The sequence below is a fragment of the Ciconia boyciana genome, chromosome 2 (genome assembly GCF_034638445.1).
Source record: "Ciconia boyciana chromosome 2, ASM3463844v1, whole genome shotgun sequence".
NCBI classification, from domain to species: domain Eukaryota; kingdom Metazoa; phylum Chordata; class Aves; order Ciconiiformes; family Ciconiidae; genus Ciconia; species Ciconia boyciana.
Genome location: NC_132935.1, coordinates 29,898,285 through 30,016,110, shown reverse-complemented (window position 1 = coordinate 30,016,110; position 117,826 = coordinate 29,898,285). Strand labels below are relative to the sequence as shown.

Sequence of the window (117,826 nt, the reverse complement as noted above, 5' to 3'; positions counted from 1 at the left end):
AAATCTTCCCTCTACTCTCATTAGATACTGCTTTTTCGATTTTTCACAGTTGGAAGATTAGGGCTGAATAAGCAACCAACCTAACCACTTGCATTTAAGACTTGTATTATACAACTTTGCTCATTTCAAACAACAGAAACCACACATATACACAAACTAGTTCTGCATGCCTTTGCTCAGGTGAAATCAGCTTGTATTTGAGTCTATTAAAGGCAAAAAGATTTGGTTTCATCCTCATCTTTTACTGCTGTGTTACTGTTAAGGAAGTTCAATTATTACATGTCACTTCTACTTTTTAATAGAATTTTTTAAACTATTCTGTAGCATGAGGGCATTATAGTTTAACATAAGGCTTTTGTAAGATGTTTGAGAAATTAAAAAAGAACAGAAATGCAAATAGATGGTATTGTATAGTAATTTTATGTGCTACTGGAGACATTAATTTACAGTTTTACTGGTTCACTTTCTATTAAGTTCTAGAAGAGTTCTCCAGAAGTAGAGTTTGAGCAAAACTACTGCCACTCACCTAGACCTTCCAATTAAAGGCCAGCAGTGCTCACTGCCAATCCTCTGCATGCAGTAACAACAGCAAAAACATTCACTGAAAATGAAAGATACAACTCCAGCCAGTGGACATGCTAGTCTTCTATAACCTAGATTTTGCAAAAGCCCATCCTAAAATCCATGCTTATCAAATGTACATTGTTCAACCATGCCAGAAAAGATCTATTAATATTCAAGGATAAACCCAGTGTATTCTGCAGTTTATTTTATAGATAACTATTCTGAATCTGAGTTCTCCAAAACTCTCCTTACTTTGGAAGGAAAAAAGGAAAAAAATGTCAGAAATACACCCAAGGAGACGCCATTAAAAACTTTCGATAGGCTCATAAATTACTATCTCAGGAATACCGTGTACAGAAGCTACTTTTATATTTATTTAAAATAGATCTTCATGCAGACTGTTTTGCAAAGTTCCAATTTTGGTTGATTTATGTTTTGATAAGTTTATGACTTATGAGACCTTACCCGAGGTTAACAGTATATTTCAACCCTCTAAAGAGCAAAGCTCTGAAGCAATGAGGCAACCAAACCTGCATTAACTCCTCCTAACCTTCAGGACCGTATGATAGAACCCGTAATCTTTACTGGCCACAGCATGGGAGAAAAAATAAAGGTGCTTAGCTGCAAAATGAAGAAAACTGTGCTTGTACTTTTCCAGATACTTAACAAGTATAACTCTTAAGTATAACTTAAATGTTTTCATCAAGTTTTCAATGTATGGGTCTGACCATTACATATTTATTACCTACTGCCCTAAAAGTAGTTGGAAAAACACAAGCATCTTGAGGTTTTATATGACATTTAAAACCAAACTTGTGACATTAACAAACTTGTGACATTTTGCATTCATAAGTGTATCAAATGTCTTTTAAGAGGGAATAATACTTGGAATGTCACTGTTCCCCAGGGTGAGACAAATGTATGACAAAGCTTGTTTTGAAACAGGGAGGAGGCAAGCCAGAGAAGCCCATAACTTGTGTATAGAGTATTGTTTCAAGTCACTACACACTTTTGATACTTCACAAGGCAAGAAAGAAGCACTTAGCAATTTTACACATACAATCTATTAAGAAATAATGCTCATACTTTTCATGAAGTATCAGTATCAGATTACTGATATTAGTAACAAGCAAAGCCTAGAAGTAGAGATATTAATAGCTTATGTAAAGAGCAGAGATAGAAATATTGCCATTTACACCTTCAGCCACCCTTTGCTGCTGGGAATATAATACTGCATCCAATGGAAAGTTCCTAAATACAATTTTTTCTCCATTAAAAAGTGTTCCTACTTAAAGGTACAGGTATTTTTTTCTCTAGATTTCAACCAGATTGCTTTACATCAGAAAAACAAACAAACAAGCAAGCAGGAAATAGAGATGGAGCTTACTAGAAGACTCTGGAAGTGCTACCAAAGGATTGTAAAAGTAGTCCCTTTGAGTAAGTACCTAATTTTTGACAATCTCAGAACAAAAGCAGGACTGTAGTCTTCTTTAAATGTAAGCTTTAGTTGATGTACAGAAAACAGTATTTCCTGAATTCTGCAAATCAGGTGGATTAATTAGGTTGCTAACTGCAAACAGCTAGTCTTACTGCCCATGATGGATTTTGCGAGTGTACAGTTTACATGTTCTGTTCTAATTGCTGCATGCAAGTAGTCAAACTACTACAGTTCTCGGGCACTGGTACTAGTATTACCAGTTAAGCGAAGACTAGTATTGTTTTTAGAAAAGTCTAGTCTAAGATACTTTTAAAAGTTGAACTGTACATAACGTTTCTTTCTTTTCCAAACTTTGTGGTTTTCCTATATATTTTCTATGAAGAATGAATAGGTTGGAAAGTAGTTCTTTTAAGAGCTTCCCTTTTGTTTCCTGAAGGAATTTACATGCCCAAATCAGACTGCTGGCCCTCATGTTGTTTTTCAAAAACAACAAAATACCAGACTTTGTTGGAAGTTGCTTCAGGGTCTCATACTGTAAGCTTTTGTTCCTTTCAATTAACAGTGGTGCTGGACTTTCTGAGACAACCACTCAAAGGCCTTGTTTATGCCCAAAAGCTCATGCTACCGCTGCCTCCATAGCATTTACGTAATACGGTACAAAGCTAAAGCTTCATTAGTCTTCAATGTAAGTCACAACTTAAGCCTCACGTTTGTGCACAGAAGTACTTTTAGGTTTGTAAATCCGTACGGAACGCCTGTGCCTTTTCTAACGGTGGCAAACGACAAGAGGCCCCTTGCCCGTGGCGGGGGTGGTGTCCAAGGTGTTGCTGGGGTCGAAGGCAACTCGCACTGCAGTGAGGCAGCCGGGCAGCCACCGCGGGCCCGCGCGCCCCAGGCGTCCCTGTCAGCTGCTCCACCGCCGCCGTGGGCGGCGAGGAACTGCCTCCCCCCACCTCCACCCGTCCTCCTAAGTGCGGGAGAGCGTAAGTTATTCAGAGAGGGAGAAGAGGTCAGACGGCAGAGGAAGGGGACCAGCCGAACGGATCCCGCTGGCTCCCAGAGGGGCGACTGTCACGGCCGCGGCGGAGCCTCCCGGCGCGGCGCAGAAGCCCGCCCTGCCTGCGTAGCCCGGGAGGGCGGCGGGCGGAGAAGACACCCCCCATCTTTATCGCTTGCACACCACCGGGGTGTGCTGGCTCTCGGCGCCGCCGCCGCAGAGGAGCTTTCTCGGGGGAGCAGTGACTCACAAAAGCCGTCCTTATCCTGCCCCAGCACGCTCTCCCCCGCGGACGGCACCCCGGCGCTAGAGCCTGGCCCCTCCTCCCCTGCCTTCGGAGAGGTTGATTCCGTCTGCTCGGCTCTTCTCCCCGCCGCAGCGCCCAAGTTGGTTCAGCCCGGGGCAGGCGCTAGGAATAAGCCCTGTCCCCTTTGAAGAGCCTCGGCTCGGGCTCTCCTTTTCCCTCCCACCGCCGCTGCGCACTACTTGGTTCCCACTGGGCCCTCCCGCCCGGGCGGCGGCTCCACAAGTTCCTGCTCCCCGTGCCCGGGGCGCGTGCACGAGGCTGGCTCGGCCGTTGGGGGCGCGCGGCGGCGGGAGCAGCAGCAGCAACAGCAGCAGCAGCAGGGGCGGCCGCGGCGGGAGGGGGGTTGTTGTGCAGGAGCCGCCGATGCCGCTGTGAGATGGCATCATTCTGCGCGGCGGCGGCGGCGGAGCGCGGCGCGGAGGGGTGAGGAGCCGCCGCGGCGGCGAGGAGGAGAAAAAGAAGAAGAAGAAAAAGGTGGGAGGAAGGAGAAGGAGGCGGCAGCAGCTGTGAGGCTGTGAGCCACGGTAAGGAAACAAAACAGGCTGTGCCGCAGCCGTTTCGCTTTGCGGTCTGGCCCGGCAGAGCCCGACCGGCCTGAGGAGAAAAACGGCTGCCGTTTTTCTCGTTCTCCTTCGCCGCCGTTCGGCCGTGGGGAAGCGGGGGCGGCGAGGGCAGGGGGGTGGGCTCTGGACGGGTGCGAGCTGCCCCTGTCACTGAGGGGCGGGGAGGAGGGGAATGGGCGTGGGGGCTAAAATGGCGAAGGGAGCTGTAGTAAGGTCTCGGTCTCTCCTTTCCGGCACTAAAACTCGTCGTACCCCCGGGCCCTCCTGGAGGGGGGTGGCGGCTGTTGCTTCTCCCCTTTCGATGTCCCCGTTTGGTGACTGGAGGATTGCTGTGTTTCCGTGCTGTCTCCCACCCTGGCTCATGTCTGGACAGGGCTGAGGGCCTCTTGGCCCACACCTGGCAAGGGGAAGGGAGGGTCGGTACTTTGGTGAGCTTGTGGAGGTATGGGGCGGGAGGGAAGGAGAGGGGGAGTGTCGCCGGTGTCTGGTGTCAGGCGAATAACCTTGTTTATATCTGTCTACGGCCTTTCGAGTGAGGGTGACTGAGGGCTGAGTCCTGACCTGTGTCAACGCTGAGTGAACTGCGAGAGGCGTTAGTGACTGGGAGTCAGTGAGGCAGTCCCACGGCCGGCCCTTGCTTGGTTATCTACGGGATGAAACCAGAGCAGAAAGATATCGTTACGTTTCAGTTCACCTTCCTTTGGTGAAGCTGGGGAGGGAGGAGGTGAAGAGTCGTTTCCCCTCTACGGTGAGCTGCTGTCACCCCTCACAATATGTGTAGTGTGCCTCCTCTCAAGAGGAGGGGGCACAGCAGGGTGGGAAGTCGTTACGGTTACTGCTCAAATTATGTGTGTCTGCCAGTCTCTCTGAGCCCTCTTAATGTATGTTTTGCTGAGCAGACTGTGTGAATTCAAGACCTCAAAAGACCTATTTATGTCATTTATCTTTGTTTATGTTGTGGCAAAATGTTACAACTCAGTGGAAGTGTTTATTTACTTGTTTTTATTTGTAGATGTCTTATTTTTGGAACAACACCAATTCTTATCCCAGTTTAACTAGGATGATCTGGCTCTGCTTCCAGATCTATAAATGTTTAAACTGTACATCAGAGAGAGAAAAGGACTTAACACTATCTGATCATTTTAATGGCAGCTCTTTGATGTTTGGGTGAAACTGTAAAAAGAGCTTTCCATATTTCAGTCATATTTTCACATGGCACCTGTGTCATGTAGAAAATCATCAGGATATTTTGCATTAAAGAAACCCCACATTATGCAAGTTTAATAACACTGGCTTACTAGGTGATACTGTCACTGACTGCAGGTGGCTGGGTTATATATGGTCATACATGTGAAAGACAACATGGCCTTCATAGTAATAAGAGTCTCCCCTTAAAATTTGTGTTCTGGTTTAATCCCTTTGTGATACAGGAACAAACTGGTTATTGGTGGGCTGTGATAATGCTTTACTAACTTGGGCTGTTGTTTTTGTTTTGTTTTTTAGTTTTGTATGCTGCCTTATCTGAGTCTGTGTTGGTCAAGGTATAAACTGAATTAGTACTTATCACTGATTTTAATACTAACAAAGATTAAAGAAATTTTGCATAGAAAAAATCTGAAGGATTTTTCATCCTTTTGAGAAAAATTTTACAATTGTAAAAGCACAGTTTATCTGGACTCTTGACAAAGATGCTTTCAAAAGGAGCAACTAGAAATACTGTCAGCTCCTGTTGCTTGTGAAACTGTGGGTTTAGAATCCTTTTGTCACCTCTTTGGTGTGTATTTTGAGCTATATTTTAAAGATCTGATCTGATAAATGCTTCTAGCTTGAGTAATTTACCACTATCAGTGGTCTTTTTCCAATGATACTGTAGAATAATTCCCTTAAATACATAATTATACTTGTAAACATGAAAGCAATTTTATGTACCCAGGACTGATTTAATCTGTCATCATGGGACACCTTGTTACCAAAAGGATATAGATTATTTTTGTTGGAAAAATAATTTGTTGCTAAACATCAGTGAACAAAACTTTGTAAGTCAGCCTGTGTGTTTTTGCTAAAGGGTTGGCAATAAAGTTTAAATAATCACCTGTTTACAAGTGTTTCTTAAATCATGGGAATACTGACAGAGTTCAGAGCCAGCCCCTTTTCCTGAGTCAGTGGAACCCTTGGACGAAGGAGGAATCTCTGCTAGTTCTACTGCTTTTCATTTTCCTTCTTATCTTGCTGTATGAAGTTGGAAATTTTGATAAGTTGGAACTTCTACCCACTTTTCTGTTTTTTCTCTTAAAAGAATGTGTGTGGGCAAAGAGATTTCTCCTGGTCTTTGGATACAAAGAAGAGTCGGGGGTAAGGATCTATGACAGGAAATTGGTATTGCATTCAGTTTCTTCATGCTTCAGTATTCCTATGCTATTAAAACACTGGATTTGAAAACTAAGTTACCGTAATAAAAAAATCATGACCTGAACTATGTTTATTAATTGGAAATGACTACTATTTATGCACTTAGAGCAAACACTCATTGTTAGCTTAAAAAAACCACAACCCAAATCCCTGCAAAAAACCCAGGTTCATCCTAGAATTTAGTTGGGTGAAATGCAGATAGTGAAGTGAGAAGGCTTGGAGAGGGAGTGGATGGAGTGATAGACAACAACAACAAAGTGCTTCCTGCAAACTATGCTTAAGTGATTCTTGGAAGTTATTTTTAACTTGGTTAAAAAGACTCTCTTTATGAATAAAGACTGAAGAGAAAGAGTGAAGCTGCCAATAAAAATGTCATATCTTTTAAGCTAGGTTAGTACTGCTCTTACCTGCTTCTGCACAGTGTAACATTCACCTCAATTAAAAAAAAAAAAAAGGCTTTCTAGCTCTGCATCAATTGTGTATGACTCAAAGTCAGTAGAAAAGCTGCTCCAGTGTGCCTTCCTATATAATTGTGTGAATTGGGGCAGGGTTCCCCAGTTTCTATGGTAGTGTCAGATTCACTAAAATCCTGTTGTTTTTGCCATCCTTATGAAACTTGTAAACCAGAACTGCCGAACTCTTCCTTTGAATTCTGAGTTAAGAAATGTCTAGTGACATTCTTCTGTATTGCTTTGGTCTATGTATAAATGCAGACAATAGGAGTTGATTACATCCAGGTCCTTCTTTAAAAGTTTGTTTTCGTGGCATCAGTAGGCCACTTTCTTTCTCTGTAGGTCTTAGGTCAGATTTATCATAATCTGCTGACATTGTCGTGTAGTGACATAACATAGTCATAGGTAAGGACCATTGGAAGTATCGCAGATCTTGCCTCTGTTTTCTTGAAGGAAAAGGATACGGCTGGAGGCAGCTATCTTCTCTTCTTCAACAGGAGTGTCCAGAAGAGGCCTTCCAAAGGCTTTTAGAGAAGAACAGGTCTTGTGACCGGTGCACCCTCTTTTTTTCCTGTAGAACAATGACATGGCATGGTTTTTGCTAAAATTTGCTACAGTACCTTTTAAGAGGGAGTTACTGTTTTTAATTGCTTTCTGTAAGTGAAAAGTTCTAATTACTGCTTCTTGGGATATGTTTTTGCTGTGCTTGAGTACCTAATGGTTTAACCAGAAGCATACTTAAGTTTAGCTCTGTTTTGCAAGTGTAGTGTTTCTTTACAGAGGAACACTAGAGGTTCCAGGGAAGCTATCACCTGTCAGAATGGTTATAGTATGTCAGAATTATTTACCTGGGAGAGTGCTATGGTTGTTGTTTTTTGTTTTGGTTTGGTTTTTTGTTTGGTTTTTTTTTTAATTTCTTAGCATTTCAGGGAAAGTATGTCAGGGAAACCTTTATGCTCATGTTACGTGTAGGTCTTAGTAACTACTACACCTGTGGTATGTAGTATGAAACAATCATTGCAGGTTTGCGTGACTGTATACTGCTGTGGTTCTGTAACAGCAGATATATGGCAAACAAATGATTTTTTTATTCCCTCTCCCCTTAGTCAATGTTGAGGATTGTGTAAGTTTGTAATCTAAAGTACAGTTTGATAATTCAGTATTGTCAAAAAAGCGCTTTCAAAATCCTATTTAAAGAGAATATGGATTTGGATTTAACTTACAAATTCTACTGACTTTGAAGAATAAACTGAAATTTACTTAGCTGATTGTGTTACTGTATAACGACTTTTGACTAAAATGAAGTCTTTAATAAAAACTGGAGTGAAGCATGCATTTAACAAAGATTACATTCTGGGCTTTTGAAACTTTTGTTATTAATCACCATTTTTCTTATTGCTGGAATATGTTAGAGATGCTTATGTTCTGCTTTAAGTGACTAGGGTCTGAGCATACTTAAATGTACCCAGTTCAAAACCCGAAGACTTAACATCCTCACTGTTAAGGATGTTAACTTGGTGTGATGTAACTAGTACGGCCAATAGTCTTTTCTTGTGTAGTGAAATTCAGCCTCTGATATTTAATGCAAGGAATCTTTCATTGGCTCAAATCACTTCAGAATAATTCTTTCAAATATCTGTTACTGAAAACACAGTAGGACATTCTCTTGATTTGTCTTATGTGGAAATGGCATTGAGAATACAAATACATGTTTGTAACTGATCTTCTCAAGTAGTTCTAACGGCACAGATTACTCCATCTACTCTTTTTCTATTAGGATTTTAGTCATCTTGCTGAAAATCATTGTGGATTTGGAAGAAAACAATTAAAAATGACGAGAAGAGGATGTCACAGTTTAAAAATAAACAGCAAAATAATTCTGTTTTACACATGCAAGTATCTTCACTTTGCAGCCTGAAGTGGGCAGAAGAGAGCTCTTGTCCATGCTTCTTTGAGTACAGACAAAAGTATACAGAGTATACTCTGCGCCCATTTCTAGTTACTGGGGTTTCTAACCAAGATTTTTTGCTATAAGCATTTAAATGGAGCAGGAGATTAGCAGAAGAGTCCTTTAAAAAAGAAATAAATGAAACCTTTTATCTGTTCCTCATATAGGTGGGTGAAAAATATGAGAGAACTTTGGATTGTATGTTCATTTCAAAGTAGCCAGTAATTTGTCAGTATAAATCAAATCAAAGGAGTTGTAGTTTTAGAAGAGGGAAAAGTAAACAGGAAAGATAAAGTTCATAATCTGTAAAATTGCACAATATACTTCAGCCTCAGAACTGAAAAAAGGACACATGTCCAGTTTTGAAACACAGTGCTCTGCTAGTTCTTGAGAAATTCAGTAAGATTTTTTTTTGTTGTTGTTTGTAAGCATGAACTAAAACTGCTGAACAGATCAAGATACATTCATCTTAAAAACTGACCTTGTTTTTACTGACTGGTATATTGGAATTAGCTCTCTTGCATTTTCTAGTATACCCAGTGACATTAAAGTGTCTGTGTATAAACATAACAGTCAAAAAGCAAAATAAAATATAAGAGGAAAGCTAAATAGGAGATGAAGAGCAACAGGGTTGCCAAACTTCCCTTTTCTCTTTCCCTTGGGTTAGAAGTATGGAAGCTGCTTTTTCTTAAATTTCAGTTTCCTTTAGTCCTCACTATTGGCACTTTTTATTTTCCACTTCCAGCTACCTTCTTACAGTGTTATCTTTTTAAAAAATTATCACTGTCTAACTGTAGTATCTGGAAAGATTTTGGGTTTAAAAGAAGAAGAAAAAAGTGTGTTTTGACTTCTGGGTGCAAGTTACAAGGAAAAAATTCAATTAGTATTGAAAAATCTGGTGGAAGACTGATATTTGTGTGCCATTTCAAAATAAAATAAAATAAATCCCTGGCTGAATGTCTTGTGAGAGGTTGCTGACAAAGCTATGTTGTCATGGGATGATGAGTAAAACTGCATTGTTAAGGAAATAGCTATAGAGAAGAAAACTAGTTGGAGTCTTAGCTTATAACATGACAAAAAGACTGCTACTAATGAACTGGCAAAAACTGTAGGTGGCAAAATTATTTATTGAGTAATGGAAGTGGAAACTTTGGAGGGACATAACGGGCTAGTTTAATGTTTAGTGATAGGTGCATTTTTGTGGTAACATAGGGGACCTAATGCATATTGGAAGGAGTAGCTAGAACTATTCATCAAAATGGGGTGTAAATTAAGTTTTGGTAATAAGAGCCCAACATAGTTATGAATGGCTTTATGAAAATGTACGATTAGGAATGGAATAAAAAGTAATGTTGGAATGCATTAAGAATATAACATATACTAGCTTGTGTACTATTTTTATATTAATTACATAAGCATATTTGAAAACTGCTAAATGTTACTATTGTATGGCAAGTGGTTCTGGTACTATTTGGAGACCTCTTAGCTTTGCTTCTTTTACAGGCGGACTGTTCCATTTCTTTGTTGTTTGTATTCCATTTTTGATCAGGAAAAAATAACTGATTCAGGAGAAAACTATTAGAATAGTACTGCTCCTGTGCAAATAAATTGTTTTATTGTTTATTTTTAGCATAAAAAGAAGTGAAGGAAGAGGCCCGCAGCAGAGGCTAACAGAACCTTGAATAGAATATGAGTACATTTCAGCCTATGCTTTTAAGCCTCTGTCATACAACTAAACAAAGAGGTGTTAGAGCACGCTTTGAAAAGTTGAGTAGGGTAGTCTATCAAGAAGTAATTCTTACAAGATTCAGTTGGGATTGGTTGATATATGATTCAAAATAAGGAATAGATTGTTATACAGGCAAGGAGAAAATCCATTGCTAAGTAGTAGGAGTTTTAATAGAAAAGATTATACAGATTGCACTTCAGTGCATGAACTAACTGCATTTTTAAATACTTCCTATGAGCAAGTTAGTCTAGACTGCCCACTACAGCCTTTCTTGGATTTTTTTTTTTTGACTGCCAGGGACAGCTTGCTTTCAGAGTTGGTTGGTGTTCTTGTCTATTTTGAGTAAATCTATTATGCTGGTTGCTTCAGTTTCAAAGCTTTAAAAGCCATAAGAAATTAAAATTAGATTAAATAAATCTGTGTTAGCAGAGACATACACTTCGGGCTTATTTTCCTGCATAATTGAAGATTTTTTATTTCAATCCCTCCCCTTTAAGAGGGGAAGTAAGAACATTTTTCCAGATGTTTATTGACACCTCTGCAGCTCAAAGGCTGATGGTTTCAAAGGTTGATGCAGAAGATGTAGGAATAGAATAAAGAATAAAACAGACAACATCATCATGCCACTATTTATATCCACAGCGTATTCCTGTCTTGAATTAATGCTTTGTGCATTTTTTCATCTTTTACACTTTCCACCCTGTCTCGGAAGGTGTATAGTAGAACTGGAGAAGGTACAAAGAAGGACAGCAGGAGTGATTTATATGGAAGAGGATTTACAAAATGACCAAGGATTCTTAATACTCTTCAGGCTGGTAAACGTCTGTGTTGACCATGTCATGCAAGTGTACGTTATGTGGGTAAAGGATGCTGGAGATGCTTTTCCCTTGCTTGTCTTTCCTCTGTCTGTAATATGTACCCTCAAAAGTTTTTAAAAAATCAACATGAATAAGGGAATAATTTTGAAAATTGACCTCTTTCAGTGAGGAGTTGGATGACCTTTTCTGTGCAGTTTTTGTACTCATTTGGTTTCAAGGCAGTGTTGTTCTCAAAAATTAGCTGTTAATGATTTTAAGTTATTTAATTTAGTCTTTAGCTTGTCACCAGAAAGGATACTGACCCTCATGAGAGTATCTCATGAACTCCATCTGTTCACCTAAAATGAAAATAACTAATATTTTCAAACACTCTCTTACTACAAAATTTAAGTAGTTTTTTTATAGCCCACTGATTCCTTTGTAGCATTGAGTTAAACTTAATATGCAGTGTATTGATGTAGTCCAGTATTGACCCCTGAGAAGTCAAGCTTTGGGCTCTTCCAGTAAGACTTGTGTTATTCATTTTCATGTTCTCAACTTGTCATTTTTATGTATTTAAATTTTGGAATCAGATTAACTCAGATTAGAATCATATTGGAAAATAATTACCAGAAGCAAGCAACTCTTTGTTTTAAGCGGTGAGAATTATTTGTCGCCTGGGAGCCTTATTAAGGATCAGGTTGAATTCTTTAGCACTGTAGAGACTGAAGGGCTATTTTTGAAAAAATGTGACAACGCTTGGGCAAGTGCTCTCAGGTAGTAATAGGTAAAATCAGTGCAGTCTGTGATTTGGAATTAGGACAGACATGTTTTAGTGTTTTAACACTGCTGAGATTGGCAGCTGGAAAGAGGCTTGCATAGCACATTTAAAAAAGCACATATTCAGAGAAAAGAGAGTGAGAACATACAGTGAATTCTACTTATACCTCTTTGAGCTATTTTTTGAGGTAGAGTTACTGAGGAGAGGTGGATGACATCAAATTTCTTAGTGCCAAAAAATGTGCAAAGACCCTTTCTGCCACTTTAGCTCATAACACTAGATAGGTTTCTCTTCCACTCTTCTTTGAATTGTGTTCTACTGACTTACCAGAACAATGGGGAGACGGGGAGACTATTTTGTGGGGCAGTATTAATTTATTTCCCATTATTGGTATTCCTTAATCATGGTTTCTTCATATCCCCACAAAAACAAGGGGGAGGGTGTAATAGGAACAGCAGCACTCTTGGTTAACATCTTTTATGTTCCTTTGGAATTTGTTGGTTTGTTAATTTTGCTGTGACTGTAAGAGATGGGCTTACACTAGTCATGGCTATTGTGACTAATAAGGTGGTGGTGACAGGCACGAATTCTTGTGAGTGGATTTTATAAGCTATCTGGGCACTCTTGGTATGTGTGCAGGCTGCCTGCCTGTTCTGAAGCCCATACTTCTCAATTTTCCATATTGTTATAATATGTTACCTATAGAGTTAAATTTAATATGGAAGTGCCTACATGTAACTATGGTAATGTTTTCTGTTTGCAGTGTAGGTCTACTAAAATCTGCCTGTATTTTAGAGATTATCTTAGTATATTAATTTACATTGCTCTTGATGCAAGCCTGATAAACAATAATTTATACCAACTGTTAGGATTATCCATAGCAGACCAGAGAGGAACATCCATAGCAGACCAGAGAGGCAACCCAGAGAGGCTGAAGACTAGCGTGTAGCTAGTGTATTATGTATTCTGGCAGATATGAAGGCCAGATATGAAAGCTGAATATTAAAATGAGGGAGAAAATACTCTTCCCTGATTTCTTGACATACGTATTGGACTGTTGGCCTTTAGCTACCATTGTTCTGTTCAAGCAACCTGGAAGTCATTTACTCCATTTGTTTCACTATGTGTGTGGTCCTATCTGTAATACACAGAGGAGGCGTTGTGATATTTTTCATTATTTGATATTGTGGTAGGACCTGGAAACATTGTTGTGATTAAGATTCACAAACGAGGTGTACCCTAAATATTTTGCCCATAAGTTGCTCTGTGAGCAGTGGAACTAGGCTTCATACAAATTTTTCTTATATCATTACAATTCTCTTCTCCCTCTGCTGTTAGACCTTTCTTACTTGTAGTAAAAAAGCCGCTATGCACAGCTCCAGCTCAGACTGATTCAGAGCTGTGTCTGTGGTGATTGTGTAGCCTTTGAGCCAGCCAGTGTGGATAGCCTGAGTTCATGCTGCAGCCCTTTGCTCAGCAAGCACAGGAAATTGTGTCTTTTTCCTCTGCCTAGCTGTTGATTTTCATGGAGCTCATGGGAACTTAGTGTATCAGAGGGCATTACTTCTCAGTCTATTTTAACTGAATCTGGTGGTGAACAGATTCATTTAGAGGGATGGAGATGAAAGGAAGAGTGGGAAGAGGCAGGTGGACTGTATGAGTCATACATGTGATGTTTGCTTGGGAAACCAGGCTGAAAAGGTCTTTGCTAGTCTATAAGGTAAAACAGAACAGGCAGACATGTGCAGTGGAATCACAGTCTGTCATTTGTTTGGACCTCCTGCATAACACTCTGAAAAATAGGTTTTTTGTAAACCTCTGTAGTTGTACTATATTGTTTCTTAGACCCTACTATGAGGCTGGCAATCTCTTGTAGACAATGCATGGATCAATATTGCGTCATCTGAAGCAATGGTCAGTGAATGCACTTGAAAAAATACAGAAAATATTTTTGTATGTAGCTTGCTCTCCATGCCAACATGAGTGGACAAAGATTTGTTTTCTGAGGTGGGAGGGTGAGAACTGCATATAGGCTGGCTTAAGAAATATAAATATAGAAATTTTTGTATCAGACTTGGTGTGTGAAGAATATTAGAATTGCTCCAAAGGAGGGCAACAAAAATGGTGAAAGGACTAGAGGGTGTGACTTACAAGGAGCAGCTGAGGATATTCGATTTGTTCAGCTTAGAGAAGAGGAGACTTGAGGGGTGACCTCATTGCTGTCTACAACTTCCTCATGAGGGCGAGCAGAGAAGGAGGTGCTGATCTCCTTCTGGTGTCCAGTAATAGGATGTGAGGGAATGGCTTAAAACTGCGTGAGGGGAAGTCCAGACTGGATATTAGGAAGAAGTTCTTCACTGAAAGGGTGGTCAAGCACTGGAACAAGCTCCCCAGGGAAGAGGCCATGGCCCCAAGCTGTCAGTGGGCAAGAACAGAATAGGCTATTTCAGTTGGAAGGGACCTACAATGATCATCTAGTCCGACTGCCTCACCAATTCAGGGCTGACCAAAAGTTAAGCCTGTTGTTAAGGGCATTGTCCAAATGCGTCTTAAACACCGATAGGCTTGAGGCATCGACCACCTCTCTAGGAAGGCTGTTCCGGTGTTTGACCACCATCTTGGTAAAGAAATGCTTCCTAATGTCCAGTCTGAACCTTCCCTGATACAACGTTGAACCATTCCTGAGGGTCCTATCACTGGATACCAGGGAGAAGAGATCAGCACCTCCCTCTCCACTTCCCAGTCAGCAAACTTGCTAATGGTGCGTTCAACTCCAGCATCCAGATCATTGATAAAAATACTGAACAGAACTGGCCCTAGAATTGAGCCCTGAGGAACAGGGCCAACCAGATGTAGCCCCATTCAGTACAACCCTTTGAGCTCTGCCCCTCATCCAGTTCTTCACCCAGTGCACTGTGAACCTGCTCATCTCACAGTTGGACAAATTGTCCAGAAAGATGCTGTGAGGGACAGTATCAAAAGCCTTACTAAAATCCACAAATAATACATCCACTGCCTTCCATTCATCCACGAGGCAGGTAACCCTATCCTAGAAGGACATCACATTAGTTAAACAGGACTTTCCCTTTGCGAGCCTGTGTTGACTGTGCCTGATGATTGCATTATTCTTTAAATGCCTTTCAATAGTACCCAATATGATCTCCATAATTTTTCTGCGAACTGAGGTTAGACTAACAGGTCTGTAGTTCCCTGGGTCTTTCCTCACTTCCTTGTTGTAAATTGGAATAATATTGGTTACCTTCCAGTCAGCAGGGACCTCCCCCAACTCTCAAGACCTTTGACAGGTGATTGAGAGGGGTCCTGCCATAACATCTGCTAGCTCCTTCAGTACTCCGGGATGAATCCCATCAGGCCCCATGGACTTGTGAACATTCAGCTGATACAGCTGGTCCCTTACAATTTCAGTGTCCACAGACAGAAAGTCACTGTTCCCATACTCGTGGCCCTCTGACTTAGGGGACTGGGCAGCCCGAGGTCTATCAGTTTTAATAAAAACTGAGGCAAAAAAAGCATTGAATGCCTCCGCTTTTCTTCATCCCTATTAGTCAGATGGCTATCTTCAACAAGTGTCAGTCCAATGTTTTCTTTAGACCTTCTCTTGCTATTAATGTACTTAAGAAAAGCCCTTGTTATCTGAAACAACACTGGCCAGTTTCAACTCTAATTGAGCTTTGGCGTTTTGTGTCTTCTCCCTGCATATATGAAGCCTGGCTCTGTAATCTTCCTGCGAAGCCTGACCTTGCTTCCAGAGATCATACAATTTCTTTTTCCTCTTGAGCTCCGTGAGGAGTTCCCTGTTCAGCCCCGCTTGCTTGACTTACAACACACTGGAATTGCTTGTTCCTGTGCTTCTAAAAGGTGGTTCTTAAAGACTGACCTGCACTTGTGGGCTTCTAAGCCCTCAAAAGCAGATTCCCAGGGTACTCTGCTAAATAGCTCCCTGAATAGCATAAAGTTTGTTCTCCTGAAGTTCAGGGTAGCAACTCTGCTATCCTTTATTCTCATTACACTGAAAATTTTAAACGTGACCATTTTGTGATCACTGTGGCCAAGACAGCCACCTACCATCATATGTCCCATGAGTCATTCTCTATTCACAAATAACAAGTGAGTATTCACACAACAGCATCTTTCCTAGTTGGCTCACTGAGTACTTGTGACAAGAAGTTACCTTCCACAAACTTCAAGAATTTCCCAGACTTGCTCGTCACAGCAGTATGATATTCCCAGTTGATATTTGCGACGTTGAAATCTCCCATAAGGACAAGGGCTACAGATCCAGGGATTTCTCCTAATTGCCTACAGAATAACTCATCAGTGCTTACATCCTGGCTGGGCGATCGGTACTAGACACCTACTACTTCATCTCCTTTGTTTTCCATCACCCTAATCCTCACCCAGAAGCTCTCAACCACATCATCACTAACTGTTAAGGGCTGTACAGTCAAACCCTCCCTTACATGGAATACAACTCATCTGCCTCACCTGCCGTGCCTATCCCTCCTGAACAGCCTGTAGCCCTCCATTCCAGCACTCCAGTCATGGGACTCATTCCACCAAGTCTTGGTAATAAAATGATATCACAGCTCTGGGAACTGACCAATGCTTCCAGTTCAAGAAGTGTTCAGTGCTCATAGATACATCATTTAACTTTTAGGTTGCCCGGTGTGGAGTCAGGAGTTTGACTTGATGATCCTTGTTGGTCTCTTCCATCTCAGGATGTTCTGTGATTTTAAGAAGAAGGACAGTTTGCTTTCCAGTTCAGTTCTATGTAGGTCTGCTGTAGGGTTGGCAACTTGGAACTTAGTAACAACATATTGCAATGTATCATGGATGTTGAAGTATCTCTGGAGAAGCTGTTAGTTGTCAGGAGGAACTAATGCCTTGCCTTGCTGACAAGGCCTTGTAGACCATGAGGAGGAGACTGCTGAAGCTGAAATTCTACTAATGTCAAAGCAGATCCTAAGGAAGCCACTGGTATATCTATACCTGTCAATATGTGCTATGGGCTCGGTGAAAATATGAGAAATGAAATGCTACTGTGTCGCTTACTGTTTTGGCTGGTCTGAAGATTCACTCCAAAAAGCATGTTGATGATAACAGAAAGTATGAGGACTTTCTCACAGCTTTATTCTCCTTTGTTTTATTGAGGTTGGATTTACTACTTAACATTTTTGGGTCTTTTTTCAGTCCTCTCAGCCTCAAGTAATTCCCTTTTTTTGAAAATGCTTGTCAGCTACTCCTAGGTAAAGGAGTGAGGAATATTGTTGGTTGAACATGGTTTTGGTAGTACTTGTGAGTTTTAACAGGAAAAAGCAAGGCATTCTGCTGGCAGAAAAGGACCTGGTGGTCCTGGTGGACACCAAGTTGAACATGAAGAAGCAATGTGCCCTGGGGACAAAGATGACAAATGGCGTCCTGGGCTGCATTAGACAAAGAATTGCCAGCAGGTTGATGGAAGCAATCCTTCCCCTTTATTCAGTGCTGGTAAGGCCACACCTGGAGTCCTGTGCCCAGCGCTGGGCTCCTCAGCACGAGAGAGACATGGACATACTGGAGAGAGTTCAACAAAGGGCCATGAAGATGATTAAGGCACTGGAGAACCTCTCCTTTGAAGAAAGGCTGAGAGAGCTGGGACTGTTCAGCCTGGAGAAGACTCGGGGGGACCTCATCAATGTATATAAATTCCTGAAGGAGGGTGCAAAAAGGACAGAGCCAGGGTCCTTTCACTGGTGCCCAGTGACAAGACTGGAGGCAATGGGCGCAAACTGAAACACAGAAGGTTTCCTCTGAACATCAGGAAGCACTTTTTCACTGTGAGGGTGACCAAGCACTGGCACAGGTTGCCCAGGGAGACTGTGGAGTCTCCATCCTTGGCGATATTCAGAAGCCCGCTGGACATGGTCCTGGGCAGCTGGCTTTAGGTGGCCCTGCTTGAGCAGGGAGGTTGGACCAGATAACCTCCAGTAGTCCCTTCCAACCTCAACCATTCTGTGATTTTGTGATTTGGGGTTATATGTAGTGAATGTGTCATTTATAGGATGAATGTTTGGTGCTAAGAGCATTTTCATTGGACCATTGCCTTAAAAAAAATTTTCCAATGTTCACTATTAGCATAGAATATGTCCTACAGTTACAAATGTTTTCAACAGCACTTACTACCGTCCTTTCAAGTTTTCCAGATCCATTTTTTGTGTAGGTAATAGTTAGAAGTTTGATGGGATAAGTTTTGTTTTTTTTTTTTAACATATATATTTTTTTAAACTCACCAATAGCCAAGGAAGAAACTATTAGTAAGTAGAAGTAAGTAGTAAAGGGATCTGCAGGAATCTTATAATCTTGATAAGTAGCTAAGTATTCTGTTAAATAGTTTAAAGTTGCTAGTTTTTCTTTTTAATAAATGGTATCCTAGAATTTTGGAGTTTTTTTAAGGTGAAGACCTGCATTTCAGTCCATCAATATTTGTTTGAGTGAAGTTTAAAACCAGCAGTCTGAATGGAAAGGAATCAGTTAAGAAATTTACTTGCATCTGAGATAAGTAAATGTCTTTTTAATTTTTTAATTTTTGTTCTTTGTTCTTATTTTCACATCAAGAAATTTGCTTCCAACCTTATACTTTTTGATTTTGTTTTAGAGGAGTCATGACTCCCCCCCCTCCCTCCCTTCTCCTCCCCCCCCCTCCCTTCTCCCCCCCCCCACCTGTTGAAGGTAAACCCTTTTTTGAGAATTGAAGAGGAAAATTGGAAAGTTAAGTTTTCATTGGTATATCAACAATTTCATTGCTTTTAAAAGCTGTCTCTTCTGTTTCAGATTATTGTATAACTCCTTTACTATGCTGTTTTAGGAACTGTATTATCCTAAAAGCGGCTATACTGTCTCTGATTTTTCTATTTCTGGTTTTACCACCACTTAATAACATCTTTTTTTGTTTTTATCTTGTGCTTTTATGGTAGTGGCTTTTTTGATAATGTAAAGAGGCCAATTGTTCCAACGCTGCTAAAGGTTTTGGACAAGTGACCAGTGATTTCAGGAGGCTGTAGGGGTCAGAATCTCTGTGTACTGTAGCTGTTCTGATCTTCTGGAGTGTGAGGTGTGGGAAGGAGGGATGTTCTTGGGAGGCTTTGCCCATGGTGGAGCATGCAGTACAGGGTGACAAAGCAATTGTCTTTGGGCATCTTTCAGGAAAAAGACAGTTGTTCTGTGTTGGGGAGAGTAGGAAATCGACCACACTTCTAGTCCTGCCTCCAGGCCCTCTTTTTCCACTGAAGGAACAAGGAGGTTGTTGCCAGCAGCATTATCCCATCTTGAAAACAGAAGTGTGTGTATGTGGAGGCAGAACAGGAAGGGAATGTCTGAAGTGTAGAGCACAAATTCGTATTGCTAATACTATGATAGTGCACGTATTGTTCAGTTTTACATCTAACAGAATTGTGACATTACTGTGGTAGCTTCAGGTAATCCAGCACTAAATAATACTGATAAAGGCATTATTGTGTTGTTGGATAGCTTGTTAATCTGAACCTAAACCATTTTTGGTTTACTTTTTTTTATTTTAAGGATTTCTTGCGTGTAGGACAATAATCAAAGTCACATGTCCTTTCTGGTGTTTGTGTTTACACTTTGTAACAAGGAAAAGTAACTATTGTTAGTATTGTTATTTTCCCATGACTCTCCATAGAACTATTTATTATGTTAAATAGCTGTAGGTTTTAGGGTTTCAGTTCACTTATTTCTTCCCCACCCTATCCTTCTTCCTCCAACCTTTCCTACCTTTTTGCTTGGGGGGGGGGAGGGCAGGAAAAGCCTTGAATAGATGAGCTTCCTTGTTTAAAAAAAAAAAAAATCTATTGAGAAAAGATTTTTCTGTGTTTCCATTCTTGTTTGAAATATATTCTTTGATATAGGAAAAATAATATTGATAGCATTATGGTGATTTTGTCTAGCCAACTCAATTCTTACTTATGCTTACAGTAAACTGAATTAAAGATATTAGTGGGGAGGTTAGTAATATTTAGGCATTTTGCTGATCTACTTACTTTGTTGTTGCTCAGTGCATTTATACAACTAGATCTTGAGTTTTCTTATTCTGGTTTTGAGCATTCAGGAAGACTTTCAATTCAACAATGCTCATTCATGGTGTAATCTGCTCGTGTATTTTTTCTTTTCTATTATCCACCATGTTCTATATTATTTCTGGAACAGAAGTGTCAGATTAGCAAGAGAATAAATCAGTGGTCATTAAAGCACCATCAGTAAGCCCAAATACATTGTGATTGACTATAACTCACTTTAAATTACAATTATATTTATTTTCAGTTCAGTCTTCTGTCTTGTATCAGATGAAACTGCAGTCAGTTTCAGCTGAGGGACACAGTGACTTGTGAAATTCTCTACCACAGCTTTATGGATGGCTTCTGAATTCCTGGCTATGTCATTCTGTTTGGTTAGAGGTTTTTTTTGTTTGTTTGTTTGTTTGTTTTTAGTGGGTTGACCTTCTGTAGGTAATTGTGAGGGGGGAGAGCATGCATCTTGGATAAATATTCCCTTGATACTTTCCTAATTTACAGATCTTCTGATTTAAAGTTAAATTGAAAAGCCATGTTGTGTAACTTTTTGTTTCTGCAGATTTAACATTATTCCTATATTTTAACTGTTTTGTGTGTTTGTGTGATAGGATCTTCCATCCGTTGTTGTTGTGGTTTAACCCCAGTCAGCAACTAAGCACCACACAGCCACTTGCTCACCCTACCCCCAGGTGGGATGGGGGAGAGAATCGGGGGGGAGGGGGGGAGTAAAACTCATGGGTTGAGATAAAGACAGTTTAATAGGACAGCAGAGGAAGAGAAAATAGTAATAATAATGATAAAAGAATGTACAAAACAAGTGATGCACAATGCAATTGCTCACAACCCACTGACTGACGCCCATCCCATCCCCGAGCAATGATCGCTGTGCCCCCAGCCAACTCCCCCAGTTTCTATACTGAGCATGACGCCATATGGTATGGAATAGCCCTTTGGCCAGTTGGGGTCAGCTGTCCTGGCTGTACCCTCTCCCAGCTTCTTGTGCACCTGGCAGAGCATGGGAAGCTGAAAAGTCCTTGACTAGCATAAGCACTACTTAGCAACAACTAAAACATCAGTGTGTTATCACCATTATTCTCATCCTAAATCCAAAACACAGCACTATACCAGCTACTAGGAAGAAAATTAACTCTATCCCAGCTGAAACCAGGACAGTTATGAAATGATATCACAGGTAATTAGACCCTACTATCTTTAACTTGGTACAGTTTTTTTTGTTTTACTCCTATCTTGACTCCTGTGGTATCATATGAGTAAGGAAAGGACTTTCTGTGTTGGTTGTTGTACTCTTCTACATCTGAGTTTCTTGGTTCTTCGTGAAAAATATCCTCAATTACTGATTCAAAGCATCAGTCAATTTATAAATACATGTTCGCTGCTCCAGTTCACTGCTCCTTTTTAGCTTTCATCTTCACAACGAATACCATCGCTTGTTTCTATATAGCACAATAGTAAGCCTCAACAGGGCGGATTCATTACCAAATAGATAATGTCATTTAAAATGCATCTGCTTAAATGCCATGAATAAGTAAATCATCTACTAGAGACTGAAAAATAAATTAAAGAAACATCCACTAGTGTGGTTGTCTTTTATTTCTGGTGGTTTAATAGCATTTGGAGATTTAGAGCAAATTTATAAATGCTGTTATTGTTAACTATACTGTCTTTCATGAAACTGTTGATTCACATGAATTAGGAAATGATCCTTTAATTTTTTTAATGGACTACTATGTCAGCCATTCCGTGGTTTTGCTAGGGTCTTATTTTGTCCTAATTGATCTGTAGTTACCCAAAATAATTTATACAACTGAAGTAATACTAATTTTTAAAATATCTGTTATAGAGGTTAATAAACAGATTGTACTCTTCCCGTTGATGTAATGGTTATGTATGATGAGGATGGTTTAGACAGAAGCGTTGTGATAACTATGATCTTTATGTAGCTCTCAAGACTCTCTCAATTCATTTTTGGTGTCCAGGAATTTTGAGGGGGGAGGTTGTATGTGTCAGTGAAACAGTTCTGAAAGTAAAGCTTCACATCCTTTAGAGCAATGAAATTTCACCTAGAACTTGAATAAAGAGATGTAGCAAGTTCAGGAATGTGTGGTGACTGTAGCCCTGTTAGAATTAATCCCCTGATTTTCAGGAAGATTATAACTACAGGGATGGTGACTCTTACATTGCTGTATGTAATCCTTTTTTTAAGATTATACAGAGATAACCTCAAAGATTTTAACCCTTAATCAACGTGCTCAGTAGCCAAACTGGACATTCATTTTGAGTAACAAGAAAAAAGGATTTAGGGCTGAGGGAAAAAAAAGTGTGTGCATTGTGCAAGAAAGCAGTAAATAGTGCCCATAGGATATAGCGTTCCCTTGCCCGTTAATGGTTAGGGCTTGCATTATTTTAAATAAAACTTTTAAAAATTGTTTATTTAAAAAAAACCCTTATTTCAGTGCTTCTTCACCACCTGTTTTTCTTTCCGGTATAGGCTTTCTTGCAAATTAGATCAAGAAAGTACTGGTATTTTCCTTTTGATGTTATCCCTGGTTGTGGAAACTTCTCAGTCCTCCAAATGAATATCATCATAACTTCACTTCATGTAATTGCTATCCCATCCCTTCCTTCACCAAGATCAGACAACTTGTTTAGTTGAAATTTTGATTATTTTTGGCCATGCAGATATAGTTTCTTCTGGCTGATAAAGATGGGAGGCTGCTAGTCCTTGAAACTTCCAGTTTTTCAGTATTTGAAGAATTTCTAGCTGTAGAACTTCTTTTAATCTTTCTCAGTTTATGAAAATTTTTACTTCTAATGAGGCAAGAGAGTGATGGTGTAATCCCATCCTAGTGCAAGTCTGTCAGTCCCTCTGCTATGTGACTTCTTTACTGTCCCTGCTTAGTTTCATGCAGTGTATGCTTGCTCTCTCTGCTGCAACCTTGCCCCCCAGAAACCTGAGATTTTTGGAAACATTTATGTCAATGCTATTCTTTTAATTCAGTAACCTTTATTTTTGTTTTCTATATGTCCTGATGTATTTATTGATGATGAGCTGATTTACGTCCAGTCTTTATTGTTTTTACACTGCTCTTTCATTGTCTTTATTCTCCCAGTAGTGCTCTTCATGTCCTGTCTTTTTCTTGAATATGACAGTCAGTACTAGTACCTTACACAATGTCACTAATACTGTTTTTATCACTACTGCAAACAGTTCATGTGATAAACAGGGTTGTTGTCCCGTGTCCCATCCATCCCCCCCACCATGGCTGCATCATGATAGTGATTTTCCTATCAAAGTCTGAGGGGCTAAGTTTTGGATTATGCTTATCTTCTTCGATTGTGCAGCAGTGTTTGTCATATATCCAGACCAGCCTTCAGGGAGTAATAGGTGTCTAAAGCTCTAGATAAGTTCCTTCATCTTGTACAATGTAACTTGTCCAACTTTTCTTCCTGAAGGCTTTGTTTACCTGGAAGAAAGGCAGAAAGACATGTTCGACTGAGTGTGACCCAGTGTGCATCAGGCAGTGAAGACTTTCTTTTGTTTATTTGTTTTTTCAGTAATAAGATAAGAGTAGCTTTTTGGATCTTGAATGGCAATTACAAACATCATGATGTGAGCAGGCTCTCTCTTCTCCCAGGAGAACCAACCTGCATCAGAGCTGGTTAGACAATAACCTGTTAATTTCATTTAAGAATGTCAGTAGCTGAGTTTGGGTAGTTACTGATTAAAAGAACTGATAACTGAAGCCTTAAATAATTCTTTTTGATGTATTCCTGAAAAAGAAGTTACTAGAAAAAACAATTGTTTAGTTTTCTTCTTTTGACTCAGAGAAAATGTAATGTTTCCTTCCCCCTTAATTCCTAACCAGTTCTTAATTCCTAATCAGTTAAACAAGGATTGGGGGGGGCTGCAGCTTTGGAATATTTGGAACATGATGAGACCAGGATCAGTCAGTTCAACTAATTTGCTCTGTTCAGTAAAGCCTTTTTAAATATAAAATATAACCTAACACTTTCTTCATGTATTGTTGATAAAGAGCTATGTTTATTTAAAAAACTTCAGATGCTTTTTTTGCACTTGCATATATTTTAATTTGTTTTTCTAAATACTATTTGACATAGATGTTAATGCAGTATTTTGTTTACAACATACTAAAAATTTGGAACTGCAATCATTGCTGTGTAAATGTACTTAGGTGTATCATATTGGCAAGAATATAAGATAGACTTCTATTATAGAAGGATGTTCATGTTACAGGGGCGGAAACAGAACATTGGGGCACTCTTGACACGGGATGCAGTCATGTAGTTATTGCAGAAACATGCAGCCCCTCAGCCAACCCCAAGCCTAACTTTGTTTTGTCTCCTCTGTTGGGATCTCCCTGGCATTGTCATAATTTCTCCCAGGCATCATGGTCATTTTTTCCTTCAAGGGGAAAGATGCAAAGCTAAGTGTAATGAATTCTCACTTCCCTGTTATCAGGAGATTGGCAGCCATGTGTTTGCCAAATGCAGTTAGCAGCTTAGTAGCAAGCAGAGCCAGAAACTCAGGTTAGGGCAGGTGGTATGCCTTGCAGATAAACCAGCACCTGAAACCTGAAGTCTGAGGATATTAGGCAATGAACTGTGTGAGGACTTTGGCACAGTTTATTTCTTTATTTCTATATTTATTTTGCTTTGTGCATGCTAGGAATAGAGTTAAAAAAACCCACAAAACCCAACCAACCAACCAACTAAAACAAAAAAGAAAACCCCTAGCATTTTAGATCTATGCAGGTTGAACAGTAGGAGGAAAAAAAACCAGTAAAAATAATCATAATTTGTCAGTTACAAAAGTATGCCTAAACTAATTTTTTAATGTATGCTTAGAACTAGATTGCAGATCTTGATTTCTTGTCAAGGATTTGAGTTTACTTGCCACAGAATTGATTGCATGTGTTGCTCCTTTAACATCTTCTGTATTGGTGGCCTCCAAAGTCGGGTGCACAAGACCATCCATTGAAGTGCGGGAAGAAAATATTAGGACTTACATTTTATCTGAAAAATAAGAAAGAAATTAAGCTCTATTTAATATACGTATTGACACTGGTACCCTCACTTGGTCCATATGTCAGATGATCCTGTGTCATGTATGGTTCGTGAGGTGTCCTGAGGGTGCATTTAGTATTCCACAGTGTGGAGGGGTCACAGTAGCACCTTCACTTGTTCATTTGCTTTCAGTGTATTGCAATGTATGCAGTTTACGTGTGCTCGGTTAAGTGGATTTATGGATTATATTATTCAGTTTTAACTAAACTAACCCTCACAAAACGGGCAAGTGGCTTAAAAAAATTCCTGCAGAGAGACCATGGATTGAAATTAATACTAATAGTGTGAGCACAAGTGAACAATAAGAACATGGCAGAGCTGACCTTCTCCTACTCCTAGTATGAGCTCCTGGTCAGCCTCATCAAGAGGTAAAAACAATGGCAATTAGATCTGACAAGATGTTGACCAAAAAAATTCGGGTTTATCAAGAAGGCTATTTGGAATATGGATGTACATCCACTATCGTTAATGATGAACCTCACCCTAAGAGAATATTGTACCTTCAGATATCATCTAATGATAGTAGGAGGCCATCACAATTAGCAAGACATTTAAAAACTAAGCATCCAGAACATGAAAAAAACTGTAGAGATTTGTCTTCAGCAATGTTTGAAGTCATGCAATACTCAGTCCAGTACTTTACAAGATTTCACTAAACTTAATGATAGATCTTTAAAAGCTTCTTTTGAGATTTCTCAATAGCGAAAGACATAGAAGCCACATACCATTGGGGGAAACACTTGATCTTCCTGCTGCAGTAAAAATTTCTGAAATAATACAGGGAAAACAATAAAGGTGACAAACTAAAATGCATGCCTTTGTCAGCAGATACTGTTGAAAGATGTCTGGAAAACATTGCCAAAGATTTGAAGAAACAGATATTAGGAAAAATTCCACAGTGCGGGAGGCTTGCTATACAGTTGGATGAAAGTATAGATGTTTGTAATGTGGCTCAGGTTACGGTAGTTGCTAGCTTCTGGGTCAATAATTAAATACACAAAGAACTGAGTCACTAAGGAAGGATGTACCAGAGAAGATACATTCTTAACAGTAAATGACTTCTTTAATAACAACATTTTTTTTAAATGGAAAAACTGTGCAAATGTAACCACTGATGGAATGGCTGCTTTGACTGAAGTAAAAAGGATTCTGGGGTAAGGTTATGTGGAGAGCACTGCATGTGGAATTCATTCACTGCATCATGCGTAGGCAAGCAACAAGGAAGTTGGAGCCAGAAGTGCACAAAATGCTGCAGGATGTCATCAGTGTGGTTAATTGTATGAAAATAAGACTTTTAAATAGTAGAATGTTTACAATAATTTGTAATGACATGGGGACTGACCAGGAAAATCTTTTGTACCATGCAGAGGATCGCTAGTTATCATTGTGCTTAGAAGAGCTGTAAAACGTAAAGATTAATTACATGTTTTTCTTTCACAAAAAGATGAATATTCTGAATTTGATGACCTATTCTGTGATGACAAGTGGCTGTCAGCCATATGATGACTAACAGATATTTTAAAAAAAATAAAGACACTTTATGTGTCCCTTCAAGGTGAAGGTGATGTTTTAACAATGAGCAAGAAGGTGACTGCTTTTTGAAAGAAACCCCTGCTATGGAGAGGCCATTTTGAAAATGGATGTTTGGACATGTTTCCATCATTGTTTGATTTTGTTGCCAGAAAAGATGTGTACAATCTGTAAAAACTCTCATATCTGTATACTTAAACTTGGAAACAGAATTTCCTCAGCTGTTTGTCTTCCAAATGAAGAGTTTCAGGGGGTTTTGAACCCATTTGTTAAAAATATAAAACTGCAACACCTTCCATTAGTTTGCAATAACAACTGATTGATATCAGGGAAGATGGAAATTTACTGGCCAAATTTCAAGAAAAACCTTTGTATAATTAGTGGATGGGAATGAAAAATTAGTATCGTGATTTAGTAAGTGCAGCCAGTGATGCACTTTCATTTGGATGTATGTATCTTTGTAAATTGTCTTTTCCAGCTATGACAGCCATTAAAACCAAATATAGAAATAAATGGAATTTAGGACCATATCTTCAGATCACTGTATTACAAAGTGTTAAGCCAACATTTTAAAAAATGATGAAACCTATTCAATCACATGGTTCTCACAAAAAAACCCAGTAAATTTTTTAGCGAGAGCAAAAAGGTTTTTTGTACCATTAATAATAAAAATTATTTTAAAATACTGTTTATTTCATCTTTATCTCATCCTTTTTAATTTCTATTTTTATATGTTTTATAATGCACAGAATATACTAGTACAGTAATACCTGTATGTAATTTATAAATAAATATACACATATTGCGGGTGCGCACTCAAAAATTTTGTGATAGAGGTGCATGATCAAAAAGGTTTGGTGACAACTGTTCCCATATTATTATTGATACCAATTAATGTTCACAGAAATAAATATATGGAAGTTCATCCAGATCATGGAAAGTGTATTTTAAATGTATGTATTCTTTTCTCATGAGAAGTAGTTGTCTGATAGAAACAGAATATTTTACTTCTAGCTTTCAGGTGTGGTAATTCAGGAGGACAGGAGTGATGTTGTCTCCATGTGCTTCAAGTGCTGGGATGCCCCAGCTAAGATCAGAGCCACACTAGTTGCCGAATTATAAGATGGGGTGGTTCTTGTAAATTGCTTACTGTCTCAAGTGATTAGTGGGTGGAGAACAGTGGTATAGAAAGCTGTCATGGTTTCACCCCAGCCTGCACCACACAGCTGCTCACTCACTCCCCCCCGCTGGGATGGGGGAGAGAATCGGAAGGCAAAAAGTGAGAAAAGGGTTGAGATAAAGACAGTTTCATAGGTAAAGCAAAAGCTGTGCACACAAGCAAAGCAAAACAAAGAATTCATTCACTCCTTCCCATGGGCAGGCAGGTGTTCAGCCATCTCCAGGAAAGCAGGGCTCCATCATGCATAACTGTTACTTGGGAAGACAAAATGCCATCACTCCAAATGTGCCCCCCTTCCTTCTTCTTCCCCCAGCTTTATATGCTGAGCATGATGTCATATGGTATGGAATATCTCTTTGGTCAGTTGGGGTCAGCTGTCCCAGCTGTGTCCCCTCCCAGCTTCCTATGTATCCCCAGCCTACTCGTTGGTGGGGTGGGGTGAGAAGCAGAAAAGGCCTTGACTCTGTGTAAGCACTGCTCAGCAATAACGAAAACATCCCTGTATTATCAACACTGTTTTGAGCACTTTTGTGGTTTAAGCCCAGCCGGCAACTAAGCACCACACAGCCACTCGCTCACTCCCCCCCGGTGGGATGAGGGAGAGAATCAGAAGAGTAAAAGTGAGAAAACTCGTGGGTTGAGATAAAGACAGTTTAATAGGTAAAGCAAAAGCCATGCATGCCAGCAAAGCAAAACAAGGAATTCATTCACTACTTCCCATCGGCAGGGAGATGCTCAGCCATCTCCGGGAAAGCAGGGCTCCATCACGCATTAATGGTTACTTGGGAAGACAAATGCCATCACTCTGAACATTCCCTGCTTCCTTCTTCTTCCCCAGCTTTATATGCTGAGCATGACGCCATATGGTATGGAATAGCCCTTTAGTCAGTTTGAATCAACTATCCTGGCTGTGTCTCCTCCCAGCTTCTTGGGCACCTGGCAGAGCATGGGAAGCTGAAAAGTCCTCGACTAGCGCAGCAATAACTAAGACATCTCTCTATTATCAACACTGTTTTCAGCACAAATCCAAAACATAGCCCCATACCAGCCACTATAAAGACAATTAACTCTATCCCAGCTAAAACCAGGGTAAGCACAAATCCAAAACATAGTCCCATACTAGTTACTATAAAGAAAATTAACTCTATCCCAGCCAAAACCAGCACAAAAGCTGATTGCAAATCTAGGGATAGAATTCAGATGTTGTCTGAATCACTTGCATTATTGCTTGAGTGTATCATTCTGGGGACAGCTTGCTTTTCAAGCATGTAAACGTTTCAGATGTTTTGTTCATTTGGAGTTGTTGGTGCTTAGCTCATCTGAAATGAGAATATAAGCTTACCTTCTGGGTATAGGAATATTGATATATCACAGCTGAATTTTTTTTCTTGCCTTACACTGTTGTTCTAAACTATGTCAGTGTTTGCATTACTGAAGTGTCTTGGCACCCTCAAAGGTAATGTGGGACAAATTTCTAAAGTAATTTGTTTTTTTAACTGTTGTTATGAAATAATGCATTCTGCCATACCTAAGTAACATTTGGTAACTTGCTGATTAGTTGATCATTTTATTTAATAGTTGTAATAACATGCAGGGATAAGTAGTTTTTAATAAGCTACCTGTGTGCTTTTTTTTTTTTAGGCTAAAGCCTAAACCTCTGACATGGCCACAGCCTCACCAAGATCTGATACAAGTAACAACCATAATGGAAGATTACAGATGCAAGTAACAGGCAAGTAGTGATTTGTATCATGGTGATATTTACAGTAAAACATATGTATTCTAAAAAAGTAGTCTTTGAAATAAATGTAAAAAATTGATCAGTATAATTAGTATTTTATTTAATAACTTGAATGTTACAGTTAAGAATATGACTATAATATATGTAGGTGAATTGAAGCTAGATAGGGGTTATGCAATAAGTTGGGTGACAGGGTTTAATGATCTCTTCAAATTAAAAAAAAAAAAATTCAATACAACAGCAGGGACAAATGTAAGGAATTTTGCTTGGGAACAACTAATTAATGGCAGAAATTCCATAGGGGGGACATATATTATTGAAATACTACAAAAAAGATGGGCGGTTGTAGTGAACCCCAAGCTGAAAATGGGTGCAATGTTATAGTGAAGCTGGAGAAGAACTGGAGGAGATCACAAAATCTGCTAGCCCTTCAAAAGATTAAGGGCTTTGATTACATACCAGGTAAACATCTGTTGAGAATAATAAAGGTATTCTGTATTATCCTTAGGGCAGCCATATGGAACAATTTAGGTTGAAAGGGACCTTTGGGGATTTCCTAGTTCACTCATCTGCTGAAGGCAGGGCTACCTTTGAAGTTGGATCAGGTTGCTCAGGGTATCGTCCAGCTGAATTTTCAGTATCTCAGAGGCTGTAAATTACCAGCTTTCCTGGGCACCTTGTTCTGGTGATAAACCACATCACTGTGAAATGTTTTTCCTTCTATCCAATTGGAATTTACTATGTTGCATCTTGTGACTGTTTACTTTTTTCCTTTTGCTGTGCTGGTTCTCATAGTTTGAGGCAGAATTCAGCCATCACAGTATCTGCTGGAAGGGAAACACAGTGGGCTACAAGCAGTTCTGGAAATTTCTGATTGTGTTGGGGACACTTTTTTCAATAGATGTTGAACAGGCCAAGTAGGTTGTGCATTTTGCTACTTGTATAAGAACTGGTCAGGGATGTGACAGTTGGTGTCAGTCTTAGCTGCTCTTTCTGTGGGATGGCAGAGCAGAACAAAGACTTGTTATAGTCCAAAGATAAGCAAAATGCGTCTAGGTAAACAAGTTTGATAGCTAATTATGACAGTGTTACAGTAGTTAAAAATGAAAATGTTACCAGCAAGTAGTTAGATATTGTGCATAAATATATATGCACATAAATGTATGTGTGTGTATGTATGTATATAAGTATTATTTTACCATTGATAAATAACTTGAACTTTCCAGGGATCCTGAGAAATCTGGGAACCCTGAAGTAAGAATGAATGCATGACGAAGAATATATTAAGGCTGTCTTGAACAAAATTTGAAAAAAAACTAAGATACCATGTCTTAAAAAAAGCTGCATCTCAAGAAAGATACATCATGCTGGATGGTCCAAAGATGCCCAGGTTATCTGAGAAAAAAGACATTGCTGGAGCATCCCCAAAATGGATATTTTATCAAATTAGATAAGAGGGGAACCTTAAAACCGATTAACCTTGTGCAAGGATCGCATAAGTTGATAACGTGATGAATCATCAAAACTGGCAATAACTAATAGCATAGATGGAGCTACCTGTACGTTGAATATATATAACTGTAACAAACTGAGTTACACAAATGACCTATAACTTCAGATCTGTGTATGCAGAAATTATCATTTTGATATTCTGTACTGTACTGCTCCTTATGTAAGTAGTCTTGTATTTTTCTGGCACTGGAGCTTCTCTTGACTTCAAGAGATCTGGTTCAAGGATCAAAGTGGGAAGAAATCTGTACAATTTTTAGGATTAGTTTTCTGAAGGTTTCATTCTCTAACCAGTCTTTATTGCAAGATCAGACCATCGCCAGTGGCATTACAGGGAAAGAAGTGAGAGACAGAGGAGTTTGGGACTGTAGTATTGGTGACCTACACTGCTTTATGCTCAGATTAGTTTATGCTGCTGTAGAATCTAGACTTATATTTCAAGAACTCTACTTAAAAAGCACTTTTATAAAGGCAGCGAGTAGCGTATACTCATTTTGTAGACAAGGAAATTCATATGGAGCGGTGACTTGTTTGAGTTTGCACAGTTACAGCATGTTCCTGACAAGTTTTGCCGTCAGTATTTTTTCAAATATACTTGGCAAGATATCTTGTCTTGTTAGTTCTTTTTGAAGTCTTTTGCTACTATTTGTTACTTACTCCTAATTTTTTTGAAAGAAGTCCTAACCCAGAAATGATAATGGTTTCCTTTCATGTTTGAGGACTCAAAACTTGATGACTTAAAACATAACCAGATAAAAGGGGGGAAAGTAAAAGGAAGCTTGAATATTATGACTAAATACCTGTATTTTAACAAATGTTGCAGTTGCTTTTAGAAAGCAAAATATGGAGAAAAAAAATGTGGAAGAAGTAGAGGTTGTTAAAGCTTAAAAATATATCATGATTTCAGATGAAAAAATATGACATGTGTGGAATTATGTTTTTAGTCTTCTACATTTAATCTTTCATCATTATCAAGGCTGCAGTTCCCTTTTATGACACATGACGCATGACTTAGACTGGATTTTTCAAATGTGAGGGAGTTAAGTGTGCACCTTTTAATTGAAATTAAGTAGAAGTCTGTGGCTAATGCCTTTAGAATCTTGGATGGTTGCATCCCGCTAACTTTTAACTAACTAATGCATATGTCTCAGAATACTGTAATCCAGAAATACAGGACAGACCTTTTTTGTCTCCCTTTCGGACAGTTTAGTTAACTTCCACTTATTTTTCAATTAGCAAGTACCATACAGAAAAGTAACAGAGAAGGATTATTTCCAAGTGGCTGAAAATGCTCAGCTTTGCTTTAGTTTGAAAGTGAAGGGACAGAGAATCACACTGAAGTACGGGAGGAATGAGAGAGAAGGCATAGCCAGCAGGTAGGTACAGCTGTGAGTCCATCAGTGTGGTCTTCTGAAGACAACATCTGCCTGAAATAGAATTTAAAATGTTGGCAGTTAGGCTACTGTTGGTTTTTATAATGACTTCCTCAGCTGGGTGAGGAAGTGGGAGAACAGATTTATGTTCAGGAGCACTGAGGACCTCACCAGTGATTTGGAGGTAAAAAATAATTTCTTTGGTCATTTACTATTTCTTAATTGTTGAATATTTAGCTGAAACTTTTAAGTTCATCTGCAATGCTGTTTAAACAGGGGAAATTGGAGAATTGATTTCTTACTTTTAACAAACTGATGTGTTATACCACAGGTTAACCACACAGGTAATATAGGCAAGGCAATGAAGCTCTGTATACAGGGTTTGCTATACAGGGACATTTTGAAATAGGCCTGAACTGCATATGCTTTCATAACTACATATAATTAAAAAAAAAAAAGTCTGCCTGATAATCTCTCAGATGTATCATACTTAGATATTTTTCAGTTAAGGGAAGAGTAGGAATAACAATGAGAAAATAAACAAAAGAACCCACATGATTTTCAGTGTTTATCCCTAAAATAATTGTTGTGCTGTCTCTCCAACCCATCCTGCCAGTACGTGGTGAAGAGAATGTGTCACACTTGGTTTCAACTATCTGACAAAGTAGATTTTGAAAATAAAAGCCACCATTTTAAAGTTGACCTCTTTATGTTCAGCAGAAGTAGAAAAGGTGAGGAATAACATTGCCATGCTGTGTTTCATGCATTGTGTAGGCAGTACATTTTCTGTTTTTCATCAACAGGATGCTGTTATAGATAAAGCAATGTATTTTATTAGTTTCTAGTGCCAAACTGAAACGGAAAAAGAATTGGTTTGGAACAACTTTCTACACGGAATTAACTGCAGATGGAGAAATTAAGAAAACGGCAAAATCAAGTAGTTCTTCAAATCCAAAATGGGATGAGCAGCTGACAGTGTAAGTAGATTTTTTGGTTGTTTAATACTATTTATTAGGCAGACATTGCAGGGAAATATTTACTCAGCTTGGCTGCCTACATAGTTTTCTCTGGCTGTTGATGACTAATTGCAGACATAAGATGATATTTATCTCAAATGACTTTTTTTTTTTCTCAATTCTTACAATGTTTTGAGAATATTTTTGTATAGAGAGTGTTCCTTGTGTACAGTTGTTATACATGGTTTACTCTTGATATTTGTTAGCACTGTGGACTGTTCAGGTTTAAGATTCCTCTCTAGAAGATGTTACTAGCTATAACTATGTCATTCTCAACTTTAAAAGGAAAAAAATCTCAGCTGGATAAGTAGTAGTTATGAAGAAGGTCACTTTTTCCTTTGAATTTCCTAATGAAGGGATGCACGTGCAAAAACAATTTACTGCAAAGTGACCTTGCAACTTATCTTAGTATTTGCCCTTTTTAATCTTCTTGTGGTTTAATTTGGTTTAACTGTGCTACAGGTGTAGATATACCTGAATATGACTGTGAAGAACTGGCAATCTTGCACTGTGCAATTGACCAGAATGCATTGTTATGCAAGCAAGATTGTACTGCTTCAGATTTGGGTGTGGAAACAGCATAGCTACTATCGAGTGGCATTGAGCGTGGGCGAGTACGTTTTACGGCATCTGACCCGTCTTTGTGCAATAGCCAGCTTTGTTAGTAGTAGGACCCATGCCAGGTTCCTATAACTAACAGTGATGGAGAGTGGGGAGTGGTACAGCATACCTAGCTTTGGGGAACTGTTTGCTTGGGAACACTTACTTATTAACTACAGACCTGGGCTAAAGCAAATAGGGTATTCCTGTGCCACATTTCTCAATGTTTCAGGTTTAGTAGAGCTTATTAGCCCTTTGCAATATTGCAAAAGAGGATAATACAGTCTTGGACCTGACGATGATTTCCAGGAGTTACTACTAGAACAAGTATGGAGCTATCAGTATATTCACAGAGACCAGAGTTTCTGTTGAGAAGGCAGGTTTGATTTGGCAGGGTTTGGTGAGATGATGATAGAAATCAGGTAATTTGGCATGCGCAGTACAGCCAGACAGATTCATTCCATCATCAGTGTTACTTACTTAGGATCTTACCCTTATATGTATAAGGTATTCTGGCCCCCTTTTCCTCCCTCTATTGGAATGGTATCGTTGCTTCAGTTGCCCAGTCTGTTTGAGGATAAGTGAACTCTCTGGCTTACCAAATTCCCTTAATTTCTATGGGTCTGCATGAGCACCAGCAGTATATTCTCCATGTGTAGGTGCTTTTTTTTTTCTTTTCTTTGCTGAGCTGATCTTTTAGTAAGACTTCCGTTAGAAGGCAGCCTATTCAAAATGCAAAAATATATTTGCTCATGGACTTCAGCAAAAATGTTCCACGTTGTCCAACACCTTCAAGTGACTGTAAAGCTAGCTCTGTTGTTGTGAGGGTGGGGGTTGGTTTTAGTATTGTTTTCATCCATGCTGATAAAACTTTCTGTATCCATTACTGATGGATATGTGGCCTTTGACTTTTTGCAGTGTAGTGATTCTACTCCGTTTTTCACAGCCAGGAGCACTCTTGCAGTACTAGACCCTGTACTACAAAACTTACTCTCCAGGACCTAGCATAGCTTCCCGTTTTCCTTCTTGAGAGGGGAGAGATCACTGCCAAAGGTTATCATAATATTACTGTAATTGGGTCCTTTACCTTTCTGCTTCCCTCCAATTTTTACTTTAGCTTCATCACTTGATTTTTCCCCTCTGATTTCTGTGAGTATGCATTATGTTTTTATATATATTTGTGGATTCACAAATAATGTTTTATCAACACTTTCATGGCAAGCTGACACCTATTAAGTGGGTTCTTCCTGCTTGCAAGTAGCTGATTGGTTGCTTTTTCCTTTTTTTTTAACATTTAGTATTTTTCATTCTAGTGACAGACAAATATACTTACCACCTTTTTCTCTACATTTCATAATGTGAGTTTTTAGTTAGAATGCTGGAATAGTGAGGAATAAGGAAAATATGTCTTTCATAAATAAAGTAAGATATATTTTATATAACTGAGATTTGAGCTTAGTGTTAGGTTATTCTGATACTCCTCAAATTCCTTATGCTATGGTAATAATGCACTTTAAGTTTGCTATTTAAGTATAAATATCATAGTGTTTGCAGTTCTTAGTTAAAAATTTCCCCTTGCAGTACAAAAACTTCTTTTAATTAATTAGTATCAAGAAATACAATAAATATGAGAAAGCGATTTACGTTCAAATACTCCTAATAACAAGAACAAATACTTTAAAATCTGTTTATATTTTTTAAAAAACTGTATTTTATATGCAGGAATGTGACTCCACAGACTACGCTGGAATTTAGAGTGTGGAGCCATCACACTTTAAAAGCAGATGCTTTATTAGGAAGAGCCACTGTAGACTTGAGACAAGCTTTGGAAATACACAATAGAAAATGTAAGTTATCATGAAGGATATTTTGAGTAAAGTAGAATTATTATTACTAATCTATATATCAAACTGGCAACCAGACTACTAACTATACGTGTAATTACAACTGACTTACAGTTGATGTCTTTACTTGTCTCTTCTAGAGATGTCTGTTCTATCGAGAGCAATTTAAATGTAACAATGGGATATAATGATTTTGAAACAAACATGAGGGTATGAGTTACTACAAATTAACTAAAAGCAGAAGTGATTAAGTACAATGTTTTGTGGCAAACTAATAACTAATTTGCTAGAAGATCTGTTTTAGACTTGGTAAAAAAAAAAGTCTAAACTTTCAGAAAAGTTGTATGTAATTTTTCATGTTTTCCTTCTCTGAAATCACTAATAGAAAGGCTGGATATTTTTTCCTCATAATTTAGCTGCCCAGAGAGCAGTAGGAACCACTGATTAGTGAAACAATTGAGAATTTCCTTTTAGTACATTAGAGATTGTTGTGTTCTATGTAACTTCTAATTTTAATTGTCTTTAATAGAATTAAAAGAGGTCTTCTTTATCTAATTTGCTTTTTAAAATTTTTTTCAAGAAGTACAAGTACAAGTAGAAGTACTAGTACAAGAAGATGGTGAATCCACACTTTAAATTCCACTCCAGAGTGGCAGTAGAATTCCAGCTAAACCAATCTCTAACCTTTTTCACAAGTTAGATATACAAACCTGAGAGCTCTGTTTAGGGAGGTGGGCGGAAAGGAGAGCCGAAAAAAAGCTATATTTTTCTGATTCTTACGGAAAATTGAAACAGAATCCAAAATTAAGTGGGGTTTCTTCAGCAGTATTATAAAGATTCTGCCCGAGATTCCATAGTTAAGCAGAAAAATTGCTTCTTTTTTAAATTAAAAAATGTATCAGAAGAAACTGGGTTGTAATAAAGATAGCAAAAAAAATAGTTAATATTTTAACTATTTCTAACAAAATAGTTACTATTTTATTACTGTAGATCCAGGGGATGGTAGGATCCAACAACTTGGCAAATTCTTTCAGGGAATGGTTGACTGAGTTAGCTGTATATTGCACCAAAAGTAATTTATGGGCAGTGTTGCTGGTTTGGGCAAGTCAGCAGTTTGACACACACTGGATTATCCAATAATTCAGTGGTGGAATAATCTGATTGGTCTCCTTCAGTCATTCAGTTATTGATACCTAATCTAAAATGCAGCACTTGAAAGGCTCTTTGCTGAAGAAAATGTAGAGGAGAAGTCCTCTAAATGCAGAAACTTTAGAATTAGTGCTGTTACTTTCTCCCACTAAACATCACCAGTATTGAATTGCTGCCCACACCCCTCCCAGCTTTCTTGCCAGCTCAGTTGGTCTACAGCCAACTGTTGATCTGGTCTGGGGAGATAACCTGTTAAAACAGTAGAAGCTAAACCAATCACCCTTTGCAGAAATGATGATTTATAAAGATGTTAATTTAACAACTCAGTGGCAGGCTAGTTTCTTCTTTCTCTTCTTTTGGGTAGGGCTATTTTCCAAAATGCAGATTGCTAAATCAATAATTCTATAGATTTGGGAGCTTTGTGCTTGCTCCAGCAATTTAAAGTACTTTGAAATCCATTGTCATATAGCAGTGAGTATATGCCAGTAACTGCTGCCCAACTACACTGTTGAACCTGCTCTTTAAAGTAACGGCTTGGGGGTATCTGGCAATAGCTTATGGTAGCCTTCCCTGTTTTCATGTTTATTGTTCATTTATGATATATGTTAAGAATGAAAAAAATAAGGAAATGCTAATCTAATGCATAGAAGTGCACGGTGAGCTTTAATTTTAGCTTGGAATGCTATCATATGGAGGGAAATATGGTGGTATATCTTGAAAAATTATTCTTTTAATCTGAGACCGCAAATACTAAAAGGCCTTAACCATTTTAACCTGATTAATGTGAACTCCTAGCTGACTGTGTTTGGATTTATTACATGTAGCTTTAACTGCTGTACTAGTAATAGTTGACTTAGAGAGAATTACACAGCATCCACAGCATGTTTTACCTCTGGATTATGTATGTCTCTCTACAGATGCATGCGTAGCTTATCAGTCACATTGAATTATTTTACTGCACCATGTACACATTTTTTGTATATCTCAATTATCTCAAAGTTTCTTTTGGTGAAAAGAGTTTCTGATATAATTTTTGGTTATTTGAGATATCCTCTCTGTTACTGTTTAATCCCTGGAGTTGGGATCTATGAAAATGCTAGTAAGGATTTACTAAAAATAATTTTAAAAATTGAGGAGGGACTCTATGCAGTTTTTGCATTTACTTCTTCCTCAAAGTGATGTGCTTTTCAGTGGTCTCTTAGAATTAGTTTTGCAAGGTGATATATCAACATAAGCTCTGGTTGTAGAATGAGGTTCCCTGTGACTTGTAATATTTGGATGTGTAGTTCAGAAGTTGCTTGACTTTAAGGCTTCCCATGTTATGCAAGTAATGCATAATTTCAAAAGGGCTTAGTGGAAACAGCAAGCCTGGGAAATCATTAAGAACAAAGTACTGAAACCATGTGGATCCTATAGCATACCTGTAGAATATACTATGTAAACGGCCAATTTACTTTTACAGTAAACTGTGCTTTTACTCGCAGCAGATATAAATTTACACAGCTCCTTAGTGATGTCTATGTTTGAATCATCTGAATATCTCTCATGTTGTTTTGTACAACTAAATACATGATTACATTTCTGTGCTGAAAGTCTCTTTTAATGTTGTTTAGAATTTAATCTTTCCTTTATCCCTTCTCTCTGTCTCTCCCCCTGCCCACCCCAACTCCATTTTTAGTGGAGAAGGTGAAAGAACAGTTGAAACTCTCTTTGGAAAACAAGAGTGGCATGGTGCAAACAGGTGAACTGACAGTTGTGCTAGATGGTCTGGTTGTTGAACAAGAATCTCTTACAAATCTCAGTTCATCAGCAACCAGTAAGTTAAAATAATTAAATCAGATGGTAATATTTTGATTAAGTTTTCAAACAGATATAATAGAATATTTCTGTTGAATTTGTTTCTTACTGTTCAGTAGAAGTTCAGCAAAATGGCGAGGCTGTGCATGAAAGCAGAGATGCTTCAGCAAGAAGTACATCCAGGTTGGAATTTATTTTTGTGTTTTACACTCTATGGGGTGTATTAGCAAATTTATCAGTTGAAATGTTTGGATTCTTTGTGGTTTTTCGTTTGTTTGGTTGGGTTTTTTTAAATTTTTTGAAGGGGATAGATTTGAACTGTCAAGGCCTAAATTATGTTACCACAGGTTTTAGAAATATTACTTGTATGATAATAACATAATTTAGCTTGAGAAGAATTAAATTTGCAACTCTGTTCTTCCTCTGCTGGTAGAGTCTTCTCTCCACTACTTTATCATTGCCTCTTGGATGTGTAGCCCTCTGAACATAAAAATTCAACTGATTGGAAGTTTACTAAATACTGCAGCAGAGATTAGGGGAGCAGTGGTTCAGTGTGGTTTTGTGTACTTATTCCATTTGTTTTCTTCTGCTGTTTAAGAACTGTTTCTATTCATGCCTACCAACTTGTTGCAATGTACCATCTGAACAGAAGGAAGAAGGAAAAAAAGCCTAAATTACTTCCCCTTCACCCAGTTCCCTTTTAAGGTCATGATCAGGAACTTGTATAAGAGACTTGTATTGAGTTTAGGAAGCAGTATTCAGAACACTGAGGCAAAGGGTTTGCCTGCTTCAACCTGAAGTGGCAAGAAAAGGCTTTGGGATCAATTCAGAGCTTCATTCTTGGCTTCTCTATCTTTATACCAGGTCAAGGACTGCCTGGAGAGAAGTAGGAGTAGATTGTTCGCCCTCTCACCTAGGGACTCAAACAGGTCAACATTCAGATCAATTTAATGTTACTGGCCTGCTCATTTACCTTACAGTGAACCTCTTTCCGTTTAAGTTCTTGACACATGATGGAGTGAAAAAACATACAGTTGCTATGCATTTGAGTGGCAGGGACACATTTGTCCTTATATGCTCAACTTGATTCTTTTTTTGAATATGTGGAAGTTTGTCTCTGTTCCCCCATGGGTGCCCAATATGAGGGAGTGAGGATAAAATGTTGCTTCTCCTTAGTTTTCGTTAGAAAGGTTTGGGTCTGTTAAAAGTAATTTGAAAACACATCTGCATACCATTTTAAAACAGTAGTAACAATCATTGTTTTCATTCAGCTATTGTTGCTGGAGGTGTGGCTTTTACTGGGATCCTGCTCTCGATATTGGTATTTTGATTACAGCAGTTTTCCATACAACTATCCAGCAGTTTTGATTTACAGTTTTAAAATTAAGAGATGAAGAAAAGTTTTAAGGTAGCTTCTGTGCATGTCTTTAGGAAACAAATGGGGTTTGTAGTCTAGAGTTGAAAAGGGATAATTCTCTGTTTAATACTACTCCTTTAATTTAAATTAGTTTAGTTTAATTCTCCTTTTAGTTTAATTTAGTTTAACTCCTTTTAGTTTAATTCTCTGTTTATACTACTCCTTTGGAGTTGGGTAAGGTAGCATGGAAATACTGCTTCTTCTTTTCTTACTCTGCAAAGTGGGACTTCTAACAGTTTTCACATTTTTATCATCTGTTTAACTTCTCTTTAATTTTTAGCCTCTACTCCTTGAGAAGATAGGGAGTTGGCATTGAATGTAATTTTCACAATATGTGTCTCTGGTGGGTGGCTTTAAGCATTTTGGGATAGATTTAAGTAAAAACAGTGTAGTTGAACAAGACTTTCTATTCACTACATTTATTTCTATGTGGCCTTACAAACGCAGAGCTGCCTGTGTGTATCTGTCCTCACAAAGTCCCATCCTGTCTATGCACAGAGAAGCTCATCTTATTTTCTTTTTACTGAGGGAGAATTTTGTTACTTTCTTATGTTATGACTAGAATAATTTTTGGAGATACGACAAACAGCACCAATTGTTCCACTTGCTTAATAAGAGAAAAAGTTTTCCTGCTCATAGCTGTACTTTGGAAGGGTCCCTAAGGCAGTTTTGGAAGATGTGGCAGGTGCATCAGTCTGCCCAACTCAATTCTAATATGTCATTACAAGTAAAAGATGAAGTGGAAATGGAAAAGCTTATCTGTTTTCAGTATCTAAAATCCTCAAAACAAAAATTTGCCTGTTGTTCCTTAATTGTTTTGGTCTTGCACTTGGCTGTTATCTAGGCTGCAAACATTGTGTTATAAACTGTTGTGAATTTACTTCCATTTCTTTTTTTGTTTCGTTAGCGTGATTTAGTGTAGGATTTGGTTGAGTTGCGTAACTGTTTAACACGTTGTTTGTAGTAACCTAAAATGATCTTTTATTTTTACCAAGATCTGCTTGTGACATTTCTAATGGGATAGACAATCAAGTACCTTCCAACTCTGTAGTACAGAATACATTCTGTATAGAAGCTGTTAATGGAGACAGCACACCATCTCCTACTCACGTTGCAGCCAGACCCAAAAATACACCAGTACCAAAACCACTTGCAGTTCAGCCTGTCAACAGCACTGGTAAGAATGGGAGAGTTATGAGAACATGTACCGTAAGGCTTTTTTATCTGGTTGAAATGTATCTGAAGTTGAGCCACTTTTTCTATATTTTTTGGTTAGATTTCAAAAATACTGAAAGGATGTTTCTGGGCTTGAATTTATAATCTTGTGTGTTCACTACTGTGAATTTTTCTGGAGTAGATCTATTCTTAAATGTACTAACTTTTATAGCTTCCCATCAGTTCTCTTCTCTGATGAAGAAAGATGTAAAGCATCCAAAACTTCCATTTGTCTGTCCCAGATGACTAAATCATATTACTGATTATCTGGAGGAAAAAATAGATTTCTTTCACAATTAATTTGAGTAACTATAGTTAAGTTCCTTTTGCCATTAGATAAATCTGATTTTTAGTGCTGTCAGGGAACTGCTGTGCCCTGAACTGAGATGTGTTGCAAACTCTCCTTGCCTTCCATTTTTTTTTTTTTTTAAAATGTATTTAAAAAAGGTATTGGCAACTACTAAATTTCATTTTCCTCTTAAACTCAAAAACTTTGATTATGACTACAAGTAACATTCAGTACAGTAAAACAAGTGAAAAGAAAGTATTTTTAAATTTTTGTTCCTCTGGTAAAACTTTACATCTAATAATGACTGTGTTTTCTAAGCACTTTCTGCCTTTTCTCAGCTGTTTGAAAGACATTACAGTGATAGCAGAGGAAAAAGTTAACCTTAAATAGAAATAGGCAAGCTGTTAATAAACAGTAGAACAGACACTGTCAAACTTCCTGTAATAAAGAGGGAAATGTGGATATGGTGGGAAGATAGCAGAAACAATTATGAACTTTAAAAGGTAATAATTAAATTATGCCTTCTGTGAAGCTTTTATCTATTTGGAGAACTTCAATTTGATTCACCTCTCTTTTCAGTTGAAGGCCAGAGGGTATATATATTATTTAGGCATTGCTCCCTTTTTCTTCAGTAGCCGAGAGATCCATTTGAAATCTGTATTAGGATAGGGTAATTGCAAAAATAATTGATTTGTTCAAATAGTAATATTGATAAAATCATCACTGAGCTTGCACTGAGGCACTGATATAACAGTTTTCAGCTACTGTACCCGTTGGTGGAGACTTTTTTAAGGCAAGGCATAAAACAGGTCTCCAGCATTTGTTGATGAAAGACTTTTTTTTCCCCCACTGTTGTGCTTAGCAGGATTGTAGTTTCATGTGATGTTGGCAGAATTGCTGTTTTAGATCTAATTGGTGAGGTAATCGGCTGATGTAATGTTTTATAGATCTGTTTTGGAGATCAACTTACTAAAAGAGCTGATGATTTGTCAGTTATTTTGCTTCTAACTTTGTTATGTAATCCCATTCACTCTCTCATGTGGATGAATTGAAAGGGTTTTTTTTAATGAAAGCTGAAATTTCAGTTGTCTTTTTTCCTATTTAAGTAAAATTGTTGCTAGTTAAAGCAGAACTTTGAAGGAACTTGATCAGATTGTCTGTAGTTACGATTTTTTTTTTAATGTCATGCTTTACATTTGCTTGAATTAATACAAAGTGTTGACATGTCTTAATGTAGTTAACCTGTTTTGTTATGAGCTGGAAGTAGTGATATATTATCCTGGAATAGTTGTGTTCAAAAAGCAATGCCTTTACAGATCTTTCAAATCTGCTGCTGCCTGTAAAATCATGCTTATCATTATGCATATCAAGAAAGTATTTATGGCCCAGTGATAATTCCTTAAAGAAACTGCCTTGCTAATTTAAATACATTGCTGATGACAGTTTTATTGTTTGTAATTCTTTGACCTGCTTTTCTGACCATCTGGGAAAGCAAGAAGTTGCTGACATTATATACATGTTGCAAGTAATAAGTAGAATCTAGCTATTTTTTTATTTGTAAGAGTGTTATACAGAATTAAAGTAAATGAACTCTTTAAAATGATGGAGCAGCATTTTATAGGCACTAGTCTAGGGTTAAATTTTGCAAATCTGTATCAATAAGGTTATGAGTATAGAGCAATTGTATTGGCCTCACTCCTTAGAATTGTAAGCTGATAGTATGCTGTTAAAAAATTACTTGACATCTATGTTGCATATTATATTTAGTCTTGTAGAAAAACAGTTCCAACTCTAGAAGAGGTACATTTAAACTGATGAGTTTAAATAGAGTTGTCGCTGTCTGGTGTTGATTAGTGGTGCAGAAAACAAAAGCTGTGAATGATGTTGCACTGCTTTTAATAGGGCCTTGACTTTTAATGGGGGTCCTACTGACTGCCGTACCCAATTTCGCTTGTCTAAGACAAGATCTTGTTGTGCTGAGATACTGTTTTGTTAAGCTCTGCAGATAGTTGGTGTAGATGTATTGTTAGCCGAGTGGGCTTGGGAGTAATAAAGCCTTCTTAGCCCCCTTTTCCTGCTAAATCCATGCCTGCTTTAAACCTTTTACTAGATTATGCTTTCTTGAGTTGGATGACATTTGTATTGTTCTTTAAAAGACAGAAATTGATTTACTTTGTGATTCTAAAATAATTTTCTTCAGTCCTTGAACTACATAAGTTACGTTAGCCAAATACTAATTTTTATATTTTAATCCCGCTTTTGGAGGGTGATTTTTTTTGAGGTCACACGCAGGTGGTTTTTGCTTAATTGCAGGATTCTGTGCCTCAACTCTGAAAAAGGAAAAAAAATAATCTGTAATAACTGCCTCTTAGTTTTTCAAATTTCATAGAGTTATTTATCTCCTAATATTTTTCTTTCATGTCATACTAGTCAAGATTCTTTTTTGAAGTTGATATAATTTCAAAGTTTCAAAGCAAATAAAGCAGTACTGTTTTCTGGGAAGCAGATGGGTACCTTTTGCTAATCTAAAGAGTAAGGTGTAATGTTGAGTTGACCAAGATATGCAGAAACTAAGAAATTACCTTAGCATGGAAGTACAGAGAATGGCTTGCAGACTGTAAGCGTTAATTACAGCTTTAACTGAGGCAGGTGCATTGTGACTTTTTGTCATCTTAGACAAAAATACTGCTTAGGGCGTATAGGTGTGACTTAAACGTATTCCTTCCGTGTCGTTTACTCGAAAAGCTGGTCATTTGAAAAGGAAATCTCATCAGATTCTGATACACAAATGGTCTTATTTCCCATTTCTCAGTTAATGGCGAGTCATCTGCCTCTGCACCAGAAGCTGGTAATTCTTCTGTCTCTGAGGCTCCGATAGGTTCAGTCGAAGCTCCCATGTCTTCAGATTGCACTAACACTACAGCAGAACCTCAGTCATCAACAGAAGCAACTAGTTGTTCTGAAAGCCACACTTCTGCATTACCTGTTGTGTCTGCTGGACTAGAACCTACAGCTGCAACAGACTGTGCTCAACCTAATGCTAGAAACAGTATAGCAGCAGATGCAGCAAAACCAAGGGAATCCTCCTCCACCTCAAGTGCATCTGCAGAACCTGTAAGACAGCAGCCTGGTAATGCCAGTACAGAACCTTTGCCACCAGGGTATGTGGGCTTGATTTTAATGCTATAATTATGTTTTGTCTTCATGTACGTATAAAGAAAAAGAAATTTAATTCTATACTGGGATTGCCAAATGCAGGTCAGTTGGCCGAGATGGGGTTTTTTCATCTAAAATGGGGTTTGTACTGCTGCTATAACTGGTGAGTAGCTCTTGTCCCAGAAAGTAACAACTGATAACTGATTTGCTGAGATGGTATTGTGATCTAAATAGACAAACTCTTGGGCATTATGGATGTGAAGACTTTTCATTTGATACATTCAAACTTATTTGAGTCATAATTTGTTACTCCTTTGGTTCTTAAACTATGAGAATGTAGTAGGGACGAAAATACAGAGAAGTGAAAATTAATAAAATAGTCTAGAAATACTTGCAGGTGTCTGCTGTATAACAGAGATCAATAATGTTATAGATAAAAATATAGATTTGAAGTGTATGTATGTGCTCAGAATAGCTAGAAACTTTTAATTCTACTAGACTGTTAGAAACTACTTATGTAGTCCTAAACCTTAAATGCAAAATTAAAGATGTGCTTAGACATTAAATGAAAATATAGTACATGCTTAAATATGTATATTGATCTTACAGTTTTTTTAGAGACGCTTTCATGTTTGAGCGAACAGATGTCTTCAGTAACTAATTGGAAATACCGACATTTCCGTAATATTCTAAATATTAACTATTTTAGCATTTTCTGAACACAGAAATAATTTCTTAACCCAGGGTGTATATACCTTGTGTCATTGTAGCTGATCTTTCAGAGAGCCTGTCTTGTACCTGCTCCCTCTGAAGGAGGTTCAGTAAGTTATTAATGACACTTCACTTCAGTTTCTGCAGTTGGATAAACATAAAAACAGGCATCTAAAAAGATAGAAATATTGTATATCTATTGTTGGGGAACAGTTACAAAGTTTTTAATTTTCAGATGCTTTGACAATGGAAGCTCTTTATAGGTGGGAATGCCTGTGGTCATCCCCACTCCACACACTCTTTTTTATTTTTTTTTTTAATTAATTATATGCTTTCCCATTGAGGACAGGGTCATGAGTTCCAGGCGTAGTGTACACTATGGCCAAATGCATTTCTTCATCATTCCTCCCTGGTCACGTTTCTGTGAGGTTTTTTTTTTGTGGTTCCCTGTCCTCCCCCCCAGTCTGGTTGAGTCTCCATTATATTTAGCCCTAGCAACTCTGTAACACGCTGCTGCTCCTCTCTTCTCTTCTTGTAATCTTAGCATTTAACCTCTTGAACTGCAGAAAACATTTTGTAGGAGTTTTATAGGATACTCTATAATAGTGAGGAAATGCACATCAAATCCTATGAGTAGCAGGCAAGGTGTTCTGCCTATATTTTTAGGAGCTGATTAATTATAAGAAAAACAAACATATATAATGCAAGCAAGGGCTTCAGCTAACATTTATCCTCATTTCCTCTCCCATTTATAAATACTTTTGTTGCATTATGGCAGTTCTCAGCAGCATGAAACTTCAGTTGTTTATAATGTTTGGTCTTCTCTCCACCTTCAATGTAAGTTTGCTTTGCAACTAAAACTGAAGAAATAATCCCCAAGGATATCAGATAGAGAATGTAGCAGGTTAGGAAATAGAAACAGAGGAAAACCATTGGATAGCACACATGTCAGGTTCACTCTGAAAGATCTTGTTGGTTGTTGGATATAGGGAACAGTGCTTCAAAATGTAAACTCCCTCTTTTTTTTTGATGCATGTACTTGGAAATGCAAAGAATGAGTCTCTAAGTGCTTTTTGAATGAGGTCATTTTAGCATCCAAGCCTTGAGCAGGTAATTAATTGACTTTGTTTTCAGATATCTTAAATAGAATTTGAAAATGCTTGTGAATATTGATGTATGCTCATTTTATGTACCAAGTCACTTAAAGAAGTCTTTATGGTGATAACACTTCACGTAGGAAGTAATTGGTATGTATTCTAGTGTGAGTTTTCTTTGGTGTTTTAGAATGAGTTTTGGATCATAGTATTTTCATTCAATACCAAGGTGCTTTTTTGGCTTAGTGGGAAATAAGTCCTACGGAAGCATTTTGACCTTGACTTACATGAAAGTCTTTTTGTCTTGAAGGTGGGAGCAAAGAAAGGATCCTCATGGTAGAACCTATTATGTTGATCACAACACACGAACTACGACATGGGAAAGACCACAGCCCTTACCTCCTGGGTAATGTAGACTTTTTTGATTTAAATATGATAAAGGTACTGGTCTTTTGTTTGTTTGTTTGGTGCAGGAAAAATACTGGCTTTTATAAGCAGCTCATCGAAACTGTATTATATATCATATATTAAGAAATTCTAGCTTTCAGTTAATTTAGAATTATATTAATTGCAGCTATTGTTATAGGAATGTTAGTACTGTATATGTCGCTTGTTCTGTTCAAATACAGCTACTAAATTATTTTGTTCTTCCTTTAAAAGTTAAGCATTAAATAATGCACATTTGACCACCTTTATTTAGGTGGCACCACTAGGTGTAGTACGCTGGTTCCAAACCTCAGATTTCCAGGCAAAGTGTTTTCTGTGAAACCTGCTAACATTGCTTATGGTCACAGGAATTTACGAAGTTAAAAATGAGGTGACAGAGAGCTGAGCACGCTATTGCCTGAAGTCTATGTTTGCTCACTGTGGTTGTCCTTCCTCCAATAAAGATGGGGAGTACTTTTGTGTACTTTGGAAATTAAAATCATGCCTGTGACTCCAGTAGTTCATTCAAGTGCTGTCTAGGAATTTAGCATAAAGAGAAAATCAGTTATGTAATACTACTGAAAAATTTAGCTGTTAACATTTGTGTTTCTTGAAAGCTGGGAAAGAAGAGTTGATGATCGTGGGAGAGTTTACTATGTGGACCACAACACCAGAACAACAACGTGGCAGCGACCGACAATGGAATCAGTTAGGAACTTTGAGCAATGGCAGTCTCAACGGAATCAACTGCAGGGAGCTATGCAACAATTTAACCAACGATACCTCTATTCGGTAACTTTTACATAAAATTTAGAAATTAGTAGAGAGGTATAGGTATATTTTTTGTTCTTTAACTTTTTCTAAAGTGATTTTATAGCTATTCAGCCATATGTGTTATGAGACATTTGGCATCAGTAATTCAGATTCTGATTCTGTTGAAAAATGTTAACAAAAATCGTCCTTAAAGGCAAAAAGTACGCCCTTCTGAGTCTGTTCCCTAAGTTGAGCCCTGTGTACTGCACGATACTTAAGACTTTTAATGACAGTAGTAAGAAGGAAAACTACAGCAGTTCCTTAACTGAAAAGGAATGTAAAAGCTGAGTTACGGGCATTTTGAACATTAAATGGCCTTCAAAACTGTTTTAGTGATGAGGAGTCATTCATTAGTACAGGTGGCAATTCTTTTACTTTGAGCTCATTTTGAAGCTTATCCACCTGGTTCAGCTCTGGAATTTCCTACATGGTTTTCCATTTCTCTCAGATAGTTGCTCACTTACTTCTGCCTGAAGAAAATATCATGAGTAGCTTCAAAGAAGATATTTCTTGAGACAGATTTTTCTGTCTGTGACTGGATAAATAAGATAGTTGATTTTTCAGAATTAAGAATGATGGTGCCTGCATGTCGCTGTCACACTAAACGGTCCATTTTAAGAATTGTGCTTGGTCTCTTAAAAAAAGATCCAATCCCAGGGACTTTGTAAGTGATATGTAGCAAAGCTGGAGTGTTTTAAAGAAGAAACCATTGAAGTACAAGTCTGAAACAGCTTCATTGGACTAGGTCTCTATGCATTTGCAGACCTAACTTTGCTTTGAATTTGATGGACTTTATTCAGGTGACCTCTCTGAAGTAAAGGATGCTGCAGTATTCTTACATTTATCAGTTCTCAGCCTCTCAATTATCTAATTAGTCATTATATCTCATCACTAGCAATAGTGTAAACGTGCATCACCACTAATTTCCTTAACTCCTGGAGCTGTGCATCAAAGTCAATTTATCTTATGCAATTAGAGAAAGATAGAATGTTTGAGGTTGGAAGGGACATCTGGAGGTCATCTGGTCCAACCCCCCTGCTTAAGCAGGGCCACGTAGAGCCAGTTGCCCAGGACTGTGTCCAGACTTTTAAATATCTCCAAGGATGGAGACTCCACAACCTCCCTGGGCAATCTGTGCCAGTGCTTGGTCACCCTCACAGTGAAAAAGTGCTTCCTGATGTTCAGAGGGAACCTCCTGTGTTTCAGTTTGTCCCCATTGCCTCTGGTCCTGACACTGAGCACCACTGGAAAGAGCCTGGTTCTATCCTTTTTGCACCCTCCCTTCAGTTATTTATACACATTGGTAACTTTTAATGCAAATCCAGGAATCACAGCTGAAACATATCAAGCCAAGAACTCTCGCTGAGCAACTCTCTGTACTTGAGTACTATTTTGATCAGTTGCTCAAACATCTAAGAAAACTCTCACTTTTCCTGATCCTAAGATTTATTTTGTTGTGAGCTAGATTTATTCTCTCAGGGAACTATGTATTTTTTTAATTAAATTATGTTCTTTTCTTCATTTAATGATAACTCTTACTGAAAACCACAGACTCATTTCTTAAGAAGTCCCATCAGACCTTAGAATCATTAAATTAGGATTTATTTGTAAGACAGAATATACTTGAAGGAAGAGAAAAGATAACTCGACTGTTTGCCTGTCTTTAGAATTCTGTTTTCTAAGTAGTGTATCAGCTGCATACCTAGAACTCACATTTTGTTGGGGGGAAAAAAATTGAAATTATGTTGAAAAAAGTGTGACTGCTTCCCCCTCCCCCCCCCCCCCCTTACTTCGGTGTTGCTGTATACTTTTATAGAATTGTTAACGTCAAACTACAGCTAAATTTTCTTCCTCTGATGACATACCAGGACTCTGCCTATATAGCAGTCTATAAGTGAGATTGTAATTTATTTTTTGGGAAAAAGTGAATTAATACTTCTAATGAGTAAGAGAATGTTTCAATTACCTTGAATGGTCAAAGCTAAACTATGTGAAGGAAGAAAAATAGATAGGATATAGTTATTTGAGTTACTTTTATTTTTACCTGGGTTAATATATTATACTCCTTTTGGTACTAAATCTGGCTCATCCCATGCCACTGCCTAGTGTTTCAGTGTGTTCTGTTAAATATAAGTTAGCCAGCAGCCACACACAAATACTTGGACCCATTAAGAAGATCGGACATCCCTGAATTGTGCCACCATTCAGTTCTGTGGCAGACATAATTTTCTGTTGTGCACTATTCTTTTTATACTCACCACAAAGAAGTCTTTGGTTACAGGGTCATTGTGACTGTATATAGTTTCCAAAAGCAGAAAAGGCTATCTGCATTTGCTACTGAGATAATAATAATTCTCTGTTCACATCTAGTAGCTGGTGGCCAGAACAAAGAGGCAGCTTGATTTTGAGTGTAACTATTGCATTTTCTTCTGATCCTTGCTCTGTTTCTGTTTCACAGGAAGAATATCGTAGCTTTATTTGCCTAAATTTGCTGTTGTATCTTAAGTGGATTTGAGATTTTTGGATTGCAAATGCTATATAAAGCAGTATTAGTAGCAAGGTGATCCTTAAGATACTCTTTGGAAAATGTGGATTGGTTTCCAAATATCAAAATTCCATTCTGCACAAAAAAATGTGAATTTTAGTATCCATAAAATTTTAGGGGGTGGATGCTTTTAGTTATAGAACAGAGCATGGATCCTGCAGTCTGGGGGATTTCTGCCTTCTACATTTTATCTTTCCCATGCTTTGTATTCTTAGGAGCTACTGGGGGACTTCTGCGAGGTTACAGTATATTACGAGCCTAGCATGATTTTACATAATAATTTAATCTGGGTTTTTTTACTTTTTTTTTTCTCCTTTTAACCTTATTGTATGTTGGTATAATTTTAACGATCCGCATATTGGAATGAATGCAGCTGCATTTGCAAAGAATTACAAAGTCTGAAAATAACCAGACATCCAGGGAAGACATCGTGTATTGAGGAAGCAAAAAACCCTATGTTGGCAGTAATCACTGTGCTTCTATATGCTTATTATGGTAAAGCATGTTCTTAAGCAAGAACATTGTGCTTATCTGCTTATAAGTGCTTCTGCAAAACTTCTATGAACTGTACATCTTTAAGACCACTGACTCTCTTTCAAGTTTGCTGTAGGAAGGGAAAAGGAGGGTACATTGAGTTGGAAACAGTGGAGGCAAGTTCATAAATCATTTCATTATCATATAATCTATGTTTCTTCACAAAAACAGAGTAAAAATGGCATGATGTTTTTTCAGAATGGATAGTCTTCAGAACTAGTGGTAATCTTAAAACACATTAAGGAAAAAAATATTAATAATATTTGGCCTAACTGAATGTTGTCTTGTTTCTAAATAGGCTTCGATGTTGTCAGCAGAAAATGATCCACTTGGGCCTTTACCACCAGGTTGGGGTAAGTTAATTAGCTGTTGATTTCAGGAAGTGACAGTTACAGAAATTTGGAATGCAATTGTTGTATAGTGGGTTTTTTTCTTTTTTTCCCCTAGAAAGGAGAGTGGATTCAAATGATAGGGTGTATTTTGTAAATCATAACACAAAGACAACGCAGTGGGAAGACCCTCGAACTCAAGGGTAGGTGTGTATATTGACTGTGCAGATAAAAAGATCTTGCTTAATTCTTATATGTCATGATATGGGGGAAAAAGTACTGTTTGCAATTTCTTCTGCAGTTTACAAAATGAGGACCCTCTTCCAGAGGGCTGGGAAATCAGATATACCAGAGAAGGTGTCAGATACTTTGTTGACCATAATACAAGAACCACCACCTTCAATGATCCTCGTACTGGGAAATCATCTGTGTAAGTGAGAAATTAAATATATTTTTTTAATAGTTTAACTTGTTATAGTTTAATAATGAAGTCCTCTCATACTAGAAAACAATCTATACTTTTAGCTGGAATTGAGCACTAGATTATGAACAAATTGTTGTCCTGTAAATTTAATGTATTTTCAAGCTTTAATTGTCAGTTTTTCTAGGACACACTTTGCTGTACTGCTCTAAGGTTCAGTAGTTTTCATACACTTTTCAAATACCAAGATTGTAATTGTTTTATAAATAGAGAGGGGAAGTGAGGTAAACTTGAATATTGAACTAATGTAACTAATAGTTAAATTTTAAAAGAATCAGCAAATTATTATAATGAGTATTGCTTATAGTTATACACCCTCTAGCAACACTAATGTCTACACAAAGTAGTTCTAAATACTTTTAAAAAATTTTACATGCAAATCTTCTTTAAAATAGTTTAGTCAGAAGTATTGACCCAACCTATGGTGGCTGTCTTAATGTCTTTTATGTAGGGTAGGGTTTACTTCTGATGACATGTTGATGACCTTTCATTCAAAGAGCCTATAGAGTATTTTACTAGAAATTCCTTCATAGTTCCACAAGCAGCTGAATTTATGAAGCCTAATTCAGCACTCTTTCTCTCAGTGAAGGCAATAAATCAAATGTCTCTCCTTTAGCTGGCTTGTAATTTTTACAAGATTGATAGGGAATTGAAATTCTCTAGATCTCTACCTTTCTGTCAAATTTGGTAAATTGACTAGCATCTTAAACAAAAAAAAAAGGGGGGAGTGGGGGTGGAAAGGAAGACTGGCTGACCAAACCATCAACTGCATTTTGTTTCTGATCATATCTTACAATAACAATTTTTGTGTATTTTTAAAATTTACGTGCTGTTGTTTAGCATTGAAAGTAGTGTTTGATGTCTGTATGGTTAATGTGTCTCAAATATATTTCCTTACAGAAATAAAGGGCCCCAGATTGCTTATGAGCGTAGCTTTAGGTGGAAACTTGCTCATTTCCGTTACTTGTGTCAGGTACTGGTTAAGTAATTATTTACTTTTTGAAACTGTTTGAATTTACATTTATATGTGCTGCCTTTTAACGTTATGCCTTATGATTACAGTCCAATGCATTGCCAAGTCATGTGAAAATCAATGTATCCAGACAGACTTTGTTTGAGGATTCCTTCCAGCAAGTAAGCCTGCAAAGATTGTTGTGTTTGTTTATCAAGACAAAAGCATAAGAACAAAACCAGCCATAGCGAATTCAGGCTAATGGTCCTTCAGGCGCAGTAATCTTACTCTGGTATTAACCAAAGGGGGATTCTTAGGGAAGACTGTAAGAACAGAATTAATGTATATAATACTTTCACCAAATGATCTTTCACCTCCCAGCTGTTTACAATTGAAATGCTTATTGAGCTTGATACAGTTTCTGGGTATTTTAATAATCCTCAAGGGACTTCTCTTCTGTGAGCTTGTCTGTGCTCCTCGTGAACTTTTTGCATCTACAGCATCCTGTGGTAAAGAGTTCCATAGCTTAACCACATTGCATACAATATTAACTTAACCACATCAGATTTGCTTTTCTGATTCTTGTATGTGGTTATATACATTACAAAAGGTTGTTTTGTCCAATTAAAACCGGTGTCCTGCTTTGTCCTTCAGATGTTAAAACTGTGTAATTGAAGCTTACAGTTCTTGAGCTCTTACAGTCTGCAGCCAATGTATGTTCCTTCCTTCTTTCTCTGTAACAATGAAAATTCTTGCCACTGTGACCACATCAAAACCTCTTGGAAGTGATTCTCTATAAGTAAAAAGTATATTAGTGATGAAAGTATATTACACTTATTTTGGATTAGAGTAAATTACTTTTTAAAGTGATTTGCCTAAACCCGAAGTCTGTAATATATCAGATGAAATGTCTTTTCACCTATTTTCCTTTAATGATAATGAATGCCTTAGGAAGAGCATAAGAACAGGGCAACCATATAATGATGCTTTCCAGATATGCTCTCCCACTTGCTAGCAGTCTGCTGCTCAAAGATTTTAAGTCTGAGTTGGTATTTTTGTGTGCAGTTCATTGATTGCATGTTCCATGAGATAGTCTAACTGCTTGTCAAATCTATGTAAACATTTGACATATATGGCATTTCTGTATTAATTAAATAAAATCTGAATAAGAAGGAGCGATTTTATTAACAATGCATAATTTATAACTTACCACAATTTTGGGGTTTTTTTTGATAGATTATGGCATTAAAACCCTATGATTTGAGGAGAAGATTATATGTTATATTCAGAGGAGAGGAAGGATTGGATTATGGTGGCTTGGCAAGGTAAAAGAAAATTTATTTAAAATAGTTTTTATTTTTTTAATAGCACTCTTAACTTTGATTTCTAATGTCATTCTGTGGCAAAGAAACTGCTTGCTTTTGCAGTCTGACCCTGGTTAACTTTTTAGCTCCCCTTAATGTATTAAGGAGGTGGAACTGGCAGCACTGGCTATTGTTATGGGTTATAAACTTGCATTAGTAAAACTGTGGTCTCAGTTGTTCAGTTCTTTGACAAAGATGGATGTTTAAAATGGAATTGGTTTATGCCAGTTAATTGCTCTAGACTGAGTTATTTCAGAAACTTTCTATCAGAAAGTTCCACTTTCCTGGAAGTGGGGACTGTGGAAAAATTAAGTGGTTTGCTTTTTTGGAAAAAAACAAGCAAACACCAGCTTGGGGCTAATATGAACAGAAAGGACATAAACAAGAGGAGAGTAGTGCAGGCAGAAAGTAACAGCAGATGAACAGACTATGTAAGGCTGCGCAGGAATGCGAAACAGCTAGACTACAAGTTTTTCTAGAATCTGAAGTGGAACTCGGAGGGAAAAACCTGGTAACAGGAAAACCATTGACGAAGTGTGTTTCATCCATTGACCATATAGAAAACAACCACTGACTACTGCTGCCAGTTACTTGACTGAAATGTTACTATTAGGATCAAAATTTCAGTTCTACTCCAGATCCAGGGAATTAGAAGTAGTCATAGGTGATAGAATTTTTCTTGTTTGGTTGTTTTTTGTAATGTAAAGGTGTTCTGTTTTGGTTTTGTTCTGGTTTTATGTAGCTTACTGTGTTAAAATTAAGTTAAGTGAAAATGTGTAGTATTTGTAAGTAAGGAAGCTTGCCTCTGAAAAGTTGAGCTTCTTTGGATATGTGGGTGGTTATGCTTCTGAATTACATATCTGATAGGCTTTTGGGGCATGACTGCAGAGAGGAAACCAATTTTTGCTTTGCATGGGTTTTGTTTGGTCGATGTCCCTATCATGATGGCCCTAGGCAGAGGATGGGAACCTGAAGAGTTCAAGTAATCTGTTCCTGAGAAACGAAGTATTCCAAAGAAGTGATGTTAGAATAATTTAACTGGAGAGTGTTAGTCACAGAAAGTAGCAGAATAAATAAATAAATAAATGAATGAATGAATAACATAGTATGTAGCAGAATAAATAAATAATAATGTAGTATAATTTCCTAGTTTTAGGACTAAGTCTTGCCCAAGATTTTGTATGTGAAATTGAGAAGCAGCAAGGATCTCATTGTAACTTGAGCTGAGAATTCTTAAGTGACACTGAGTAAATGTTCATGTACTGACTTGCTAATGTAATACTGCATTAATACAAATATAGAAAACTGATGCACTTGATTTACTACCTGTCTCTCAGCAGGCTAAACTCAGTGTTCCCTCCAGATTTTTACCTTGTGTTTAGCAGGACCAATCTGTGGCTAGTTCTAGCTGTTGATGTGAAGAAGTCATTGCTTCCGCAAACTTCTTGTTGATGACTGATTTCTTTGATTCCTCCCTTGTTATCTGGCTTTGATCTAATTTAAATGCCTAGTAAATTTGATGCTTCTCTGCAGAGTTAATATAATTGTCTCAGTATAAAACTTGCATAGAATGCTGTACAACATTCTCGTGCTTATTAAAACATACACAGAACCCCATTAGGTTTATTGTATCCTGGCTGCCTTTCTCTGTTTACTTTCTACTTGGCCTTTGAGTTGGAAGCGTATTGTAGCAAATCATGATCTATGACTAGAACTGTTAGGAGAAATATGCTAGCAAACCTCTCATTTCTATTCCCTGATCTCAGGTAAATATAGGGATAGAAAAGGTGCCTCTTGAGTGTGACAGCTGAAAGGCAGTCCGGATGGAATTCAGTCCCTGCAGTTATTATAGGATAGATTTTTAGCTTGTTTTGTGGCTTTTCCCAAAGCCTGGTTGTTCAGTTCCAAGCATTTAAAGCCCAATACGAAAAATCCTGAGAATGTATGACTGCTGCTGAGGTCTCTGATTATATGCAAATATTATAAAGCAACAAATATTCTAAAAATCAGCTATCCTAACACTGAAATACCAGATTCTATTATTATTTCAGGTCAGCTGAGTTGGAAACTATGAAAGTGGTGAATAACATGTATTAGTTAAACCTCAGCAAAAATATATTTTCACATTGTCGTGTCCTGTGGGCTTAACTGATGCATGGTAATTTGTTAAACCACAGTAACTTAGTGAGTGTTCTGCTGTCAGATTGGGAAAGCAAATAAGGTGTGCTGTGGTTTGGGTTGTTTTGTTTTAGCTAGGTTTTTTATAATAAGCGCTGCCCATGGAACAATCTGTATTTTTTTTTAATAAAGATTTGAGTTGTATGCAGTAAAGCAGGCATGAGGAGGATAAATACTGTGTACTGGTTGAGGCAAGGACTCTGTAGGCAAAAATGTTACTAATATGCAGCTAAAACCTGTGCGATGAGGGTGTGTTCAAGGTGATAATCTTAACAATCATTTCTAAACTTTGGAAACCATGACTTTCTACAATGTTCACCAAAACATTATTGGTTTTAATAATGAAATTTTCTATATTTAAGAAGTATATAATGCCATATATTATTCTGTGATTCTAATACAAGACTGTTTATGTTATTTTTCTAAGTTTTAATATATTTTGACCATTTTGCTAGTTACCTAAGGGGAATGGTGATAAACATCTGTATTTGATGGTCTTTATGTGTATACATGTTTTTTTTTCCTTAGAGAATGGTTTTTCTTGCTTTCCCATGAAGTACTGAACCCTATGTACTGCCTATTTGAATATGCTGGCAAGAGCAACTATTGCCTGCAGATAAATCCAGCATCAACAATCAATCCTGACCATCTTTCATATTTCTGTTTCATTGGGCGCTTTATTGCCATGGTAGGTTAGATTTTTAAGGTTTTATTATTTGCTGTAGCTATACATCTATTCCTGAACAGTATTTGTTTTTACAGTTATTAAAGGTTATGTTAATCTCTTAGAAACGGAAGATTAAGGCATGTAAGGTTATTGAGCCAACATATTCCCTGAGGGCTAAGTCTCTTACACAAGTTTCCTGGGGTAGTGATGAAAGTTAATACGACGTTCAATATAATATTTTATTTTTATCAAATGGATGTGTGTACTTCATGCAAACTGCTATTTGATGGAGTGTCTGAATACTGATGCTCTGAAAAATGTGACTAGTATTTTCCAAAAAAGGCTCCTTGGTTAGACTTTGTATACCTTACTGTATTCAAAAAAATTAGTTAGAAATATTTTGTGGAGAACACTGAGCCTTAATTTAAACGTGCGTACTTGGATGCAAAGGTCAGATACTGAGGAGAGCAGAAGCTGGCAGGGAGCTGATTCTCTGCCATCAGGTTTCTCTTAAACTAAAAGCTGACGAGATGTGTTGTATCATTTCTTCTTCTGGTATCACCGAGTCAATTTTCTGTAGTGGACTCCTGCTCTGTCACATTTCTTTCCTTCCATGTAGTGATACAGTCATCTTTCCACATAATCATCATGACGTGTACAGGTACCCCTCAGCAACATCCCTGAACATGGTGAATAGTGAAACCAAAAAGAGTAGATAAAAGTGCATTTTCAGATTGAAGAGACTGTAGTCTTCTCCTGTTGTTCAGGCTTTCTGTATGAAATTAGAATAAATACAAGAAAAGTGTAATATAAATGGAAAAATACTTTCAGACTTAAAATAAGCTAGGTTTGGGGGTTTTCTTGGTTTTGCTTTTCTTATAGATGCTTCTTGAGAAACAAATTTATTCAGTTTTGATGATAACATCTCTGATTTTGAGGATTTTATGGCCAAGTTCCCCATTTCTGTGCTGTAATGAAAACTTATTTCATTGGATTAACACTTTCAATAGACCGCCAACTTTTTTCTTTCTTTTAGAACCCTCAGCAAGCTATAATGCCGTTTAGCAGGAAGACATGATAAAGCCAATTAGGTGTGAGAGCCAAAATCTGTTTCCTTTAGTCAGTGATTTTTGATCTTGCACATAAGATGAGTCCATAATAGAAATGTTAACTTTAGGAAAACTACTTAATAAAAGTACAGATAATAGAAGATAATTAAAGTGTTTAATGTAATTAAAAGACAAACTTTTCTTTCCTGAAGTATTTTTTGTTTTTTATTTTAAATTCTCTAAGGGGCCGGGGCGGGGGAGAGAGAGAGAGACCTGTGTAACGGTGCCTAATGTGGTCAGTTGCAAGGTTTGAGTATATTCATGGTTTATAATGGATGGCACTTCCTGCAGTACTTCCTCGGATACCCTCTAGTGGCTTAAAATAGCTCAGGTAATAATGTAAGTGGGAATCATTTTAAGGAGTCTAGATAGGCTTTTTAAAAAGTGCATTTGTAGTTTCTGTCCTTCTCACAGTTCTAAAACAGTTGTGATTTTCAAGTCACAGAGACTTCTTTTGGTTTTAAGTACTGAAGTAACCACAGACGTTTTCAGCTGAAACAGGGTTAAAAATAAAGAATACACATCTTACCCTTTAACAAAAAGCTGTTAAATGAGGTTGCTGAGGCAACTTCTGTATGTTGCTGTAAGATTACCGTAGACATTAAAATAGATGATTTAAGAGCTTACTTTTGCAAAAAGCAGGAAATCGTACGGCTGGATGCTGCACTTGACATTTAATTTTTCCATTTCCCATGAGAAGTATAGACTAGTTTAAAAATAAATAAATAAATAAAAAATAAAGGCATCTGAGAGAACCTTTTTTAAGCTCTCCTAAAGCAGAAGAAAATGTGTGCTAGAGTAAACCTTAGGAGGGAAATTAGAAGGTGAGGAAAAAAGATGGAGCCTTGCCTTTTTCTAGAGGAAATGGGCCATTACATTGGCTCTTCTGCTCAAAGAATTTCAGCTATAAGGAAAGACAAGCAATGAATGCCATAAGTGGCCTATGTTTAAGATTATTTTTTTAAAGAGGTATTTAAGTGAAGAAAGTGTACTTGATAAGGATGAGGAAAAAAAAAGGTTTTCAGTTATAGCTGTGCTCTGTTAGCTCTCAGGTGCACTGAGTCAGTATAGAGGTTAATACTGTCTGTGTGTGTGTATAATGCTATGCTTCAGTACTAGAAATCAGCTTACACCCTTTGTGCACGCATGGTTAGACAAATGTAACCCTGTTTTGGTTGGGTTTTTTTTTCAATTTAATTTTTGCAGTAGAAGGGAGAATCTCATTTCTCAGTTCTGTTACTCACCTATAAAAAATGTGATTCCCAAAGATCTTTCCAAAGCAGTCTGTGATTGCATTTTTAAACTGTTTTTTACAAGCTGCAGTAGCATTGTGTAAAGGATGATTTTGCAGGATGTATGTATGTAGTAAAAAATGGCAGTAGTACTCAAGTAGGATCGAATATCATGATCAAGTAGGATCAAATAACACTTGGCATATATACCTATCCACATAATAAAGAGGAAACTTAGTAATTTCCACTTTTCATAGACTTCATCCTTTTATGATAAGTTTTTTTTTAATCAAAGAATTCCTAAAGTGTAATGATAACATATGCTTGGATAAATTTTGTCAATTTTTTTTTTTTTTCTTCCCATTTAATGTAATGTTTTGTTCTTTTTAAATACCAAGCTGCTACTGCTACTTGGTGCTTTTTATTGTTTGAAGGAGAAAGGAAAAAGAATTCAAGTCCAGAAATATTTCAATAATTCAGTAGTTCAATAAAAGCTAAACAGACTTTTTTCTGTTCAACAGGCATTGTTTCATGGGAAATTTATTGACACTGGTTTTTCTCTGCCTTTCTACAAACGAATGCTGAGTAAAAAGCTTACTATTAAGGACCTAGAATCTATTGATACTGAATTTTACAACTCCCTAATTTGGATAAGGTTTGTAGATTATTTTGTGTATGTGTGATGTTTTATGGATTTTTTTGTTTATATAGAATTCATTGCGCTTTTTTTTTCCTTTTCATTCAGGGATAATAACATCGAAGAGTGTAACTTGGAAATGTACTTTTGTGTGGATATGGAGCTCTTAGGAAAAGTAACCTCACATGAGCTGAAATCAGGAGGTTCAAATATCTTGGTAACTGAGGAGAACAAAGAAGAATACATTGGGTAGGAAGGTGTAGATGTTGAAAAAAAGTGTTCCATATTTCTTCTGTTGCTCTAGTCTTTTTTGACACAGTGTTGGATTTGTTTTTTCTTTTTTTTTTCCTATTACTATGTAATTCTTGGGACTATAATTGAAATGGTATCTTGGTACATTTTGGTATCTTGGTACACATCATCTCTTGGTACATTTTGATCTCTTCTATTCCCCTCTTCCCTCCCTCTGCCCCTGCCAAAGGAAAAAGAAAAAAAAAAGGTGAAACTGAAAATGTGAAACTTTCAAGTGAAACTGAAAATGAGCAATCCTATTTTCAGTAACTTCAGGTAACAAAACCAGGTGGAGGGAAGACATGTATTTGACAGAGGATTTGAAAGTTGTTCAGAACTTTGCTGTCACTGTGGAAACTGAAATTCAGAATGGTGTATAATGTGGTGTGACTTAAACTATTTTTTCTCTTTGTTCTGTTACGCTGCTCTCCCCTGCTTCTCTCGTACTCTTATCACTGCCTTTCGGTTTCTGAACCTGTATTTCTGATCCATTTATTCAGTGATCTCAAAAGCAGATGTACACAGATCCTTTTCTGTGATACAGTGTATGTCCAGTACTGCACATAGTTTCCACTTAAATTAGCTGTCTTCAGTTTCTCAGTGAAATAGTTTCTATAGTATGTATATATAGTTATTGTCTTTTTTTTTTTTTAATTCAGAAGTGGCTTGACCATTTTAGTTGAAACTTAAAAAACGTTACCTCTTCCTCCAAATCTTAGCATAAAATCAGAAGCTCAAAAAAGAAAATTACTACTCTTTGCTGAAGCTGGAAATAGTTTTATGCTGGAAGTATCTGGCAGCCATAGTTATAGGTATTATAAGCAACAGTATTTCTTATTATTCTCTGCCTACATGGTGTTTTTTGCTCAAGAACAGAATATTTGAAAACCAGTGAAAATTTTTCTTTTCTACCATTGAAGTACTAGGATTATGTACTTTTTAAGCTAAAGCAAATTTTGCCATAACAAAATCATAATGCCCAAGTAGCATTATTTTAATGAACAGGCTGCTGAATTTTGATTAGTGAAAGGTTAATAATAATAAATATTTTTTTAACTGGAATGGTAATCTAAGTACATCTTGCTACTTTTACTGTTGTCTGAGTTTGGAGATTTGTGATATTAGTATGGTAGGTCCCTTATAGGCTATGGAATCATACACTGTAAGTAGGTAAAATTGGAGGGAGCATTACCTCATGGGAACACACACGCAATCATACATGTTTGAATCTCCTCATGTTGAGTGCTAATTGATGTTTAGTTTATGTTTGCTTTTTCCATCCCAGGCTAATGGCTGAGTGGCGATTTTCTCGGGGAGTTAGAGAACAAACCAAAGCTTTTCTTGATGGTTTTAATGAAGTTGTTCCTCTACAATGGCTGCACTATTTTGATGAAAAGGAGCTGGAGGTGAGGTTTTCTGTTCAACATTTTTACCTTTTGCAAAGATAATACATATGGAATGATTAAATGGATAGGTCAGCTTGAATGTCTCATCTGTGGCATGCTGCATTTGATAGCTTCTGGAACATGGAGAATTTAATAGGAGCAGTGGGAGTAAATCATGGTGAAAAGCCAGCATCTGTTGAATCGGTGTTTTGTGGTGTTCAGCACTTGGGCATTTTAGATTCCATCCTCAGTATTAAAATGCGTTTTGCAAGTTTCTGTGAAAGGATCAGAATATGAGGTCACAGATGGATCTATTAGTCACAGAAAACTTTTCCCTCTGTGGTAGATGGGTAGAATTACCTTGTAACAGACAGCACAGAAGTTGATTCTGGTGTATAGTGATCGCGTAGTTTCACACACATAGTCTAGGATAGGTTCTAGGGCTATTACCCTTAAGGACAGAAAGTTGGAGGAACCAACAAGGTTTGAAACTGAATTTTGCAGATCCTCAGTATGTAACCCAAGGGCTGATAACAGGAATCACTTGCGTGCAACCATGTTTACTTAACAATCAGCCTGACCTATGTTCACTGTTGTGGTTGTGATTTGGAGCAGGGACAAAAGGCTCTGTAGTGCTATGCTTGTTTATTTCTGTAAGACCTGCCAAGGTTCCCTGTATATAATGAGCAGTGTTCTCAAAGCTTGTTAAGTTAAATGGGACTTTTTCCTGAGAAAGGACTTTGATCTGTCTTATTTAGTGTTGAGTTTTCTAGGAGGCTTTGCCTTTAGCACTTTCAGCCTTCATTGCCTCTGGTAATGACTACTTTGCAGACTTATACTTTGCAGTGTGTTTTATCTTTACTAATAGTAGCAGTAGCAACAATGTAATCAACATCATCTTGGAATATGAAGCAAGGTTTTAATGGGAAAGGTAAAGAGGAAAATATCCTCTTTAATATGAAATTTCCTTTTATGGGAAAGGTAATATCTTTTATTATTGAATTATTAGTCAGAAGAAACTAAGTTTCTGGTATGCAGGCTTTCAGACCACTTAAATACATAAACAATTTTGGAGGAGTTCTGTAAACTTAGGAAAATCTAACTGTGGAGTAAAATGAAAAAATTACCAGTCCTTTTTTGGGAACAAGAACTTCCCTTTTTGTTAGCGTGTCTCATACAAGATACAAAATTAACTCTTAATTTATGTGTGTAGACATGTATCTTGTCAAGTAGTCATTCTGTTTTCTAGGTTATGCTCTGTGGTATGCAAGAAGTTGATTTAGCAGACTGGCAGAGGAACACTGTTTATCGTCATTATACAAGGAATAGCAAGCAGATCATATGGTTCTGGCAGGTATGTTGATCAGTAAAATTTCCGTCTTCTTTAGATTTTGTTTTGTTTTGTAACACAAATGACATGTGGAGTGGAGGGATGCTATCTGAATGAAGGTTCTTGCTGCTTGCTTTCTTTTTTCTTTCCAGAGAAGGAAAGGAGGATTACTGGTTCTTAGGGAGCATACTGTAGGGTGTGAAATGGCAGACAGATACCTGCATTACATTTGAATGGCTGAGTCATGAATACTTTTTCTATGTCTTGTCCTTCTTCTTGGTTATACAACGATAGAGTTTTTTGTATTCTTAGCAGTGATCTACCTTCTAAACGTTCTTGTATTTAGTACATCTCTACATCTGAAATGCCACATATTATTTATGATTATTGTCATATTAACTGTGCCAGTCTAGCAGTGACTGATTATAACCCACATTTTAATGAAGTTGGCTAAGAATTATTTTCAGAAAAAAACCTCCAAAAATGCTATACAGGCTCCTAGTTTCTATGGATTTCCATAAAGAGAAGTCACAGCTAGACAGTTTCTGGCTTGTGATAAATCACCATTTTACAGATGCTTTTGACAAAGTTCCTATAAGAAAATGATGCAAATCAGTTGTTTCCTAGCTTATTTATATTGTCAGAATAATGTAAGATCTGATTATATGATCTCTTTTTAAGAAGCTTGGCACTGAAAGAATCTTAACCAGAAGTTCAAGTAACTTGGATAGGTTTCAACATTTATAGAACAAAAATACTCATTTTGTTATCCAGATTTTTCTGAGTCAAAATTCTAGTTGTATCAATGCCCTCTCTCTTACTGAGATGTTCTCCGTCTCCCCTCTCTTTTCTTCCTCTTCCCTTTCCCAGTGAATTTCCTTACAAAGTGATGCAGCTGTTACAGATGGTGTTTTCTCTCACTGAGACTGCTACATGCAGGGAATAATTCACTCTTGAAATACGCAGAGCCTGTGGCTAGGCTATTGCTGTGTTTAATCAAAATGGCAAAAGTCTTCATATAAAGCATTGGCATGATTTATATTTTAGTGTAGAATAAAATAGATAAAGATTCTTCTTATTTGCTGTTCCCGGCCTTCACATTGTAACGGTTGACAGTGCATATAATCTGAAATCACTGTCTTTGCCCTCCACCCAATTTTGCGGAAATCAAGAAAGGTAAACTGTTCTCAAGGTGGTGTCTTTTTAAATGGAGTTACGCTTTTTCAAGTCTTGTGGGGGTTTTGGTTTTCTCCAGCTATGTTAAAGATTTTTATTAGATAATTTGAATTTCTGTGCCTAGTTTGTAAAAGAAACAGACAACGAGGTTCGCATGCGACTTCTGCAGTTTGTCACTGGCACTTGCAGATTACCACTGGGTGGATTTGCTGAACTTATGGGTAAGTAAAAGGTGACTAAAACTTTTATACTGTAACTGTTCCATTTGCAAATGAACCATGCTGCAAGTGTACAGCTAGCAGGAACTTCATGTACATCAGCTTGGATCTAGAAGGGCTTTTTATATCAGAAATCCCATGACTACGTTTATAACTGATTAGGAAATTAGCTCATTTCTATGAGAAGAATGTTCATGTTCATGTAACATTGAGTAGCACCTAATAAGCTCTGTCTGCTGTATCTGAGTTGTGTCTTATGTCACATAGATATCATGTGTGCTACTTAAAAGGAACAGATTACACTTTTTTTAATCTTCTTCTCTAGGAAGTAATGGTCCTCAGAAATTCTGCATTGAAAAAGTTGGTAAGGAAACCTGGTTACCAAGAAGTCACACCTGGTGAGTTGTTACATGTAAACTTCCTGTACCTTTAGTGGTTCTTTCTTCTGGTCTTGCATTTACCAAATCAAATGAAATCTAATTTGAATCAGTTCTCTATCTCTATCTTCAGCTTCTTTGATTGCTCTCACATGCCAGTATTGAAAACTTTTCTGTTTGACCTATTCTTAAATTTTGCTACTGCACGGTACACAGTTTGTCAGTATCAGATCTATCAAAAGTATGATATCATCCTTCTTGCACAGAACTGAGAGGTGTTTCCCTAATTCTTTATTTTAGAGAATATTAAATAACTGAGCAAAAATCATGTTGGTATTAGGTATATACAGTTATTAGATACACTTATTATACAGTAACATTATAAAAGATAAATGTATAGTCATGAAAAAAAGTGGCGTGAAAGAAATCCCAGGAGACGTTCAAAACAAGGGTGCTTAGTGTCATGGTTTAACCTAGCAGGCAGCTAAACACCACACAGCCGTTTGCTTAATCCCCCCCTTAAGTGGGATGGGGGAGAGAATCGGGGGGGGGCAGGGGGAAGGTACGATTCGTGGGTTGAGATAAAGGCAGTTTAATAGGACAGAAAAGGAAGGGAAAATAATTATTAAAAAATACACAAAATAAGTGATGCACAATGCAATTGCACACCACCTGCCGACTGATGCCCAGCCAGTCCCTGAGCAGTGGCCCCCCAGCCAGCTTTCCCCTAGTTTCTATACTGAGCATGACATCATATGGTATGGCATAGCCCTTTGGCCAGTTTGGGTCAGCTGTCCTGGCTGTGCCCCCTCCCAGCTTCTTGTGCATCTCCAGCCTTCTCAGTTGGTAGAGCATGAGAAGCTGAAAAGTCCTTGACTAGTGCAAGCAATACTTAGCAACAACTAAAACATCAGTGTGTTATCACCATTATTCTCATACTAAATCCAAAACACAGCACTATACCAGCTACTAGGAAGAAAATTAACTCTATCCCAGCCGAAACCAGGACACTTAGCCAAGAATGCAAATACTTTTTCCTGCCAAGCTTCAGACTATTATTGGCTTGGCATTCCTATGCCAAACTGGTGCAACAGGTACACAGATCAGTTTCCTGTATCTACTGTGTGCAAAATGGACACACCTTCCTTTGGCAACATTGTGACAATAATATTCATCATACTTTTAAACTACTTCAGGGAATCCTTCATTTTACCATTTTCTCCACCAGTGCTGTTTTTTCAAGTGATGATTGCAAGAGTTAAACATCCCTCTTTGTCTAAGATAATTTTGTGGAAGACATGGAATGAAACAGAATTTTGGCAGAAGCCTTTTAGGGCAACGTTTAGAGGGAATAAAAAAACCCCTATATCCAGGCATGCGTAGGAAGGAGAAAAATTCAGCTTCTTCGTGCTCTTGCTGGGATTTGGAGATGCACCAGACTAGGATGATATTAAACTTCATGGTGAACATTTCCTTTTCTGAGTATTATAGTTCTCTGTATCTTGGGCTGTCTTTAGTCTTCAAAGGTTCTGTTTTTTATCTGATGTAATAACAGTCTTTTGTTTCTTAAAGTATTCCTGTCAAACTTTGGTTTTATGCTCATAGAAATGTCAAGGCAGTGAGATTGCACTGATTGCTATTTCTTAATTTCTAATTGTGAGATCAGAACATTTTTAACTTCTACTATAGCAGTCGAGTTCTGTAGCGTTCTACATGGGATTTAGATAAACTTAACAAAATTTTGTTTTTTTCTGCTTAGTTTTAATCGTTTGGATTTGCCACCATATAAAAGCTATGAACAACTAAAAGAGAAGCTGCTCTTTGCCATTGAAGAAACAGAGGGATTTGGTCAAGAGTAGAAGTGGCTTCTAGTCAAAAAGGAGATCTTGCATAATAAAAGGCCCAGCCAACTAAAATTGCACACTTAATTGTATATAAGCTTTTTGTTCTGTACAGTGATCTTTCTGGAACTCTAAAAGTATAATTGTTCTCCGTTCTTCCACAAAGATATGCAAAACAGTTCAGCCTTTTCTACTTTTATTTATTGCCCTTCCAAAAGACCAGAAAAACCCCTCATAAATTTTGAAAGCAGACGAGACTTATTTAAAATATATATTAAAAATATAAATATATATACTAATAGGCTCTAGTTCTATAGAGCTTTAAGTGTATGAAAAGTTGCAGCCATTTAAAAGGGCCTGGATTTGCTTTATCTTGGCTTTATTATTCAGAAAAGTGTTTAAACTGCTCTGTGTTCTCTCTTAAGAAACATCTCCAAGTTTGTTTTTTATTGCATGGCTGTTCTAAAAGGTGTTAAAGGCTTAGGCCAAACGTATCCTAAAAATGTAGAAAGATGCTGCTGGTATTTGAGATGACAGAATATGTTGTTCTGTCAGTTTAATTTTTTTAAATACGTAAATAGCTGATATATCCCTCTCTACTGATGTAGCCAAGGTCATGAATAAAGCCTTTACTACTTGCACAAGAGTCACGTACAATAAGATAAATGTGATTTAATGTTGAAAGGAATTGGTGCCACTGTTCTGACTTATTGTAGGACCTGAACAGAATATTTTAAGTCATTTGAGCAGCATTGAAATTTGTTTACATATTACCTTGGGTTATTACCACGAGGATGTTAGGTAATCTTCAAAGAAAAAATAATAATAAAAGAGAAAATATTACACATTCTCTCCTTGGTCTGGTGTCTTACAGGTTTCTTTTTTGTTGTTGTTTTTTGTTTCCATTTTCAATCTGTGATGCCCTTTTTACAACTTTATAGAGTATATTAATGTAAACTGAGCTATAAGGGTATACAAAAGGTAATGTGAACTTTGCTGCTTTCGATGTTCATGTTCAGTTTCAGTTATTGGATCTAGTAAACCCAAATAAAATGAAAGTTACGTAAGCTTTGCACAGATAAAAATATTCTTAAGTATTAAATATTCTCTTTCCTCTTAAGTTCTTACAGAAATTCAGTTATACCTGAAAGAAGTAAGTACGTCTAAAACATGTCATTCTTTTATGTAGGTCAAGTTTGTGCTAAGTGCACAATAATATAAAGCCGTTTTAAAATTAGTTTTACTGGCATTGAGGGCATTTGCTGAACTGCAAAGATGTGTTTTTTAAAAAAAAAAAAATTAACACCTTATTCATGTGAATTATATTAAATGCTACTTTTAGGAAACTATGCTTCCTTATTATAGAGTAAAAACATGTTTAAAATTACCATTTGTATTATGCTTTAAATATTAACTGTAAATTCCATTACATTTAACTTATACAGAATTTTGTACACACATGAAAATTATTTCTTAGAATATGATTAAAAACACTTCTGTAACATATCATATTGCACTGTTAAAAGTGTACATGCAGAAAAAATAGCTATATCTGTTCATGTATCTTTCCAATACAGCAACTGAATTCTGCCAAAATTTTATTTTTCTACATATTGGATTCTCTTGAGGCTTTGTATTCAATATGTGGAGCTGTTAACCTGTACATAGCTTTGGTTACACCAGTAGTGCAACGGGCCCAATAGACTGCTATCTTACATGAACTTTCTGTAAGAGTTTCAAATGTTTCCACCACTTTGAGGACTTTTTCATACTACACCAAATAACTTCTGCAAAAGCATTTTCATAAATACAGCATTAAATTAAGTGCAAATCCACTTAAATTATGACTTATGCTGGTTAGAATCAAGGAAGCTTTAAAAAAAACACCAAACCAAACGTCAAAGGCCGGGCAATAGAAGTGTGTGTGGCCTGCCTAAAAGATAGTTAAGAGGGCTAAATGTCATAGAGTTGAACTTCATGAATTTGCACTAATGAATGACTTGGTGACCCACTACCAACTGCTGAATTTTGTGAATCTGTGAGTAAGTGAACAAAATAATAATAATAATAAAGACAGCACATCACAAGAATGTAGTTGCTTTATTGTTTTGATAAATTTAGCTCTCAACTGCAGTAGTTTTTCCTGTGGGTAAGCGTTAGTAAGTAAGGAAAAAACCAAACCCAGTGGCCTTCTGTACATGTATATAATCTATTAATTGTTTTCAAAGGACTGACTGAAAGCGTGACTCTCAAGAGAAAGAAGAAAAAAACCACCATGATTTATATATTTGTGTGTGTGTGCATACAGTTAACTTGGGACTTTCTGGGAATTTCAGTAATACCACATTGTAACCTTTTTTTTCCCATTTGCATTCCCCATAACTCAGCTGTACTGGGGGTGGGGGGGAAGACAGTGAAGAGAGGAAAGGCAGCAAAGGCTGCAGCTCAGATGAGGGAACCAGTGAGGTAATACTACTTGAAGGAGCTACTGTGTAGTTCATGGGTTCTGTTTGTTCCTTTCTTCCTGCAAGCAACTCAGCTGCTCTTCTCTAAACACTCAACAGTCTTCACTTGGTACCTGGATAGCCTTCCTCTTTGTGCAGATATGGTTTTCTGCAGCAGAAAAGGCACAGAAGTAAGGTGCCTCTGCCACAAAGCTACTAGAAGCGGTTTTGTGTATGGCAGATGTTTTTGTAGTGCATGAATGCAGAAAATTCAAAGAATCTCTCTGAAACACTACATGTCATCCACCCCGGGACTTTGACATATTGAAGACTTCATTTTGATGCTCTACTAGCAGAAAAATAAGAATTACTTTACCATAGTGGAGAAAACCATCTTTAACTAGTTTCATGATCTGAGGCTAGAATTAAAGCTCTAGATTGTCTCTCAGCTGTGGATTTTTACTACTGACTTGGCACAGGCTTGGTTTGTTAATCTAAGCAATTTATGCCCTTCTTCATCTTCCTCCTATAGATTGCAATATCCTTTTCTATTAAAGCAAACACTAGGTATTTATAGTATATTTGTTCTACATTGTTAGACTTTCTACTGGCAATACCCTGTGTATTTGATTGCCTACCCTTTTTTCATTATTTGGTCCTCTTTTTTCTGTTGGGTAATCAGAATATATTGTTTGGAAAGTCTATAAATATTTTTTATGCTGGATATCCAACTTCGATTAATTTACTTTTCTGGTGAAAGTTCCTGCTAAAATAAATAGTAGCAAGAACAAGAAGAAAGTTTTACTTTATCTCCACAGACAGAAGTCTATGTGCTTCCAAACTGTAGTTCCCTGTACAACTGTGTTCCTCCTCTCATCATAGTCCAGGGGAAGGAGTGCCTATGTCCAGAAACCACTGTACAGTCACTAAATCCTTAGAATTCACAACCTCTCAATGTGCAAATAAGTATTCATATTTCACCAAAAGTTTCTCATTGTATATGCTGATATCACCCGTAAAAGGATTGTCTTGGGTGTTTCCTACTTCACTGTTTTTTTTGGGGGGGTTTTTTGTTTTGTTTTTTAGACCACAGCACTTTTTGCAAAGTCAAACACTAGCATTTAAGTGTATTGGAGTTAAGATTGGTTGCGCAGCCTTAATGAGAAATCTGTAGGAACATCTAATAATCTGCACATGTATTATTCTTGAAGGCTGTTGAAACCCACAGAATGCTCTAGAAGAAAATGCAGGTTTATAGTTATGTCATGGCCCTGTACCTCCTTTCTTTAAAGTTATGCTAGTTATGTTTCTTATACCTCACACAGAACTTGTAGCTAAACAGTGTAAAAAAACTTGATTAAAAACCTGCACAACCACTGTCCCAGTCTTTCCCCTCCAATATATACCCTGCTTGTCCGTGAAGCCCTTTATTCCCATGTAAATCAACAGACAGGATCACGTAATGAAACAGATCTTCTAGGTGACAGTTTAATTGAAATGAGATGGAGATAGCAGGTTTAGGCTATATTTTTATTAACAGCTTCAATAAACCAAAGTAGTATTTGGGGTCTTTTTCCTATGCTGCTCAAACCTGAGGCACTGAATTTCCATTATCTTGTTTCTTCTTATATAGAGTTAAGCAACTCCAAAGCTTCTTTCTGTACCTGAAAGAAATAAATATACTCGTAAGAAAACAGTGCCAGGTAGTTATGCACTCTTCTAGCAGAACTCACCATGCAAGCACCCAAACATTTCACCACAGTTCTGTAAATTCAGAACCCTCCTGCAACTCGTCATTTTTCTTCTGTAGTTCAACATGCTCAACACTTGAAACATGAATGGGAATAAAATCACTTAAGCCAGTGCCTTCAGTGTAATTCACTCACTATATATAGTAAGTTTCTTTGGGTTGAATACAGACGATTAGCTCTTGATTTGCTGTAGTCCTATAGTAGCATGTAGTAAATTGTCCTATTTCCGACCATAACCAACCAACCTAGGGTTTTCAAAACTCTGGACAGCAGCTAAGGAAGTGTGAGAAGACTACTTCTGAGACTCCCTTTGCCTAGGGATTCTGGGTAAAATCTAATAAAATTTGATATGACCTCTAACATCTATATATAAAAACCCCAAACAAACAACAAAAAAACCCAAACAAACTTCTGGCCCTGACAGAGCGAGCAGTGCAGGCTAGATAATCTACAGAGGGAAACCCAGGTAGTGTTCTTTCTGAGGTGTGAAGTGCAAAATGCTACCAAAGTATTTCTTGCAAGTAGAACATTCAGAATGTCACAACACATCTGGGTGTTTTCTGTAACAGTTAAAGCATGATCTCACACTGCAGCTTAATGCTAAATGAATTAGAGGTCAATCAACCATAAGAAAAATCAATTGGAAATCAGGCTCTGTTAGTCCTGGTGCTAACAGGATTGTTTATGAAAGATAACTGCAATTGCTGTGGTTTATACTGTGTGCAGTATTAGGTCTGAACAAGTCTAATGGATTACCCTCCTGGAAGTACTCTCTGTGTGTTCAGGTAGGAAGCAGATGCCTACCCATCCAAACCAGGATCCTTCTGAGCAGTTCAAAAGGGTAAACAAACACCTCATGTCACCTAGGAATGGAGATTTGCTGTCAAAGATACATTACTTCCATTTGTCTTAATCCGAATAGTCTGAATCTCTCCCTAGGGGCCTGGAAAGGACTGCAATGCTAAGATTTATGGATATAGCAAGTTTTTGATACATCCATGCTTTTTTCTTCCTCCTGTTCATGTGGGTTTTAGCTCTTCCAAAGTATGATTTCTACCTTTCCAGTTTTAGGCATATGAAAAGTGAATCTGTGCTTACATAGACATAGGTTAGCTCAGGTGCCTGTCTTAACTTCAACAACACAGTTAAGGGTGGGTTGTTGTTAGCACTACAAAAATATCATGAAGAAGAAAGCATAACAGTTCTTTAAACAGAGTATATCCAACCATTGTGTTCAGAGGCAGTTACCAACGTACTAGAATTTTTTGGTGTCTGGATATGATCCTGGAATATAGGTGCTGAACTACAGTTTACTCTGAGTGAACTTTATAAAACATTCCACTGCTGTGATGTCACGCATATTAGTTACAGTATACAATTATACTGTTACAGTTCTTAACTTCCTACCTGTTTGTCCTCTTCTGTATGTGCAGGATACTCCTTCGCTTTGCTTAACCACAGAAGAGCCATCTTTTTATTGTTTAACTTCAAGTATGTCTTCCCCAAAAAGAGCAAATTTTTGCTGTAGAAGTTTGGGTCAGCTGTATAGAGACAGGAGAAAAGCTTTAAATGAGAATGAGCAGCATACTGTCAAAGCCATGATATAGTGTCACTCCTTTAAATACTTATTTCAGAAAAGATGAATAGTATTTTGGCTTTGGATCATAAGGAAGCCAATGTAAAACTTTCACTTGCTAGATTTTGGTCTCATATACAGTTACATTAGCTAGCAGCTTGTTAGTTAATATAATAAATGCAACTAGATTCCTCACAAAAAGCAAAACAGTGAGCTTAATGCATAACAGCTTTGCTTTGTAGATTCTGTGCTTTTCTGGACCTAGTAGGTGCAACAGGCAATGCAACAAGCTTAGCAAATATAAGCAAGGAAATAAAGGGCACATTTCCTAGCTTCAGACCACGCACATACAGATGTTAGCTTAGCTTTTGCTACAGAGGAAGAAAACTTGAAACTGTTTGTACCCACATTTAACTTTCTTTAAGGAGAGATTTAAGAAGTTGCTTTTATAAAGCATGCTTTGGCTATCAATCATCATTAAAGACTAGTCTTGCCTACTGTTCATACTTATAGCACAAGCTTTTTCTGCTGCTGGATCTAAGGTCAGGATCCAAAACATAGGGAGGTGTTTTAGAGGCAAATTTTGAGATTAAGTCCACCATTCCAGTTCACAGCTGCATTACTGGACATCCAGGGGAAGATACACAAGGAACTTTTCCTTTAAACTTTGCTGATTAAAGTATATACAAATCTGTCACAGAACACTGTCTTCCCTTGTCTTCCTTTATCTTTCAGCTAGTCAGTTTTGCTTATGGCTTCACTCTTGGAGAAATAATAGGTCCATATTTTCTTTTACATGTGCACAGTTTTACTGCCAGTTAGATTGGCACTCTGATCCAAATAGCTTCTGAAATAATAATGAAGTGTGCTTTCTCTGTTGTTCTATTTAGAATACAGAGGACTTCTGAACTTTAAGAAAATTTAGAAAAAGTGACATAAAATTCCCTTTTTTGCTTGCTCCTTCCCCCTGCATTCCAGTTGAATGCCTTGGGGAAGAGTACTTTGTTACTAATAAAGGTACAAATTTCACTTTAATACTCATTTTGAAAAAAACCTCATGTTACAGTCTAAGTGATGTTAAGCATGTAACATACTTTGAGTATCGCCAATGAAACATTCCAATGTAACAGCCTAGGGTGTTGACTAGCACAACAGGCTGATATGTTTATCAGCAAACCATACGCTATTAAGATAATACTGAAAGCTAAAGGTTTATTGCAAGTCATCATTCATACAAGATACTATTCTGTCCAAAAAAGCTAGAAGTATTACCTTCCTCTGCCATGTGGAAGTAACGAAGAGCCTGCAAAAGATAAGGTTGTCTTCTTTAAAATGGAGAATAAACTGAACACAGTAGTCAAACTAAAGCCTTATGTGCATGCTTAACATAGCTGAAGAAGGACTTCCTGTCCATGATCTTATTTTTATTAATTCAGCATGCTACTGATGGTTCTCATTCAATGTACAATCAGATTTGACATCTCAACGGAACTAGTACTTATCCAACTCTTCCCCTGCCACTTCCTCTGTAAGTACAATACCTCGTATTTCTCCCTAGCAAATTGGATCGTGTTTTTCCAGTCTTTGACGTGTCAAGATAATTTTGAATTTTATTTCTACCATCCAGCATATCTGCAGTTTTCCCCGGCCAGTTCTCATGTATAAATTTAATAGATGAAACAAATCTTATGATTCAGGTCATTACTGCTAACAAATACTTCAGGGAGAACCGATTCCTACAGAGCACCAGTTAGTATCCTCTTACTTGAGAATAAACCTTTATGAAATCTGCACACATTTTTCAACTAGTTTCCCATCCTGCACATCAAAAATCTCAGTCCATTCCTACCTCTTCCTGATGTTACTACCTGGAGGGAAAACACTGTCAGAGAACTTAAAGTGCGGACATATCTACAAAACAGATTTTATACTGAAACTGCAGAAGTCTTACCAGTATGGCTCAGCTACAGGTTCTGGAGCAAGTTTGCTTCTTCAGCCACTTTAAGTGCTACAGAACTCAATGCTGGGACTGGCATGATTCTGCAGTATTCGAAATCCTGGCTGACACTTTCTGTTCTTCTGAGAGTTGAGTTTCAGCAAAACTTACAAGCTTGACATTCCATTAAAAAGTTTTATTTATTTTTCAATCAGAGCTTAAATTGCTTCCTGTGTAACAGCAAGCAGCATTCCACAATTACTTGCTAGTGACTCCTGCCCCCCCCACCTTAAAAGAATAAAACATAGTGGGCCAGTTGTTGGTTGATCTAAACAAACAAAGATTGTAGCAGCTGCAGAAAACTTTCCTATTACCAATTTAATTTTCAAGTTTCTATACACATACAAGTGTTTAAGTAAGATGCAGACTGTGTTAGACACCCTAGAAGATATACATCTGGACAGTATGTTTTAGGTTGTATGACAGCAGGAATTTTCATAGCAAAGATGAAGAAAAATACTTTCAACTGAAAAAAACCCACACCATATGTAGGCAGGGGATGAGAAGGTATTTGTTTGTGGTAAGTAGAAAAGCAAGCTGTTGCTTTTTGCATTTAATATAAAGGGAAAAATTCTAATAGTCCTATCAAACAAGTACATCGTATAACACCACTGTCTAAATCATCAGCACTGGAACTAGTACGGACACTTATCTGCAATAGATAATAATAGTAAATACAAACTAAGTTACATACAGCTTGTTATTTTCTGCTGCACAAACTACATGAAATAATTTTGACTATTCTGTGGACGCTACAGCTGAAAAAAATTTAAATATTTTTATGTTTTTAGATATCCTTCACTCTCCTGTTACATTCTCATTTTAATAATGACAGTTGTAAACTCACAAGTCCATGCTTATTCCATAAGAAGAGGTCAGCTTTGTCAGGAAAATTACTAAAAGTTTATCAGCAGCTTTGTGCGGGGAATAATAAACTGAAACATTTTCATATTGTACCTCTTGAAATGTGGAGGTTGGTGGTGTGGCAAATAGCGTTGCAGCTATTTTTCTTTGGTACCATGGCATTTCAGCAAAGGAGTAACACCTAGAGCAAAAGGAAATATTTGTATATACCCTTCACATTTTGATCTTGTTTTTGAGTAACATTCTCATTATCTTGGATGTCATAATTGTTGTTTCCAAGAGTCACAACAACTCCAGCCACACTGCAAGTTCTATAAGCAAGTTCTTGCAACTGTACAACAAAATAACAAGATGTTTGAAGTTGCTGAGTAGCTCTGCTAAAGAAGTTTTGGTGTGTCTTTTACTGGGAACTGCTATTACATTAGCCAAAACTGGAGACAGTTATTAACCATGAGACAGCTTTTGAGCTTGAATGATTTCAACTATTTATGTGTATTTGATACTGTTCTAATATATTTGCAAAAACAGGGCACAGCTGATTAATGTCATTGCCTTACCTCAACACTACCTTGTTTTTCCCAAGTATTAAAATAAAGCAGATCTGCAGTACATTCCTGAAAGACTCTGATCTATAAGAATGAAAATAAACCCAAGAATCAAACTACTGTATTCTAGTCTAGGTCATTCTATGCTGTTTTCCTGTCTACTATATAACAAAGGTAATCAGTCACCTATCTTAGAGATGCTGAAAGGATTAAACATTTATTAAGTATTTCAAATACGTAGAACATTCCAGGTGTAAACGTTAAACAACGCTATTCACTTTACTACCCTCCCACAATGAGTATAAAAATATTATTCACTGTGTAAAATAGAGCACTCCAGAGGAGGTGAAAAATTAATAAATGCAAATATGGAAGTGTTTGGAGGAGAGGGGGGCAAGGCATGGAATACACAGTCTGAGTTGAAATTTTGCCATCAGATGTGCCTTATCAGAAATGCCAATAAAAAAGGTTCAATCCAGGACAGATTAGAAAGAGAAAGGAGAAAAATACTTAAAGAGTTAGCTGATACCAAATCCCAGTTTCAGATGAAGATGCTCTGGGATTCAATAATGAGTATATTTAAATACACAATATGGGGATATTTTAGTGCCAAAAGCAATAATAATCTCACATTTCTGATCATCTTTTCCAGTTTTCCTTAGGAACAATGTCTTAAGTACTTTCCAGAACAGGCTTCCTATCTCAAAACTGACCTTGAGGCTCATTCAGTTGGTAGCATATGCTTCTGTTTAGAAATTTGGACTATTGCAATTGTTAGGTCATGTGGGAATGAGTGGTGGACACTGAAAAACCGAAGTAAGTTTGTAAACTAATAAAAAACTCTGGAGCAGTAGATTGTAGTTTACTCTGATACTCAAGAGTCCAGAAAAAAAAAAACATAGAGAAGGTAGCTGTGGTTTTTAGGGTTTTTTTTTAAGCTACAAATAACACTGGCTTTGTTTATTTTCAATCTCTCAATCTTACAGTAGAGATTTCCTGTAAAACAATGTAGCAGCTTTGGTCTCTTTCAGACAAATAACCAGAAACGCTGTCTGGAGTCTCTCACTAACACATGAAAGATAATGCTTTCAACCACACCGCTTCCCCAGAGTACCCTGGTTAGTATGGAAAGTTGTATTTCCAGTCCCTTCACCTGCTATGTAACAGTAATTCTTAGTACCAGTTTCACTGAGCAGTAAATTCAATTTCCAAGATTCTTGTTAATGCATACGCATTTATAAACTGCCTTAAATATACGACAGATAATAACAGAAGTATTTTAGGAACACATTTCACTTAGGATAGCTTTTCACTATACACAGATTGTATTAGGTTGCAGCCAGCACTGAAATTAAATGTAAATTCAGCGTTGAGTTTTGTCTCCGTTCACACCAGTAGAACAAAATGAATAGTACTCACTATCTCCGATATCTGCTATGGAAACATACTTACACCTGCAAAATGAGTTTTTAATACTTCTGTACAGTAAAACAAATAAATTGAATGAACAATTATTTTTCATCTTCTTGAACTGCTAAGAATTAACAGCCAGACTTTTTCAAGGCATGATGTCTATACCCGTTCAATAGGTTTTCATGTTTGCATCAACTAATTACAAGCCACTGAATTATTCCAAGCATTTCTGCAATTCATATAAGACATTTTATGTTCTGGCATTTTTCTTTGCCACATGCTAACTTTTGTTTGAAAATACGCCTTACCAAATGCCTATAAGATGAATTGTTGTAGCATCTTTTGGATTCAGTTCAATGGCTCTCTAGTGAGGGGGGGGAAAAAAAACACAAGATGTAAAAAGTTGTTCTGCCACATTTGGATTAAAATACATTTTAAAAAGTAGACTTGTTATCCTACTGTTAATTAAACCACATTAACAGTGTGTAGAATTTCAAGGCAATAAGGTATTTATTCAGTGCACAACTAAATCGGCTCACCTCCAAAAAATGAAGACACTGACAGATTTCTAAGCACTTCTGTTTAGTAGGTCATTAAGAGTTTCACATGAGACTTGGCATGTTCAGATTTTGATATAACTTCTGGTGATATAAAATTAGTAGTCCTTTATCTTCTTCAGTATTTGTCCTTTACTGCTACACAATCCACAGGTAAAAGGACAGCCACACATCCATTTCTCAATAGCACAGTTACATTTTATCTAGTCCTAAGAGGTGCCAAAAGCACTTCAGCTATTTTAAGACTCCCTTCTATAGGGACTTACATAGTTGAGTGCCAGAGATAATTTGTACTCCTTGTTGCTGGGGCATTCAGGACTGTCACAATAACCCAAAAAACAAAGTGTCACTGGGAGATCTGAACAGAAGTACACTTGCAAATTTTCACCAAAAAATAGTTCACAGCTGTCACACAACCTACATACTGGACGCATTAATGCTGTCATATGCAAAAAACTGTTTACATTACCTGGAAGTGCTCTTTGATAACAACAGCATTTCCAATTTTAGTCTTGATTCCTTCAAAATCTCCCACATCACTGAGGCAAATTGCATACCACTGTAATTCAAAGAACAAAAATAAAACATTTAACAGTACTATAGCTATTAATAGTACATTTAAAAAAAACAACAACAAAACAGAACAGCTGCCACCACCACTAACGACAACAAGCAAGAAGTAATTGTTATGAACAGCTCAGGCAGCATCAGAGCAACCTGGTGGTCTGCATGTGTAAGGGAATCAATGTCCTCTTCTTACGGAAGATGCCAACACAGTTGACTATACTTTGTTACCTCTCTGCCTGTGAGAGAAGTGGCACAAAAAAAAAAGAGCAGAACGAAGCCAGAGCCTGAAGTATTTCCAGTGAAACTATAGAGCTACTATTGTGCACAGAAACAGCATGCTGAATGTGGGGCATGTACATTTTTAAGGCTACATCAGAGAAGGATGAGCTGATTACATCAGCTGTAATCAACCTGATCAGTCACCTCTTTCCATGGTCCTGCACACATTTAACCAGTTCCTGTTTCCTTTATACAGGAAATTTAGCAAGTGTCTGAACTCTCATCTTCCAAAAAAGTTAGGGAGGATTAGAAGTCTCACTCATTCTCAACTGAAAAGTTAAATTATGCTGGTTTGCTGAAACAGCACAATAACATTTGTTCCAGTTTCTACTGGCAGAAATCAAAGAACAAGATTTCAGTTAAGTTATTTTGCTTGGCTCACCTTGTGCGCTGCAAAATTTGATTCATTGTTTTCAAGTGCCTTTTTTGCATACTCAAGAGCTTCATACGCCAGTTGTCTTTTCTCCTCTGCAGAAGTACTACTAAGCTGAGCTAGATCTCGTGATGCCCGCGCCAGCCGCCATAACAACTCTGCATCATCACTAGTTATGAACAGAAACACTAACATTTTAAAGCAATAATGGAAACAAAGCAAGCAAAGCTCTTAAACCAGTCCTTCAATATGTATCTCAAGCGGGTGATAAGACAACAGCATATCATCTGTCATTCTATACAACCCCAAGGTAACAAATAACAAATAAAAGCCCTCCATTATAGACTGACAATACCTTCATTCTGACATTCTGGTCTGTGAAACAAACATATCTGTAGGAAAAGACTGTTTTCTCAAAAAAGATGCAGATTTTAAAAAACCCAACAGTACCACACCAGAAGGAAAACAAGGACTACTTTGTTCTTAGCTAGACGGTATTTTCTGCATCATTCCACTGATATGACATTAATGTTTACTAGGAATGTTTAAAATATTATGCATCTTTTTCCCTATAATTGGACCTAAATAATAAAATTCTTCCTAGAACAACAGTGAAAAAACATAATTAGTCATACCACCACGACATAAAGCTGTACATTTATATATTTATTTATATAACTATATCAAATGGTGTATGGTATGTTATAGCCAAAAATAGGAGATTTTAAGTTTTACTATTTTGTTAACATATTGTTTTGAAACACTGCTTGCACTTTACTATACTTTTACCTAACTACCATTTTAATTTTGGCTTACTATTTTAATAGAGAGTTTAATATTTAATTTAAGTTTAGAAAGTCTTTCAGAGGTTCTGGCTATCTGACTATAAAACTCCACCTTCCACCCCACCTTGAACAGGAATACTGAAGTCAAAACTACTAGAAACCAAAAATATTAAAAAGCATACACGAGTTACTGCTAAACTCACAGTATCACTAAAAGCCAGTTTTCTTATCTGGAGTAAAACTGAGTCACTGCTCACAGCGCAGCAGTCCTGCTCTAATTAAAACAGTAACATGGAACTAGCAGACTCATTTTTCAGCCAAGTCACAAAAATGTTAAGTACTGCTACTGGAATGATTACTCCTCACAGAATAATTAGTATTGTTATACACCCAGTAGCAAGCTTACACCTTGCTTATGACATGGTGTCCCTTACAGGCTAGGACCTTCATTTAACTTCCCAGGCTTTATACTTGTGCCCTTGGCAAGAATGGGGGTGGGGGGAAGAGAAGAACTGAAAACAACTGAACAGTTGATTTCCTCCAGAAACTGTTCTAAGAGCGAGATGCCTTGTCTCCTCCAAAGGAATGGACTCTTCAGTTTGCAATGCATTTTGTGCTTTTCCCTTAAACAGCTTGTCCCAGTTCACTTATTAAGGTTTTGTGCAGTTAAGACATAACTACATGAGTAAGGAGCTTTTTTTGTTCAGACTCAAATCCTAACATGAGACAAATGAAAACAGAAAAAACAGCTGGTCAGCAATGAAAAAGAAATGAAATAGTGACTCTCAAAAATTTTCAGTACCTGAATTCTAGGTACTTTGATCATTTAGTAATGCGTAGACACATTATGAGTTTTTGCATTAAATTTTAAAGGATTCTTAAGAGTAACAAAACAAACAAGCAAAAAAGCCTCCTTTGCAGGACTGAAAACTTGAGTGTTAACCCTCACCTTCTACAGCTACCAATCCTTTCTTCATTCATTTTTCCATCAGGAGGAAAAAGATCAAGAGTCCCTCTTTCCTACTTACATAAGGATGAAAGCAAGGTTCTCCAGCATACCACAATGAGAATATTAGTTGAAAAACTGATACAGAAGAGCACAGAAAAGAAGTCACAGTAATGTCTCAATGCAATCAAGTACCTATTTTTATGCTGAACCAGCAACCGATACAGCTTTTCAGTTTCTCCACTCCCATACAGGTAGTCTGCTTGCTCTATAACTTCTTCCACTTAAGAAGGAATTAAAATTGTGGAAACAGAAGAACAAATGACATGTAATTAGGACATTATAGAATAAACAAAACATTTTAGAGCAAGACAACCTAGCTGAAACACAAAGAACAAATGATGTAGTTCCTTTTTAGGCCATCATTCCAAAGAACTTACACACACAGCATGACTGGATAAGCTACCTTTACAATGAACAACTAGGAAGAAAAATGGATACATGCCTCTCTTGTGGAACTACAAAACAGCTTTCAGCAACAGAGCTTTGGATGCTTAATGGATTTAATATTCAAAAGTATGTTTCTCAATGCATCAGGCTACTAGAAGCAATTTGTTTCTTCTTTGTGAAAATGGCAGAAAACAACAACAAAAAGCCCCTATGAAAAATATGACCAGGAAGGCAAGCGCAACAGAGATCTGAGAGTAACAAACCCCCTTCATTAGTATATGTACAGAATTTAAATCTAATAATAAAAATGAAAAAAAAAAAAATTAAATATTCTTCATTCTCAATATGGTTCCATAGTTTTGCCAGAATACGACTGCAGATTGACTGGGTCCCATAATCTTAATCAACAAGCCAAAATGAAACATTGCTCAAAGGTTTTCTGACTAAAGTCCTTAAGATTTTCACAAACAAAACTCCAAAAAATACAGTTCATCTACTGAATCTACTACATCTACTGTGTTCAAGATACTAAAAGCAAAATTAATTTGAAAAATCAGAATTGGCTTTCCAGAGTATCAATTTATGAACTAAGTACCCATTGTTCTTATGATACTTTAATTCTTTTTCTAGAGAACACTTTAAAACACAAGAGAAATAGGGGAGTACGATTTCCACAACTGGCTGAATATAATAATATATGAATAAATATAATAGCTATATAGTACATTAAACAACATTCCAGAAACAAATATCAAACACCACACAATACAGGATTCGGGCATGAGAACAGATGGAATTAGGAGGAACAATACCCAAAGGGAAGCAGGTAGATAATTCTACTGAAGTATATAACTGTATGGGAGAAGAACAAACTCCAAGTTTACTCTTCTGCCAACATTAAAACATGAAAAAATTGTATTTTAAGTCCAAAGCCTTCTCTAATTTCTTACAGAACTTTCAGCTATGCTTATCGTCTCTTTGGTATTACTCCTGGGTCCGTGATCAAACTTCTAAGTCAAAACATAAGCTCCACCCCCCTCTTTGTAAAAATTAATCATGTTTATAAACTTTCTTTTTTTCAAGTTATCTACTGTATATGGTAGTGATGTTTCACAGCAGCACAGTTTTACTTATAGAAAAAAAAACCACTGAAGGCTGATAAACACAGAAGCCTCCTCTTCAGCTTAAAAAGATCCCAGAATATAAATCACTGAAGATTAGGAGAGCATTCTGGATAATTTTTAACCCTGCTATCTCTAAATGTCTTCTACCAACCATTTCAAAGATAAGATAAGGTAACAGTCTACATGGACTTTGGATTTTAGTGTCCAAGATTAGCTTCATGGTACATCTTCAGTATTATCTTCAGTGAACTGTTATGTTTGCTTGTTGAGACTCCCTGAACACTATTAACATAACTAATGACTAAATGCTCAGAACTCAAACTTCTGAACATGTTTCCCACCAGGTGTTTTACATAAATTATTAGACTTTTACTTCTTTAAGAGTATTTACCAGGTATTTCTTTTTTACTCTAATTTTCACCATATCTACTACTTGTCTTGCATAGAAAGAACACTAATATTGCTTTTCTTGGCAATGTAAATGCCAGATTCAAGTGAGAGCACTAAAAAAGGCCAGAGGCAACTAAGTAGTGTTATTTATGTTCCTCATGGGAAATTTTATTATTTGTGTACTGAGTAGCTATCTTAAATCCATTCACTGAACCTCCTATTACAGCAAATGAAACAGTTCCTTTTCCATTCAAAAGTCTATTGTCTGAATTTTTTTTTTTCATTGTCTGAACATCTGATATTCCTCTCTTTGAAACACAGAGAAACAGGTTCTCTGAACTGACTACTATCTAATCTACACAGTAAGCATACATTTCAGTTAGGCTCATTCTCCATTCAGTTAGGCTTACTCTCAAAAAACCTTAATTCACCATGTGATAGACAAGTTCTAAGTCTGCAACAATATCCCCTTTTAAGATAATGTTACTTTTCTTCCAGTACTGAGACTATCTTTAGTCAGAGCTTGAAAAGGACATTTTATCACTTGTTCTATTCATTTCTGGTAGGTAAAACAAGGCTTTTCTTCCCCTTTTTCAGTGTGATAAAAATACAAGACATTTCTCAATTTTGTTTGAATTGTTTGAATCTCAATTTGAATTGAAACAGTCAGTGCTGCTCAGCTAGATTAAATAGGAACTGCACTGTGTTCACATTGAAAATCTGAACTAAGATTTCTAGAAATTGATTAAGGTTTGGTCTGCATTCCTAACTGAACCCTATCTTTCTCAGGAAGTTTTTTAAAGCTTGGGCAACAAGTTAGGTATCGTACACCCTCTGTGTGTGTTATATCCTAGACACGATGAGCTACTAGATCTACTTTCAGTGACACCTGAAAGAATCACTTGTTAAACTGCTACAAGGCTACCCTGAACCAATTCAAAAGCATCCTGTCATGGAAACACACTGCATGCAGTCTTAATGGAAAAAATCAAGAGCATTACACCATTTTCCTATATAATTCTGGCACTAAAAATTTTAAGTTTCGCATTAGAATAACCTATGTACTTCAAAATTTGAAAATATTACCTTTGAAGCTTGCATGAACCTCAGCAAAGCCAGAAATCAGCTTGTGAGCTTCATAAACCAAAAAGGACCCTGTTGAGAGTGCAAACCCCCTTTGAAGGCTTTTTCTAAGCACCTGCATGGCATCATAAGATATGTATTAATAAACATTGTCACTCTGAGTTTAAAAAGTTTTTCTGATCTCTAGCACCAGTTATATTTCAGATTTTGAACACAGAAAAGGCTTTTAAGAGTTGAAAAAACCTTCATAAGAAAAACCCACGCCACCAAGAGGGTATTTTTAAGTTTTTTCAACGGGGGCTCATAATTATGCTTTAAAATATGAACAGAGCACTAGATTGAAAATAAACCATAAACATGGAGCAAATACAATGCAAGAAGCAAAAAAGCAAACTTGTGGTTTTCAAACGAGCACAGGGATCCCAGCTTTTGCAAAAATGACCCAGCTCTCCGCTACGTCCCGCGATGCCGGAGTCTCCACAGCTGCTCCCTCCACCCGCCTCCCTACCCACCGCCCGAGAGGCCCCGGGGAGCGCAAGCAGCGGCCACACGCCCGTGAAAAGACCCTGGAAGCGGCCGCGCCCGCCGCCCCCCAGAGCAGCAACCCGGCTACCTCGCTCCCGCCGGCCCCGCGGCGGGCACCGGGCCCCCCCCGGCCCCACGGGCCGCGCGTCGCGCCTCCTGCCTCCCGCCGGAGCAGCCTCCCCAGGCAGGCGGGGCGGCGGCGGAAGGGCCGCGCCAGTACCAGCGCCAGCGCCGCCATGACAGCAGCTATCGCCACCGACAGCAGCTAGGGCCGCCGCCAGCACCGCCCCCCGCCAGCGGAGGAACCGGTCCGTCCCCCAGCCCTGCCCGGGCGAGCGGGGAAACAAGGTAACGGTCGCCCGTTCCGCCTGCCGGCCCACTGCCGCTCCCAGCGCCAGCCATTGCGCGACCCCAGAACCCGAGCCAGGCCTCCGCCCCCGCCAGGTCGCCGGCCTTAGGACGGGCGGGTGGGTGGGTGTGCGGGAGAGGGGAGTTTGCGCATGCGCCCCTCGCCCGCGGTGGCCCCGGGGCGGGGCGCGCCCGGTTGGCGTGGGCGTGGCCGCCGCGGGCGCCAGGGTCCGCAGCCTTCGCGCAGCCGTCGCCGGCCCCGGCAGGTGAGGGGTCCGGCCGCAGGGCGAGGGGCTGCGGCCGCGGCCGCTCCGCAGGGGAGCGGTGTTGCGCGCCGTGCCGCTGTTCGGGGCGGGACGGGGCGTTGTCCGCGGGGGAGGCAGAGCGCTCGGGGGCCCGGGGACGGCGGCCCGTCGCCTTCCCGTGCCTCAGGGGCGAGTCCTCCGCCCGTCAGCCCGTGTGCCGCGTGGGGTTTGCTCTCCCTCCGGCCCGGGGAGAGGGAGTTGATGCCTTCCGCGCGTCGTCCCTTCGAGCTGCCGCCCTCCTGAGCCGCCGCCCTCCTGAGCCGCTTCGCCTCTCCGGCAGGCGAGGACTGCCGCCTCGTACAGCGGAGAGACGTGCGGGTCTGGGGCCGGGAGGCAGGGCAGGGTAGGGCTGGGGCGGCCGCCCCTCCCCGGCTGCAGGCGGCGGCTCGCCGCTGTCGTAACCGTGTGTTGTGAAACGTCTCCTCAGGTGGCTGGCCCGCTTCCTGGTCCCGGAGACAGGCAGCTCTCTGCGGGGAATCGGACACAAACTTCTGCAGAGCTCGAGGAATCAGTCGTCTTGGTTCGCCGTCCCTCAGGTAGCGAATCTCGGTGAAGTTAAAGCTGTACGCCAGAACATTTAAGTCCTGGGTGCCGGCCTCTGTGGTGGTGTAACACTACTCTGAAAAGCGCCCTCACCCTTCAGAAAGGAGACTCAGAAGTCATCATCGTTCCTAAAAAAACCTATGCTGTTCTTCCTGAGCTGCTGTTACAGTGGGTTGTTTTTTCTTTCTTCATTGCAGTTGCGTCATATGTGTAATCAAACGTGAATTTGCTCTTCCACTAGGGAGAAGTTAAAATATGAAAGCTCTTCCCTTTTGCTTACATACTCACATCTTCAATGTGCATTAAGTATCCTCAAGGTAATATGCATCACCCTGTGTCCAGAAATTACATTGTTTTTATTGGGAGTTTTATGTCCCCAGACGTTCAAGTTAAAGATATTTCTGTGGTGGTACAAAAAAGTTTATTTAGTAAAAGTAGTTAGAGTCAAACTTAATAGTAGATTTTTTTTTTTCAATTGAAGTTTTAAATTTTAACTTTATATATGTATAATCACAGAGGTAAGATTTTTCAAAGGGCCTGAAGAATACCAATAAGCCTTAGAAGAAAAAAAAGGAAGCAAGAAAGATGTGTAGAGGAGCAAGCAGAACCAGACAGAGGTCTTTTTGTTTTTCTGTTTTGGTGTTAGGGAGAATGCAGTGTTTTTCCAACAAGTATGTTTGTGTTAAATATCTCAGAATTAATCTATACAAATCCATTATGTGTGACTGTTAAACTAATTTTAGTTCAGTTGTTGAACGCGAAAATCCATTTCTGGTAGGTTGAATAACTGAGCCATTATTAAATGTCATCAGCCAGAATTCCAAGGTAGCAGTGCTGTACCACAGTGTTTTTACAGCCTTGTGTTATGCCCAAGGCATTAATATTTATCCAGAACTTAAGGCTAGAGGGAAGCCATAGTAGCTGTTTTGTACAAACAATGCCAAAGATCCTCCTTTTAGGGGTAATAAAACTAAAATCTCAGCTCCACAGATAGGTTAATGTTGTTAACTGGAGTGGAGTTTAGTATTTTTTTCCCCTTAGTCTAATTTAGAATCAGATGCTGTCATTAGCATGGTTTCCTTTAGGAAATACGTTTAGGGACAAAGTATTAAGATACATCTTTTCCTTCCTCATTAATTCTGTTTATTTTTCAGTGAAAGTCAGGGTGCTCTTCCAACATAAGTAATATATGATCAAGTTAGTATTTGTAGGTATTAGTTCCTTTCAAACCCAACAAAGTTACTTCTGTTCTTGGATCAGTTAGGCTAAGATTAATAACGGCCCCTTCTAGCATCACATTTGAAGTTGTGGTGTGGCTTGTGGGAAACAAGTAGACAGGAAGTAGAATTATGGTGCTCTTCACTGTTTTATGTTTAATTTGTTTGGTTTGTCTTTAATATTGCTTTAGATGAGATGCTGTTGCTCAGGGATTTAAAAATGGCATTATTAAGCGTTTGAAGGATTTCTGAATGTAGGAGTTTTGGGGCCAGGTTGCTGGGTCCAAGCTTCTGTTTAAGCAGTAGTCTTAATGATTTGGATCACTTGCTTCATACTTTCTTCTACGGTTGAAAGAAGACTGTATCGGGTCGATCGTTCCCATCCTTTCGCTAGATTGAGTGCACATGTTCACTCAGTGCTTTATCCAAGGCACAGTTAGGAGCCAGCTGAATTAGTTCTAGTGTTGGCAACTTGCTTCTGGTGCTTCTCGCATCCTGGAGGGTTATTACGAAGTCCTCATGGTAGGTGATTAGCATGTGTGCAATAATCTGATGGTTCCAGGAAATAGCATGATTGTTGTGTGCCTGTGTTTGAGCCACTGCCTATGTATATGCAGAGCATGTATGATGCCTCCCAGGCACAGTGAATGCAGAGTGCAGGTAGCTGCTATGATACAGAATTGAAGGTCAGCTGACTGGACAGCTCTTGGTTTGCCTGTAGGAAGGTTTGAAATACATCTGGGCTATAGTAAAGTTAAAGTGTAATTTTGTGATTGTCAGTTTGAAGTTAGTGTTATTGTTTATACTGAGATATAAAATGATATGCTGGACCACTGTGGGATAGTGTTTTTGTGGACTTTTCTTAAGCAACCTTTAGCAGTGTAGGAAAGCATAGGTTTCTTAGAGCATAAGCCACTTTGGGAGCTTGCAAGCCACTGATTTGGGTCTACTTACTTTAAAGCACTATCACCTTATTGGAAAAAAAGCATTAAATTAACAGGACAAAAAAGGTAATCTGATCTTTGTTCTTAAAATCTTAAAGGGCTTTTCTTGCTGGACTTTTTAAATATCTAATTTATATTGTACTTTGTTCTCTAACAAAGGCTCTGAGTTTCCCATAAATAATCTTTACAGTGCTGCTGTCATGGACACGTAAAACTGTTGGACAGGTTACTTATTTTAAGAGGAGCACTAGTTCCTCAAAGTATATGCATTCAAAGCTGTTACTTTGATTGATATATGGGAATAACAATTCTTGGTTTTAATTTCCTTTCATTTCACATTTTAATGCTACTATTGAAGCTTTAGCCTTCTGCTGAGAAGCCTAGAGGCAGACCTCTGAGGTAAGTTACCAAAACCTGATTTTTAAGAACTGGTATTTGTAACAGTGAAGTGTTACAACTTGAAATGGACTGTAGGAAGGATTAGTCTAAAACATGAGATTACTTGCATCTTGTTTCTGTAATAAAACGCAGCAAGTTTTAGTGAGATTCAAGTTTTTCTTTCTTCTGGATGATGTTAATTATGTAAAGTCAGTCAGTGGCTCTACAAAGAGAAATTGCAATGAAGAATACACAATTTAAGATACTATTCAAATTGCATAGTTGATAGATTGTTTTCCATAAAGTAATTGACATTAAAATATTCTTATATATGCAGGAAACACATTTTCCCCTGGTTGAATGCTGTCTGCTTAAAACAACTACATTTTGAAGTCAGGAGATCCGTGTTTCTTAATTTTCTTGTTCAGGGCACAATATTATCTTTTATAGTTTAGCTCACTTGGATCAAAACATCACCCAAAGTTCTTAAAATACTTTTGTGTGAGGAGGATGCTGGGAAGAACCCTCAGCATTAAAGATACGCCTAAAGGGTGAACACACATATTCAGGAATAAAAAGGTCACCAGAAGGATATTTAGAAATGGCTCTTTCTAAGTCATTTTGTGAACACGTGTCCTAGAACTCAAATTAATAGTTTCTGGTCTATGCAGTGGGATTTTTTCAAAAATAGAATTCTAAATGTGTTCTTTGGCAATGTCACTTAATGATAGATTTTTATATATAGGAACTAGCTACAAATAATTGTCTGACTTGTTACACCAGTGTGCTACCAATCCAGTAGATAAATATTTGAACTGCCTGAGTATGATGAAGCTTGTACAAATAGATGATTCATTTCCCATAGAGAAAACAATGTCTCCCTTCTCACACACTCATATGTCTCAGATTTCTTAAATCATAGAATCATAGAATGCTTTGGATTGGAAGAGACCTTTACAGGTCATCTAGTCCAACCCCCCTGCAAGAGCAGGGACATCTTTAACTAGATCAGGTTGCTCAGAGCTCCATCCAACCTGACCTTGAATGTTTCCAGGGATGGGGCCTCCACTGCCTCTGGGCAACCTGTTCCAGTGCTCACCACCCTCACTGTAAAAAATTTATTTCTTAAATCTAGTCTAAATCTGCCCTCCCTTAGTTTAAAACCATTGCTCCTTGTCCTGTCACAACAGGCCTTGCTAAAAAGTCTGTCCCTGTCTAAAATACTAGCTCCTATTTTTGTTTGGCATAATCCCCAGTAAAATGAGTTCTGTGGTCATTAGGATTTTATCAGCGTAATCTCACTTGTTCAATTAAGAATGATACAATTCCTTCGTGCATACTAAATAGTGAATATGAGAAGATATAGTTTACACTCAAGGTTTTGTGTGATTCTTCAAATAGAGAATGATTCAAGTTGAGAGATATTACTTTGAGCTGCTTCTGTTATTCAACTTGTGAGCACATCAGCTAGTGCCACATGAGAATTTTATCAGCTATGTTGCCTGTAAAGAGAGAGAAAGAGAGAAGCCAGAATTCAGATTTAGAGGTTTGATTTTTAGAGAAGCCTCTAATTTTCAAATGCAGTGATGAAATTAGGCTATGAAACAATCTTAGCTTTTGTAACTTTATATGAAATGTCAGCTCCTATGAGGTGGTCCGTTTCCTTGAGAATTTAAGGGTTACCTTGAGGTTTTTTTTAAATATACATTTATATACAGGTAGTCCAAGATCACTAGAAATTGTGTCACTACTAGTCCCATCAGTGGAAAGAATGATCCCTTTGTCATAATTTCATTGTCAGCTTCTTCCAGCAGATGTGATATTTTCTGGGAATATGTTGTCGTTCTCTGCTCTTTGCATATGCATCTGTTACAAAGAGATGCTAGAGGACTATGCTGAGATTATGGATTGAACAGGTTATATTGTCAGATGGATATCGTCTCCCAGGTTATTTTCATTTAAATCTTGTTTTGTCCATCTTTGTGCCAGCTCTTCACCGGAATGCTTCTTGTGAAAGGCTGTTGCAAGAAGTGCAGTTACTACTTGGTCTGAGATGCAGTAAAAGAGGTTCTAAGGAATACAGGCCTAGAGCTCTTTACCACAAAAATTTCTGTTTGCAAGAAATGGTATCTTAGTCCTGTCTGAAAGAGCAGAGACTGAACAATTGCATACACTGAATGTTCAGGACAGTAAAGCTTCATGTGCATTATTTCAGGTTTAGGCTTGGTTCAAGACTTTCGTTTTTATAGTCTATCTGGATAATTAATTTCTTTCCATGTTGTCATCTGCCCAGGTTCATGGGAAATACTTAATAATCCAAGAAGGATCAGAGCACTGCTTCTATATGGTAGTGACTTTTTCAGTCTGGCACACGGTTTACATAAAATGCTTAAGTGTAGCATTATAGCTAGAAAATTAGCTGATTAGGAACAGACTTCATTAGCAAGTTCTGAAATGTTTCCCCTGCTTTTTCTATGTCCATCTTGGCCCTGAAGTAACTACAAAATAAGGATTTTTGGTCTATTGTCATTAGTAGTTCACAGAACTAGGAAATGTTCTATGACAGCAATAGCTTACATCAGAACAGTTTTGAGACTTGTGACTAAAGGCAGTGATACCAAACCCAGCTAGAGCAGTGCTCACTTCATTAGTCTTTTTGTCTTCTTGTAGTTATGTATTTCTGCTTGTCAGATTGGGAAGGACCTATAGTTGTGAACATATTGTACTATGCTGGAAGGTTACCTGGGCAAGCCTGTACTCTCCCTGGTATTGCAGCATTGACAGGATTGCTGCAGTCTGACAGTCCCCAAATGTTCTGTTAGAAGATTATTCTGATAATAGATCTGTTCCTTTCCAAGTAGAATGCCATGTTTACAGTTTCTGTTGAAAAGCAGACATTGGCTGGGTTATTTGGTGAACGCCACATCTTCAGTAGAATCATTAGTGGAATTCAAAGAACTTTATGTTCAGTGGAACTGCAAGACAGGACTAGTCCTTGACTTACAGTTTTGCTTTGATAATGACAGCTCAAGCAGAAGGACTTGTAATATACTTAGTTGACGTAATCATGCTCTTGAGCAGCCTAGACATGGCATAGGATCAGGAACAAGTATCTCCCTTGTGACCGTATAGTGCTGCAGTTCAGAGTCTGGATGTAACAAGTTCTGCTGTACAGTTTATACAGTAATTTTCAGTCTTCTGTCCAGAATTATTGGTGTTTTTAAGAGCCTGATACACTCCTGTGGTCATAAAAGCTATTGAGCTGTCATCTGGCCTCATTCTGGTGTGCTTTACCTCACTTTATGGTGTACCCTACATGGAGGACAAACAGTTGATAGCTTGAGAAAAGCAGAGGTTTTGATTATATTTGGCCAATGGGGAGCATAGTTACTTTCATAACAATAACTAATTGAATAAATAAGTCTCTTGTTATGTGATGTTATTTACTGGCAGTCAAGGCTTGTCCTACCAGAGCCCAAACAATACCATCTGTCCATATAAAGTTATTCCAATATTCCAAATATGCAAGTAATCCAGTCATACATCTAGAATATTTTGCATCTGATTTGCCACACTATCTGATAGTGTGTCGTAGAATGGTATTTAGAGGTAGTGCACTAGCACAGGCGTGATTTCTTATATCCGCCATCCGGAAGAGACTGCAATTTGCCAGACTCTGTATTCCATCAAGTCTTCAAAAAGAGCATGCTTACTTACTGACAGTGACTTTTGATTCTTGAGGATGTTTATTATCTTTAGGAATCCTACCACCCACCTCCCAAACCTGTTTTGGAAGTTTTCAGCTAACACAGGCTTTCAGACGTGAGGAGAACCGAGTGGAGCTGGAGTCATTCTTCCTTTTATGCAGTAGGGGATTACGAGGATTCGTGCAGCACATGCAGCGCTCCAACAGCTATTGCTGTTTAAAAGACTTCTGAGTTCAAATGTGAAGCATCTGTGTGCCCTCTGCAAGTTCTGTAATGACTGCAATGTTGTGAGAAGTATCTGTTGTTTATGTACTGAGTTTCACTACCATAAATACTGTTTTGGGTTAATGAGGTATGACTTTTTCTCACTACTAAGTATTTTACAAACTTTTAATGCTTATAATGTTATTGAAAATCTGGTTGTGTACAACTACTTACTGTAAAATGTATCAGTTTTATGGTATTATGGGTAATCATGTTGTCTTTTTTTTCAAGTAAAATAGCAAAATTATTTCTTGAAATGCATTAGAAGTATTGCAGACCTCTCCATTATACAAATACAAATATTGATTCCTAATATTCTCAAAACCTCTGAGGAAAATCCCTTGCATTATTTTCTGTCTTGGATTTTGCAAAACTGGAAATGGAAGAGATTAAAGGGCCATCTCGGGATTTGGGAAGTATTGCTTTTCTACCTGGGTTTCAAGTTGAGTATCCTCCACTTGGATAAATACATGTTCTTGCTAGAAGTTGTCTTTTATCTAATGTGGATGCAATTATTAGGTCTCAAACAAGAGCATTTGCATTTCAGGGAAGGGAAGCATCTTTTTTTATTCTTCCTTTCTCTGTGTGTTAAAAGATGCTTTTTGCACAGCACCTCTTTTGCTAAATCTGCTCTTTTCCCACATTAGATGCATAGTGGGAGAGTCAGTGATGTGTGGAGGAGGAGAGGAAGTAACAGAACTGACGTATTTATGTGAGAAAGTACTTGTAAGAGAAGTGGGACGTGCACATGCACACAGGCTAAGTAGAAAAAGCTGACCAGATTTTTAGGTTGACTGGATGCTATCTGTTTACCAGGGATTTTGGAAACGTTACTTTAACAAAAGAAATGTGGCTACAAGTCCTTTCAGGGACTCACAATAATAATGAGTTTCAGGGAAGTTAGAGCAAGAAAATTGTGACTGTTTTGAGAAATATATCTCAATTAAAGTTTTAATTCTGTTGAATTTCATGAAAACCCTTTCTACTTGCTGTTGCAGCATCAGTGGGTATTAGAGCATCATTTTGTCAGCAGAAAGTTGTTTTTCTGGAAACAGTCATTAAGGAGTCATGCACTGGTCTGCACTGGATTCTATGGGCAAAGCCACTGACTGTTAATGAGCTCTGTCTGGCAGCCAGGAAAGCAATAGGGAATGGAAAATACCAGTATAAAAAGAGAACCAGGGAAAAGGGGGCAGACTGCTTTTTAAAGGTATGTTTTCTAAGCCTAAAAGATGTTGGTTTAAAAACAGTTTAAATACTTAGAACTCAGAGTTTCACTTTTTTTCCCTCAAGGACAATGACTGAAACTTGGTAAAGTTATGGGAGCAAAAGATACTCAAAGACGGCATCATGTTTAGGTGTTTGGGAAGTACAGGAGGATTTCCATGAATCTGACGTGCTTCTTAACAATAATGTATGTGCATGGATGTTTGAGTGGTTCCTTTACAGATCATTTATACTTACTTCAGTCTCCAAAAGGTCTGTGTCTGAGATGGCAAAACAGAGATGGAGGGGCAATGTGTGAAGTGTGCCCTAGTGGAATGCAGGAAGCTTCAGGAAAATTCCCTCAGACCACAGTGTTTTCTTTCTCCTGTTTTCAGTTCATCGTTCCTCTTTTTCATCTTCCTTTCCCTTTTTGCCTCTAAAAAAAGTTCCTTTTCACCAAAAGCCATATGAATGCAGTGAAAGGAAGAGAGATGGGTTGGGTTAAGTATAGTTTCATGTTCAAGTACACTATATGTGTATGATGCAAGTGAGCTGGCTAGATAGAAGTAGATGCCTTTCCTTCCTTATTCTGTTTAGCGTCAAGGGCAATTGTACTGTAGAGGCTTACCTCCCAAAGAGGTGTTGGAAATGACCAGCTGTATTCCTGAAGAGTATAATTATAGAGATTTTTTTATACAGAAAATATCTGTGGCTCAGAGCTAATTAGGCTTGCAAATGCCTGTTATCCCAGAGTGGGATTCATAACTGATAATGAAGTAGTTTCTGTAGGTTTGTAATATCTGCTGGTCTTCTCAGTTCCAGTGGAGAATGATCTCGATACTTAAGAGGAAATGTGAGAAAGCTTTCAGTTGTTCTTTTTTTTTTTTTTTTTCAACAAACCTGCAGAAAGAACACTTCCTCCTAATGCTCAGTTGTTACTTGACTTCAAAGTTGTTTATCCCTATTATTAAAAATAATAGTTGTTTTTGAAGATTTACTAAAGCAAGATCACCTCTTCCTGTTACCCACTTAAACTCCTTTTCCAATTCTGCCATGCTCATGGCTTCAGTATTTTGTTAGAAAGGTTTGGTGGGGGAGTGTGTCTTACAATTTTTTTCCTTATTCATTGAATTATTATTAATATCTACATTGTAAGATACTGGCATTCATGTGGGCTTTACAGGATGTAATTTAAAGCTTGCGAAGTTTTATTGTCAGCAGTTTAAACCGCTGTGCTTTCTTTGTGGTGTATCCTGTTTTCCATTTGATTCCTCAAGCGTTCTGAGAAACCTGATCTTGTTTTTTATGTGCAGATTTTGAAATGAAGTTTTATACCTATGTGGCAAAGCCAAGAGTATGACAGTAATACTGTAATGTTGGTACATCATAAATCTTAAAATTTGCATTTGGAGCCTCAAATCTCTGTCCTGACAAGCTAACAATTCTGATGATCAGTCAGAGAATTAATGCATTATGACAATCCTATTGTTTGCTTTTTAGCCACGTTTAAAATAATGATTTCTGTTGCTGCTTTCTAGCTTAACAAATGGCAGCACAGTGTGTGACAAAGGTGGAGCTGACTATTGCCTGCACCAATCTCTTGGATAAAGATGTTGGTTCCAAGTCAGACCCGCTGTGTGTGCTTCTCCAGAACACGAGTGGTCAGCAGTGGTATGAGGTACAGTGTGATGCTTCTCATGAATCTGCTAAAAACACAGTCTAACTTGTCAGACCTTTTAAGACACTGGAGCGTATGATTTCATTAAAATATTTTAATTACATACCAGCACCTGTGAATACTTTTCATTAGATTATGTCTATAAAAAGTTAGAGGTAGCACACTAATAGTTGTTTTCTAATAAAAACTTACACCTGTCTGATTTTTAGCACTGTTCCCCCAGCCATGTGTGGACCAACAGAAGAAGCCTTCCAAGTGCTTAAATGTGCTTTTATAAATACAGTACTCTAAAACTAGGGTCCAATCCTGGATTTGACAATATACCATTTTTATGTTGGTCTTCCCTAAACAGGAATAGATGCTCCTTACAGGGAGCGAAGAAAAACAGGTCCTCAAATATCTCAGACTTACAGCAGTGGGTTTTGTAATATAATGTGGTTATTTATATTTGATGAAAGGTTTGTAGGAAGACATAGCTTTATACTTTATAGTAAGAAGAACTTTTGAAAGTCTTTAATACTATGTTATTTGATTTGAGTGCATGCTTGGTTGATGAAATACTGAATAAAGTGATATCTTTCTAACTGCAGCTTAATCGCACAGAAAGAGTTAAGAATTCCTTGAACCCAAAGTTTGCCAAGAAATTCCTAATTGATTACTATTTTGAGCTTGTTCAGAAACTTAAATTTGGAATATATGACATCGATAACAAAACCTTTGATCTGAATGATGATGACTTCTTAGGAGAATTTGAATGCACACTGGGACAAGTAAGTATGCAAGATGATTTCCCTTAGAATTAAGAAGATATAAGTTAACCACTTTTATCTTAAATTTATCACTATGTTCTTGTGTAGTTGGGGTACTCTTAAATAGAATAGAATTCCCTTAATTTGTTTTTTCAAGCCTCAGTTCAGTGCATATACATTTTATTTGCGAAAGGTCTTGAGATGATGCCCTGAAATGTATTCTAGAATGGTGACTGTCCAGACTGCTGTCTGAAAGTAAGTGGACTGTCAATGAGCACAGAGTAGTAATTGCTGTTTATTTACTCTAATACTCAAATTCTTATTTTTATGCTCCTTAAAAAGAGAATTGGTGTACAGCAACATAAGAGTGTTCACAGGGCCACGTTAACCTTGTAATTTGCTTTCCACTTAAGGCAAGCAGTGATTCTGGTTCTGTCTAGTGTCGATTTCAGTCCTGTTTCCCTGTCGAATTCTGCTATTGGTGCTACCACAACTGGGCAGCTTCTTTTTAACTTGTTTTTTTCTAATAGATCCTTCAAAGGCATTTCTTCTCAGGAGAGTCTTCTTGGGATTTTTCTTCCCCTGTGTCTAAAGTATTTTTATTGTAAGTGCATTATGAAGACAGAGGCATTGTGAAATGATGAATCATTCATACATTAAGAAATCATTCATTCTTAATGTAAAGAAGGACTTGTAGAACGAGTAGACACACTTCTGAGAAAGCATTGCCTGAAGAGGATAAAATAAAATCAACTAGAAACACTGCAGGGGAAGGCTGATGTTTGTTTGCATGACAAACACTGTGTTTATAAATCTGTTTGCTGAAGCTGTTCATGAAACATGGCTTGCATGTGTTTGAATGGTATGTATGAAAAACTTCAGAACAATTTGAGACTGGAACTTAAGGTATTATCTTTGTCCATGTATGTGTATCATGTTACTACAAGACTTTTTATTTCATATTGCTCCTGAAACTCTGCATGTGTTCATCTGCATATGTATTTTAAAATTTTGAAGTGTATCAAGTATTACCTATTTATTTATAGGAGATCATGGGAAGTAAATGTAAAGCTGTCATCTTCATGATGAAGGAAAAATTCCTAAAACAAAAATACCTCGCTATCTAATTTCATTCCTTTGAAAATCTATTGAATTGTGCTAATAATGCTTGATACTCAAATTTTGTCTTGGCAGATAGTTTCTAGCAGGACTCTAACAAAACCATTAGTACTTAAAAATGGCAGACCTGCTGGAAGAGGAAGTATTACGGTAAGACAATTAAGACAATAAATCTCCTCAGCGTTTATCCTTAAATGGTTTTGTGGGTTTTTTAGTTAGTTAGTAGCTTCAACACAGTCTGTCTAATTTACAGTGCTGTAAAAAGTATCTTAAAGCATCTTTTTTTCCTCCACTAATATTTCTTTGTCATCCAAAAGGAGAGCAGCCCACCTTCTGCATCTATAAGTCTCATTGCATCCATCAAAATAATCAGGGCATCCGATGTGCTACTGTTTGGGCAGTAGCTTTAATTGTCAGTGTCATCATCTAGTGAATCCCAATGTCAAATCAAATTGTTCCTCTCTCCCCCCACCCCATTTTTCAGTGCTTCATTTGTGAGCAAACATGATTTTTTGTAATGGACCTGTCATAGGAGTGTTGTGAATATGTTAAACTCTATGTAGTTCCTGTATACAAAATAAGTATTTTATTTTGTTTGCCCATCTAGATTACAGCAGAAGAAGTGAAGGATAACAGGGTGGTTGTATTGGAAGTAGAAGCAAGGAAACTGGACAATAAGGTATTTAAGTTATTGCTGTTTCTTTGATAAAGCAGTAAAATCAGAATCTTGTCAAAACAGGAAGCATTAAAATGTTCTTTCTTATTTTTTTCTGAAATAATTAAATCCATTAAGATTTTTCTTACACTAAAAAAGAAATTGAAGAAAGATTGCTTCAGAGTAACTTCATTGACTGTTTTGAAATGAATTATATTTGTAAATAAGACAAGTGCATTGCAGGAATATTCTGTGAATAGCACGCTTCCATCTAAATGTAAATCTTTATATTTAATCATAAAGATAAGGGAGTTTTGGTATATCCATTGGTTTGAATAGTTGTATAAATTATTACCTGTTAGTGCTCTCAAAGAAACTGTAAAGAGTGTATTTGGAGTGTATAAATCTGTTATGTTAAATATTTTGGGACTGGCTAAAAATACGGTATTTAAAAAGACTTTTATAACCAAAATTTAAAATAAAATTAATAATGGAAAAAATGTTATTCTTTTTCCCCATCAATTTAATGATACTTTTTTGAACTGGATGAAATCCTTAGTTCCCTAACTATGCATCATAGTACTTATTAGTATAAGTATTATTTTGCTTGAACTGTCAGGTATTTCATACGTGGATGCTGCAGAACTTTTACCCTAAATTGACAGACATGCCACGTTTTCTTTCTTTCACGGGTGGTAATATAATCAGACTTGCATTTCTTCATCTAAAGCTTTTGTTCCCTGAATATTTAGTTTACTTTTTGTTAATCTAAGTGTGTTTTAACTAGCATTTAATGGCATTCATGCCACAGGCTGTTCTGGGATAATTACATGTTCTTTAAATACAGGATTTTTTTGGAAAGTCAGATCCTTATCTGGAATTCCACAAGCAGACTGGAGATGGAAACTGGGTGATGGTTCACAGAACAGAGGTAGGATATTTTCAGTCAACAACCTAGAGATTAAGGTTATTTGATTTCCAGTGTGTCACAGCACTAGAGGTACAGTGCCTTACAAAAAGAAGAGAATGGTCTGGTAGTTGACATGCAGACCAGTTAGAAATCACCTCAGCTCTTCCACTGATTTTCTAATAGGACAGGAGGTCTACCTTACTCTGATTCTGGTTTATGCCATCCTATTTTAAAGGAAAATACTTTTTTTTTTTTAAACTATCTGCAATGTAGAAGAAAACGAATGTTGAAAAAGTACTGCGTACTCACACAGAGACATTTGTCTCTGTGCTACTCTGAGGTTAGAACTTGAGCATTTCCATGATTCTGCTGTTCTTACGTCAGTGTCACCTAGCTGTACCATTTACTAATGAAAGTAATTATACTGAATGCTTGCATAGCAAGGGCAAGCCAAGGATAATGCTGAGTGAGGGAAACCGTGCTTGAGCAGCAGCAGCCTTCCACCCAGGAGGAGGTGCAGAGGTCCCAGTGGCAGCAACTGACGCAGGGTATGAGTGGGTTCCAAGTGTCTCACTGTATGGGAAGCTCAGGCCCTAGCCACAACTGAGGTACTGTGCACATTTGAAGTGGTGACCATATTAATTTGAAGCACGGATGTTGAAGAAGTATAAATCCTTTTTGTGTCAGATTTGTAAAAATAGTTTCTCTGATGAGGTGGTCCTTCTGCATAAAATGTATCTTTTTCCATGAGGATTTCAGTCATCTTCAATTTCAGTAATGAATCCAGAATTTGCTGTTCCAGCCTAGAACTGTCTGGAGGATTAGTTCTTTATGTTACAGATTTTAAAAACCTTTTTATGTTACTAACTATCATTTACTGTTTTCATTTTCAAAAGAGGGATTTCTTTCTCTGCACTTCTGCGGTGCTGGAAGTATAAGTATTACTATTATTAGGTATTATTAAGTAAGTATTGCTTGTTGTATGTAGTTTCTTGTGCTTTCTAAGGTCATTATTTGGTATATTACAGATACTTTCCAGTTAAAGGATTCTGAAGATCCTTCAGTATTATTCTTAAATATCACTTAGCATTCTGTTTGAGAGACTGTGTGCAGTAGGGGTGTCTTTTTATCCTCATGTACTGTTTCTGCTTAACTATACCATGAATTTTGTGAGGGAACATTTCCATAAGTGGCATTTCAGAATAAATATAAGCTGGAGTGAATTGTAATCTCCAGAGCATTGATGTATTCAGTAATTCCAATGTAATCTTTTTCCATGTTTTTTTTGTAAGTCATGCTTTTATATATGTTTGTGTGTATGTATATATGTGTGCGCATATTTTTAAAAAAATCAATATTTACGTAATGATAAATTTAATTTTTTGCAGTGTGGTAGCTGAATGATATAGTAGATCACAGTGCAGTCTAGAAAAATATGGAGTTGAAAGATACCATCTCTTTTGGACAATACTACTGCATGTTAGGAATGTTTAGTTTGTTTATATCCTATATGTTAGGATTTGGATTGCAGGAAGTGATTGACAGCAGCATTAGTTAACTGTTCTTCTTAACAAAAATCATGGCATGAAGGTATGACCAATTACAATGACTACTTTCCATTCTTGTGGATAATACTATTCTGGCTTTTTTTTTTTTTTTTTTACAGGTCATTAAAAACAACCTGAATCCTGTTTGGAGGCCCTTTAAAATCTCTCTCAATTCTCTGTGTTACAGTGACATGGATAAGTCAATCAAGGTAGTGTATATGAAATATGTGTATGAATCAATGCATTACAAAAAAAGTAGGATATGTAATAAATGGAAGGTGTGTTATTCTGGTTATTATCTCTTACTTGTTTCATGCTCTTATTTGAAAGTCACAGAGACGCATGTTTTAGAAAAAAAAATCTCACATTTGTGATGCGTTATCTGGTAAAAGTTGGTCTTTGAAAGTCTGGGAAACCAGTTGAACATAAGTAGCTTTGAAATGTCCAATTCAGTTTCTTATTTAGATTGTACAGTTTTAGTGTTGCATCAGCCAATATTGGTGGCATTAAGATACTGTATAGTGAAAGATGCGTGGTAAAAGCTAGAATATGCTCTGCTCTACGTTATGGATCTTGTAATACTTTGTTACTGGTGCAATAGGGAACACTAATGAAATTCTTAATATACTACCTGATACCATTAATTACACTTAATATACTAACTGAGATAACAGATGTGGACCAGACATATCTTGTGGATACCAGATGTAGCAACTTTTCTCCTCCAAATTTTCTGTCAGGAAGTGAGCCAAACCTGTGAAGTGATAGTTTTACCAGGACTGATCTTTAACTCTCTATCTTCAAATCTTAACTTGAATAAATTATGTTTAGCTTCTGAGTGGTTTTTTTTCAGGAATTCGCTTTAGGGGAAGCTAAACAACAAATCCAAATGCCATTAGCTATTATGAACATGTTAGGAACCCGATATTTTAGCATTTGAAAAAAAAACCCAAAACAAATGAAACAAACCACCATACTTGCCGTTCTTCCTCTGGGAAAGAAAAATGAGAGCATGATCTGCATGTGACAGGTATTAGTCATATGACTTGAGGCAGTCCTGGAAAATGCTTAACAGCCACAGAGATCTGGGTGTTACAAGCACCTGTATAAATTTAAATACATAACTATAGAGCAGACTAATGAACAACTTTACAAGCCCAGAACCTGCTTCCCTTGCTGCTTCTGTGTTTTTTCCTTCGCATTCCTTTCTGCTTCCCTTTTCCCCAAAATAGCTGTGACCACTCTTACATTTCCATATATTCTAAATATATTTATCTTTTTCAGTAAACAGCCATACTAAAACTGTAGACCATTGATTAAAATATGTCTGTTAAGATGGAGTTATTCTGAGCTATGTCATTATTTTAATAAAGTCTGTTCTTTGGAATCTTACCTCAGAAGTGTAGGTTTATTTCCAGAGGAAAGAGATTTTACTTGGAGTTGTTATGGACTTGCAGACAGACAGTAGGATTATGTCTTAACTTAGAAATCCGGAAGCTATCACTTCAAACATCAAAATGCAGACAGAATTGTATTATAATGTTGTTGAAGGATTAAACAATACTTTTAACACTTTTATATGCACACAGTTGCATACGTAATGGGCTATTTGTCATAGTAAGTAAACCCACCAGCTTTTCCATAATGAGTGGCTTTTCACCTATTTAATGGCTTAGTTTGTGTATCCTCAGCAATGCACAAACCAAGTTGATTCTATATCTTCTGGATTTACTGCTATATTCCATGTGAGTGTGTTTGCAGTCAGTGAAGTCTTTCTGTGTTGAAAATGTGAGCCTGTCATCTGGAGCAAGCATGCCTAGTTCTGCTGGGGAAGATATATATGCAATTTTATCACGTGGTTCCATAGCGCTATTGTGTGTCCAGGTGAACATATATGGAACAAAAGAAATATTTCTGTCTTGCCTGGAGTAAGTATTAAAAATTGGCTTAGATGGGTGAAATATATCAAGCAAGACAAACTTTAATCCCTTTAAAAGGAAAAAAGAAATAACTGTGCTAACTGTGGACAGGTATCGTAACTTTTGGCTCAGGAAATGTCTTCAGTTTTAAATTTCAGGTACTGAAGCACTTGGCTGAGTATTTGATTGGCTTAATTTATGGCATTCAAAAGAATTTTTACACAGCATCTGCCATGAACATCAGTCTGTTAGTACTATGGCTGCTTGTATGAGATTTAAGTTGCTATTCAGTGCATGTGCATGCATTTTATTTATTTACTAGTGCGTTCAAAATGTTCTGGTAGTGCAAACTGCAACAGAGGCATGTTCTGCCCAGTGCAGAACTTGCAATCTACACATCATATTTTGTACTTCAACATTACTGTTTGTTTTCAGAAAGTTAATTCCTGTCAGAAGCTCAAGTGTATGTTGAAGTTGTTTGCTTTACTTTGTTATTCCTAAATGAAGTGGCCAAGTAATCAACTAAGTTGTTTCTTGAATATAACGTAGGATTTTTTCAGTTTGGAAAGATGGATGTGAAAATAGCTGTTCAGTTTAAACCATATATATTCAGAAAAGTTTTTATTGAAGTTTGTTTTGATTCCAAATAATGGGGGATCCCTACTATGACTCTTGATTTATTATTATTATTAATGATTATTATTATTATTAAATTATTTTAATTTGTTTTTCTGTTATTTGATTACGTTAGCTTGCATGTCTCTGTTGCAAAACTGAAATAAAATAGCAGAAGTGGATGGAATTAGCATATGCTATTATAGATAAATAACCAGCTTTTTATCTAGAAAGGCAGTTGGGGCACATTCATAAGTTGAGCTTTTAAAAAACAAAAATTGAGGACGCTATAAGGTTAAAGTAACAGTGGTAAAATTATGCTCACTTAAACTGATAGGTTGTCAAACAGAAAAAAAAAGTCTATTTTTCAGTTATTCTGCCTTCTGTGGTGGATTGGGGTGTTAAAAGATGAGTTGATTGAATAGTAAAACTAGCATTAAACATTGAATACAGGAAAAGAGGATTTTTAGTTGACATTCAGATCCATGAAGTGTGGATCATAGTGACTGTTTAAATTTGCTAATCTTAAAAAAAAAATAAAAAAAAAAAATTCAAGTCTTGTTTCTAGATTTAGGCTGAACCTTCATATACTTGTAAATTCTGAGTTATCCTGAAGTTTAGTAAAGTAATATAAAAGTATTAATAAAGCTCTTGTGATCACTGAATAACTGATTTACTAAATTTTTAGCTGGATGCTCAGAGATAGTTTTTTCCGAGGTATTAAGGAAATTTAACTAAGTCTCTTAATCCATGATGACAGTAAAAAAACCCACAGGTTGTTTTCCTACTCTTCCTGACACTCCCTCACTCCCAAAATGTAGTTTAGTATAATTGATGTTACCTGCTTATGTGGGACCTGACACTGCTTAGTATTCTCATCTCTCCTTCACTTCAGTGGAAGAACTGATCTCAAACTGGGTATATTGGCTTTTACCGAATCTTAATCCATAATTTTTAGATGCAACTCTTTGCCATTCTAAGACTGCAATGTGAGGAAAAAGTCCATGATATAAGAGATTTAGGAATGTTTTGGATGTTCACATTTGCCTGAACTAGAAATGCCATTGCAGTGTTTATGGCTTTTGTAGGGCCATTTCTGTTACTAACATTGAATAATGCTTCATTTTAGGTTGAGTGCTATGACTATGATAGTGATGGGTCTCATGATCTCATAGGAAGTTTTCAAACTACAATGTCAAAACTGAAGGAAGCATCTCGGTCCTCACCTGTAAGTCTTACATAGTCTAAACTGCCTGTGTGTTTTTGATAAGCTGTTTTATGCATTTTGGAGCAAAGGTTATGTCACTTGACTTGCAGGTATGGAAGTTGTGTTAGGCTACAGCTTAACAATGCTACTGTAGCTGAGGCTGACTCAGCATTTACATTATGCATCCACTTTCCTAGGATTAATATCTTGGTTACAGTTTTTAATATTACATATCTAAATACCCAACCATCAGCACAAATGAATTTCACTAATCATAAAAATACAGAAATGAAAAAATTTGGAGTATCAAAGACAGAATGCAGTACAAATGTCACTGCAGTTAAAAGGCCAAAGCTTGTGGTATTTTTTTGAGATTTTATTCAATCCTTTATTTAAAGTGTGGCACTTACCAACTATCATGCATATTTCAGTGAATATTAAAAAATTCAAAATTTATGCCACTGCACAAAAATGCAATTGAATGTGTTACATTAGATGGCTCTTATTTAAAGTGAAATTACCTTTCCTGTTCTGATGAACTGTAAGAATTTGCAAACCTTTTAATAGACAAGGTTTATGTTTAGAAGAAGAAAGGTGGCATAGCAACCTTAAAAGTCTTTGTTTTATGGACATGTATATTGTCAAAATATTTTACCATATTTTCCTTTATTTCTATAAAACCTGCAGAACTGCTCCTGAATTAATAATAATGGGATATATTGAGTGCCTGCTTGTACTTTTCTAACATCTTGTGTGTTGCATTGTACTAAATTCTTCAGAGCTGTTGAATGTGAAGAGTCAGCCTTGACTGTAGTGGTTTTTTGATTGCTGTTTTGTGCCCTGCCATGCTTTTCTTCTAGATACTTGTTTCTGAATTAATTTTGAATTATGCATGGTTCAGTTTAATGCCTCTTAAGGTTTTATATTGTTTGTAAGGAATTTTGGACTCATATCATATGCATGTAATTCATATGCTGCCTAGCTGGAGCTCTTAGGTGTTTTTCTCATTTCTTCCAGATTTTCAAGGGCTTTTATCAGTTTAGCTTTCAATGCTGACAGTGATCCTTCTTATTATTGTAATTAAATTGTGGAAAAAAAAAAAATGGGGGAGCAGAAGGATTTCATAAAATAATTTTTTCTGCTTTTTTAATGAAGATTCTATGAATCTTTTAACAAGACGCTTTTCTTCATTTAAAAAAAAAAAGTTACCCTTTTGTTATAGAGCGGTATCGTAAACTAAACAAACCTAGCAGGTTTGTACGTTCACATTTGCAAGCTTATGTATTTTGTAAGAACTGTGATAGTGAGTTCCTGTGGAGTGTGAAGGGTGTTGTGTAAAGGCTCCTTGAGAATACAAATATCTATTTTCATTGCTCCCCTAGGAGCATGATAGGTGCAGTCTCTTTTGAATTTAAAGAAAAGGTATTTTAAGTTATAATCTGCCTGTGCTAGTTTTGGAAATGCTTTAAGAAAGTTGTTTTCACGAGAACTGTGGCTATACCTATTCTAAGTAACTTACTGCTGTGTCAGTAAGATGAAGTGAAGATAAGACACAACACAAATAATGTGCTCCAGGTTTCTTCTACTTTTAAAATGAACTATAATTTAAAAGGAACCTATAATCCTGTGTGATCTGATTAATTTTATAACGTCTGTAAAATATTTTCAGGGCACGTTAGAATTTGTCTTTATATACTCCAAGTGTGATCTTTAGTTACTCCCACAATTCTGACATGAGCTGCACCTGTGGGAGATCTGGCACAACTTCTTTCAGGTTTACTTGAGGCGAGCATGGGTGTGACTCTCTATCCTCAGCTGCTGAAAAAGCTGATCTTGTATGACTGGAGTGAATAGGTGACTTTTCATTCTCTGGAGAATTGCTGTGTCTCCAGCAATGTGTATCTTCCCCCCAGGTATGCTGTTAGTGTGCTCTGGTTGGAGGCCTATAAAATGTAGTTGACAGATTGTACATGCTCTGTATCCCATGGTCGTTATTAGTGAGTACCTCACCAATTGACATAGTACAGAAACAAGTCCCTGAAAGACAATTTCCATCAAATAGAAGTGATGGTGGTGGTGAAATGTCCAAAAAAAAGTAGGTAAAGAAGAGGTATGTAGACTTCTCGGGTGCTGACCTTGTTAGTGCATATGTTCGCTTGACATTAATTGCAAGATCACTTTTTAAAACTTAATTAACTTAAACTGAAGCAGTGGAACCTTTTTCTGGCACTGAGCCAGAAGGCATGTCTGGAATACCTCCTCAGACTGTTTATGCATCAGACATTCTGCATCGTGCCATCATGACTGTATGATGGCAGAAGCTGCTTAACCTGCCTAGCTGTTGATTATACTCATAGGTTAAGGTATTGGTTTAGTTGATGAAGCCTCAACAACTAATTTTGGAAAGCTTAAACATATACCTCTTATTTCGTACGTTACTGCCATGGCTGCTGGAAACAGTGATGCTTTGCCTGAATCACCATGTTTTTACCGAAAAGAAAGTTGTTAACAGAATTCTCAGAGGGAAAATGGTACAGAATTTCTTCGTCTGGTTGAAATACAGTTGTCTAACAAACTTTTTTGTAAGCTTTTGGGTCAGAGAGGATTTCTGTATTGATAATGGGGGTTTTCTTGCTGATTTTGGGCAGGCTAGGTTTAATTTTGCTTGATAGTAAAATAAACTTCATTTTTAATACAAGCCCAAACTATCAGTCCTCAAATAAAGCATTTTTAAAATTGTTGCATAAATGATATTTATAGTTGTTTTGTTGGATTTGTTTGCATTCATGCAGGTTGAATTTGAGTGCATCAATGAAAAGAAAAGACAGAAGAAAAAAAACTATAAAAACTCTGGCATTGTGAGTGTTAAGCACTGTGAGGTCAGTAATATATTCTGGTATGACTCTTATTTTTAAGTGTTCAGGCATAACAACTCTCATCTAGTATGAGTTAACCCTCAAACTGTAAGAAACTTTAAAATGTCTGAAAGTTTCAGCCTCAGTAAATACTTAAGGGCTTTGATTCATATAAGGAGACAGACTGACAGCTGAATCATGTGTCTGTCCACCCCTGTCCCCTCACTTTGTCTTGAAGATGCCATCTATATGGCAAAGGTTGCTTACCAATTTGTAAGGCCATTCCTGAACCACTGCATTTCCCAACTCACTGTTTTATGGTGAAATAATATCTGGTAAGTCTGTCATAATATGTTGTTTTATAAATAATAGTGCTTTTGGAGCTGCTTTGTTGTCTGCCTGTAATTTTGTAAAAGGCTTGATTCTGATGCACTGAGTGTGTGATGGCACACACTGTAAATACCCTCACTGCAGTTGGTAGGTGGGATATCTATAGATAAAGTAGTGCTTTGCATGGGTAAAGATAACAAATCTGGAACCTCAAAAGTTGCTGCAATAATACTTACTGGTTTTCTCCCATTAAAAAAAAGGTTAATTTCTATCTTTAACTTCTATTTTTAGATCATAGTAGAATGCACATTCCTTGATTATATCATGGGCGGGTGTCAGCTGAATTTCACAGTAAGTTAAATAATTTATATAAAGTAGCTTTTGAGTTTTGGAACAAACTGAAGTATGTAATCACATGAAGAGCACAGGCAACCACTTATTGTTGGTTTGTTTTTGTTTTTGTGTTCTGTAGCATGGAGGCGGGAAGCCATTTTGCCAGAGTTCATCTAGTCTGTTTAGAAAAAATTACTTTCTTTGCTCATGGCACAAAGTTCTGAACCTGTAGCTATGTTCGTTAGGAACTAGCTGAGCTGTGTGGATGGAAACCAAGGAGAAATTTACAGTTCTCTGATTTACTTCAAGTTTCCTTTTCATAAGGGCTTTTTTTTTTTTTTTCCTTTCCCTCCCCCTCTTCCTCTGACCAAAGATTTCACTTTTGCCCTTGAAGGTGCTTTTCAGGGCCCTTTGGTTAATGAAGGCAACATACAGAAGCCATCATATGGGTTAGGACCCTTAAGTTATGTAATTCATGAACCAAATGCAGCGCAAATAACAGTAAGATGTCTTCACCCTGGTAACATGCCTCATCACCAAAGCAGAGAAGACCCATTGAGGTCAGAGGAAGAACTGTCGCTAGGCTTCTGTGGTGTCTTACTTTTGAGAGGAAAGGTGTATATAGCAAGATACAGGATGAAATTAATTTAACAGCTATTGAAGAGCTGCTGTGAATGGTAGCTGCAAGTAAACACAATGAAAACCTGACAGATAAAAGTCATTTCAACCTTTCTGAGAGATGCAGAGCTTCTGCTGGTTTTGTCGTGGCATTTTTTTAGGAGTGTTAATATTCCAAGAAACCTGCATCTAAGTATTATGCCTGTTAGATTTGTAGATGTTCTGGTAACTACTGTTTACAGTTCTTTTATGATTTTCACTTTGGCTTTGCCAAAGATAAGAAACATAATTTTACCTCTAACAGCAATTTGATATAAATACTGCATTTGACAGGTGGGGATAGATTTTACAGGCTCCAATGGAGACCCTCGCTCTCCAGACTCTCTGCATTACCTCAGCCCTAATGGAGTTAATGAATACCTAACAGCCATTTGGTCTGTAGGAATGGTCATTCAGGATTATGATACGTAAGTTTTAGGTTTTTATTTAAATAATTTTTTAGGTATGTATAGATTTTTGTGGTAGTTTCTTAAACCAGTGTTGAAGATGCCAGCGGATATATCGGAATGAAACTTCTGAGATGAAATGTAGAGTTAAAAGACTTCATAATCACTGCACAGTCACATAATCACAAACAGAAGCTTGTGTTTACAGCAGACAAGCAAGGCTTTTCATCTGTGATGTAAAGAGCGGCATTAATTTAAATAAATGCTTGCATTCTTGCCAATTTGGTGTTAAAGACTGGTTTTGGTCCTAGAAACAATTACGGGGGGAAATTCCATTTAATTTTGCTTCTTAATGCTTAATAAACAACATTTTTAATGATCAAAAGCAGCACTGATTAGCTAAACTTACTGAACTATGACAGCTGTTAAAGGAAGGCACTCACTTCATTTTCTTTAAAATTGCTTTTTTAGAGATAAGATGTTTCCAGCCTTTGGATTTGGTGCACAAATTCCTCCTTCCTTTCAGGTAATGGAATATGTAAATGCACTACATAAGACAACTAAAAGCATTTACTTCAGGAGATTGTATATACAGTCCTGACTGTCTTTTGTGTATTGACAGGTGTCACATGAGTTCCCATTAAATTTTAACCCATCAAACCCATTCTGTAATGGTAAGTCTGAGAAAGTAACATCAGACCTAGAGAATAAAAAGTCTAAGGTGAAGGGGTAAAAACACTTGAAAGGTGAACTGTGAAGCATGTTGTTCTAATTAAGTAATGAGCTTAGTTGTGTAGCAGGAAACAATTTTGTAACCATTTTCTTAGTTATTAGAAATAGCATTTGGTCTCTCTTCTGTAATGACTTGTGAAAGAAGTGTTTTAAACAGCTAGGGCACAGTACAGGTAAGCTGGGAACGGTTGTCTCATGTTGTCAAGCCACTTCATTCTACTTCACTGCTGGTGTGGAGTTGTCTGGTTTGAGTATGATGCTGCTAGTGCCTGTTCAACACGGCCTCTCTGATTGCACTACAAAATACCACAAGCCTCCAGGTGAAGAGAACTGTTGTAATTCAGTTACACGCACTTTGAGTGTACAGTATTTGGCCTTTCTATTCACATAAAGCCAAGCATGTTAAGAATGTGTGTTAAGCATTGGTCAAGCTGAAGGCCTCCATTGCTCATGAATCATTTATTTTTTTTGTCATGGTTAGTTTTAAATCTTTGCATCATCACTTTAAATAACTGATATGTACAGTGTTTTAGGAAGATGGAGTGTTTCAAAATGTCCTAATTCTAATATGAAAAAATTAATATGATCTATTTGTGTTCTCTAGGAATCCAAGGCATTGTTGATGCATATCGGGCTTGTCTTCCTCAAGTGAAGTTATATGGGCCAACAAATTTTTCTCCAATTATAAATCATGTGTCAAGATTTGCTGCTGCAGCTACACAACAGCAAACAGCATCTGTAAGTTCTTTATGGTAGTGTGTGTATTTTTCTTACTTTTTTCTTTCCCGTCTAGTTTATAAATACTATTTTTCTTTTTTAAGCTTGTAAGTGTACTTGTTTCAACAGCTGGGCATTTACCTTGTGAATTGGTGTTTGGTACCCTTAAAAGGGTATAAAAAGCTAACTGATTTTTGCAGATTGTACACAACAATTCTCTCCTAAATTAACTAAATAAACTCTTCAGAGTTGAAATATCAACTTAAAAATACATGGCACCTTTATGGTATCTTCTATTCAAAGCTCTTGCAGTGCTATACAGGTGTTAAAATCTAATGTAAGCCTTTGAATATAGGAGAGTGATTTAACTTCAGCTGAGAAGTTAAATCTGTGAAACAACTAGACCTTGTTTCACATCAGATAGCTGAGAGAGAAAATTAAGTAAGGTAATGAAGAAATGGAGGATATAGCTCCTGACACCTAGGTACCAACATAGATAATTAAGTGTCCTTACTATAAAGCTTTAGGTGCTGTATGTGCTGTGCCCTCCTCCCTATTAAATTGTATGCACGAGTTGTTGACCATATTAAGAAATAGGAAGTCTGAAGAGCAAGTCTTGATTATAGAATCATTTAGACAATAATCCATGCAAGTTCAGCAAATCTGAAGCCATATATATCCTAAATCATTGATGATAGCAAATACTGGTATCTCAGATGTCATGTAAAATCGGAAAATAAGATTAACTATTTTTGCATATAAAAGTACCTGTGGAAACCAATTTGGAAAAGAGCTATGGATTTTCATATGCCAAGAGGTTTATAAGGTTTTGCCTTGGTAGTCTTTCAGTAGTAACTTTCACCTACATATATATATATATATATATATATATATATATATATATATATATATATATATATATATATATATATATATATATATATATATATATATATATAAGGAAAGTAGCAAAACCTCTTGTACTTATTTTTCTTTCCTGAGAGTGCAATATGCCTAGCAAGAGATTTATTTTTTCTGCCTGAAAGGATGTATTGAAGAAGTTTTGCTGCCTTGCCATTTAATGCATATTGTAGGTATTTTGATTTGGGTTTTGTTTTGGGGGATGGTTTTTTTCCAGTATGGGAGAAGTATAAGAAGAGAGAAAGAAATCCAATGTGATGTGCTATCATGCTGCTGGTCATAGGCTTCTCTGATCATGGTTGCTTTGTAGACATTCTTGCTGGAGTGGGGGAATGGAGTGCTGGGGAGCAGTGAGAAAAGGTGATACTTGAACACAGGAGATAAGGGAAAACGAATTATTTTTGGAAGCAGATAAGGGAAGATGGGAGGCAAAGTACTGAAGAGGAAGACTTCTAAGAATACTGGGAGTACATTTGGAACTTGAATTTGTGCTGCCCAGTAATCGTCTGAAATGAACCAAATGAGAGAAGACCAGAAGTTCAAAAAGTGTTTGATAGTTTCTGAACTTCATACTTCTAGCTTGTCCTTGATACTTCAATCCAGAACAGAGGCTAAGATGGCAACTTTTAGAAGCCCTGGCAGTATAGTGGAAGCAACTGAAGTGGTATTTGAATAAATTACAGAAGTACTGCAAGGTGGTCTCAGATGCCTTGGTAATTAACTTCATAAAGCAGCTAGAAAACATTATTAAAGGAATTTGATAATGGACCTGCTGTTTTTCATCACAAAAAGATGTGTTTTAATCTATACTTAGGATTTTAGGGATACACTGAAAAAATGAAGGCCTGTTCCATTACCCTTGGTAGCACCCTTTTGTTCATCTGTTCTAACTGAATGAAGTGAAGGGTAGCATTTCATAAAGGTATTGATAGACCAGAAAGGAAACAAATACAAGTTTCACAGGTGTTATCTGTCTAAAACCTCAACAGACTGCCTTCTGTCCCAGGACAAATCCTTGGAAGACAGGTTAACTGTTGGTTTTTTCTGGGGATTTTGGAGAGGAGAAGTAGTGTGATACCATCAGGTTTTTGGGAGGTAGCTGTTTAAAGATGACTTCTTTTAAAAGAAGATTGATTATGTTGTCCTTATAAATTTCTTCAGACTGTACAGATGAAGCCTGACCACAACTTAGATGTTTGATTGTAAAATTCAGTGAGTGCATTGAGCATGTTCAAAGTGACAACAGTATTTAGTCTGTATGTGCATTTTTCTAAGTATACATGCCTACATGTTTTCTATTTCTTTATCATAACACAGTGTTTATTGATTTGACAGCAATACTTTATACTTCTGATCATAACGGATGGTGTGATAACAGACCTTGATCAAACTCGAACTGCCATAGTTAATGCTTCGAAATTGCCCATGTCCATTATCATTGTTGGTGTTGGAGGAGCAGACTTTGATGCTATGGAGTTTCTTGATGGTGACAATGGAGTTCTTAGGTCCTCATCAGGAGAAGCAGCTGTCAGAGACATTGTCCAGTTTGTGCCATTCAGGAAGTTCCAAAATGTAAGTAACCTTAACAGTATGTTTAATAAATATTGTAGAGGTATGCTGGGTTTGCTAGGATATCCTACGTATAGTCCTAAGCTTTTGCAGTGACTCTAATCTCTAAAATGAACTCTGAAGTCTGGGTAAGTCTTTATCAAATGCTAAAAAAAAAAAAAGACAGAAGACTTCAGCATCTGTAGAATTTCCATTAGGTGAGCTGATTCATGTTTAAAAAGACTCCATTTCTGGTTTGAGCACTGCGTTTCTGACAAGTTGCTGCAGGGGGATGACCTTTGTAAATCTCCCTCCGGCTCGATTAAACAAATGGGTATGTTTTTCATTTGGGAGGAAGAACTTACTGTGGTTTTGTCCTTATGGAAAAGAGTTTTTTATTGTGGATGCCCATTTGTAAATGTGGATTAGTCTCACGTTTTAGTGCAGTGTTAAAATTCAAGACTAAATCAGGGAGATCGTAATCGGTATAAATTGTGTGTGGACACAATAATGGTGATAGTTTTCATTTTCATTAAAGCAAATGTACCAAAAAATGGGTGGTGAAAGAGTGGAGTCCTGATTTTTTGCTATAGAACCCAATAAAATGTGCACAGGCTAATATAGTCCGGCTTTTAAATGTCATATTGATGGAAAAAGTTGATTTTTAAAACAAAAAAAAAAACCAACAAAATTTCCTCAGGATGGGGAAGGTAAGATCAGTATTTTTATTTCCATCCTAATATGTTCTAATTTTGTTTTGTTTCTTAATATTAACCCTGTTAGTAATACTCCTTATACCTCCTTATTTTGTCTTAATTTTTTTATTTTTACTTTTGATACAAGCTCTTTGTTTAATCTCAGAGGAACTCAGGCAAACTGAAAGGAGAAAGAGAGCAAAATCAATATAGAATATGCTTACTGAATAATGCACTTGGATGTAGATTAACTAGGGTCAACATTCAGTATAAAATTATATATTCAAAAGCTTTCAGTTTCTAGAAAAAGGGGTGCCTTTTTTTCCCATGGATACAGTAAAAACAGTATCTCTAGAAGAGCTGCTCTGTAGCAATACAGTTACTGTGGATTGCACTTGGTGCAAAAGCTTGCAGATTGTTAGACAAGCCTCTGAAGGGTCATCTTAAGCAGATAGTGGAAGTGTGTTTGCATGGCTGAAGTTAGACATCTGCACTCTGTATGTCTATTTCATATGACAAAAGGTATCTTCAGAGATGGCAGCCCTTTGTGCACCCAGCTCCTATTACTTCAGTGGAACAAGGCAGCCAGCTGGTTCCTGGTAGTGGGAGCAAGAAGGTAAAGATGTCAGGGAAGCTTCCATCTGTCCCACAAGGGTGCTGTGTAAAGTCCTCTGTAAAATGTCAGACTTTAAATTGACCTAGTCAAGGAGGTGCTTCTTACCTGTCTTAGGATCTCCTTTAACAGTTGGTGGAAACTGAAACTTGGTGTTCTTCTTTTATAAGTCTCCAAAAGAAGCTCTGGCGCAGTGTGTCCTGGCAGAAGTCCCTCAGCAAGTGGTGAACTACTTCAGCACCTACAAACTGCAACCTCCTAAGAATCCTGCTGCAAAGTGAATGGGCTGAGCAGGGGAGCTGAGACTTTGTGCTTGCTTTACTTGCTGTATCTACAGACTTTGGTTCTCAAGATACTTCTGTATACGTGTATACACACACCTCTGTATGGTAACGTCTGTTAGCTTTTGCCTGCAAATCACTTTGCCAAGTGTGCCTTTTAAGGGCCAAAATTGTAGTTGTGTTAATATTTGACGTTGATTTGAGAGATAGGGCTTACATAGGTGCATTTCATTTTGAAAAGTAAGAGTGGAAAAAAAGAGGTTGAGTATGCAGAAAGAAGGGGGAGAACGGCTGGAAGTGGAACAGCTGCCTGTTTAATAAATATGGCCAGTGGGAGTGTTCAGTTACTTTTGTGGGGATCAGCACTGAGGACTGCAGTTTCTCAGTGATCATAAAACCATCCTGAAATGAAAAAGAGGGTATATCCCTACCAAGCAGGTAAAAGTTTGTATATGCTTCAACAAATTTGGAATACTTCAGGCTTCTATGTCTATTGAGCCACCATAACAAAATTTTGTCATAGGAGTTTCATAATTAGACGAGTGCCAGAACAGAGTGTAAAGGCCCTCCTTGCATGCCTACTTCACATTTGCCACTTCAGTGCCTTTGGCCAATGCCTGGGATTCAGGGCTGTGTGAACATGAGCCAAACAAGTCATTAAAGTATATATTCTTTTATATTATGCAGTCTCTTAAGGTAGTACAGGAATAACTAGGGTGAATTAAGGTAAACCTCTAACATCTCAGAAGAATACTATTGGCCTTTGAGGCTACTACTCTAAAGGCTGTAAGATGTGTTTCAGTGTGTACTGTGCTGGAAAACAGGAACTCCAGATTTTATTTTGGTTGGGGTTTTGTTTGGTTTTTGTTTTGTTTTGGTTTGGTTTTTTTCCATAAAACAGTCATGACTATCAATTTTCAAGGGCTTTTTGTGAAGTGGGAATTCACTTCCCAGTTAGAAAGTTTTGTCTGATTTATAACTGCATATTTTCAAGCAAAGACAGTTCTTGAAAATGCTACCGAATTTATATTGGTTTTGTCATATTTTGAATTATGCTTCTTTTTCATGAGCTCACTAATGAAAAGCGCCTGCAAAAAACCCAATCTTCCCTCTTCCCTCCCAGTAGGAATCATAGAATCGTTTAGGTTGGAAAAGACCTTTAAGATCATAGAGTCCCACCGTTAACCTTGCACTGCCAGCTCCACCACTAAACCATGTTCCTAAGCACCACATCTACCTGTCTTTTAAATACGTCCAGGGATGGTGACTCCACCGCTTCCCTGGGCAGCCTGTTCCAATGCTTGACAACTCTTTCCGTGAAGAAATTTTTTGCTAATATCCAATCTAAACCACCCCTGGTGCAACTTGAGGCCATTTTGTCTTATTCCATTGCTTGTTCCTTGGGAGAGGAGACTGACCCCCACCTCGCTACACCCTCCTTTCAGGTAGCTGTGGAGAGCGAGAAGGTCTCCCCTCAGCCTCCTTTTCTCCAGGCTAAACAACCCCAGTTCCCTCAGCTGCTCCTCATAAGACTTGTGCTCTAGACCCTTCACCAGCTGCGTTGCCTTCTTTGGACACGCTCCAGCACCTCAATGTCTCTCTTGTAGTGAGGGGCCCAAAACTGAACACAGTATTCGAGGTGCGGTCTCACCAGTGCCGAGTACAGGGGGACAATCACTTCCCTAGTCCTGCTGGCCACACTATTTCTGGTTCAAGCCAGGATGCTATTTCCTTCTTGACATAAGAAAGTCTTCAAGCTCTAATCCTGTAATTGTATTGCGTTTCTCTAGAGCAAACAGTATCTAGTTTATTTTCTTGGCTTGAGTTTTCTCTTCACCAGTTACACCAACTGTAAATCATGTTGTGTTTGCTTATTGGACAGATGAAGCTTTCTTATCTCCTAGTTGCATACTGCTTGCTGAGGATCTTTTCTGATCCTGTCAGCATGTGTAACATAAGTGGATGTAAAGGTCTCATTTATCACTTCCAAAAGGCCCATCTTGAACATTAATTTTGCAGTTTCACATTTGAAGTGGTTTAGAGTTAGACATCCAAGTGATCTGATTTTGGATGGTCTAGCTGTAACATGTAAGAACAGAATGGACTAGCAGTAAATTTAGCATCCATGGGCACTCAAGATTGCACCAGGTCGTAGTGTATGTGACTTTGTGACTTTTTTTAGTTGCTGGACATGCTCTGTGTGGTTTTAGTGTTTTGGTTTTTTTTCCATACATGTATGACCTTGTCAAAAATCTGAATTCACACTAACATTAATGAGTGAAAGATATATGTATTGAGGTTGTCTTACTCAACCTGTAAAACATACCAAATGTTTTCTAGACAGTTGGCTAATTATCAATCATGAATGAATGTGTTATTCTCCACTCCATTTTCTTTGGTGGAAGGGGGTCCTAAATAGTTTCAGTAGTGGAATACTAAGGAAGAGTTCTAACCTGATTTGTGTGTGTGTTTATATAAAAATCTACAGTCAGCTTTTTATCAGTGTAGTGCAAATGTGTTACTACTTTATACATAAATTATAATGACGTGTCATGCCAGGTATGAAACACAAAATATTAAGATCAAGGAAGTAGTTATAATGAACCTAAATCACACTGCTGTAAACTGATATTGTATATTTTGGAACAGTAAACTGTTTCACAGCTACATGCTCCATGTACAGAGATAACGGGATGCAATATTAATGCTTTGTCTAGGTTCATTGACGTGGGTGAGTACTGCTGGTAGGAGTACAGGATACTACTGAAGTTCCTCTGAGCTCTCTGCCAAAAATACAATGCTGCATCTGAGTTCTGTTAGCAATTCTGTTTTAAGTTGCCATGGAAGTGCATTTAAATGCATTTAAATATGTTAATAGCTGCTATTATACTAAATATCTGGTGCATATAAAATACATCAATCCTTTTGTCTGTATGCTATACATAAATTCTGAGTTTCTACAGTAGAGAATTCATTATCTCGTATTGGAAAAGTGCCCCCATGTTCCTCAAGCTTAGAGAATTAAATAGCATATTAATGACACCTACTTCTCAATGTGCCCTATTCTGTGTAAAAGAAAAGTGTTTCAGACCTGACAGCGACAAGAACCATTTTCCTGGTATAACTTCTCTTAGAGGTATGCAGCTAACAGCCCGTTGGAAAATTTGGGAACTTCCAAGTTAGGCTGAAGCAATATTCTGAGTCAAGGAATGCAGCAGGTTGCGAGTCAAGGGGGAGGGGAGTTATTTTGTTGGTTTTGCCATTTTTTGTTTGTTTATTTTTACATATAAAAATGCCTTACTAGCTTGAAGGTGACAAAGCAAAATATTGTCAAAGTTTTGTAAAGTTAATGTGCTTGTAGGTCACTTGCACCACCTTGTGATAAAAATGATGTATAGCAGTCTTCATAATCAGATGCTTTTTGCTGTTTAATGGTCGTAATATATACATATGTACAGCAGAGAAGTAACCTGTAACCATAATTTTTTACTTTCCCATGTATTTCAGTTCTGATGAAGTTAACTGATTTACAATGCCTATGCATTAAAAATATAATTTCAGTATACTGTTCTTCTGTTATATTTTTGTATTCAGCATTTTCTGTGTAATGATAAATGCTGCTTTTGCAGTTCCTGTGATGAGTAGTCCACAGGCTGAACAGCTCAGACTTATAACAAGTTATTATCAGATGAGAGGAAAAATGCTTTTCGCTCAGTGGTTACGAATGTGCAGTGTATATTTCATAAACCATCATGTGCAGGATTTTAGCAAGGAGATACTCTGAAATTGGATGGTTTTAGCAGTGACTGTTTCATGCTCGTTGCCATGTTAGAGTTCTCCCATGCATGCTTATTTCATACAATTACTACCAGGTTTTACCAAAGAATTTCCAAATCTTTTTTTCAGAACAGTGTCTACATTTGAAGTAGAGAGGCATGGAGATGTGGTTATTTTTAGTTTTCAAATACATTGTCCTACTCCACCCTTCAGTTTCTTGATATTCAAGTATAGTTGAGTCTGAGATGCTTTACTGGGAAACTGAGAGATAGTAGAGACATGGCATTGCAGTGGAGT

General features: G+C 37.4%; 3 protein-coding genes across 17 annotated transcripts; 2 read left to right on the top strand and 1 right to left on the bottom strand.

The window, feature by feature from the left end:
• The first annotated feature begins 3,329 nt into the window (after positions 1 to 3,329).
• WWP1 (WW domain containing E3 ubiquitin protein ligase 1) lies at positions 3,330 to 67,534 on the top strand. 5 transcript variants are annotated; one of them, XM_072852266.1, is made up of 25 exons: positions 3,330 to 3,830; positions 4,403 to 4,617; positions 29,530 to 29,620; positions 33,350 to 33,488; positions 35,850 to 35,974; positions 38,799 to 38,936; positions 39,034 to 39,100; positions 41,330 to 41,511; positions 44,651 to 44,999; positions 47,110 to 47,205; positions 47,843 to 48,017; positions 51,416 to 51,470; positions 51,565 to 51,649; positions 51,748 to 51,876; positions 52,828 to 52,900; positions 52,990 to 53,061; positions 54,116 to 54,204; positions 56,950 to 57,109; positions 59,951 to 60,084; positions 60,175 to 60,315; positions 61,643 to 61,763; positions 62,992 to 63,096; positions 64,373 to 64,469; positions 64,792 to 64,864; positions 66,603 to 67,534. In XM_072852266.1, exons 3-25 carry the CDS (start codon positions 29,551 to 29,553, stop codon positions 66,700 to 66,702), a joined length of 2,775 nt encoding a protein of 924 aa, XP_072708367.1. In that variant the 5' UTR covers positions 3,330 to 3,830; positions 4,403 to 4,617; positions 29,530 to 29,550; the 3' UTR covers positions 66,703 to 67,534. The 5 variants fall into 5 exon arrangements, with proteins under 5 accessions (XP_072708367.1, XP_072708368.1, XP_072708370.1 ...); XM_072852267.1 differs by lacking the exon at positions 4,403 to 4,617 and having other exon boundaries at positions 39,037 to 39,100; XM_072852265.1 differs by lacking the exon at positions 4,403 to 4,617 and having other exon boundaries at positions 3,332 to 3,830.
• Positions 67,535 to 70,591: 3,057 nt separating this feature from the next.
• RMDN1 (regulator of microtubule dynamics 1) lies at positions 70,592 to 84,729 on the bottom strand. 4 transcript variants are annotated; one of them, XM_072852263.1, is made up of 10 exons: positions 84,573 to 84,729; positions 83,831 to 83,942; positions 80,976 to 81,063; positions 79,059 to 79,218; positions 78,300 to 78,389; positions 77,582 to 77,637; positions 75,409 to 75,496; positions 73,728 to 73,758; positions 72,287 to 72,420; positions 70,592 to 70,792 (listed from the first exon to the last, which is right to left on the bottom strand). In XM_072852263.1, the coding sequence occupies exons 1-10, from the start codon at positions 84,588 to 84,590 to the stop codon at positions 70,754 to 70,756; spliced, it is 816 nt and encodes a 271-aa protein (XP_072708364.1). In that variant the 5' UTR covers positions 84,591 to 84,729; the 3' UTR covers positions 70,592 to 70,753. The 4 variants fall into 4 exon arrangements, 3 of the variants coding, with proteins under 3 accessions (XP_072708364.1, XP_072708363.1, XP_072708365.1); XM_072852262.1 differs by having other exon boundaries at positions 84,441 to 84,590; XM_072852264.1 differs by lacking the exons at positions 75,409 to 75,496; positions 77,582 to 77,637 and having other exon boundaries at positions 84,441 to 84,590.
• On the top strand, positions 84,573 to 114,091 carry CPNE3 (copine 3). Of its 8 annotated transcripts, none has more exons than XM_072852257.1 (18): positions 84,845 to 84,966; positions 85,433 to 85,541; positions 93,057 to 93,268; positions 94,803 to 94,942; positions 95,533 to 95,712; positions 96,886 to 96,960; positions 97,418 to 97,489; positions 98,313 to 98,396; positions 100,042 to 100,131; positions 103,586 to 103,684; positions 106,456 to 106,542; positions 107,140 to 107,199; positions 108,133 to 108,266; positions 108,717 to 108,771; positions 108,868 to 108,919; positions 109,582 to 109,715; positions 111,951 to 112,187; positions 113,642 to 114,091. In XM_072852257.1, the coding sequence occupies exons 4-18, from the start codon at positions 94,811 to 94,813 to the stop codon at positions 113,750 to 113,752; spliced, it is 1,602 nt and encodes a 533-aa protein (XP_072708358.1). In that variant the 5' UTR covers positions 84,845 to 84,966; positions 85,433 to 85,541; positions 93,057 to 93,268; positions 94,803 to 94,810; the 3' UTR covers positions 113,753 to 114,091. The 8 variants fall into 8 exon arrangements, with proteins under 8 accessions (XP_072708362.1, XP_072708355.1, XP_072708356.1 ...); XM_072852259.1 differs by lacking the exon at positions 93,057 to 93,268 and adding an exon at positions 85,746 to 85,865; XM_072852254.1 differs by lacking the exons at positions 84,845 to 84,966; positions 93,057 to 93,268 and adding an exon at positions 84,582 to 84,700.
• The last annotated feature ends 3,735 nt before the right edge of the window (positions 114,092 to 117,826 follow it).

Excerpts from the sequence above, each read along its gene's own strand:
- CPNE3 (XM_072852261.1), top strand. The coding sequence starts at position 94,811 with ATGGCAGCACAGTGTGTGACAAAGGTGGAGCTGACTATTGCCTGCACC. Across the intron at positions 94,943-95,532 it reads GTGGTCAGCAGTGGTATGAG|CTTAATCGCACAGAAAGAGT; the intron begins GTACAGTGTGAT and ends TTCTAACTGCAG. Across the intron at positions 108,267-108,716 it reads GTCATTCAGGATTATGATAC|AGATAAGATGTTTCCAGCCT; the intron begins GTAAGTTTTAGG and ends TTGCTTTTTTAG.
- WWP1 (XM_072852266.1), top strand. The coding sequence starts at position 29,551 with ATGGCCACAGCCTCACCAAGATCTGATACAAGTAACAACCATAATGGA. Across the intron at positions 48,018-51,415 it reads ACCAACGATACCTCTATTCG|GCTTCGATGTTGTCAGCAGA; the intron begins GTAACTTTTACA and ends GTTTCTAAATAG. Across the intron at positions 51,650-51,747 it reads GAAGACCCTCGAACTCAAGG|TTTACAAAATGAGGACCCTC; the intron begins GTAGGTGTGTAT and ends TTTCTTCTGCAG.
- RMDN1 (XM_072852262.1), bottom strand. The coding sequence starts at position 84,590 with ATGGCGGCGCTGGCGCTGGTACTGGCGCGGCCCTTCCGCCGCCGCCCC. Across the intron at positions 81,064-83,830 it reads GGTTCATGCAAGCTTCAAAG|TGGAAGAAGTTATAGAGCAA; the intron begins GTAATATTTTCA and ends TTCCTTCTTAAG. Across the intron at positions 73,759-75,408 it reads CAACCTCCACATTTCAAGAG|GCTCTTCGTTACTTCCACAT; the intron begins GTACAATATGAA and ends TATCTTTTGCAG.